We start from the raw sequence: 144,179 nt of genomic DNA, 5'->3' as shown, positions 1-144,179 counted from the left end.
TTAAATGCACAAAGTAGAAAAAAGTGACTATATCTCATTAACCAATAATCCTACAGATATGCGACCACTGACTTTTTTGTTCCTTATGACCAGAGGAAAAGTATGTATATTTGGTTAAAAAGATAGAGGGCTAAATGCACAAAGTAGAAAAAAGTGACTATATCTCATAAACCAATGATCCTACAGAAATGCGACCACTGACTTTTTTGTTCCTTATGACCAGAGGAAAAGTTTGACATATCGCACGACTCTGTGGTATATTTGGTTAAAAAGATAGAGGGTTAAATGCACAAAAAAAAAAAAAAGTGACTATATCTCATCAACCAATGATCCTACAGATATGCGACCACTGACTTTTTTGTTCCTTATGACCAGTGGAAAAGTATGACATATCGCACGACTCTGTGGTATATTTGGTTAAAAAGATAGAGGGCTAAATGCACAAAGTAGAAAAAAGTGACTATATCTCATAAACCAATGATCCTACAGAAATGCGACCACTGACTTTTTTGTTCCTTATGACCAGAGGAAAAATTTGACATATCGCACGACTCTGTGGTATATTTGGTTAAAAAGATAGAGGGTTAAATGCACAAAGTAGAAAAAGTGACTATATCTCGTTAACCAATGATCCTACAGATATGCGACCACTGACTTTTTTGTTCCTTATGACCAGAGGAAAAGTATGACATATCGCACGACTCTGTGGTATATTTGGTTAAAAAGATAGAGGGCTAAATGCACAAAGTAGAAAAAAGTGACTATATCTCATAAACCAATGATCCTACAGAAATGCGACCACTGACTTTTTTGTTCCTTATGACCAGAGGAAAAGTTTGACATATCGCACGACTCTGTGGTATATTTGGTTAAAAAGATAGAGGGTTAAATGCACAAAGTAGAAAAAGTGACTATATCTCGTTAACCAATGATCCTACAGATATGCGACCACTGACTTTTTTGTTCCTTATGACCAGAGGAAAAGTATGACATATCGCACGACTCTGTGGTATATTTGGTTAACAAGATAGAGGGTTAAATGCACAAAGTAGAAAAAAGTGACTATATCTCATCAACCAATGATCCTACAGAGATGCGACCACTGACTTTTTGTTCTTTATGACCAGAGGAAAAGTTTGACATATCGCACGACTCTGTGGTATATTTGGTTAAAAAGATAGAGGGTTAAATGCACAAAGTAGAAAAAAAGTGACTATATCTCATCAACCAATGATCCTACAGATATGCGACCACTGACTTTTTTGTTCCTTATGACCAGTGGAAAAGTATGACATATCGCACGACTCTGTGGTATATTTGGTTAAAAAGATAGAGGGCTAAATGCACAAAGTAGAAAAAAGTGACTATATCTCATAAACCAATGATCCTACAGAAATGCGACCACTGACTTTTTTGTTCCTTATGACCAGAGGAAAAGTTTGACATATCGCACGACTCTGTGGTATATTTGGTTAAAAAGATAGAGGGTTAAATGCACAAAGTAGAAAAAGTGACTATTATACAAATATTGACTGCTATGAGGGGCACAGTTAAAATTATAGGCCCGAGGTGATGTCAAAACCATGACTATGCCCGAAGCGAAGCTGAGGGCATAGTCATGGTTTTGACATCACCGAGGGCCTATAATTTTAAACTGTGCCCCGAATATTAAGCAGTCAATATTTGTTTTATATACCGAATAATATAGATTCTTCTCATTTGATTGGTTAAAAGATTTCCTGACTGACAAGGCCTACAAGCTTTTAACTGCATAGGCCTAAGTAGGCTAAATGCACACAGTGCATGCAAGAGCAAGGCCAAGGGTGCAGAATTTGGACCGATATCTACCGATTTCATATCTAAAACAACCCTACCGTTTCTGTGCTAACATCACACACTACCGAGTCTCCAGCCGGTCTCCAGGTCGTAGTAATTTGTCTAAAAAGTGACATTTGGCAGGTATAAATCCTTGACATGTAACAGATTGTAAACAATCACTGCATTCACGGCGGCCGTTGAAAGATCGTCGTCAAGGAGAGGTCAAATTCATTGCGAACTGTGACCGCGATAGTCTCAACACTCGTAATCAACGCCGGCCGTATAGTGGGTGCGCAATGTATACGAGCGATCTGTGTATTCGGGGTTGCGAATATCCAATTATTTTCCGGGGATAGAATCAACTGTGCCCGGGGCACAGTTGTTGTATGACGTCATCTTGATAGAAAAAGGGGGCACAGCTATTTTAATGACTCCACTTTTAACCAATCAGATGAGAGGAATCTATATATGAGGTATATAAATCTCGTTAACCAATGATCCTACAGATATGCGACCACTGACTTTTTTGTTCCTTATGACCAGAGGAAAAGTATGACATATCGCACGACTCTGTGGTATATTTGGTTAAAAAGATAGAGGGCTAAATGCACAAAGTAGAAAAAAGTGACTATATCTCATAAACCAATGATCCTACAGAAATGCGACCACTGACTTTTTTGTTCCTTATGACCAGAGGAAAAGTTTGACATATCGCACGACTCTGTGGTATATTTGGTTAAAAAGATAGAGGGTTAAATGCACAAAGTAGAAAAAGTGACTATATCTCGTTAACCAATGATCCTACAGATATGCGACCACTGACTTTTTTGTTCCTTATGACCAGAGGAAAAGTATGACATATCGCACGACTCTGTGGTATATTTGGTTAACAAGATAGAGGGTTAAATGCACAAAGTAGAAAAAGTGACTATATCTCATCAACCAATGATCCTACAGAGATGTGACCACTGACTTTTTGTTCTTTATGACCAGAGGAAAAGTTTGACATATCGCACGACTCTGTGGGATATTTGGTTAAAAAGATACAATACAATACAATACAACTGAAATTTATATAGCGCCTAAAACCAAACAATTGTACTAAGGCGCTGATAAACACTTAAACCAAATAAAATTACAGTCCATAGGCAACATTAAACAAATGGCATTTCAAGAGTCTTTTGAAAATGAGAAGAGAGTTTGCATTTCTGATATGTTTCGGTAGCCGGTTCCATTGACGAGGTGCGTAGCATGTAAAAGCACGGTCTGCAAATGTTCGGTGGTGAGTTCTGGGTTCGAATAACAGTGGTGCAGAGGAGGAACGTAACGGCCTGCGGTCAGTCTGTATCTGGAGCATGCTTGAAAGATATTCAGGAGCCTGTTGGTGGAGAGATTTGTATGTTAGAACCATGATCTTAAAGTCAATTCTTTGCTTAACAGGCAACCAATGCAAGTTGATGAGATCGTCAGAGATGGGGTCGTATTTTCGCTTTCTGGTGATCAACCTAGCTGCAGTGCGTTGAATGTTCTGGAGTCTTTTGAGGAGATTGTTGTTGATACCTGCTAACAAACTGTTGCAGTAATCGAGTCTAGATGTGACTAAGGTGTGAACAGCTAATTTGGCGGAGTCTGTGGTTAACATTTTCCTCGCCCTACCAATATTGACAAGTTGGAAATTGGCGGACTTAGTAATACTTGCAACTTGAGCAGCCATTGTCAAACCCGGGTCAAACATAACTCCAAGGTTCTTCACTGGGTCAGATTTGACAGCTATATCAACACCTGCGATGTTAACATTCGGAAGATGGATCTTGGCCAGTTGGGATCTGTAACCAAGCATAATGACCTCGGTTTTATCAGCGTTCAACTTGAGATAATTCTCAGACATCCATATATTTATGTCATTCACACACTGCTCAAGTTTGGACACAGCAAGATTCACACCACTTGAAGATGTGGGGCAAACAGACACATAAACTTGGGTGTCATCAGCGTAGATGTGAAGTTTCATCCCGTGTCTACGAATAATGTCACCAAGAGGAAGGATGTAAATCGAAAACAACAAGGGCCCAAGCACAGACCCCTGTGGCACTCCATACTGCAGATGTTGTGGAGCAGAGAACTTCCCGTTTATATGCACACATTGATTCCGATCCGAAAGATATGATGAAAACCAGTCCAAGATGGTAGCCTTTATTCCAAGATGATGTTGTAATCTGGCAAGTAACACAGCGTGATCGATAGTGTCAAATGCACTGCTGAGGTCCAACAAAACAAGCAAAGTAACACCTTGGTTTTCCATTGCACATAGAATGTCATTGTGCACAGACAACAAAGCAGACTCTGTGCTGTTGTATTGCTTATATGCTGATTGGAAAGGTTCGTTGAGATTGTGATCAGACATATAATGCTTGAGCTGCTTAGCGACAACGCGTTCAAGGACTTTTGACAGGAAAGAAAGGTTGCTAACAGGACGATAGTTTTTTAAGTTGTTAGCATCCAAGTTCTGTTTCTTGAGCAAAGGCTTAATCACAGCAGATTTCATTGAAGATGGAACATCTCCTTCTTTAAGGGACATATTCACGATGGATGTGATAATACGCAGCAGCGAATCAAGTAATTTCTTGATTAACCATGTGGGCATGGGATCAAGAAGCCCAGAGGCACTAGAAGACTCCATAATAATGTCCTTAACATCTGTTTCAGAAACCGTGCTAAACTCCGTCCAAGACAACTCCGAAGTTGTTTGATTTTCGGAAGGCACAGGATCACTTGACGCGAGACTCAACCTGATTGTCTGTATCTTAGACGAAAAATAAGATGCAAAGCGATTTGCCAACTCATACGAACAGTTGTGATCTGGCAGTTTAGAAGATTTCTTATTCTGAAGGATGTCGCCAATGACAGCAAACATCGACTTGAAGTCATTACCACAATCAAGGATCTTCTGATTGAAGAATTCACATTTTGCATTGTACAGAGAAGTATTATATTTGTTTTTAAGCTCTTTGAAATGCTCAAAATCAACTGTCAGTCCACTCGAGATCCATTTTCGCTCTGCCTTACGACGATCACGTTTAGCTTGATGTAAAGCGTCACTGTACCATGGTTGTTTAACACGAGGGACCACGGTTATAGTACATGATGGTGCATGATGATCCAATAAATCTGACAGTACCTTATTGTACTGATCAGCAGCAGCATTAAGATTTTCAGGCAGCGAAGTGGTTAGCTCACTTGCCACAATATCGCTATTAAGATTATCAGAGTCAATGGATCTGTATTTCCGCGAAGTGATTGTGGTTCTTGGAACAGGAGGCTTACCGACCTTAAGTGTGCACTCAACAAGTGCATGATCTGAAATAAGGTCATGCACACAAGTGTTCTCTACAAGACTGTCGTTTTCGCGTGCTATGACAACGTCCAGCGTGTGGCCACAGCGATGTGTTGGTCCAGTAACAGACTGACTGAGACCGAGCATGTTCATAAGTTCAGTGAATTTGCGAGTACCGGGATCATTAAGGATATCTAGATGAAGATTCAGGTCGCCAACTACAACTAAATCACCTTGAGCAATGGATAAATCCTGCATGAACTGAGAAAATTCCTCAAGGAACAGTCCTTCGTTGAGGCCATTCTTGGGTGATGGATAAGGTCTATAAATAGTGACAACCGTGAAACATTTTGATCCGCAGGTAAAAACTATAGAACAGTACTCAAAGCTCCTGAACCGATGATCCGTGTTGTCAATCTTGGAAACAATCTTAAAGGACTTCTGATACAACACAGCAATTCCACCATGAGCATCTCCACCTCCACGCGGAACATTGACCACCTCGTAGCCAGGTGGCGTCATTGATAGAGTGGCGTCATTGATAGAGGGTTAAGTACACAAAGTACAAAAAAGGATGCAGCCAAAGATAGGAGCTTGTAGTCACCTGCTCCGCAGCCGACTGATGATTCCGCTTTGCCCCGTGTTCCACTTTGCCCCGATCTCCCTAAATATTCGTCTCAGGCTGAACTATTTAGCTACCGTTCACAAAAAATTCGACATTTTTGTAAGACGGGGGTGCAGGCCCTTTAAATATCCCTAAAATCCTTCACAGATACCTTATTTCAGATTAACTTCTTTAAAACAATAAAAACTTTACACATTCAAAGCTTTATATTCTTTTCAAAGTCCAGAATCAAGTCAAACATTTTTATAATCACTCTTCAAGGCAAACATTTTACTACAACCCCGTATAAAGAATTTATGACCGTCCCTGTCATTTTTTTTTCTAATGCATAATTCATTAGCCCGAAATGCAGACTCATTGAGCATTTTGTACTGTAAGAACTTCGTGGCAACATGGAAAACGTAGCCCAAATGTACTTGACAGAATGATTTGTCATGGCAATCCGGCCATTATTTCGCCCAATAGTCGTGTTTCATGTTCCAATTCGAATACATACTGCTTTCGGCAGAAAAATTGAAAAAAATTGAGGGCGTTGCTGTGGAGCAAATCACCCCCCTGAATCACACGTGGCTTATGATGAAAATAAACAACCGTGCCTCATTTCTTTTTTTTCCTGAAAATAGCCACATCTTGATGGTCATTACAAGAAAGTAAATTCCCATTTTCCAACTTGGTAACATGTATACTTGTAGCCCAATTTCGTACATCATGGCACCCAGATTTGGTGTGTAGTTTCGAAATATTGCAATTAAACTTTCTCTAAAACATGAGACCCCAAAACCCAAATCTAGTACAAACAGTCATTATAATTTAAATAGCTATAGCAAACTTTCCATGGTAGAGATTGGACCCAAGACAAAATATACTTAAATTAAGATTAAATTCAACACTGCTATGGGGGAAAAATACAATATTTTATTTCTCATTTAATAATGGACCAAACTCGACAGAATAACAACCATTTGAGGGCTGAGAAAGTCTTACAATGACCCGCTCTCACAAAATGAGCATGAAGTTGACAAAATATTCCAGATTTGAAACCCTTATTTTACGTCCTTTAACACCAAACATGTTTGGCTCCTTGATTTGGTCTTTAAAAATCAACATTTCCTCCGAATTTCTTTTGTTTTCTATTGAATTTTGTCATGTTTAAAGGACCGTATCTTCTATTATAGCGCCCTGGCGACTTTATGCTCATTTTATGGGAGCAGGTCGTTGTGAGTTAAGACTTTCGGTTTCTCAGCCCTCGCATATAAAATCAACATTATCATGATTATGTTAAATTGTATTACCCCCCCCCCCCCCGCCAAGTTTTTTAAATCCAAAATTTAGGATCCGAACATTTAGGTTACCTGGAATAATGCTGTGGTAAAAATGCATGTTAAATTGCCCATGCGAATTGTTACACCGTAAATGCAAGACCGGGAAAAAGGGTAGGGGGAAAATTGCCACCTGGCTTGAGTTGAGATACCGGGACACAATTGACTTAAAGGCATCTTCCTATGGCCTGGTTTATGCCGTAATTGTCATCATTTCGGCCAACTTAAGTAACACTGCAAATGTACTCGCGCTCAGACGCGTACATTTTGTACAATTAGTTGTCCCAGTAAAGTAATTTTAGGTGCGGGTCAGCGGGACCATTTGGAATCCATACCTCAGGGTCGGTGGCCCCGGTATAACACCCCTACATGTAGACGTCAGCCTATTAATATACTATAATATTGGCACTTAGATCGTTGCGCTCGCTGACACGAAACGTTTTAACAGATTCTTCATGGCAACGTGTCATCAACGTATCGATACCATAGTTGCGACTGGACACTCAGATTATGCTCTGAACTTAATTCATTTTTGACATCTTTTGTGTAAATTTAAGAAATTGCGATATCATATTAGTGAAATTACATTCATCAGATAACAGTAAGAATGCTTATAGCCAATGATATCGGTGGCTCATTTGATCACTCCTACTACTGGATCTAACCGTGTTGTCAACGAAACATATACGACGGTACTGTTTTAGAAGATCTGCCTTGCCAAGATGTTGTTACACCTGACTCGAGTGCTCTTGGTCTATGCACTATACTAATAGGTTCAGTTTTCTTAACTTTGGCGGGATATGTGGAGCGGCGGCGTGATGATGTTGACGTGGTTTTGGGAGATTGGGTACTAGGAGCAACAATATCCGGTAAACTACTTCTCCTGGCGGTAGTCTTTGGTGGATGTAATATTTTAGCGGGCCTTGTTGCAGTTTTGGAAGATGGTGACGCCGGGTCTGCATTTTTTGACATTGTTGCCTTACTAGGTCTCTGAGACGTGGAAAGATTTGACTTTGGTGGCGATGTGGAGAGACCGTCATTTAGTGAGTTCGCGCTGCCTCTGTGACCATTCTGAGTAGGATGTTTTCCCTGATCACTTCCAGAATTCGGAACAGCTCGTAAGAAACTTGATCTCCGAACGGTATGATCTTCTAAATCTGTGATAAACTCAGGAATGTCCATTGGTAAGCTTGATCTTCGCTGTCTGTGATATCTAGAGTTCATAGCTGGTGCATTTTCACGATCTGTCCCATCGCTAACATCAATAGGTTGTAGTCTTGACGCCGGATCTGTATTTTTTGACATTGCAAGCTTACTAGGGTTCGCGCTGCCTCTGTGACCATTCTGAGTAGGAATTTTTCCCTGATCACATCCAGAATTCGAAACATCTCGCGAGAAAGTTGACCTCCGAACAGTATGATCTGCTAGATCTTTGATAAACTCAGGAATGTCCGTTGGTAAGCTTGATCTTCGCTGTCTGTGATATCTAGAGTTCATAGCTTGTGCATTTTCACGATCTGTCACATCGCTAACATCAATAGGTTGTAGTCTTGACGCCGGATCTGTATTTTTTGACATTGCAGCCTTACTAGGTCTCTGAGACGTGTAAAGATTTGACTTTGGTGGCGATGTGGAGAGACCGTCATTTAGTGATTGCGTGCTACCTCTGTGACCATTCTGAGTAGGATGTTTTGCCTGATCACGTTCAGAATTCGGAACATCTCGCGAGAAACTTGATCTCCGAACGGTATGATCATCTAGATCTGTGATAATCTTAGGAATGTCTGTTGGTAAGCTTGATCTTCGCTGTCTATGATATCTAGAGTTCATAGCTGGTGCATCATGATCTGTCCCATCGCCAACTTTAATAGGTTGTAGTCTTAAGCGTCGATCAAGGAGCTTCTGCTTCGTACTGAGCATAACAGATCGATTTTTGTCATCATTGTGTGTGTCATTTACCATGTATTTATCAAATAAAGATGACTGGAAGTCGTCCAGTTGCGAAAGAGAGCTCCTCCTTGGATTCAGTAGTCTTGACGGGGTCACCTTCTCAACATTTTCCACATCCTCTTCAAAAGGCTTTTCAGCAAGCATTGGAATACATTGTGCCAATTGAAACACCACACTATTAAGTTGTCCTGTGTATTCTTGTGTGAAAGGGGTAGTGGATGCTAAACCAGGTATTGGCTGTGTGGCTGTGGCAACGATCACTTTAGATTTCTTAGGTTTGATCACTTTAGATTTCTTAGGTTTGATGTGTTTGTCTCCTCCATCCGGGGTGGGTGTGCGAGGAGTGGGTGATTCATTTACAAGATCCATCATAGATCTCCGCCCTTCTGCCACTCTCCGCTCTCGAGCTAAACGTTTTCTCTGTGCTGTAGGACACAACAACAAAAAATCAGTTGTAAAACCTTTCCCGCTCACCACCAAGTAGTCCTGGGCGATATTACGATTCTTGTCGCGTTGACTCACATCGGCGTCACCGTCGATTACCAGAGTGCGGATAACTTTTATGTGTCCAAGACGGGCAGCTTCGAGTAAAGGCGAAATATCTGAAAATGAAAACCAAAAAGCGTCAATATCAATCATTGTCAATCGCAGCAGCTGCACTTTCGGAATTAAATTTGATAAGTAATTAAAAGGTAACGCCATAACTAAAGACTGATGTAACACTGTTATTGTTAACTAAAAGTTACTTAGTGCTCGAGATTTTATCAGAATTGATAAAATATATTACTCCTCCTAAATGGTTGTCGCTAGAGAAGCCATTGACCCAATCCTTTGATAGCTCAGTGGTGAGAGTTCTGGTCTAAATACTCAGGGGTCCAGGTTCAAATTCTTGTCAGTTTTCTTCTTTGGCCAGGATACTTGAGGTACTATAATTTACGTGTAAAGTTACTGTTGTAACCATAGTAATTATTGTTTCGTTTTCTGATTTCATATTTCACTTCGTTTTTGAACATATATCACAATCTAAATATTTGAAACTTTAGATCGCTCCGGTTCAGTTAAAATGATTCCCACCACCCTCAAGAGATTATAATCATGATAATTAGGTTTGTTCGGATTAGGCATACATATGCAGTATAGTTTAAAGACTAGTTTGCGTATGACGTCCTGTCAACTAGATCGAAAATTCCGTTCTGCGCAAGTCAGCAACCAATCACGCTGAGCCTTTGCCCTGACGTTAGACGCAAACTAGTCTTTATTCGGTCTTCAATTATAGGGATATGATTGACATAAGGGTTGGGATTATCAGTGGTAGTACCAGATGTGTTTGGATGGATGAGGAAAAATGATCCCAGTCATAACCCCCCCCCAATGGCACGCCACTGGTTTGGAAGCGATTAAGGGGTAGGCTAGTTACGATTTTGTATGATTAGGCATATGCCTATAGAATGACGACTTTTCTAAAGTTGCTCATTAATTTTCAAACCACAAATAAGACATAGTGTTATAATGCATAACCTTACTTTCATTGTTAGTTGCATTGACGTTCAACCCCCACTTCTTAAAAGAGACTATCAGAGTCTTCACCACACTGGCATTGCCTGTCCTGCATGCATGCATCAGAGGTGTATTGCCTTCATTGTCGCCAATATCTGCATCTACCATCCCATTGTCAGCCAATAGTTTAACCATCTCTGCGTCCTCTTGTAAGCAGGTGTGCGCTAGAACTGTTTTACCCGACAAATCCTGCGCATTGAGATCACAGGATGATCTACCGTTCACTTTGAGCACTAGAATCGCAAGATCCTTTCTGCCTTTGGTGGTTATATCCAGATAACAGAACCGCATCAGGATGGTCATTTGTTGGTGCTTCGGTAACCGGATGTTCAGATCAACACACGGCATATTGATAGCCGATTTGATGCGGCTAACGTTGTTAGTCTTCATAGAATCTACTAAATTCTTGGTTGGATCCAAGAGGATTGTGCGATCAAGTAGCGAGGGCATGGTCATATCATGATGAGCTATGATGCGTGAAATTTGCTGACAGTAACATTTCAATGTGGCTGAACTGCTCTCATTAAAGTTAACGGGCTGGTTTCGCAATTTGTTTAAAATCCGACATCAAACCCTGTAATGGAGAGAAAAAGCAAAGAGAAACGGGGAATGAAAAAATCTTATTCATATTAAATTGTAACAAAAAACTGATCAAATCAAGTCCATGACAATCCCACAATCTATATACAGTTGACCTCAGATGACCTTCAAAATTTTCGCTGCTCAAAGGAGATCATATCCACATAGTTTCCAACAAATCTGTACTCAGTTATCCTCAAATGACATTGAACATTTTTGGCGCCGCGCTTAATTGTGATAACATGCACCACGTTTTATGACATCCGACAATCAATACTCAGTTGACCTCCGATGACTTTGACACTACCTTGACTCCGACATTTTGACCATCCAACAATCTATGCCCAGTTGATCTCAGATGACCATTCCAATATGAATCTCTCAGAAAACACAAAAACGTTTTATAGAAAACGTTTTAATAACATAAAAAAACATTGTTAAAAACTTATGCAAAAACATTCTTACATAATATTATTTCAGAGTTGACAAAATTGCAATTAAAAGTTATTTCTTTCAAATAATATGGGGCACATAGTACAATCCCAGCAAACACAAAAACGTTTTTAAAACATTTTAAATAAGTTATATTTTGGGTTTTGGTTTAGGTAAAAACGTTTTAATAACATTAAAATGTCGGGTTATATAAAGGTCATGAAATTGTTTTAAAACGTTTTGTATGAAAACACACTGCAACAATATTTTTAAAATGTTTCGAAATGTCATTGTAAACTATTTTTGCAAATATTTTTGGCCAAATATTTTGTCAACACTTAAATAACATTATGTTAAAATATTTGCACCCAGCAAACACAGAAATGTTCTTAAAATGTTTTTTACAAAACGTTTTAATAACATTTAAATGTCGGGTTATATAAAGGTCGTGAAAACATTTTAAAAACGTTATTGTAAATATTTTGGGCACACATACATTGCACAATATTTTGTCGACTCCGGAATAACATTCTGTTTCGAATGATTTGTACCAAGTTTTCAAAAATGTTTTTGGAATGTTATTAAAACGTTTTTATACCCTTTATATAACCCGACATTTAAATGTTTTCTGTGTGTTTGCTGTGCAGTAGATTACCAATAAATGTTATTTAATGTCATGAAAACGTTTTATACCATCAATGTACCCTTCATATAACCCGACATTTAATCGTTTTCTGACAACCTTTTATAACCTTTTGCGAATGATGTCGAAAACGTTTTGTGTTTGCTGGGATATTCCCCCGGCCTCCAACTCAACACAAAAGTTGACACCATGAGAGTTACCAAATCTGTCAAATAACCCCTTTTCCGCGCAATTTGGTAACTCTCATGGTTGTCAACTTTTGTGTTGAGTTGGGGGGCCGGGAATATTCCATCATTCTCTTTCCAAAAACCGCACATTCTCGCTTATAAATCATGATTCCAACATTTTAAAAAAGTCACACATTTCCCAAATAACCGCACATAAAAACTTAAACTTCATAATTCAACATGTTGAAAAGTTGTAAATGTTGTTTTACAACATGTAAAAATTACTTTAAAAATTATTTTTTTCGTGAAAACGTACATATTGGGTATATACCCTAAAAGTAGTGGCTTTCTTTTCTGCACTTATAAAAATATCTCTATCTATTCTGTTCATCATGTTTAAAAAGGTGCACCTATGCCTATAAACCGCACAATAAACTGAACTTTAATTTCACAAGTTAAAAAAGTCTAACATTTGCCTAAAGCGCACATTATATCTATACCGTGTGTCGAAAGTCCGTTCCGACTTCCCATGGAGCGTAGCATCAATATGGAAGTACCCCCTCTGTTTATTTGCCTTTGGGCTACTAGCTGCAATGAATCCAGAGGCGCATTGCAAAGAAAAAATTATGTCGGCCATTGTTCTAGATTTTTAGAGCTAATGTTGTATGTATTGACAGATTCAAAGGTCTGCAAACCTCGGATTTCAATAGAAAGACAACAATAACCGAGGTTTGCATACCTTCGGAGGTTATCGACCATAAAGAGACAACAACTTCAAATAAATTGCTAAGTAACATTTTAATTAATCTAAAACAATAACCAGTAACAAATTAATTTCAAACTAATTGTGTAAGTTTTATTTAAAGTATGTTAAAATGGTTTTCTTATGGGGGAGGAACAGACTTATGACACACGGTATACTTAAGTTTTATCAGGGATGTGAGAGTAGACTGCATAAGACACGCACAGTTATTTCTATCCAAAAAAAGTTTTTTTTAACTTATGAACATAGTAACATTTTTCATCGCCCTCTTCTGAAACATTCTCATATAAACCATCATTTCATCATGCATTTTTAAATAGTCGCATGTTTTATTATCGTGCATAAAAACTTAATTCAACATGTGAAAAAGTTGCAACTTTGTCGGAAAACAGCACATATAAAAATTACTTTTAAAAGTTTTTTTCTCATGAAAACGCGCACATTGTCTCTAAAAGTAGTGTCTCTTTTCTGCACATAGTAGACTTTTCACCATCATCTTCCCAAAAGCCGCACATACCTAAACCATAATTTAAACTTTTCCCTATACATAAAAAGTGAAAATTCAGAATGATTCATGTTGAACTTGAAAATATCACACATTTTCCTAAGTAATAACTGCACATAACAAAATATATCTATCTGAACGACAGTGAACGACTCTTTTCAGAGTCATCAGTAGACAAGGGGCGGGCTACATGTCTCATTCTTAGGTACTTTGTCCTGAAGAAGTCAGAGCTACTCCTGACGAAAGCTTGATAGTTCTAAACTTGTCCGACGGCGAACCCGCTAAAAACCCACTAATTGTTATGAATTCCCGTCGTAAAAGCCTATCCCACATGCACTATTATTAACACTAGCGGGATACCCGCGCTTCGCGCGGGTCCCCGCTAGATGAGTAAATGGGAGCGTTCACTATAACAGGAAGAATTACTGAACAGGTAGAATCATCGAAAATATACATTTTGATTTTCCGTTTCATTGTTATTTATTTATTTAAACCCGTTCCCATTTTTTTCTAAATCTGTTATTTGTTACATTTCCTTTTAGCTTCATTTTTATTTGCTGCTTGTGATTTCCCGTTTCCATGTTTTTTATTTAATTCTGTTATCATTATTATAGCTTCTTTTTTTTCTTACATTTCCTGATTAGTTTCTTTCCTTCTTTGTTTCGTTCCTGTTTCATTTAGTTAATTTAACCCGTTGGCCTAATTACTCGTACCTCTTTTGTCATTTTAATTTCATTTTTCTTTATAGTAGGTCTACCGCTTCATTTTGTTTATACAACACACATATTTTTCCCGTATACGTCCTCTCAGCTCATAGCGTGTATGCGGACGTGTTCATCTTTATCATAATCCCGTGACCCGTCCATGTACCTTTTTGTCCTTTAATTTTTATTTATTTTTCCTTCTTTCTGTATTATCATGTCCACTGGTCTCTGGCTCGCAAGTCGCGTGGCTCTGCGCCCGTTTACGCGCGCATTGGCGTAGTGCGCATTACGCTCGCGCGCCGACGCGCTGCCTGCCAGCTGCAGTGACGCGCAGGCTGGCAACTGATTTTCATAACAAAAACCCCGTTTTTACACATATTTTCACTGTTTTTGCAGCCAATTCTTGACCGATTTCAACCAAATAAAGTCGAGGCAATTTCCCGTACATTCCTCGATCTCCCGTATGAATTTGGCGACATTTGGATCGAAACTGACGGAGCCTTTTACATAAACCACATAGATACATACATACATACATACAACATTCCCCTATTTATAGTAAGACTAGCGGGACACCCGCGCTACGCGCGGGTCCCCGCTAGATGAGTAAATGGGAGCTTTCACTATAACAGGAAGAATTACTGAACAGGTAGAATCATCGAAAAGATACATTTTATTTATATTATAAATCTGTCTCTTCTTACATTTCCTTTTTTCCTTTCTTTTCAGTTTCTTCTTCGACGTACATGGGGCTATTTTGTTCCCATTAAAAAAAAAAAATTTGCTGCCTAGCTTGTGATTTTCCGTTTCCATGTTATTTATTTATTTAAGCCCGTTCCCATTTTTTTTTCTAAATCTGTTATTTGTTACATTCTGATTTATTTGCTTCTTTTTTTTCTTACATTTCCCGATTAGTTTCTTTCCTTCTTTGTTTCGTTCCTGTTTCATCTAGTTACTTTAACCCGTTGGCCTATTACTCGTACCTCTTTTGTCATGTTAATTTCATTTTTCTTTATAGTAGGTCTACCGCTTCATTTTGTTTATACAACACACATATTTTTCCCGTATACATGTACGTCCTCTCATAGCGTGTATGCGGACGTGTTCATCGTTATCATAATCCCGTGACCCGTCCATGTACCTTTTTACCCTTTAATTTTTATTTATTTTTCCTTCTTTCTGTATTATCATGTCCACTGGTCTCTGGCTCGCAAGTCGCGTGGCTCTGCGCAGTTTACGCACACATTGGCGTAGTGCGCATTACGCTCGCACGCCGGCGCGCTGCCTGCCAGCTGCATTGACGCGCAGACTGACAACTGATTTTCATAACAAAACCCCCGTTTTTACCCATATTTTCACTAGGAAAGAAAAAAAAAGCAAAAGGTACACCAACTTGATGTGGGGAAACAAAAAATACACTAGAACAAGTATGCAGAGGACAAAAATCACTGTGCATAAGATTTTCATCACTTGTTCTAGTGCAGTTTTGTATTACCATTGATCCTTGTTGTTTTTGCAGGTTCAGCACTTACCTGTGGGCCTTGAACTGGTAATTTTGGCTATCGAACTTTGCCTACTTCTTCTGCTCACGTCTGATGTTTTTGTCCTCTGCATACTGTCTAGTCTGTATTTTACTTGTTTCCCCACATCAAGTTGGTGTACCTTTGCTTTTTTTCTTTCCTGTTGTTATTATTCAAGGTATCCTCTTGTATCATTTATTGATCCTTGATGTGTTTTGTGTCCTCGTCCGTTGGATTCACCATTACCCACTTTTTCATATTTTCACTGTTTTTGCAGCCAATTCTTGACCGATTTCAACCAAATAAAGTCCCCGGTGGGTTCAGTCTTCACTGACAATGTGTACGCATGATGGTTCCAATTAGGGGTACTTTTCAAGAAATGTCCGCGGAATTTTCGAGGACAAAATTGTTTGTGATTGTCCAAATTAGGGGTGTTTTGGAGCAAAATTGTCCTTGAAATGGAAAATAGGGTGTATTTCTAGGACTTTCGTTCGCGTTTTACCGCTGCAGTTTTCGTTATTGTCTTCAATTCCCCGTGAAACAGGGGGAATTCAAAAGCGTCCTTGAAATGGTAAAAATAGGGGTATTTATTTCGGAAAAATATCCTCGATTCCTCGGAATAAGGGGGTGAAATGAAAATGCGTCCTCAAAATGATAAAAATGGGGGAGGTATTTGGGGGCAAATTTTCCTCGATTTCGCGCAAAATAGGGGGTAAAATTGCTGCAAATGTCCTCGATTCCCCGTGAAATAGGGGTCATTTTCAAATCCTGGAACGGTCATACGTCCTACCTTTAAATACAAACTGAACCCACCGGGATAAAGTCGAGGCAATTTCCCGTATATTCCTCGATCTCCCGTATGAATTTGGCGACATTTGGATCGAAACTGACGGAGCCTTTACATAAACCACATAGATACATACATACAACATTCCCCTATTTATAGTAAGATGGTGAATTGTGAATGTGATTCAGTTTTTATGTGCGGTATGTGTGACTTTGTTAAAATGTTTATAATGGTTTCCACGGGGGTTTGTTTCCATCGGGGTCTGATGCCCTTTTCTCAAGCTTTGATTGACGTCATTTCTATTGATTGGATCAATAACATTCTATAATAAAGGAGGGAGCTCAAGTCCTTGATCACGGTTGAGCGCTATAACCGGATTGTGGTTTCTGGATATATGCATGGAGCATGGACTCTTTTTTCATACACAAATTTAAATGTTTAATAAACCATAAAATAAGGGACTCTATTTATACCATAATGAATGTATCCAAGCACCATCAAATAAGATTTAGAATCTAAAAATAATAATATTACAATGAACGTCATTCTCAAATACCAGCCTTTGTAATCATTGGCTCATTTCACTTCACGTCTTCTGTAAAAAGAATAGATCATTATGAGACAAGGAGGCAGAACTTAGACGAACAAAAACAAAAATTGAGATACTGTAAGCCCCACAAAATCCATTTTGATTGGCGTGACCACTGGTAACCCGACCTTTTTGCTTTGCGATTGAAAATTATTTTTTGAAAGAAAAATTTGCCAAACAACAACAACAACAAAACAAACAAAAAAGCAACAACAACAAAAAAGCAAAACAAAACAAGGAAAACAGCAGTATTGACGAAGTTGAAGCCCCGTTCAAATACATGTAGAGAAATTAAAAATTCCGGTCAAATGTCTTATTATTAATTGTCAATACGTACAGCTTCAGTGGCGTAGCCAGTGGAGGGAGTGGAAGTCGGTGCCCCCCCCCCGCCCTCATCGTGGCCGTCGGTTCATCTAAGCAGTCGGGGAAAAGGGCGTTGGTGAAAAAATGGGTTTCCTGTTAACATGGTCAAGGAGTTTTAAGAAAATAAACTGAGCTCAAAAAGAAACTTATAATTTTTCACAAGGTCATAGGCCTATCTTGAAATCCTGTCCATCAAATTGAACTAAAATAAAACACAGATTTACTTCAATACTCTACTCTTAACACATGTCAGTAACCAAGCAGTTATCCAACTGACACAACAGCAAAATGCACTGACATGGGACAGCTTCCTGGACCACATTCACAGCCCAGCCCTGTTTCATGAAAAAAGTGTATGAAAAGCAGAAAGCAGCACCGTTTTATCATCTGTGCAAGGATCTTGTGTGCATTCTCACAGATTTTTTGTCCTGGGTGCCAAATGTTGGGCTGTGAAAGTGAAGGAAGTCCAGGAAGCTGTCCCATAACAGTGCATTTTGCTGTTGTGTCAGTTGGACAACTGCTTGGTTACTGACATGTGTTTTGAGTAGAGTATTAAGGTAATCCTGTGTGTAATTTTGGTTCATTTTGATTGACAGTATTTTAAGATATGACCTTGTGATTCAAAAGTTGTAAAAAATTATAAGTTTCTTTTTGAGCTCAGTTTATATATATGTATGTTTGTCTTTTTCGAGTCATCTAGCTTCATCTCCCGACGAATTTCTTCCTTCCTAAGTTCCTTCCATAAATACGTGCTCAACTGATTGAGTATCAACGCACGGGCTTTACGTGCAGTTTGCCTATATGGTCAATTCCAGCGAAAGCGGACACAAAATTCTCTCTATGTTAACTTTCCACTTTAAAATGTCATTAATAAAGGAAATCACGTTATTGATGGAGCATATCATGTCACGTCCAATGTGCTCTCTTTGTGCATATAGGCCTTTACTAGCAAGTCATGCCAGGGGACAAGTTATGATAGCTTAAATGAATTGGCGTTACCCACGAATTCAAAGATAAAGCACCATATATGTCATTGAATGTCCTTCAATCAAAATGAAATTATTACCGTTAGAAAGACGTTTGCATGATCTCTCATCATATGTAAAACGATTGAATTCCACCAAAGTTTGTGGACTCTAGAGGCCATTAAGTCAATTTGGCTAATAATTTTGTTACCCGCGTATCAAAAATAAAATGATCGTTCTGAAAAATGTTAAGTGAATATGCCATAAATGACTATATCATGAAACGAAGTTTCGTTCTATAATTCTGAGATCCAAGTGATTATTTTATGCAAATACGTTTTACCCATAAAATTCCATAAAATCAAATTTGACGTTACCCACGTATCAACTGTTACCCACGAGTCCAGCAAATATAATTGCCATAACTTAAATTAACATTTAATGACTTTGGACACTGAATTTAGTTTGACAAGCGCTTAAAATTGTAAATCGTAAAAATACGTTTACCGCTTTAAAAAAGAATCTACGACGGTTTAAACTTTTGTTACCCACGAATCCCGAATAGATGCTAACCTTGAAAAATAAGGAGATTGTTTATTTTAAGTTTAAATCAGCACATATTCAAGCCATGAGTATGCTATAATTTTGACAGTACTTACAGTTTATACACCTAAGAAACGCAAACCCCAAACGGTACTATAGTACTTATAGCTTTACCCACGAATTCGGCGTTACCCACGAATCCAAGGATTTACTCGTAAATTATATGTTTCTTATGCATCTTAACATTTTGAAAACATGCGAAATAGGTTCCAAAACAGTCCTGTTTAATAGCGTCCTCTTGAAGGTATACTGAAGCTGCATCATGAAGTTTTGATTGATTATCTTAAATTACCATTTTTTTGGTAAATGCAATTGGTTAGAGGAACGGGAATCATTGAAACACAATGGAGGAATAACCGCATGGTGGTTTCCAACCTTCTGTAATATTTTCTATTTTGCCGCTTACCAATACATACCTTCAAATATGTGTTACCCACGAACATTTTGGTTACCCACGAATCACTACTTAAATTATAGTTAACAATGTATTAATAGTGTTTTAGTTCATAGGAACTGTCAAACACGAGTTAATAGAATATTGCTGCATGAAAAATATGGAATGATTTTACTAAAATAATAATATAAAACTGTTTGCTCTGTCTATTTGAATTTGGCAACTTCATTATTCTCAAAATTTTTATACCCAAAATGCCATAATGATCCATTCTAAATATTCCATGTAGTCTGTATTTTGATTAAAATTCATTTTAGTGCCATTGCAGCCTGAATTATTGACATACGGAAAAGTATTTTTATTTTTATTTAAAAAATTAATAGGAATTGCTATTTTCCAGACGCTGTTACCCACGAATCCATCCGAGATCCTCATCCTGCGACGAGATACAAAATCTAACTTTATATTTATATGAAGCATTTATTCTAATCTTTCGAAATAATACAGTAATGTTAAATGACAGCCACTTTGGAAAGAGTTCGAAGAATTGACACAATCTTAACTGTACGCCTGGTTCTTTCATAAAATTTGTAATAACCAAAATATTTCTTTGTAGATATATGTAATAAAATTCTATTTTACGTTCAAAGTCTTCACCGATTTCTAGTGTATATGAGTCACACATAAAATATTGAAAGATATTAAAGAAAGTGAAATTTTATGGCGTACAACAGGTGAAAAATGCTTGAATTCGTGGGTAACATGCATATGCGCATTAACACTTTATTTGGTCTAGCAAGAAAAGTTATTTTTCAATCCGATGGCACTTCCACCTGATGATTCACTAGACATGATAGTCTCATTTGATAAGTCTAGAATTGAAAAGGAAAACATTTTCAAAATGGCCCCCAGAGAGAATTTTGGCCCGCTTTGGCTGGAATTGACCATATACGTACACGATCCTGGAACCTAGGATTGATTGCAGATTTCAGAACCGCTAAAATATTCATGTTATTAAAAAGATCTATGGAAACTGTAATTGTTTTTGCTTTCTTTTTGAAAACAGTAGTAGCCTACCGGACAACTTTGACCTCACCCCATCCCTCAGCTCCCTTCTTTGGTCAAATAGGAAACTGTTTTCAGTAAAATAATAGTATAAATATTCTTCCATATGTGATGTGATCAAGCAAAATCAGTCGGACGTCGGAAATATTGATTTTGAGATAATAGCCAAACAAAGGAATTCGGAAAATCTTTAACTGCTCATATCTTTTGAACTGTGGTTGTCCAAATTCAATGGGGGTTTCTGCAAAATGTAGCTTTGCAAATGTTATTTAGAAACTGAAAATCGAATATGTCCGACTTCAGACTGATTTTACTTGATCACATCACATTATGTAAGTCAGTGAAGAAACCGCGCTGCAATTGTGTGCTCAAAATTGGCAGTCACCTAAGTCATGGCTAAGTGAAGTGCAAAATAGTGAACTGGGAATTCAGTAGTTCCAGAGGTTTCCTTACATCTAACACTCGACTCACATGGTAGTGCGAGTAGTACAAGCATCATTTTAATAACACACACAACTATTTTGTGGGAAAGTTGGGCCCTTTTAGTTTAAGGGCGCGGGCACTGTACCTTTTGAAACAAGAATAATTGATGAAAAACAACAACAACAAATCAACAATGATAACAAACCCCAATAAATGACTTCTAAGTGTAAAAGTTCGTCTACCCAGTGCAATAGCCACTCTGATCAAAAGGAACAAACCCTCTATATGGAGTTTTATTTTGATGCTAGGTCTAATTATAATCAATTTCATACCTTAAGGGGGTATTACACCCCTGGCAAATTCTGTGCCTAATTTTGCATTTTTCTCAAAAATTATAGCACATTGGTGACAAGTAAGATATGTATATTATAGGGGCAAGAACTGCAACTACTGTACTGAAAATTCAGCAACTCAAAGCAAGTAGTTAATTTTTGACTGTAACTCCACAACTGTTATCTGTGCTGAAATAAAATTTCCATTGCAGTAGTTGTAGTCCGTGCCCCTATATTTTACATATCTTACTTGTCCCCAATGCGTTTAAATTTTTGAGAAAAATGCAAAAATAGGTACAAAATTGGGCAGGGGTGTAGTACCCCCTTAAAGCATTCCAGGGTCTATGCTTAAAGGTCCATTCAGTGATTTGCTCATCCGGACGATCGTAAAAATCATCAAAATTCAGATTTTTGTACCTTTGTCATTGTCATTAATATATAAACATAGCCTGCTAGTGGTTCAGCCGAAAGCCGTGTATTTAAGACAAAAATAAAAAATTTACATGAATCTGTAATTTAGATACTGACAGTATCTAAATCAGCTACATCAAATGGGGCTGCAACTTCGTTAATACTGTGTTGTTTGCCAAATTTTTCATTTCAAAAATATCAAATGACAGTTTGAATGACTTATTCTTCCCTTTTAAGCAATTTGTAAACAATTTTAATTTTTTTACACTTTCGCTGGGATCACTGAATGGGTCTTTAAATCAAGACAAACAAACAAATAACTAAGACTCAAGAAAACAGAAATGAATGATCACTTATTCAAATTAAATTTGCGTCCTACCTTTCATAAATTCTCATGTTGACGCTGCTGCAAAATCTACTTCAGCTGGTGCTGGTTTTTAGCTGTTTCCCAGTTTCCATTTATCTGTTTTTAGTCCGTTTGAGCGGGATATCCCTGGTAGATTGGAGTTCGGTTTATAGTATCGAGCGTAGAAGTAAACGTAGCACAGAGCATGGAGGTAGTACTACTACCTCCATGCACAGAGAAGCATATTGCGGCAGCGAATTGATTAATAATGACCCACTGTGATAATGACCATTGACCCAAGACCGTGTTAGTTGAAATTCGAGTTTTATCAACGCGGATCGATTGGCCCATTGAAAAAGACCTATGCATCATGCATGGCCACCAACTGGCCCAAGTATAAAGGAGTGGTCTCATCCGTCTCAACTCTCAACAACAACATCATGCATCAGTGGAACTTAGATAAACATCTCAAAAAAAGTAACTGACCCCTCTTAAATAATGACCATTATTCAAAAACGGGTAATTGTATTACAAATCTCAATCTGTAAAATGCGTTGGAAGCAGAATTTATTTCTGCACATTTTGACACCTCATTTGTAGCAATTGACTAAATATTGACGTCACAGCGTACATTTAAATCAATGTAGCCCAAGATTTGAAAGTTGTAGTAAATTCTATTGTTTTTGCATTCAGTGTAATCATGATGTAATGGAAGGCAATCTCTGTAATGATATCTGAGTGTTTTTGTATTGTAAAAATTTGTATGTAAGTGCAACTTTCAAATTTGGACCTCACTACATTAAATTGACCGGTGCTTTATTGTTTTCTGGGCTATCGTATCAAATGAGGTGTCAAACTGCGCAGAAATAAATTCTGCTTCCAACGCATTTTATAGATTTGCAATACAATAGCCACTTTTTGAATAATAGCCATTATTTAAGGGGGGTTAGTTACTTTTTTTTGAGATGTTTAGATCATTCAAAAACACTGAGAAACATGCATAGTATTAATATACATAGGCCTACACAATGAATAGTTTTGTGTGTCTCTTTTACAATCATGGCGAAATGTGTACAAAAACAATAACCAAAATGCCCCCCCCCCCCCAAAAAAAAGATAATAATAATAATAATAATAATAAACCCAGACAAAATTGGATCGCGATACAATACTGAAAATCTACTGAAAAATTGAACGTATGGGAATTTTACGGTCATCTTGGAGTTCACATAGCAATGCGCGCTGATGTCTGAGACAGACTTTTTTGGGGGTGGGGTGGGCATAGGCGTAGATCCGGGGGGTGGGGATTTATCCCCCCCAATATTTTGCCAGGGGGGGATGCTCCATACAATCATCCCCCCAATGTTGACGCCTGAATATAAGTTTCTGACCAAATTAACCTCATATTTGCCCATTTTAGCCCCAAAAGTACAAATTTTCGCGCGCTTCCCGCGCATTTATTCCACTTTTGCACCTTTTGCACCATTGCACCATAGTTTGCATCAGTTCAGCTTAAAAATAGCAATATTTTTCTCGCGCTTCGCGCGCATTTGTACCATTAATTTATTCTGTCGCCAAAAGGTGCTGCTTTAAATATACTTCAAGAATTTTTTCCAACCCCATCCCCCAAATGTCAAAAAGAAATCTACGCCACTGGGGGTGGGTGGGGGTGGGGGCTAATACTAATATGAATTGTGAGGATGTAAACTACGTCCTTTTTACATGCCATTCACTCAGCACAATAGGGCTGATGATGAATACAGTAAACTAGAGAAAGAGCTAATCAATTTAAATGGTATTGATATTTGGGAATTACTCTCTGGTAATTTAGATGTAAAGTATAATAATGACCGTAATTGCAAGTGTAAATTTATTTGCTGATATAAGTAAGGCAGAATATCATTCCACATTTGATAAATTCTGCAAATCCTTCGTATAAAAGAAAAGGGAAGGCAAGATCTGAATTGAGTTTGAATGTTACTGATATTTAATGTATTTATTTATATGTGCTGAATTCTGCGTTGCTAGTTGAATATTTTTACTATTATTTTAATATTTTGTTTCATTTTTCTGATAACGACCCATTTCAAGTCGTTTCAATTTCAAGTCAACATGGGTTGAGACAGGCAATTTCTTTTGCTTTTTTTTTTTTTTTTTTTCATTTGTATTAATGCCATAAGTTTGCATGAATGTATTAATTTTTAATTCCTTTCTTCTATGTACGATGGGCGGTCAATACGCCAAAAAACAAGGTAAACTGGCCTCAAAAAGAAAACAAAAATTACACACAGGATTACTTCAATACTCTACTCTAAACACATGTCAGGAACCAAGCAGGCGAATAATTGGAACACAGCAAAAGAAATCTGTTGGGCTGTGAATGTGGTCCAGGAAGGTGTTCCATGTCAGTGCATTTTGCTGTTGTGTCAGTTGGACAACTGCTTGGTTACTGGCATGTGTTTAGAGTAGAGTATTGAAGTAATCTTGTGTGTAATTTTTGTTCATTTTTATAGACAGGATTTTAAGATATGACCTTGTGTAAAATTATAAGTTTCTTTTTGAGGCCAGTTTACTTGCCAAATTCTTTCTGCCTCACTTTTGAACATGGTCACTGCACAGTGCATACCTCAATGCACCTGTCTCAATTTTTCTTGAAACCTATGTGAACAAAATGGAAGTATTCCGACTGCTCCATGAGCCACTCTTCAGTGAAGGCTCACCAGCACTGATCGCCAGCAATCCTGATATTGTGAAGGCTTAAAATTCGGAAATAGGTTTCGCTAACTGGAGGCCATGACTGGACTACAATAGCGTTTGCTCTGCGTGCTAGCCATGCGCTTCAATGGAAAAAGTTCAAGTTTTGAAATATTTTCACAAAATATCAAGAGCTATCTAAAGAAATACTGAATCAATACTAGGCGTGTTTGTACTCATTTTAATGCATTTTTCATGCTGATTCCAAATATGAAAATTTAAATTTCTGAAATTTTTGAATTTTTAAATTTTTTTTGATACTTGTCGTCTGCAGTCGACACCCGCTTGAAGAGAGTTAACTGACCCATATGTCGTGGATGTCAGCTCATGGTCAGCTTGACAAACTGAGAAAAGAGTTCAGGACAAAATCCGAGAACAGTCCGACTCCTACCACCAACCTTCTTCACTCCTAATGGCTTGTCTCAATTTTTCTACGTAGGCCTATAATATACATATATTATAGGCCTATACGGTATGCCACTTGTGGCAAATAATCTGTCATCAAGACTCTCCCTGAATCCCAGAAAAAAGCGGATGAAGACCTTCCACTATGGTAACCGTCTAACCGAGTGATGATCTTCTTAGGGGTAGAAGATCCAGGTGCTTCCACTGAATGGACTCATAATGCAAATAATTAACGTATGTCTCATCACCTTTAGCCAAATATAGACGGAACTCGTCTCGGTATTCTAAGTGTTTAGAACTGGACCTGAATGATTATGTCAACTGGTATCAATTTTGTGCATGAACATACTGGGATCCTCATCTTGAAAGACAGACTGGAATATATCCAAATGTTAATGGATTTTTGTTGAAAATACTAAATTTCATCAGAGTTGTCATATTTTATGGCTAATCTTTCTTGTTTGGTTCTTTATTCATTATCAATGCAACTGTACCCGGGAACTGTACACCAGCACGTATACGGTATCATTATCGGTGCCGAAGTCTTTTGGACCTTTGATGATCTTCAAGGACGCTCATTCCAAAGACCAGTTTGTTGCTGTTGAATATCAAGGACTTCATCACCATTTACAGCAACTGTACATTGTTAAATTCATTTGCCTTTTCGCCACCGCCGGGAGAAATGTCTGTGATGACCCTTTGTTCACTTCTGGTAATACCTGTGAATTCAAGGAGGTTCCTCATTGCAGCATAGACCCTAGAATAGACCCAACAATGTAGCATACCTTGTTCTGACAAACTTTTTGATCGCCCCTCGTGTGTATGTTCAATGTTTTTGAACAATCGCTGGAAGCATGGTAAGACGTGTGCCATATACTGCCATTGATACAAAATTTTATGTTCCAATAAATAAATAAATTACAATTGGCCCACTGACAATGACTGACAACTGCAATCAATAGACCTATTTTAAGGCAAAACGTGCATGGCAACGTGACTGGCCCAATATGAGACCTTTTCCGACGCGCGAAATGCTGGGGGGGGGGGGGGGGTGCGGAAGGGGTTTCCGCGGAAGCTTTTGAAAGACAGACTGGAATATATCCAACTGTCAATGGATTTATGTTGAAAACACTAAGTTTCATCAGAGTTGTCATATTTTATGGCTATCTCATCTTTCTTAATGTTTGGTTCTTCATTATCAATGCCACTGTACCAGCACGTATATTTTTATCAGTGCCGAAGTCTTTTGGTAAGCATGGTAAGACATGTGCCATTGATACAAAACTTTTATGTTCCAATAAATAAATAAATTATAGAGGATCAATTGGCCCACTGACAATGACTGACAACCGCAATCAATATACCTATTTTAAGGCAAAACGTGCATGGCAACGTGACTGGCCCAAGTAAAAAGGTTACAATAGTTTTCAGTCATAGCGGAAGATTTTGAATGAGGGGGGGGGGGGGGGGGTGGGGGAATGAATATGAGACCTTTTCCGACGCGCGAAAGGCTGAGGGGTGGGGGGGGGGGTGAATTTTGAATTTTACCCTAAAATTATGAATTTTACCATGCATAAAATTATGAATTTTACCATAAAATTATGAAGTTTACCATAAATTATGAATTTTACCGCAAAATTATGAATTTTACCATGAAAGTATGAATTTTACCATAAAATTAGGAATTTTACCATAAAATTATGACTCAGGGGATAGGGTACTTGGACCCCATCAAATTTATTACGGGTGCTGGCTCCCATCAGGCTACCGGAGCCACTGCTAAATTGCGTGTGTTTACTGAAATTGTTGACTAAGGTGAAACACAAATGTACATGCAAATAAAAATTCCTTTAAAAAGGAACAGGGCGAGCAAATGAGGAAGTGTCAAGATAAAGGTGTAGTAATTTTATTGTTTGAACTGTTTCTATAATTCGCATAGATCATAATTATCTTGCAATGAGACTGCACAGTGTATGGACAGTGTAGCCTATTTGTCTAATCATTTTGACTATTTAATTCTGACCATTGTGATTAAAACAGGCTTTCAGATTGGTGAGCTATTGTGTACCAAGTGATAAAAATACACTGCTGGATAATTCCCGGGGATAATTCATGACAGCCTATTTACTGGCAAAAGGTGGGGCCAAATAAATCTTAGTTGATTCTTGAACACAATTTAAGCAGGAACCTTGAGGCAGAATTTGAATACATATTATCCTGTAACGTTTACTTAGCCTAACAGTAAATGAACGTTCATTGTTAGCATAATAAGTAGCTTTGGGTATCCTATGATTTTGAAAAAAAAGTGTTTACAAACGAATAACATCTGTTATACATATCCGTACATATACTTGCTAATACACTGAAAGTCTAATAGAAATGAAGGATAATGATCAATTACAGAACATTTATTGTTGATTAAAGTAGCTATGGGTATACAATGTTTACAAAATAAGAGCGTTAATGTTTTGTACATGAAGTTAACGTCTTTGCTACATATAGCTAGTTGTTAATACTTCGAAAATGTGACTAGAGATTTACAATTTGACCTTCAAAATAATTTAGTATTGAAGGATTTAAACAAATTACAGAACTTTCATTTGTTGACATACTAGCAATATTGTTAACAATGTTGAAAATCATGTTCATAAGCGTAACATCCTCTATACAAATATTTATTAATGTTCATAAACGTATAACAATTTGATACATCTATGTCTTAATGCTCATAAACGTAACATCCTCGATACATCTACTTATTAATGTTCATAAACGTCCTTGATAGATATAATTCTATTTCAATGCTATTTTATCTCTCATCATGATTAATGTTTACATGATAGGCCTACGTCTGTTTTACATGTCAATGTCGTTCCGCGGTTATTCGTTAAAACGAAAATAATTGCACCTAGGCCTAGATAAAAACATTTCTTCTTTATCGATGAATGAAGAAATGAAAAAAATTATCGAAGAAATGAAAAAAAAACCAAAACAAACAATCTTATTAGAGATGTGACGGCCATACTATGAATTCAAAAGTTCAAAACATTACATGATGTTCCGAAAGTCATAACAGAAGAAGATCAAAAGAAGGTTGATTAATACGGTTGTGGTTATGCCAATAATGGCCCAGAACGGTTCCGAATGTCATCCGAAAGATGCCCCCATCCATTCCAAAAGAAGGTGCTAAAAGTCATCACAAAAAAAGGATGATGTTTCCAGTTTTTTCATCTGTTTTACATGTCAATATCGCTCCGGTTCGTTACCAAAATGTCACAAACGGTTTTGTCTCAGCCATTTATTAATTTATAGAATATGCAACAAATACCACCTTAAGATCTACGCATGACGACATCATAAACTTTTTTATTGTCATTGCATGCTGTAGGCCTATTTAACTATTCTACTGCTAGCAACATTTGGCATTTATTGAACATTGACTTCAACGTGTACAGCTGTATACCACCACACCATGTTCAACCAAGTTAGCAGATAAAGGGCAACCAGTTATTGACTTTTCTCCTGGTAAATTGGTCAATAAGCAAACATTCTTGGTCTGAGCAATCCGACAGCCTCGCCTCATGTTGACACAAATTAATTGACTGTGTGTTTATCGTATCATGAACAGATTATATACGCTATAGCAGAACAACAAGCACATACAGGCAAGTATTTTACCAGTATCAATAAAATTATAATGAGGCTATTAATGTAGCCCAACTGTACGTACAATCTGGCAATACCGCTAAATCTTAAAAAAATGAAAAATATCTGTTGCAATTTTCGGATTTGCATAAAAGTAATTCTAGTTCATCCAAGTTGTAAAACAATTATTTCTTTTAATACAAACACATTCCTTGGTAAGACAACTTTATAGCGCTGTTTGAATATCAACATGAAGTAGTAATGACAAATTTAAATGTACACTATCGCCTCTGTAGTTTCCTGATTACATAGACAGCACGATTATTTTATTTTTATTCTGCAACGCTGTGAGGAAATAAGTAAGCCAAAACCCATCGCAATAAGGAAAAACAACCTATAGCCCACTGAAGATAGCCCTACCATACTATCATAAACCCTGCCTATAATCCTCGCACCAAAATGCTTCCATGCAGTCAAGTATCAAATACCCATAAAACCCGGGCATTCCCAGGAGCTGATGTTGACAGTGACCATGACTTGGTCATGATGACCATGAAGTTGAAACTGAAGAGGCAACTAAGACCTAAGAGTATGATCCGAAACAAATTTGACTTGGATAAACCATGGAAATAGTCTTATCTACTATTTCCATGGATAAGATCCAACATATAGGTGGAAAATTTGCTACCGTGCACTAGCCTACTACTGCAGTGCAGGATGACATCGATAATTTGACAGAGCACCTTCACCCAACAAATGACAGAAGCAGCAACTGAAGTCCTTGGTAAGCCGAGGAAAAGCCATTCTAGACCTTAGTGACAGAGGTAGAGAGTTAAAGGAGGATTTCGTGATCCTAGCATCCTCTTTTCATGACATTTTTCAGTAGATATCCACGAAAAAAGCTTATTTCCAAAATTTCAGTTGATTCCGATTTTGCGTTTGCGAGTTATGTATGTATTACACTGCTCCATAGACAATGTGTTGTAATTTCGTTCTGGTGCACCAGAACGAAATTCAAATTTAACGATATTTTTGCTAAACGAATTAATCTGCAAGAAATATTTGGTACATAAACATTATGTAGCCAGAGGTATCCAGTGGTGTAAAAATCTCAACTTTTTTTGGGAAAAGTGGGGGATGAGGCTGTGGATCACGAAATGCCCCTTTAAAACCAGCAGTGGCGTAGATTTCTTTTTGACATTGTTGGGGGGGTGACATTATTGTTCACTTGAAGTATAGTGAATCCAGCACTTTGGTGATAGAATAAGCATGGAATAAATTGATGGTACCAATGCGCGTGAAGCGCGCGAAAAATTTTGCCATTTTTAAGTTACACTTTTGAAATATGGTGCAAAAAAGTGGAATAAATTTGCACTGGGGGGGATGATTGTATGGACCATCCCCTGGCAAAATATTGGGGGATTTACCCCACCCCCACCCCTTGATCTACGCCTATGAACACCAGTCAGACATGACAAGGGAGAAGGAGAAAAAGAGTATAGGAAACCCAACATTGCTAGCTGTACGCAAGTCACTCAAGAAGGATAATGAAACTTGGATAGAAAATTAAAAGTGCACTGATATTTCGAGCAACTTCAATGCAAATAACACCAAGCAAGCATTTGAGACAAGTGAAGAAACGGATGAGAAAACAGCAACCAAAGTCCAGTACCATAGAAGACAAGTCTGGGGGGGGCAGGGGGGCAGGGGGGCACTCAAAAGTTAAAGAAAAAAGTGCCCCTCTGACAAAAAATAAAAGAGAAAATCAGGAGGGCAAAAATAGTGTAAAATACCAATTTTTTCGCGCACATCGTCCCAATAAAGCCTTTTGTCTCTATGTAATATGATGCAACTGTAATTTTTTTCGTCTGTGCCCCCGAAATTTTATTTTGCCCCCCGACCAAAAAAGCTGGCTACGCCCCTGACTAAGAGCCTTAAAAGAGGAGCAGCAGGCATTGACAACCTTCCAGCCGAATTACTGATCGACGGAGGTGAAGGCATAGTCGATGTACTGCATAGGATTTGCAACAGCATCCTGGTGAGTGGTAAATGGCCAGTCCTTTGGACAAGATCAATGGTGATTCCTCTATCTAAGAAAGGAAACCTCAAACAGTGCAAAAACTATCGCACCATAAGCCTAATAAGTCACCAGAGTAAAGTCCCGAGTAAAGTTCTTCTGAAAATTCTCCTCTATCTAAGAAAGGAAACCTCAAACAGTGCAAAAACTATCGCACCATAAGCCTAATAAGTCACCAGAGTAAAGTCCCGAGTAAAGTTCTTCTGAAAATTCTCCTCTATCTAAGAAAGGAAACCTCAAACAGTGCAAAAACTATCGCACCATAATAAGTCACCAGAGTAAAGTGCTTCTGAAAATTCTCCTTCAGAAACTGAAACCATAGATAGAACCTCTGCTAGCATAAGAACATGTAGGATTCAGAATGAGTAGATCTACAATGGAGCAAATCTTCAATCTGCGTACCGTACATCCTGTACCCTGTGTGAAAAATACAGGGATCATCAGAAGGAATTACACCACAACTTCATTGATTACAAGAAGGCCTTCGATAGATTACAAGACACCCTTAGCAACTGGTTCAGATCAACAGATGGCCTGAGGCAAGGTTGCCTCCTTTCACCAAGTCTCTTTAATTCATTCTTGGAGCAGATTATGTTAGATGCTCTTGAAGACTTTGAAGGCACAATGGCTATAATAGGAGGAAGCTTCGAAGACGAATCTGTAATCTACGGTTCGCAGATGATATAGATCTCATAGCAAGAAGCCGGGATGAACTTGTTGATTTGACAAATCGAGTTGATGGGGCATCCTCCGCCTATGGAATGAAGATCAGTACTGAAAAGAGTAAAATTATGACAATGGGGAGTAACAATCCACATAAGGTTGTTTTCATACAAGGAGAGAAGTTAGAGGATGTCGAGTCTTTTAAATACCTAGGTTCAACCATCTCTTCGGATGTAACTTCTTCCACTGAGGTACGAACAAGAATTGCAGTAGCCACTGCATCCCTTACTAAACTGCAGACGATTTGGAAGGACGAAAATATCTCTATTCAGAACAAAATCAAACTCTTGAGGGCCATAGTCATATCAACAGCGCTATATGGTTGTGAATCCTGGACGCTATACCATGGTGGCAGACAACGTCGAATCCAAGCTTTTGAACTTCGCTGCTACCGCAGGCTGCTGGGAGTATTCTACAAAGAACACAAGACGAATGAATATATCATAAACGAGATCACAAAACGAGGTACAAACATTGAATACTTTGGATTTGTTTGAGAGATTATCCGGTTTGAAAATAAATGAAGACAAAACCAATGTTGTTTACATCGGTTCACTTCGAGGTAAAAATCCAAACCCCGAACTAACAAACAAAAAATTGAATTGGGTGAAAAATAGTAATTTTTCTGTTCTGGGTGTTGATTTTTCAACAAATTTAATGGACATGCCAGAGATTAACTACGAAAAAATTATGGAGTCGGTGACAGGTTTAATAAAACACTGGTCTAAAAGAAATATAACTGTATTGGGAAGAATAACTATTGTTAAATCTATTTTGATGCCAAAGTTTAACCACTTTGTTCTTTCTATTCCAAATCCATCTAAAGAATTTATCAAGGCCCTGCAAAAGCAATTTTATGATTTTATTTGGAGGGGAAAGAGAGATAAAATAAGTAGAGATCAATTGTCAAATGATTACTCTGATGGTGGTTTAAGATGGGTAAAAGTAGATTTGTTTTTTGAAGCACTTAAAAGTACTTGGATCAGACGAATTGCAAATGGTAATATTGATGAAAAAGGATTGATGTTTTTAAATAAGCTTACCGGCATGAACATTGATGATCTGGAAAAAGGAGCAAATCATACTTTAACAGTTGCGAAAAGGATACAAAATATTTTCTGGAAAGAGGTTCTTTTATCGTGGTCCCATATAAAAAAGAATCATACTCCTCAAAAACTTGATGATGTTTTAAAATCATGTTTGTGGGACAACGAGCTATTCAAAATTGGTGGAAAAGAAATTAATTACAAGAAATGGCGCACATCGGGAATTTGTTTCATTTCGGATCTGGTTCATGCCGATAGTAGTCGTTTTCTTTTCTTGAATGAAATTGAAGCTAAATATGATTTGGAAATGAATCCTTTAGAATATAATGGTGTACTTCGTGCAATTAAAAGCAATTTTAAGCATATATTCCAGGCAAATATTCAAATGTACCCGATCCCAAAACCTTTTATTCCTTTTCATTTGAGTCTGATCCTTCAGGATAAAAAAGGTTGCAAATCACTTTGTAATCAACTAATGAATATAAAGGTTCCAAAAGCAAAACAAAATTGGAGCGAAAAATTGGGCTTCCCTTTTCAAGATGATGAATGGAAGATGCACTGTTTGATACCTTTTAAATGCACAATAGACGTAAAATTGCGGTGGTTTCAGTATAGAATTCTAAATAGAATCTTAACCACCAATACCTTCATGTATAAAATCAACCAAAGAAATAACAATTTGTGCACATTTTGTAATGAGGAATCTGAAACAATTAAGCATATCTTCACAGAATGTAATAAAAATTCCTTTAAAAGGAATAGGGCGAGCCGAAATGAATTGTCAAGATAAAGGTGTAGTTCCATATTGATATTGCAGTATTACTTCGATTTTCACTTGTCATCATTAGCAGAGGAGTGAAATTTTGATTGAAAGAATTAAACTATAGGAAGGTTGGTGTTGGAAGTTAGACGAAGAGACCAAGGAGAGCAATCAAATTAGGACAACAAAATAAAAATGAACCCTACACCATAGGACTGTACGTTAAAACATGTACCAGCAGGCTACTTTTTAATCACCCCACCTTTGTAGGACTACACAACAAAAAAGCCCTCCACCATAGGACTTTACGGTAAAATATTTAGAGGACTATGCCAATTAAACATTGAATCCAAAACCATTATGTAAATAAGATAATGGCCATTAAAATGGGCTCACAGACATGGGTTCATTATTATGTAAATGAGATGTTCAATGTTTGCATGCGATCTCAATAAAAAATCCCTTTAAAAGGGAAAGCCAGCTTCAATGCATTAGTTTGGGTGGAAGGCATTTTCAGGATCACGCTTTTTTAGGATCCATCATGTTTCATGACAGTCCACCAAACCATCAATGATGAGAACATGCACACAGGAAAAGCAAACCAAACATTAACTCCTAGATAACTTCATGTCAACTCTTTAATTCATTACTCCAAATTGTTCTGTCTTTTTGTGCTTTTCTGCCTTTTAGGCTACCCTTTAGCACATTATTAATATTAAGAAATACACTGCAGTTTGTAGCTAATTGGCTAAAAACTGCCATTCTACTTGCCTTATACATGCACATTAATTTTATATGAATTCGCAATGTATACTTACTATAGCACATTATAAAATTATAAAGACTGCTCACTCCAATCATGGAAGTAAGAATGTCTCTTATTTCCATGCTCCAATCTTAACTTTTAAACTTTTTTGAATGTGTTGCTTGTTAAGTTGTTAGTCCGATACTCCGGCGAAGCTATGAATTCTATAGTCTGCATTGTGTGTTTTCTCTTCAATCATTTTGTTGAATGCTATAATAATTATTTGATAATCAACATGATCATATAAGAAAAGGTGGATTCACTTTAGTCATTTTATTTATAATTGATAGAAAAATACAATAATTCATTTGTTTACCTACCTATTTTTAATACATGTCAAATTGGGGTATATTGTTCAATAGGCCTACATGTATAAATTATGCCCATATCATAGATAGGCCCTGAAATTGCATCGGATTTTTCCCGTTGAAAAAACAAAACTGATGTTTAAGAAATCAATTATTTCATTAATGACATTTTGAGTCATTTTTATCCATAAAACGATACAGGATATAGGATATTGTTACTTTGACTTTTACGTCCATAAAGGTTTTAATCATAGAGCCTGGAAATAGGGTCTATGTTTTAATCATGTAATATCAATACACTCGCATCTCATGCTGTGCTGGTCTCCAGGAGGTCTGCAAATGTCAGAACGCCTGATTATAACCATAGATTTTATTCGTTGATATGCTGTGGAAACAATTATAGGCCTGGCATATAACTTTTAATGTCATATTTTCTTCAAACCATAACTTTTGAAATTCTCACTCGTTTTCATTCGTTGAAACGGCCAAACATACTCTCGTTTTCTTACAAATCGAATATCAGGTCTTGCATATATTTTTTTTACAATTCACCGTAAAAAGTTCCGCAAAGTAATTCAAACCAATGCTAGTACCCAGTAATCTCTTTAGCAAACAAAGACGATCTCCGAATTAGATAGCCAGCTCTTATCTGGCAAAAAAGGACATATTGACATAAATTAATTGACTGTGAGGTTGACAAATAAATCCGGTGTGTGAATAGTTGATTCGGTGACCGATAGTGGGCACGGTAAATTAATCTGTTTACGCGCTGGTGGTACCTTGCGCCCAACGTTACGTAAAAACTGGTAATCATGCTTGACAAACAAAGAAATGAAAATAATCTGTTGCAACTTTCGGATTTGCATACAAGTAATTCTAGTTCTACAACAACAGGTTTTATTATTTCTTTTAATACAAACACATTGCTGCCTAAAATGACTTTATAGCACTGATTAGATATCAAAATGAAGTAATAATTACAAATTTTCATGAACACTATCGCCTCTGTAATTTCCCGAGTATATAGACAGCACGAATATTTTCTGCAACGCTGTGACCAATATGTATGTCAAAACCCAGCGCAAAGGGCGAGAAATGCTCCGCATTTCTCGCCCAGCATTTCTCGCCCAAAAAGGTGAAACCAATTTGGGTTCAGCTACAAACCTGGTTTTTACAAAAAGTTGGTATTCCTGTTACCTTAAATCAAAACCATATTCTTTTTGGAACAGACATAAAAAGAGTAATCATGCTGTAAATTTGATTATTATCTTAACCAAATTTTATATTTATAGAAGAAGATGTCAAAATTCGTCACTCTCCTTTTTACCTCTTCAAAAGAAATTGAAAATTATCACATTCTGGAAAGATTTATTTATTTAAAAGACTTAAATTACCAAATATATCAACGTAAATGGCAGGTTTGGAGGGGCTTATTTAATTAATGCATGCGATGATTTTTATCTACACTATTATATTTGAGAATTGTGCTGTGATAAATTGTTCTTGTCTATTTGTTTTGTATTGTTGTTGTTTTGTGTTGTATTAAAAACCCGGTAGAGTAAGATATGTAATATGTTTAAGGAATGAAAATTTGATTTGCCGGAGAAAAAAAATAATAATAAAAAAAATAAATAAACGAGATCACCCGCCACATTTGAGAATTTGAGCCTCGGTAAAGAAAAGGGAGACCTATAGAACAAATTGAGTGCATAGAATTTTAAGAGCTGTGTGAGATCTAGTGGAAAATAGACATCTGAAGTTGGTTTTTGCCAAAACCTCAAGTGTTCCTTCATCCAATCATTTTTTTTTATATCGAACGAAAGTTAACACTTCCCCCTAAAAACACTCTTTGTCATTAGTCAACAGATGACGCAATTCGATTTTTATAGCAAGGCAAATGTAAAAAATCTGTTGAAAACGACATATTCAAGCAGACTTTTTGACCAAAATGTAGATTTTAAAAGTAAAAACCTCAAGTGTTCCTTAAAATATTTTTCAAATTTTATGTCATTAAATGAAAGAGCACACTTATATTATCCATATACTAGCGTCATTAGAATGAGCAATGGCCAATTCTCTTTAAATTGCAAATCTTGTGCAAAAAGTTACTATTTTCGCCTGTTTTGTCATATCCGTTGTAAATTCAATGAACTATGATTTTACTTAAGGGCTGGGGTATGAACGTTTGGACAGTATTTATTTTGGGACATTAGAGCACATCAGACATATCGAATTGCATTCTGAATACGAAGAATGTCATTCTGATATCAAATAATTTTGGTTTTTGAAATTCGCAATTTAATACACATTTTATGGCAAATCATTAAAAATTGATATTTTTGATATTTAACAGTACTTGAAGTAAACTTTATAAATCTGATAATTTATACTTAAAGTGTATGTAGGTGGGATGAAAAGCCGACGATCAATTGAAAATTTTGACCTTTCGTATTGAAGATATGGATTTTTTTCCCAAAACACCAAAAAAAATTAGGTCTTTTTGGGAAAAAATCCATATCTTCAATATGAAAGGTCAAAATTTTCAATTGACCGTCGGCTTTTCCTCCTGCTACATACACTTTAAGAATATATCATTAGATTTATATAATTTACTTCGAGGACTAGCTGTTATATATCAAAATTTGAAAAATATCAAATTTTTATAATTTGTCATAAAATTTGTATTATATTGTGATTTAAAAAAATGAAAATTATTTGATATCAGAAAGACATGCTTCGTATTCAGAATGCAATTCGATAGGTCTGAGGTGCTCTCATGTCCCACAAAAATACTGTCGAAACGCAATAAACGCTCATTTATTTGTCATTTACTTCGAGGACTGTTATATATCAAAAATTTGAAAAATATCAAATTTACTTCGAGGACTGTTATATATCAAAATTTGAAAAATATCAAATTTTTATAATTTGTCATAAAATTTGTATTATATTGTGATTTAAAAAAATGAAAATTATTTGATATCAGAAAGACATGCTTCGTATTCAGAATGCAATTCGATAGGTCTGAGGTGCTCTCATGTCCCACAAAAAATACTGTCGAACTACGCAATAAACGCTCATTTTGGATCCCTTAAAGAGCGCTTATAAATTGATATGAGCAGGAAAGTTGATGAGTTACTAATCTTATATTAAAGCTCCTGAAATAGGAAGAAAGCAAACCAGCTATATTTGCATGTATCTTAAATTTTATTTTCAGCCACTTAGCAAGATAACACTGCAGCAACGTCAGAAATGCAATTAATCATAGACTGTAAGTCTATGAATTAATCAACAAATATAATACAAAACACAGTGAACCATCTGATAAAAATGCAATAAACTTTACTGCACTCGCAAATAATTTTGCAATAAAACTTTAAATCGTCAAACAGACGCTGCATGGCCAAATGACTCTCGAAATACCATGGTAACGGGGCCATCAGTTCAAAACTATGTGTTTTTCGGTGAGAAATTTGACACGGCCATCAAAGGCGTATCCAGGATTACTTGAAAAAGTGGACCTTTCCTAAAAATTCTGAACTTTTTTTACTAAGAAAGCATCATTTTTCGCTCACTATAATAGGCCTATTGTATTTATTGTTAAAATACTGGGTAAGAAACCGGTTGGGTAAGATTTTTTACCCAACATTGGTGTCAATTCCTGGGGGTCACTCCCATTGTGGCCTGTACACCATCCGCGATAATAAAAACGCGTAAAAAAGGATAGTTTTTCAAGGCATGCACGATACGCCCGTATCGTGTTTAGGGTGTCAAAAACATGAAAAATTGGAAAAAAGGGTAGCAGAATTGCAATTGCTAATACGAGGAAATGAAATATAGGGTATGAAATTTGGTGCAAGGAATAAAATCCCTGTTTAGGGTTTGAAAACAGGCGCGTGTTACCTGTTTAGGGTATCGTTTGAGCCAAGGAATTGTTTAGGATGCTTTTCAAAAGTCGATTATCGCGGATAGTACAGGCCACAATGGGAGTGACCCCGGGTGTAAATTTTACCCAACATCGGGTTATTTACAGTAATGTACCCAATGTTGGGTAAAATGATATCCAATATTAGGTTAAAGACCGTACCCAGCCCATGAGGATTGTTCATGTGGGGGTGGGGTGCAAATGCCAATTCAGGTACCTAATTCGCATAGACCTAAGGGAGCGATCGTTATTTATGGCAGGGGGGGAATGGGTAAATTTAGGGGAATAGGGCCTGCACTTTGGCTCGACATTTGAAAGGGGCGTGAATTCATTTTTTGTTTTGCTCCTATTATAATTAGGTAATACTCGACTCGCACACATTCCCTATATTAATATGTATATACATGTACCACATGTAGTCAATCTGTCTGCTTTATCTGTATTGTGCCTCTTCTTAAGCAAATACGGTAGTTAAACACGATTTCATCAAACATTATAACAATAGCTCTTTTACAGTGTGCAATCATCCCGGGCAATAATTGGGCAATAATAGAGGATGTGCGTGAAATTATTGATTGGCTCCATACAAAGGAATTGAACCGGTGTCCTTCACCGTAATCATGGCACAATGCAGTGCATTCAATCAAACGTTGTCGTCAACCTATTTGATCGTATTTGTGCATTTGTTATGTGTGTGAGACGAGCTGTCGCGGTAGATTGCAATAGCTTGTAATCATGCTTTTGTTGAATGAATTTGAGTACTCCGCCATATTTACGGTATGATACGTCATAATCTAGGTGATTATTTGCATTGGATATCTTGAATACGCTGGTGAGGTTGTGTAATAATCGGATTAATGCTATAACAGTAGGTGAATTCAGTGATCCCAGCGAAAGTTAAAAAAAAAATCAAATTGTTACTTTTATAAAAAAAATTTAATGAAAAAAATTGGCACAAAAGTCAAGAAAACGGCAGTATTGACGAAGTTGAAGCCCCATTCAAATACATGCAGCTAATTTATATATACTGTCAGTATATAAATTACAGATTCACGTAAATGCATTATTTTTGTCTTAAAGTCTTAAATAGGCCTACACGGCTTAGGGCTGAACCACTAGCAGAAGACACCAAGTTGATGTTTTATGACCTTTGACATTCTTTTGTGGCGAGTGACATGGTCAGTTCAATTCACGCCGAGTGTCCTTGACAGGTTTAACCAAGGGGGTGACACTAAATTCACGGTTGTTCTATTAGCAACGCAAAATCTATGAAAAATTCAGCTGGTTTACTAGCTAGAAAGTGAGGCCAGTTATCGATCCGTTATAGCTCGTTATGAATAATTCATGTTCGACCCCTTGGATCGTGTTAATTGAGTTTGGCAAATAACAACGTTGTTAGTTTTGCGAACTTTGCCTGTTCAATGAGAGTATAGCGCGCCCCAATACATCTGGGCGCAAAACAGGCGAAAACGATCCAGTTTAATGAAATGGCGGACGGGTATTCCCATCAGGCACCAGTTATATGTTTTTTCAAAGAAAGTCTACTAATTTGATATGAAATGACATTTTGCAATAGCAAAGTCAAAATTAGGACTTGCTGTCAATAATATGAAGGAAATATGTGACAGAGGCAAGGTGAGAAATACAAGTAGTATTTAAGTTATAATAACCTTTGATACCCGACCTGACCTTCCATCATGGCGCCTTATTCGTCTTTATGTATTTCTATTATGCTCTCAAGTAAAATAAAATACCAATCTGCTCTGAGCAGACAATGTTACTTGGCTCCCAGCACGAATTATTGATTTTATACGGAAGTAAAGAAATGCACAGTGTATGTGCATGATGTGCAAGCATACTCCAAATATTTACGGTAAATCTGAATAGTGGTCACATGTTAACATATCATGTGTTCGGGAAATCACGTGGCAACATTTTAAGATTTCAGGCTTGTTTACTAGTTAATTGCCATTTGTACTCTTTATTATTTATCTTTGTTAATTAACATATATTTTAAATGCTGATAAATCGTGGTTGGCTACCCATGATATCTGTTAAATTCAATGTTTTATGAATATAATTCTACCACGCAGAGGGGGGTCACGCAGCAGAATTTCACATCACCTGACTTAGCTACATTTCGAAGCTCTGCTCTTCAAATTCATGTAAATTTCAAAGTTTATACATTTAATATATTTAATATGATACTAATTTTTTGTCATAACCAACTGGTACACGAAATATACTAGCTTATTACCTATACAGAAAGGTGATTATCAGCCTTCACTCAGCAAATTGACATGCCCGGCATATGCAGCCATTCTCCGTCTGGATAACCTGACTGTCGCCCTCAATACGTCTGGGCGCAAATTTAAATAACAATACGCTATTTACAAGTCAATGTGGCCTCATGCTAATTAAAGCTGCCCCATCCAGGAGTTCATCTATGGTTTAACTCTGCTTCGGTGGTCATGAAAGAATTCAAAAGATAACCTCTGCCCCAACAATCCCAAGCAATTGTCTGAAACTGCTCTTCGGATGATGTATCATAAGAACTCAGTCGTCAAATGATGATAGTCATATAATGACCAAAAGATTATTACTGACTATATCATTGAAGACTGAGTTCCGCAGTCTTGTACAAAATCTGAATTTTGATGATTTTTACGATCGTCCGGATGAAAAAAATCACTGAATGGGCCGTTAGTTCCCCCCTCTCCTTACACTGGCAATATGGATCAAAGAAAATAAAGAAAAAATAAAGAAAACAAGGGAAAAAAAGACAAAGAAAAGAAACAATAAAAGAAAAACAAATATGAAAAGTTCGAACAATATTTGGTTTATAAAATTAATGTGACCGTGATGAGGCTCGAACTCACCACCTTCCGATTTAAAGTTCGAAGCGCTAGTGTACCAAATTCTGATGCCTTACCAAGTGAGCTGTGCTCCTGAGATACGAAATAAATATAAAATAATACACTGTATACCTGCATGTGTCGGTAATTGATTTGCTCAAATTCCATAAGGGTACAGTGCAACAGAGCAAAAATGCCCAAAATTTAAAAGCTATATAATTTATGACCACTATACACTACACATAAAAATACTAATACAAGGGAATTTCAACGTAAGAATCCAAACAATTAAGTACCAACATGCACAGATTTGTCCTTATATCACATTTGGGTTTTAACAAAATGTTATCAAACCTCTACTGTGATTGGCAGCTGCACAAGGCATCTCTTTGATAGCTGATCATGGCCATCCATTCAGCAAGTGGCTACTAACTGACCTTGACAGGCTTGAATGAGCACTGTCATCTGCTACAAAACCATCACACTCTAGGACCTGGTCACTCCATAATGCTACAGCTACAGGGAGCACAGTACTTTGACAATGGAGTGAAAGACTATTATTATTGATTAGGCGCGGATTTTAAAAGTACAGCTCCTATGCGTGTATAGCAAAAAATTGGAATAGAATGTTTGGAATCATGTAACTAAAGTACTAAATGCATTCTGCAAAATGCGCTCTGACCAATTTATAAAGCATTTCATTAGCTTTAATTTGACATATTGTTTGACATATTTGGAATTATGGTAAATCATTAAATAAAATATTTATTAATTAATCAATTATCTCAATTAATAAAAAAATTAATGCAAATATGCATATTTTCTCTGACAGAATTGTAAGATTTGACAAGAGCCATCTTTCTTGTAAGTTTGATTCTTATAACATACCGGTATCGTATTACGTCCCGTTATAGTTGCAGAAAAAAATACGCGTGCAGGACACACATACGCACACACCCCCACACACACCCCCACCCAGAGGATCTTACCGTTTTACAATCTTATAACATTCATTGGCGCTAGTAGTAGTAAATTTCAATTTTCTTTGCTTTACCTCACTTGTTCTGCTCAAAATTAAAAGGGGACATATCTAGCTGACAGTAAAAGCTTACATTTTATGGAAATTATGTTTAACTATTTGCTTAAACAGCACAAAACAGATAAAGCAGACAAATTTACTATACATAGGCCTATACATGTATGGTATCATGCCAGGGACTGTTTAAGAATATAACATTAGATTTATGATATTTACTTTACTGTGAAAAATATCAAATTTTAATAATTTGTCATAAAATTTGTATTATATCGTGAATTTCAAACAATGAAATTTATTTGATATCAGAAAGACATTCTTCGTATTCAGAATGCAATTCGATATGTCTGATGTGCTCTCATGTCCCACAAAAATACTATCGAAACGCTCAAAACGCTCATTCCAGATCCCTTAATTTGGTTAATTTTCTTTTCTTGTTTTCTTTCTTTATTTTTCTTTGATTTATATTGCCAGGGTAAGGAGTGGGAATTAAAGGCCCATTCAGTGATTTTTTGATTTTTTTTCATCCCGACGATCGTAAAAATCATCAAAATTCAGATTTTGGATACTAGACTGCGGAACTCAGTCTTCAATGATAGTCAGTAATTTTTATATTTTGGACATTATTATGACTATCATTTGAGGACTGAGTTCTTATGATCCGAAGAGAGCAGTTTCAGACAATTGCTTGGGATTATTGGGGCAGAGGTTATCTTTTGAATTCTTTCATGACCACTGAAGCATAGTCAAACCTGTCAAGGACACTCGGCGTGAATTGAAAGACCATGTCACTCGCCACAAAAGAATGTCAAAGGTCATAAAACACCACTTTTGTGTTTTCTGCTATCTAAAGGCCTATGGCTGATTTTGTACCTTTCGTCATTGTCATAGATGTGCTAACATAGCTTGCTAGTGCAGTGGTTCAGCCGAAAACCGTGTGTCTAAGACAAAAAATAATGCATTTACGTGAGTCTGTAATTTATATACCGGTACTGACAGTATATAAATTAGCTACATGTATTTGAATGGGGCTTCAACTTCGTCAATACTGTCGTTTTCCTATTTATTTTTTTGCCATTTGTTTTTCATCAAAAAATTTATAAACGTAACAATTTGATTTTTTTTCACTTTCGCTGGGATCACTGAATGGGACTTTATAGCGCGGATTATTCAAAACTTGTTTTTACCTACTGCTATATAGTATTAATCCGATTATTACATAACTTTGCCAGCGTATTCAAGACATAGGTTATGTAGGGATAAACTGTAGGCCTACATGGGTATAGAAGCCCTGCATGCTTTTATCGATTGGCTCCAAACAAAGGATTTGAACCGGTGTCCTTCACCGTAATCACGGCGCAGTAGCCTACAGTCCATTCAATCAAATGTTGTCAGTGTGCGAGACGAACGATGTATAAATCTGGAGGTCACATCATCACTTATCATGCTTATTGTAAAAAGTTTGTCCAATGCATATACTGTGTGTATTGTTCCCGGGTATTGTCAATACAGTCAAGCAAACAGGTATTATATTTTGAAAAGGCCGCTATAGTATATTCACAGGGGTGTCTTGAATGGCCAATCATATGGGACATAATCAAATTGCAGTGACTGCTTCCTTTGTTACCACATGTCAGTCATCTTGTGATTATTGGACCATGTAAACCTGCAAAAAACGAGCCAAAGTGCAGGCCCTATGGGAACACGAAATTTTTTTGTGGTCTTGAGGGGGGAACCTGAAAGTTTTAGTTGAAACAGGAGGGGGGGATTGTTAAATTTTAAATGGAGAAAATTGGGAAAACAAGTGGGAACGCGAAAATTTTGAGCGGACGCGAGGGGGAACGCGAAATTTTTTGTCGATATATTTGCCAAAACACCCATTCCCCCCTGCCGTAAATAACGATCGGTCCCTAAGTTTAAATAAAATTGATACCGGAAGCTGAGGACAAAAATTATCTCCAGATCGGTTTATCGGTGTGTAACCTTTTGAAAAGTATTAGCCAAGTCTATCTTAAAGCTCTTAAATTACAGGTTTACATTTGCAATCTGACATACAGTAGAATAACATGCGGTAGCAAATGCGCCTTTAAAATGAAACTCTTTTTTATTGTAAAATAAAAACTAATATAGGCCTATCCGCTCATTTTGCCAATAGGCTTACTGCGTGTCAGTTTTGGTAGGGCAGAGTGATTATGAGTCAACATTTTTTTTGCGCTGAGAGACATTAAAATTGACTCTCACTATAACTTATGATCTCAATAATAGATGTGCCCCCGGTGCTGCGTGCAAAACCACATACCTCTGCAAAATATGATATTTTGCATATGCAAAATTACATACTTTCCAAAAGTATGTAGTTTTGCATATGCAAAATTACATACTTTCCAAAAGTATGTAGTTTTGCATATGCAAAATTACATACTTTCCAAAAGTATGTAGTTTTGCATATGCAAAATATCATACTTTACGGCCACTATGAAAAAATACAAGTTTTGCTGGGAAACCCCGTGCAGTTCGTGTTTGTGAATAAGGGCGCATGTCACAATGATTGGTAACTTATATTTTAAAAGGCAAAATATAGCGGACTGTGTATGTAACAAATGAATTTGCAATATCTGTATCTGTCTCCACAATCCTAAAGTATTATGCTACATATAATATCAATTATTCTTTGAAAGTAGAGAATATTAGAACAGTGACCGTATGTATCCATTCTGCCCCTAAAGCGGCCGATACCGAACAACACATAGGGCCTACACGGCCTTGACCTGCCTGTTGTCTAAATTCTGAGGGATTTGCATGCTGGTCAGGTAGAAGATAAATAACAGAGTGACCTTCAGCTTCTCCGAGTTTGGTCAGACCTACCGTATATAGGCGTAGGCTGCATGGGGTGTATCCTGCATAAATTAGTGTTCTTGGTCAAACCTGAGACTAGTATACCTCAGGTTCAAACACATGTTTCACACTTAAGTGTACGCTGCATGACTGTATGTTTCTGTTTTCAGGGATGATTATCCTAATGTCTAATAAATGATGAGGGACAGTAATTTGATGGTATGCACCCTTATAACACACATCGCGCGGTGTTTCTTTATGCAAAATAAAAGTTATGCAAAACATCATACTTTTTTAGTATGTAGATATGAATGCTATACCGGGATGTGCCTCACATTTTCGGTCTTATTTCGAGCGCCATCTAGACTGCGCGCTGCGGAACTAACGTCTTCGTTGGGCCGTCATTTAAGGTTACACGAAGAAACGTATAAAAAACGTATAAAAGACGTATAAAGTTTTTCTCTAAAACAGAGTTTTCTCAGTAATCAAATATCGCAGCGAGTGAAATGTTGGTGCATTGGATGTAGCTTAACATTTTTGTGTGTGTTATATACAAATTTTTAGAATAAGTTTGAAAATCCTTCGTTTAAAGCATTTTTACGCACCATGTTCACAAGACAAAAAACACGTTCCATGACGTTTTTTTCAAATGTGCGCCCCGTATAAATCTACGCCGATTGATTGTTTTCTTCTTTTTCGTATTGTACTACAAATCGATCAAAGAAATAATGTTGCCATGGGGAAGAACCAAATACAGTACCGATTAAATTTTAAAAGCCCGTTTTGGGGGAAAATTTTGGAGAATTTGCTTGAGAAAAAGCTGGTTTGTGAAATTATCGATATCTTGATTACGGGACGTTAATTTAGACAATTGAATACCTACATTATTTCTCAACATTCTGCCAATTGCTATTCCATTTGATTTTCACTCCAAATTGAAGCTAGTTTTGCAAAAAACGAGGTTTTTCTCCATCGGGTTCGTCCAAAATTTCAGCGTCGACATGCGTGTTTATTCTAAGAGCCATTATGCGGACGCAATTGTAATCAAGTCATTGCGTCAAATTATAATTATATATCCCCTTCGAGTACAATCAATTGCGTAAGCTGATGTGTGCCGAGCGGATAGAGCGTTGGATTTTGAATCTGTTATGATTTATTTTTGTGGGTTCGAGTCCCCGTGTGGCTAAAATTTAGGTTTTTTTCCCTCTTTTCTCATTTTTACTTCTGTTCTTCCCTCTTTTCTTTCTCCTTTTCTTTTTTCATTTTTTTTTTTCTTTCTTTCTTTCTTTTTTTATTCACTATTTCTTTATTCTTTCTTGCTCCTTCCTTTTATAGTTTTTGTATATTTGATTGATTCGCTGACTACAGTGATTGATTGTTTTTCACTTTATATAATTGAGAAATTTGTAGGCCTGTTAAGTCTGTCTTGTTGAATATTCCCAAATTCAATTTACAAATAATTGCTTCATGATGTTGTTGTTGATGTTATTTATTTATTTCATCAAAGATATCAAGGCTCTATAAATTTAATATCAACACATTTTCTATACGGTGGCGTATCTTCATGGGGCGGGCATAGGGGCCAGAGGAAGTGCCCCCAATCGATTTTAAAATTTATAAAATCCTCATGAAAATTGCCGAAAACGGCTTGTGCCCCCTTTTGCCAGGCTTATTGATAATAATCGTATGGTATTGCATATCGTACGGCTTCCCATATCTCTCTTCCCCTCCTCTCCCCCTCTCTCCTTTTCCTCTCTCTCCCTACTTTTTCCTTGCACTAGGGGGGAAATTTTGCCCCCTGAAATGTATGTTAGGCTAAAACCTGCAGAACGTCAAATATTTTGTGGAAAATCAGCCACCCCTTACAAATTTTGGTACAGTCCAGTGTTTTGTGAAGATGCTCAGATTGTATTGTCATCACTCTATTAAAGGGCATCACCGATTACATTTCATCCTTGCTTTGCATTACAGGTATGTGCAAATTATTTGATTATTTTTAAAGAAGTATAAATGTGATCCTTGTAGAATATAGACTGTCCCACAGTCTCGGTTCGGTCCGGCCTGGATAATGGAACGATAGGCCTACATAATAACATACTAGCCTATCAAAATATGCCATAGTCCTTCTCCGCCCCCCCCGATTCTAAATATACAGCGCCCAAAACCAATTCCCAGCGGCGCGCCCAAAACCAATTCCTCTTTCTACACAAATTGATGCCACTACACTAATCACACCTCCTATATTGAACGCTAAATTTCAGTGTATTGGGTTGATTTTTAATGCTATGTAATCTACATTACCAGTCGTTCTCCATGGACCCGAGGGACTAGGGTCTATGTAGAATAAGGATATTCTGAAAGATAATTTTGAACTATTGACATGGTAAATTTGGAAATGTAGTATTATAACCGGGCTTTATGAGGTCTGTTGATGTTGGTCTGGGGAACTAACTCAGGTAGAGACTTGATGTGATATACGATGAAAATACAAAGTTAATATTCCTTTTGCTTGATGTGATATTTAAAGGAGGATTTCGTGATCCTAGCATCCTCTTTTTATGACATTTTTCAGTAGATATCCACGAAAAAAGCTTATTTCCAAAATGTCAGTTGATTCCGATTTTGCGTTCGCGAGTTATTAAACTTATGCATGATTATGTGTATTACACTGCTCCATAGACAATGTGTTGTAATTTCGTTCTGGTAAAGTGCACCAGAACGAAATTCAAATTTGGCGATATTTTTGCTAAACGAATTAATCTGCAAGAAATATTTGGTACATAAACATTATGTAGCCAGAGGTATCCAGTGGTGTAAAAATCTCAACTTTTTTGGGGAAAAGTGGGGGGGATGAGGAGCTATGAGGCTGTGGATCACGAAATGCCCCTTTAAATGGAGGGTTCCTTCAAAGCTCCTTAAAATTCCAAACAGGTGACTCCGTGTTAGGTAATTCAAGGGATTGTAGAATTTGCTGCAACTTTTTCAATCCAAATCCGAGGGAAATTGGTTCTTCCATTTTCCTTGGTAGCGTAAAAAAATCACAGTCCCATCTGGTGAAATAACATTCAGATTAGTTGTCTACATGATGTCGCGATGTCGTCCATTTTTAGTTTTTCTTTCATTGTGTGCACTTGTCCGTCAATGTCCATTATTTGCTTGATAACAGATTATCAAAGCTCAGTCTGACTGATATTTCATATCTCTTCGTCATAGTTCCACTGTATAAAACACATGTTTAAACCCGGATTCTCCACCAAATATAACCGGGCTTTACGAGGTCTGTTGATGTTGGTCTGGGGAACTAACTCAGGTAGAGACTTCATGTAATATACGATGAAAATACAAAGTTAATATTCCTTTTGCTTGATGTGATATTTATTTAGTGATCCTTCTTCTTCAACTTCCAAAACTTAACTAACTCTCAAACATGTCAAAAAAACACTTCTTAACCCACATCACTTACATCCAACTTAACCATCCAATCATCATGTAGGAAACCATCACTTTCCTAGAACTCATCTCTATTGTTTTACCATGATACATTAACCTTGCTTGTACTATTAATCTTAAGAAGATGATGGGCGGCAGCTTCCTTTAAGAAATCATGCAAAACCACCTTATGAATGATATACAATTTTGTACTTGGAAAAGGATGAAAGTAACATTTGTTCTCTGGACGTCATCAGGGCGATGGCCTAGATTGTGGTTGTTCATAATCACTTAAAGAATTTCTTAATTACTAAAAGAATGTCATAATTATGCCAGGTACGGTCATGAGAACCAAAGTTGGGTGACCATCGTGATTATTACTCATCAATCATCAAGGTTGCAAACATAGGAAAACATATACTTTTCTAAAACATGTTAATTAACTATACAAAATAATTAGTAATCATTATCATAACCAATATATAAACAAAACAAAACAAAAGTAATAACAAACAGTTTCTTTGGCCTATGATAGTATGTCAGTACTGATATATCAATTTCAAAGTGTTTAGATTAGAACTTATGTTTGCTAATAAGTTAATCGCTCATGATAATATGTCATTCATTCATTCATTCATTCATTCATTCAACCATTCATTCATTCATTCATTCATTCATTCATTCATTCATTCATTCATTCATTCATTCATTCATTCATTCATTCATTCATTCTCCCACTCATCATACATCAAATAGGCCAATAATAAAATACATATAAAAAAATCACAATAGTAGGCCTACAATATGTGAGAGTGAGGGGGATCACAGGAAAGGCCAAGAAGAGGCCTGAATATTCTATGATCCCTTGTTTGGTTAATTCATCGTCGGACATGTAATGGCAGCATATTGTCAGCTGACATATCCTGATATGAATATTAACTGTACATACCAGTACCTTGTTACATTTTGTAAAATATTTTTCGACTTATTTTAAAAAAGTATTAGGGGGAACTTATAAGTTGTGTACCCTTAATATTTAGGGCCAAAATGCAAAACTTATATAGTAAATCATCATAAAAATATGATGTAGTATTATAGATTTGGCTGCTGCCACTGGTGTAAGTAGGAGTACTAAATTGGGAGTATTTTAAAAGCATCCAAAATTAGGTTATTATCTACGATCTTATAATATGAATTTGGTTAATTTTTTCAAACCTGATTTTTTGCATATTTGTAATGTTTACACATGTCACAACTTGCACCTAAATGGAATCAGCCAAATTTGTTGTGTCTGTAGGTAAACAGAGCAAAGTTCGACATAAAGTCATAATTCAAGAAATTATGACTTTATGTCCGCCCATAGAACTGCATCTTAAACGGTCAAAATAACAAGCAGTGTTTCTTTCACGTTACCTCGTTATTTCAGCTCAAAATGGACAGAAACCATTCCCGATCATTATTACTAGTATTATTTCAGCATTTTGAGTATATAATGACAAATTTAAAATTTGAAGGATATCGTACATTAAGCCTTTAAGTTCAAGCAGTCATGCATAGTGAAGAACCAGTAACAGAAAGTATTACGAATACCCTAAGGTCTTTCTATTGTAAGTGTTTCAGAAGTTTAGAAATATCCTTTTGTGGCAAGATAATTTCCGGTATATTAAATCATTTGCTGGCTATTTTGAAGAGGTTCTTCTAGTCAAATAAATGATTTGCATTTTTATTCTACCATTAGTAGTAGGCCTACATAACCAGTATTTGGGCGTAGCTTTGAATTGATGGGATTCGATTTTATTCAATACCTATACTGACCATCAGATCGTTCTACGGTTTCATGATTTAAGGGGGGTCGATCTTTTGTGCGTAATTATAGAGGGCCAGGGGATTCACTCTATCATTAAAAAATTATTTGAAGAAGTCAAAGAGCCCTAGGAATAAAAACTGTAGTGTAATTCATGCCAGATACAATTTCTTTATACGACAAAAATTATTTTTTGTAATCGATCAAAAAACAAACTTTTTATATCAATTTTAAATTTAGCCTGAATCCGTAGATATGCTATTTTTACCATTATGCAGCGAACCATTGTTGAAGCTATTTCACATACATGTACAAAACATTCTAGAGAAAGTACGAGGACATACCGTAGAAACCCGTCTATAAGGAATAGAAGCGACTGTGATGATAGCATATTTCACGCTAGCGCCCTCCACAATATTATATCATTATGGAATTTGAGCAAATCATTTACCGACACAAGCAGGTATACAATGTATTATTTTATCTTTATTTCGCATCTCACGAGCATAGCTCACTTGGCAAGGCATAAGACTTTGGTTCTTTAGATCGGAAGATGGTGAGTTCGAACCTCATCACGGTCACACAAACTTTTATAAACAAAATATTGTTCAAACTTTTCATTTATATTTTCTTGCATTTTCTAAAGACTCCTTTCGTGATATTTTTTTTTTCATATTTAGTTTAATTTATTCTATTGTTTTTCTTTTATTGTTTCTTTTCTTTGTCTTTTTTTCTTGTTTAATTTTATTTTTTCTTTATTTTTCTTTGATTCATATAATATTGGCAGGATAAGGAGAGGAGTGAACTAAAGACCCATTCAGTGATTTGCTCATCCGGACGATCGTAAAAATCATCAACATTCACCTTTGTCATTGTCATAGATGTGGTAACATAGCCTGCTAGTGGTTCAGCAGAAAACCGTGTGACACATAATATACATTTGGCTACATTTTATTATACGATAAATACGAATTTATTAAACATGGTAACAAATATTCTCTAGCAGATCGGTTATACGATGGAACTGGTAGGCATAGGCCTATTATAAATTCGGGATATTAAATATCTTCCTGACGAGACAGATCTGCGCATGTGGTCAAAGACGATTCCTTACTAGCCACAGACCGTCCGCTGGAATTAGTTGAATCGCTATGGCTGTTGGTCGGACCTCTCATCTCTCCACATCGATTGTGACCTATCCCCGACATTGCCCTTATGAACTCACATCCTCCTGTTTTATTCAATACGCTGGCGAAGTTACGTAATAATCGGATTAACTACCATAGCAATAGGTGAAAACAATTTTTGAATATACCGCGTTATACACTGATACGTTCAGGCGGTACCTCTTCATTGAACCATATCATGCTGCACCTGTAAGATCTTTGAAAAGACCAGTATTGTATTCAATCTATGATTGCAGACATACACAGTACATGTGATGAGTGTAACCTGCTTGTAGCGCAGCGCGATATGTTCAAAATTGTTTTCACCTATTGCTATGGTAATTAATCCGATTAATTACGCAACTTCACCAGCGTATAATGGCCGAATAAATTCTGACCATCACTTGGCTTGTTGGATTCGTCTATACTACAATTCGCTGTCGAAGTGACGTAATAATCGCAATAACTACCATCAAGCAGATTGAACTAATCACCCGCGTATGTCACCAAACATAGATTGAATACCACTCTTTTCATCTTAATACTAATCTTACATGGCGAGTGATTAGCATTTCTTTGACAACTATGGTTTAATGCATAGGTGCCACGTGAACGATGAAGTGCAGGGCTATATATTCGAAATTGTATTCATCAATTGCTATGGTAGTTAATCCGATTAATTACGTCACATCGACAGCGAATAGCCTATAGTATGGGTTCAAGTGGAACAAAAAAAGTGTATGTCCATTGCTAGCTATGGTAATTAATCATGTTAGTGTTTACATCACTACTTCGGTGAAGACAAGAGAAGTGTGCCTTCTCTACCAACGCCTGTGATATAACAGGCGTTGGTAGAGAAGGCAGACAAGTAGCAGAGAGTTGATATTCTTGAGAGGGCACTCTATTCACGTGGTTTCTTTTCCAACGCTAAAAGATCACGAATTTTGGTGGTTTGCAAATGAAAAGTGTCCGCACTATCGATTGATTACGTAACTGTTATGAATAATGTATTAGGTTTTCAATGCAATCGCCTCGACCCATCAATACATATTATCTGTATTTATCAAAGTACTTGGAATAGCAATCTGGGGAGTTCACTGAACTACGCCCTAACACTGATGGAGTTTTAATGGCGTTTAATGGCGCTAATCCTCTCCATACACAGATGAACAAATATAATAGGAGAAGGTCAACACATATGACCTCCTATATGACATGTTATATGAGATGTACAACAACCTGAATATCATAAAGATCAGTGTTCGTTTGTGCATATGAACTGCATATTTACAATACTAAATATTAGTCGTTATATATTATGCCAAATATTGGTATTATGACAACACGGTATATGCATTGTATATAAAACAACTAATAGATCCTGCTATCATGGCGTCAGGTCATTGGTTCATCATATCCCGTATGTTTCTTAAAATTCATTCATATTTGAGACAAATTTCTGTGCCCATTTTATAGGCGTACAGGTGGATCCGGTTTTTTTGGTCATTTTCATTTCTTTTTGATGAAAGAATTAAGGTTTTCCACTGCACGGAGGCCACTATGTGATACTAATTTAATGCTATATTTATAAATTGAATACGTGTTCCCGATTGGCTCTATAGCGATTTCACAGAAAAGGTATTTCTAGTACAATGCAGCGTCGGACTCTAGCTGAGAGCGTAGTAGCCTAAGTCATGGACTCCAAGAAAGGCTCTCCATACACAAATGAACAAACACAAAGGAAGGTAGTCTCCTCCGTGACCAGCTTGATTTCGATGGAGCGAAAACAAATTGGCTGCAGAGGAGACGGGTAATTTTGCCATGCAAATGAGGTGAGTGTCATCCCCCTGCAAGTAGTTACAACACATCTGTCTAACCGTGGGTTTCGCTATTATTTAGAATAAATGCTTTTACTAGTTTCTATAAAACCACAAAATTACTAAAAAAAACTATAAAAAAAAACTAAAAAAAAAAAAAAAAAAAAAAAAAAAAAGTTAAAATTAAACGAGAATGAAAAAACGGAACCGGTGCCCGGACCATGCTCTCTTCAGCATGTCTTCAGTTCCAAAGTCTGACGCTCTATCAATTGAGCTATACGATCCTGATATACGAAACAGTCGTTATTATGTCAATACAATTGATTGGTGTTACAACATACTTAGATGGAATGCATAGCCACCCAGTGCCAGTATATATTTGCTCAAACTCCAAATACAACAAGCAACCAATTTTATTGAGGGCGTTTCTTAGGTATATCCTTGTAGACGGGGTTTTACGGTATAGTGTTGAAATATCTTTTGTTGATTTCGAATGATAATGTCATGAAGTCGTAAATTTTAAGGTCAAATTCCTAAAACCAAAGCAGAACATTGCGACGCAGATAATTCCCGACTTACGCAATTTCACCATCACATCAGTGTCTTTATTATTTGTTTGAAACCTTTCCCAAACGTTCGTGCTATTTATGCATAAAACGGCTAATCTATCTTTACAAAACGCGTCTTTTTTTAGTGAACAAAAGGCTAAAGATGGCATTATGAGATTTATCTTTTATCATTATAGGCCTACTCATCTGCTCAACTGCCACGGTGGCAGTGTGGTAAAGCGCTGGACGCGTAATCGAAGGAAGTTCAGAATCGCTGGTTCGAGTCCCAACGAAGCCTGTGGAAACTTTTTTTTCTTCAAAATTTATGATCGCATTCCAAAATGAGTCACTTGTCGGTAAATCATGTATCGTATCCTTAAATTACCATGCCAGGGACTCCGGAAGATGTTAAATATTGGGGCAATGGTACATGGCTCAAATTATTGGGGGGCGGGCCCCATGGCCCTGGTTTCGGAGCCACTGCATGCAATATAATATAGTCCGAGAAAGCACTGAGGCAAATGCATGTGAAATGTTCCAAAGGTTAATGATCGAGGTGAATAGAATAAAACTTTTAGTGGTTTGATCTCTGTAAAGAAATTGTACACTTCACCAGTTTTACTTTGAACTTGTCCCTGAACTTGAAACATTACGAAATGACTATCTTTTGTACTGTGGTGGTATTGTTTGGGGCGAAAAATCCATTCAATCATATTCTTGTTGTGCTATGCGTAGTGTGTATAACATTGGAGCCATACGAGAAAAAAACATTAGTTGCAAAGCAGGTAAGATTTTCATTAATTTATCTTTGATCTCCAAAATGAGTAACATTTTAGCCATTATATGAGGCCAATACAAAACCGGGGGGAAAAAATTAATACATAAAGACAAAAATTGTTTAAAAACAGTGATTCATTACACCTACAGCATGACAGTAAATGTATCGATATCGATACACCTTTGCATAGAAATTATTTTCTGATGCGCGAGAAGCAGTGTTTCTTTCACGTTACCTCGTTATTTCAGCTCAAAATGGACAGAAACCATTCCCGATCATTATTACTAGTATTATTTCAGCATTTTGAGTATATAATGACAAATTTAAAATTTGAAGGATATCGCACATTAAGCCTTGAAGTTCAAGCAGTCATGCATAGTGAAGAACCAGTAACAGAAAGTATTACCAATACCCTAAGGTCTTTCTATTGTAAGTGAAATGTTCCAAAGGTTAAAGATCGAGGTGAATAGAATAAAACTTTTCATGCATAAATAGGTGTAGACTATGCCTATATTTAATAGACTAAGTAAATAAATGCATGTTAATCATGATGAAAGCATTCAGTTGAACTCGAAATTATACTGATATTTATTACATCAAAATATATACTAGTATAAAATTGTTATGAAAAAGTTTATATAATTATATTAGTGACAGTAAAAGTAAAGTGTACGTAGGCTTATATTATTGAATGCAACATAAATTATCATAATGTCATAATTGTATTGGCACTTCACTGAACAATTCTGATTTTAAAATCTGCAAGTTTATTAATCGCGAAATTCCAGGTTAAAAATAGACTATGGACTTCCAATTTTAAATGCGATTTTGAGTAGGCAAAGTCCCTGACACTCACACTGTCAATCACACTTGTTTATCAATCAAATTTAACCGCAAGCAAATACAATACGCGCTCATGCACTTAGTGACGCGTTCATGCAATTACACCACACAATGGCGGCAGACTTGTGTATCATGTAGTTATTAATGGTAATGATAGGTACCCGGAGGATTTAAACCATAACGTGATCTGGGCGACCAATCACAAGCCAGATCCATTTAAAGATGCATTACATCATGGCCAATTTTAGTAGGCCAGATTTCCGACAATCTCATCCATAGAAGCTCATAGACAGCCGTGTTAAACATCTCTGACCGCAATCCAATGTCAGTAGTCCACTTGGGGATCTAACAAACAGAGGGTGTAGGGTGACTAAAAAGATCAGATGTGAAAATCTATCAATTGTGCACACATTAATTAAATCAGAGTTTTAAGCTCAAATACAATACCCAGAGTATAATGCAGAATGGGCAAGTGGACTACGGAGTAGTCTAAAATAGGTGCGAATATTAATGGCCTTTACAATATTTTATATCATACATAAATATATAACATAACATAAATAGTCACTCGATAGTCGTTTCACAGTGCTCAATACCAATTTTTAACAAGGTAGAGCTAATTTAATAAAACAATTTTGGCTAAATAATATTCAGCATTTAGTAACTAGTAGTTTCACGCCTCACGGCGATCAACAGAGCAATAGTCTGATGATCGCCGTGAGGCGTGAAACTACTAGTTACTAAATGCTGAATATTATTTAGCCAAAATTGTTTTATTAAATATATAACATAAGTATATAAATATACATGATATGTAGGTGTGATCCTTATGTTTGCTTCCACCGCTGCCATTTCGCTCCGTTTTTGTTGGGTCATTTAGGTTCGCATCCCCCTTAATACTTGAAAACGTGGATCCGCCTCTCTGGAAGGCCCACTGGCTACTTTGCTGACAGGGCCCGTTTCCTTGAACCCGCCTCTGTTGTCAGAATATTTGTTTTGATGAAAGTGTCATAAATATTTAAATTAAGGAAAATTTAATTTAAATTATTCAGAATTTTCTTCAATTCTCCATGTTCGTTCAGTAGTAAACACTAATATCTCGCGCCATACGCGCCCCTCGGAGGACTTTCTTCCCCATATTTGGACTTTTTTGACCAAAAAAGCATTAAAAATCCGATTTTTTAGCTCGCTATGCTCTCAAATTCTTAAATTTTGGGACTTTTTGTATACTTTTGCAAATTTTGCACCCCGCACCCCCTGGCTACGGCTCTCGGCCAATTATGATATTATATTTGTGATATTTGAATTCGTCTACACGCTCGCTATGAATTGAGCAATGCAATATTTGCTAAAGCTCACTACCATTCACAAGATGCTGTGAACTACTTTTTTTCTGCTGCTTCGACCAACAATACATCGTATAACCTTATGTGCGCAATCGCCATGTACTTTTTATCAACGATTTATAACTGATATGATACGGTAATAGGCCAATTATAGGCCTACACACAGTGAGAAAAATTGAGAAAAAAACCACAGAGCACAACTGTCACGCACAATGGGCATCATAAGCCTTCAAGCCCTAGAACTCTGGCCATAGTCATGATAGTAGGCCTATCCGTTTTTACTTAGACCCTCCCTCGGGTCCGTGGAGAACGACTGGTAATGTAGATTACATAGCATTAGTCACTGCAATTTAGCGTTCAATATAGGAGGTGTGATTAGTGTAGTGGCATCAATTTGTGTAGAAAGAGGAATTTTTTTTTTTTTTAAATTTATTTTTTTATTCCCTGTGCTTGGAACTGGTGGAGGGAGAAAAAACATACACAAAAAACCACCAGTTCCCAACGATCATGAACAATTACATTTATATAAATTTACAATCACATTAATTTTTATACTTTTAATATTAGGCTATAATCCATACTTATAAAAGCAACAGGTACATAGAGAGACAAAGACAGAGGACAAAGACAACATGCATGTTGGAATTCATGATTACTTGTATTACATGTACTACTAGCTGTATAAATGGGCAAAAATGGGCACATAAACATGGAACATGGTGATTGGTGAATAATACAGTCAACATTATGCAGGCTGGCTGATTACATGAATATGTGTAGCATGAAAAATAAATGGGAGTAGTAAAATCAGGAAAAACAAAAGTAAACTAGACTTAGCTGTGGTCTAAGACCACGAACACAGCCGTGTTGTTACCCCTTAATGACCTTTGACCCCAAAATATATGAAAACGCCCATAGACGTTGGCTAATGTCAACGCATGTGTGCACGTGGCATCACTTTGCCATGTTACTTGTGGCAGAAGGGCATTTTGAAGGTTTTTCGTCTCAGACCGGAAGTGACCCCTTAATGACATTTGACCCCAAATAAAAAATAACACATATGAATTGGGTAACCACAATTAATGTGTAAACATACCGTTACTGTCCTATGTTTTTCTTAGCAAATAAATTTTTTTAAAGTTTTTCGTTTTATACCGGAAGTGACCCCTTAATGACCTTTGACCCCAAATCTGTGTACACCCCATAGACACTGGGTAATAACAATGCATGTGTACAAGTGGCGTCACTGTCCTACAGAATCTGTGGAAGAAGATGCATTTTAAAGGTATTTCGTTTTATACCGGAAGTGACCCCTTAATGGGATTTGACCCCAAATAAAAAATACCACATATACATTGGGTGACTGCAGATCATGTGTGAACATACCGTTACTGTCCCATGTTTTACTTAGCTAATAAATTTTTTGAAAGTATTTCGTTTTATACCGGAAGTGACCCCTTAATGACCTTTGACCCCAAATATGTGTACACCCCATATACACTGGGTAATAACAATGCATGTGTGCAAGTGGCGTCTCTGTCCCACATAATTTGTTGAAGAAGATGCATTTTAAAGGTATTTCTTTTTATACCGGAAGTGACTCCTTAATGAATTTTGACCCCAAATAAAAAAATACCACATATACATTGGGTGACTGCAGATCATATGTGAACATACCGTTACTGTGCTATGTTTTACTTAGCTAATAAAAATTTGTGAAGGTTTTTCGTTTTATACCGGAAGTGACCCCTTAATGACCTTTGACCCCAAATCTGTGTACACCACATAGACACTGGGTAATAACAATGCATGTGTGCAAGTGGGGCCGCTGTCCTACGTAAGCTGTGGGAGAAGGTGCATTTTGAGCTGAAATCACGTTTTTGACCCCTGTGACCCCTGCGTGACCTTTGACCCAACAAGTTTCATGTGACATGTAGGGGCACGGTCAATGATCATTGTGACCAAGTTAGGTCAAAATCGATGTAAGCATGTGAGTGCTAGAGCAAATGTAATGGTTGACAGAAGAAAGAAAGAAGAAAGAAAGAACCTGTAAGAAAAAAGACACAGCCGTGACTAACGTCACGGCTGTGTAAAAAGCAAAATGAACTAGACTTAGCTGTGGTCTAAGACCACGAACACAGCCGTGTGGTGACCCCTTAATCACCTTTGACCCCAAAATATATGAAAACCCCATAGACATTGGCTAATGTCAATGCACGTGTCCACGTGGCATCACTTTGCTATGCTTTTTGTGGCAGAAGGGCATTTTGAAGGTATATCGTTTTATACCGGAAGTGACCCCTTACTGACCATTGACCCCAAATGTGTGTACACCATATAGACACTGTGTTATAACAATGCATGTGTGCAAGTGGCGTCACTGTCCTACGTAATTTGTGGAAGAAGAAGCATTTTAAAGGTATTTCGTTTTATACCGGAAGTGACCCCTTAATGACCTTTGACCCCAAATAAAATAATACCACATATAAACTGGGTAACCACAATTCATGTGTGAACATATCGTTACTGTCCTATGTTTTTCTTAGCAAATAAAAATTTTTGAAGGTTTTTCGTTTTATACCGGAAGTGACCCTTAATGACCTTTGACCCCAAATCTGTGTACACCCATAGACACTGGGTAATGACAATGCATGTGTGCAAGTGGCGTCACTGTCCTACAGAATCTGTGGAAGAAGATGCATTTTAAAGGTATTTTGTTTTATACCGGAAGTGACCCCTTAATGAGCTTTGACCCCAAATTAAAAAAATACCACATATACATTGGATGACTGCAGATCATATGTGAACATACCGTTACTGTGCTATGTTTTACTTAGATAATAAAATTTTTGAAGGTTTTTCGTTTTATACCGAAGTGACCCCTTAATGACCTTTTGACCCCAAATCTGTGTACACCATAGACATTGGATAATTACAATGCATGTGTGCAAGTGGCGTCACTGTCCTACGTAATTTGTAGGAGAAGATGCATTTTGAGTTGAAATCACGTTTTTGACGCCTATGACCCCTGCGTGACCTTTGACCCCACAAGTTTCATGTGACATGTAGGGGCACGGTCAATGATCGTTGTGACCAAGTTAGGTCAAAATGGATGTAAGCATGTGAGTGCTAGAGGAAATGTAATGGTTGACAGAAAGAAAGAAAGAAGAAAGAAGAAAGAAGCTGTGGTCTAAGAACGAACACCTGTTAAGACCTTAATGACCTTTGAAAATAATGAAAACCCCATACATTGGCCAATGTGACTAACGTCACGGCTGTGTAAAGAACCTGTAAGAAAAAAGACACAGCCGTGACTAACGTCACGGCTGTGTAATAATACTAAATTGATATTCACTCTCCTGAGATGTCAAATGAAAAATTTTTAAAGTGTTTTCCCAATTTACCATTTTTTGACTGCAATTTTATATTCAGTTTTAAACTTAGTTTTGACCAAATTTAAAAAGGCTTGAAAATTTGGAATAATTTGTTGAAACTTACACCTGTAAACATAAAACTTGAGACAGAGAATACAAAAGTTCAAGCATGTGTAATGCTTTGTACTAGTGGTATCGGTCCCAAACATTTTTTCAAAATTAGAAAAAATTAAATTTTCACCAGTTTTATTATAAAATAGAGTTGCAAGTTTGTTCCACAAAGGAGACACACAATCGCACTCACAGAATATGTGAGCTAAAGATTCATTACACAGCCGTGACGTTAGTCACGGCTGTGTCTTTTTTCTTACAGGTTCTTTCTTTTCACAGCCGTGACGTTAGTCACGGCCGTGTCTTTTTTCTTACAGGTTCTTTCTTACAAAGCCGTGACGTTAGTCACGGCTGTGTCTTTTTTCTTACAGGTTCTTTCTTTTTTACACAGCCGTGACGTTAGTCACGGCTGTGTCTTTTTTCTTACAGGTTCTTCTTTCTTTCTTACACAGCCGTGACGTTAGTCACGGCTGTGTCTTTTTTCTTACAGGTTCTTCTTCTTCTTTCTTCTTTCTTTCTGTCAACCATTACATTTGCTCTAGCACTCATATGCTTACATCGATTTTGACCTAACTTGGTCACAATGATCATTGACCGTGCCCCTACATGTCACATGAAACTTGTGGGGTCAAAGGTCACGTAGGGGTCATAGGGGTCAAAAACGTGATTTCAACTCAAAATACATCTTCTCCTACAAATTACGTAGGACAGTGACGCCACTTGCACACATCCATTGTTATTATCCAGTGTCTATATGGTGTACACAGATTTGGGGTCAAAGGTCATTAAAGGGTCACATCCGGTCTAAAACGAAATACTTTCAAATTATTTTATTAGCTAATGAAAACATAGGACAGTAACGGTATGTTCACATATGAGTTGCAGTTACCCAATGTATATGTTGTATTTTTTTGTTTGGGGTCAAAGGTCATTAAGGGGTCACTTCCGGAATAAAACGAAATACCTTTAAAATGCATCTTCTCCCACAAATTACGTAGGACAGTGACACCACTTGCACACATGCATTGTTATTACCCAGTGTCAATGTGGTGTACACAGATTTGGGGTCAAAGGTCATTAAGGGGCCACTTCCGGTATAAATCGAAATATCTTCAAAAATTTTTATTAGCTAAGAAAAACATAGGACAGTGATGGTATGTTCACACATGAATTGTTTTTAACCAATGTATATATGGTATTTTTATTTGGGGTCAAAGGTCATTAAGGGGTCATTTCCGGTATAAAACGAAATACCTTGAAAATGCATCTTCTCCCACAAATTACGCAGGACAGTGATGCCACTTACACACATGCATTGTTATTACCCAGCGTCCATGGGGTGTACACAGATTTGGGGTCAAAGGTCATTAAAGGGTCACTTCCGGTCTGAGACGAAAAACATTCAAAATGTCCCTTCTGCCACAAATAACATGGCAAAGTAATGCCACGTGCACGCATACATTGACATTAGCCAATGCCTATGGGGTTTTTTTTTTTTTGTGTTGTCAAAGGTCAGTAAGGGGTCACAACACGGCTGTGTTCGTGGTCTTAGACCACAGCTAAGTCTAGTTCTTTCTTCTTTCTTCTTTCTGTCAACCATTACATTTGCTCTAGCACTCACATGCTTACATCGATTTTGACCTATCTTGGTCACAATGATCATTGACCGTGCCCCTACATGTCACATGAAACTTGTGGGGTCAAAGGTCACGCAGGGGTCATAGGGTCAAAAACGTGATTTCGACTCAAAATGCATCTTCTCCTACAAATTACGTAGAACAGTGACGCCACTTGCACACATGCATTGTAATTACCCAGTGTCTATAAGGTGTACACAGATTTGGGGTCAAAGGTCATTAAGGGGTCACTTCCGGTATAAAACGGAATACCTTCAAAAATTTTTATTATCTAAGGAAAACATAGGACAATAACGGTATGTTCACATATGAGTTGCAGTTATCCAATGTATATGTGGTATTTTTTTTATTTGGGGTCAAAGGTCATTAAGGGGTCACTTCCGGTATAAAACGAAATACCTTTAAAATGCATCTTCTCCCAAAAATTACGTAGGACAGTGACACCACTTGCACACATGCATTGTTATTACCCAGTGCCAATGTGGTGTACACAGATTTGGGGTCAAAGGTCATTAAGGGGTCACTTCCGGTATAAAGCGAAATATTTTCAAAAAAATTTATTAGCTAAGAAAAACATAGGAGAGTGATGGTATGTTCACACATGAATTGTGTTTTCCCAATGTATATATGGTATTTTTTTATATGGGGTCATAGGTCATTAAGGGGTCATTTCCGGTTTGAGACAAAAAAACTTTCAAAATGCCCCTTCTGCCACAAATAACATGGCAAAGTGGTGCCACGTACACACATACATTGACATTTGCCAATGTCTATGGGGTTTTCATATATTTTGTGGTCAAATGTCATTAAGGGGTAACAACACGGCTGTGTTCGTGGTCTTAGACCACAGCTAAGTCTAGTTTTACACAGCCGTGACGTTAGTCACGGCTGTGTCTTTTTTCTTACAGGTTCTTCTTCTTCTTTCTTTCTTCTTTCTGTCAACCATTACATTTGCTCTAGCACTCACATGCTTACATCGATTTTGACCTAACTTGGTCACAATGATCATTGACCGTGCCCCTACATGTCACATGAAACTCGTGGGGTCAAAGGTCACACAGGGGTCACAGGGGTCAAAAACGTGATTTCAACTCAAAATGCATCTTCTCCTACAAATTACGTAGGACAGTGACGCCACTTGCACACATGCATTGTAATTACCCAGTGTCTATGTGGTGTACACAGATTTGGGGTCAAAGGTCATTAAGGGGTCACTTCCGGTGTAAAACGAAAAACATACAAAAATTTTTATTAGCTAAGTAAAACATAGCACAGTAACGGTATGTTCACATATGATCTGCAGTCACACAATGTATATGTGGTATTTTTTTTATTTGGGGTCAAAGTTCATTAAGGGGTCACTTCCGGTATAAAAAGAAATCCCTTTAAAATGCATCTTCTTCCACAAATTATGTGGGACAGAGACGCCACTTGCACACATGCATTGTTATTACCCAGTGTATATGGGGTGTACACAGATTTGGGGTCAAATGTCATTGAGGTGGCGCTTCCGGTATAAAACGAAATACGTGCAACGATTTGGTTAGGTGTGTAGAACATGTGGGACTACGGGTAAGTTCAAACATGATCTGCAGTCACCCAATGTATATGTGGTATTTTTTTTATTTGGGGTCAAATCCATTAAGGGGTCACTTCCGGTACAAAACGAAATACCTTTAAAATGCATCTTCTTCCACAGATTCTGTAGGACAGTGACGCCACTTGTACACATGCATTGTTATTACCCAGTGTCTATGGGGTGTACACAGATTTGGGGTCAAAGGTCATTAAGGGGTCACTTCCGGTATAAAACGAAAAACTTTCAAAAATTTTTATTTGCTAAGAAAAACATAGGACAGTAACGGTATGTTTACACATTAATTGTGGTTACCCAATTCATATGTGTTATTTTTTTATTTGGGGTCAAATGTCATTAAGGGGTCACTTCCGGTCTGAGACGAAAACCTTCAAAATGCCCCTTCTGCCACAAGTAACATGGCAAAGTGATGCCACGTGCACACATGCGTTGACATTAGCCAACGTCTATGGGCATTTTCATATATTTTGGGGTCAAAGGTCATTAAGGGTAACAACACGGCTGTGTTCGTGGTCTTAGACCACAGCTAAGTCTAGTTCTTCTTTCTTCTTCTGTCAACCATAACATTTGCTCTAGCACTCACATGCTTACATCGATTTTGACCTAACTTGGTCACAATGATCATTGACCATGCCCCTACATGTCACATGAAACTTGTGGGGTCAAAGGTCACGCAGGGGTCACAGGGGTCAAAAACTGATTTCAACTAAAAATGCATCTTTTCCCACAACTTACGTAGGACAGCGACCCTACTTGCACACATGCATTGTTATTACCCAGTGTCTATGTGGTGTACACAGATTTGGGGTCAAAGGTCATTAAGGGGTCACTTCCGGTATAAAACGAACAACCTTCAAAAATTTGTATTAGCTAAGTAAAACATAGCACAGTAACGGTATGTTCACATATGATCTGCAGTCATCCAATGTACATGTGGTATTTTTTTTATTTGGGGTCAAAGCTCATTAAGGGGTCACTTCCGGTATAAAAAGAAATGCCTTTAAAATGCATCTTCTTCCACAAATTATGTGGGACAGAGATGCCACTTGCACACATGCATTGTTATTACTCAGTGTCTATGGGGTGTACACAGATTTGGGGTCAAAGGTCATTAAGGGGTCACTTCCGGTATAAAACGAAATACCTTCAAAATGCTTCTTCTTCTTCTACTAATTACGTTGGACAGTGACGCCACTTGCACACATGCATTGTTATAACACAGTGTCTATATGGTGTACACACATTTGGGGTCAAAGGTCAGTAAGGGTTACTTCCGGTATAAAACGATATACCTTCAAAATATCCCTTCTGCCACAAAAAGCATAGCAAAGTGATGCCACGTGGACATGTGCATTGACATTAACCGATGTCGATGGGGTTTTCATATCTTTTGGGGTCAAAGGTGATTAAGGGGTCACAACACGGCTGTGTTCGTGGTCTTAGACCACAGCTAAGTCTAGTTCTTTCTTTCTTTCTTCTGTCAACCATTACATTTGCTCTAGCACTCACACGCTTACATCGATTTTGACCTAACTTGGTCACAATGATCATTGACCGTGCCCCTACATGTCACATAAAACTTGTGGGGGTCAAAGGTCACGCAGAGGTCATAAGGGTCAAAAACGTGATTTCAACTAAAAATGCATCTTCTCCCACAACTTACGTATGACAGTGACGCCACTTGCACACATGAATTGTTATTACCCAGTGTCTATGTGTTGTACACAGATTTGGGGTCAAAGGTCATTAAGGGGTCACTTCCGGTATAAAACGAAATACATTCAAAAAATTTTATTAGCTAAGTAAAACATGGGACAGTAACGGTATGTTCACATATGATCTTCAGTCACCCAATGTATATGTGGTATTTTTTTATTTGAGGTCAAATCTCATTAAGGGGTCACTTCCGGTATAAAAAGAAATACCTTTAAAATGCATCTTCTTCCACAGATTATGTAGGACAGTGACGCAACTTGCGCACATGCATTGTTATTACCCAGTGTCTATGGGGTGTACACAGATTTGGGGTCAAAGGTCATTAAGGGGTCACTTCCGGTATAAATCGAAATATCTGCAAAATTTTTTATTAGCTAAGAAAAACAAAGGAGAGTGATGGTATGTTCACACATGAATTGTGTTTACCCAATGTATATATGGTATTCTTTTATTTGGGGTCAAAGGTCATTAAGGGTTCATTTCCGGTATAAAACGAAATACCTTTAAAATGCATCTTATCCCACAAATAACGTAGGACAGTGATGCCACTTGCACACATGCATTGTTATTACCCAGTGTCTATGGGGTGTACACAGATTGGGGTCAAAGGTCATTAAGGGGTCACTTCCGGTATAAAACGAAATAACTTTAAAAAACTTTATCAGCCAAGAAAAATATAGCACAGAGACGGTACATTCACACATGAATTGATGTTACTCAGTGTATACGTGGTATTTTTTATTTGGGGTAAAAGGTCATTAAGGGGTCACTTCCGGTCTGAGACAAAAAACCTTCAAAATGCCCCGTCTGCCAAAAATAACATGGTAAAGTTATGCCACGTGCACACATACATTGACATTACCCAATGTCTATGGGGTTTTCATATATTTTGGGGTCAAAGGTCATTAAGGGGTCACAACACGGCTGTGTTCGTGGTCTTAGACCACAGCTAATTACACAGCCGTGACGTTAGTCACGGCTGTGTCTTTTTTCTTACAGGTTCTTCTTTCTTTCTTTCTTCTTTCTTCTTTCTTCTTTCTGTCAACCATTACATTTGCTCTAGCACTCACATGCTTACATAGATTTTGACCTAACTTGGTCACAATGATCATTGACCGTGCCCCTACATGTCACATGAAACTTGTGGGGTCAAAGGTCACACAGGGGTCATAGGGGTCAAAAACGTGATTTCGACTCAAAATGCATCTTCTCCTACAAATTACGTAGAACAGTGACGCCACTTGCACACATGCATTGTAATTACCAAGTGTCTATAAGGTGTACACAGATTTGGGGTCAAAGGTCATTAAGGGGTCACTTCCGGTATAAAACGGAATACCTTCAAAATGTTTTATTATCTAAGGAAAACATAGGACAATAATGGTATGTTCACATATGAGTTGCAGTTATCCAATGTATATGTGGTATTTTTTTTAATTTGGGGTCAAAGGTCATTAAGGGGTCATTTCCGGTATAAAACGAAATACCTTTAAAATGCATCTTCTCCCACAAATTACGTAGGACAGTGACACCACTTGCACACATGCATTGTTATTACCCAGTGTCAATGTGGTGTACACAGATTTGGGGTCATAGGTCATTAAGGGGTCACTTCCGGTTTGAGACAAAAAACTTTCAAAATGCCCCTTCTGCCACAAATAACATGGCAAAGTGATGCCACGTACACACATACATTGACATTAGCCAATGTCTATGGGGTTTTCATATATTTTGTGGTCAAATGTCATTAAGGGGTAACAACACGGCTGTGTTCGTGGTCTTAGACCACAGCTAAGTCTAGTTCTTCTTTCTTTCTTCTGTCAACCATTACATTTGCTCTAGCACTCACATGCTTACATCGATTTTGACCTAACTTGGTCACAATGATTATTGACCGTGCCCCTACATGTCACATGAAACTCGTGGGGTCAAAGGTTACACAGAGGTCAAAGAAAAAAAAAACGTGATTTTAACTAAAAATGCATCTTCTCCCACAGCTTACGTAGGACAGCGGCCCCACTTGCACACATGCATTGTTATTACCCAGTGTCTATGTGGTGTACACAGATTTGGGGTCAAAGGTCATTAAGGGGTCACTTCCGGTATAAAACGAAAAACCTTCACAAATTTGTATTAGCTAAGTAAAACATAGCACAGTAACGGTATGTTCACATATGATCTGCAGTCACCCAATGTATATGTGGTATTTTTTTTTTTATTTGGGGTCAAAGCTCATTAAGGGGTCACTTCCGGTATAAAAAGAAATACCTTTAAAATGCATCTTCTTCAACAAATTATGTGGGACAGAGACGCCACTTGCACACATGCATTGTTATTACCCAGTGTATATGGGGTGTACACAGATTTGGGGTCAAAGGTCATTAAGGGGTCACTTCCGGTATAAAACGAAATACTTTCAAAAAATTTTATTAGCTAAGTAAAACATGGGACAGTAACGGTATGTTCACACATGATCTGCAGTCACCCAATGTGTATGTGGTATTTTTTTTATTTGGGGTCAAATCCCATTAAGGGGTCACTTCCGGTATAAAACGAAATACCTTTAAAATGCATCTTCTTCCACAGATTCTGTAGGACAGTGACGCCACTTGTACACATGCATTGTTATTACCCAGTGTCTATGGGGTGTACACAGATTTGTGGTCAAAGGTCATTAAGGGGTCACTTCCGGTATAAAACGAAAAACTTTCAAAAATTTTTATTTGCTAAGAAAAACATAGGACAGTAACGGTATGTTTACACATTAATTGTGGTTACCCAATTCATATGTGTTATTTTTTTATTTGGGGTCAAATGTCGTTAAGGGGTCACTTCCGGTCTGAGACGAAAAACCTTCAAAATGCCCCTTCTGCCACAAGTAACATGGCAAAGTGATGCCACGTGCACACATGCGTTGACATTAGCCAACGTCTATGGGCGTTTTCATATATTTTGGGGTCAAAGGTCATTAAGGGGTAACAACACGGCTGTGTTCGTGGTCTTAGACCACAGCTAAGTCTAGTTTGATTTCTTACAAAAGAAACACAAAGGCGAATCTGTTCTACCAATTTTATAAAGGAAATTATTTGTGCAGATAGTTCTATGAAAAACTTTAAAGTAAAATGCCCTGAGGTGTGTTTCGATGGTACATTTAAAATTATTTTCATGAATGGATGTCCAGTCAATTTCCTCTTCAACTCCCAAAGTGTCAATCCAATAAACCTCTGTATTTTCTGGTCTATCCTGAGTCTTTAAAATGTTGTATGCAAATTTTGTCACTTTATTTGTTTCAAACAAAGTTTCCACAATTTTATCAAAATGTTCACATCAACATTCATGGGATTTTCAAACCATTCAATCAGAGTTCCATTCATGAGGGAATTGTATTTCCGTCTATCTCTAATTGGAATTTCATACTCAATGACAAGATCCTCAAAAGTCTTAACTAAATTGTAACCTCTATTAAGATCAGAAAGAGTAGAAATACCAAGATTACTCCACTCGGGATAAAAGAAAACTGTTTTGTTTTCAGCCGGACATTTTGTTCCACCAGATTGGATCCTGCAAGTGGTAATTTCCATAACCCATATTTTCCTTTACTTTGTCTCTATACAGATACCAATTCTTTATGGTTTCCGCAAGCTGTGAATTTTTCAAGGAATTCAAAACACAGTTAGGGGCATTAGTTTTGAACAAAATTGAAGTGTCATGGTTGAAATGAGAAAGAACATTAACCTCCAAAAATTTCCAAGTGCTAACAAAATTAGTGTCTAATAAATGTTTTATCCAAACCATTTTCTGTGCTTGGGAAAAGGCAACAATGTCAGTCATACGAAGACCGGCATCGGAATAATCATTACAGAAAAACTTCCGCTTCACACGGTCATTACCCCCATTCCAAATAAACTTGAAAAAAATAGTGTTTAATTTTTTTAAAAAGATTTTGGGGATTGAAATACAAAGCACTGAAAATAAATACAGAAGTTGTGGTAACAAAAGGCTTTTAATTACAGTTATCTTTCCAATCAACGACAAATTTCTAGAACGCCAACAATTAAGGATTTGCTGAATCTGAATCAATTTTGGGACAAAATTGAGTTCATAGAGAGACTTAGTGTTCAATGAAAATTGAACACCGAGAGCTTTAAAAGTATTTTCTTGCCACACCAGCCCGTCATCCTGAAAGGGTTTGAAAGGGTTTCCTTTTAGATTACCAATATGAATAGCCTCGGACTTACTCATGTTTAGCTTACAACCAGATAACCTAGCAAATTTATTTAATATATTAAAAAGGTTCTGAAAAGATTCCAAATCACCATGTAAAAAACAGGTAGTATCGTCAGCTAAAAGACTGACTTTTTTCTCAATGTTGCCAATCTTAATACCTTTAATTTGCTCATTATTTCTTATTGAAACTGCCAAGACCTCAATCGCGCAAAGAAATAAAAGTGGTGAAATAGGGCAACCCTGAAAAATACCACGTTCCATAGTGATTAATTCAGATAGAAAACCATTGTTAATAACATAACTCTTCCTATCACTATAAAAGGTTTTCATCCAGCGAATAAAATTTTCACCAAAGTTGAAAGACTCCAGGACCCGAAATAAATAGTTATGTTCCACACTATCGAACGCTTTTTCCATATCAAGTAAAATAATGGAGCCTGAAATATCATTAGAATCACAATATTCAATAAGATCAATAATTGTACGGATATTGTTGCCAATATTTCTCCCTTTCATGAAGCCGGATTGGTCTTCATGAATTATATCCTGCAAAAATAATTTAAGACGATTGGCCATAACTTTAGCAATAATTTTGTAATCTGTGGTGAGAAGAGAAATCGGCCGGTGATTTTTAACCAAAAGGGGTCTTTATCTTTTTAGGAAGCAGAGTAACTACACCATTTCTTTGAGAAACAGACAAAGAACCATTTTCAAAAGAATAAAGGTATGAATTCATAAGCATATCTGAGATATCATTGAAAAAAACAATATAGAATTCAACTGGCAAGCCATCCAGACCAGGAGACTTATTCTGATTCATAGCTTTCAAGGTCGATAAAATCTCAGATTTGGTGATTGGTTTATTAAGGGTGGTTTTACTGTTTTCAGATAAATTTGGAAGATTGATTTCATTCAAAAAAGGAGCAATGTCCTTTTTAATGTCGGGAGTCATCTGGGATGAGTATAAGGATTCATAAAAAGAATGAAGTTCTTTGAGAATATCTTTATGGTCTGAGATAATAGAGCCATTATCTTTTTTAAGAAGGTGAATGTTTTTCTTTTCATATGAACGCTTCTCCAGGTTGCAAAAATATTTTGAACTTTTCTCTCCAAATTCTGCCCACTTGATGCGAGACCTGACTATCAAACCAGCAGTTTCTTGATCCAAAATTGAATTAAATTTTTCCTCCAAAGAGCTCAATGTTGTAAGTAAATCTGAGAGTGGGTTCTCGACATCACCACTGCAGTGATTTGATATTTTCAGTTTGGTTTCATCAATTTCAATTTGAAGATCATTTTAATCTTATCTTTCTCCTTCTTTTTTCTACTACAGTACTGGATACAATGACCTGTTATAGTGCATTTAAAGGCATCCCACATAACATGGGGATTACAAGATGCATTACTATGAATATTCTTATAATCAGTAATTTTATCCTTAATAAAGGAAACAAAGTCTGCATCATGTCTTAAATAATGGCAATTTAACTTCCAGTAACCTCTGCCTCGAGGAGGCTCATTAGTAGAAATTTTACATTTTACAATAGAATGATCAGATTTAACACCACTAATGATACCAGAATCGGAAATATTATCAGCTAAATCAGTGGAAACAAATATATAATCTAATCTTGAAAGAGCAGGAGGGGTTTTCTGATGTCTAGTAAAAACCCGTAAATCAGGGTGTTCATTTCTCCACACATCCAAAAGATTAAATTCTTCAATGAGTGAAATCACAGCGTTACGAGAATTGATATTAGAATGGGAAGGGCGTGAGCCTTGATAGTCCAAAGAGCTTAAGGCAATATTCAAGTCACCAGCAATTAATAAATGAGAAGAATTAATATTGTCAAGTCTGGCGAACACATCAAAAAAGAAGTCGGGATCATCTTTGTTTGGAGCATAGATATTGAGCAAGATTAAATGAAAATCGTCAATAATAACATCCAAAATCAAAAATCTCCCTCCTGGGTCAGAAAAGACAGAATTAACAGTGATTTTATGATTTGATTTGATCAGAATACCAACCCCTCTACTATTGGAGGCAAAACTAGAGAACCAACAGTGACCACCCCATTGAGATGCCCAAAATTTTTCATCAGCTACAGCGGAGTGAGTTTCCTGTAAAAATATTATATCGTCTTTCTTTTTGTGAAAAAAGGAAAAAATTGATTTGCGCTTAAAGTTATCTTGGAGCCCTCTACAGTTAAACGAGGAGAAATTAAGAACCATATTTTAAAGCGAAAAAAAAGTCACTCTCCTGAAAATCTGTAAGAAAATTACTTGTAAATTGGAAGCACAATTTAGCGTGCCTGATCATGAAAAAGGTTATAAAAATCATTATTGGGATTAGGACAATCCATGCTGAACACTAAAAAAACCTGCAAGGAAATATACATGTTATGTGCATCATTATTGAAACAGAATATCATACATTTACATTTATCATCATGGTGTGCCCAACACTCACAAACAAACACAGATGGAACGACCAAGACAAAAAACACAGACAAAACAAAAACAACAGTAAACATGAAAAACTTCATCAGTGAAAACCAGCAAAAGGTCAGAACCTCAGAGATTGGGAAACAGTTCTGACTGGCAGGCAAACGGACATAAACCGGCTGCCAATTTATGGGCGCCCCACAAACAAAAACATTCATTTAAAAGAGCTGGATATCTGATATCCAGCATTACTACATGAATAATGATAACACATGTACCGTACACACCTGTACTGTACAAAGTTCTTGATAACGGTCTGGAATAATACCAATGATTGATGACATAAAAATTACAATGCAATATGAAAGTTCAAGAAAGCCTAAACAATGCAAACTGGAATTACAATGTAGGCCATTATACATGTAAACAAACAAGAATCTGAAAGTAGCCCAGAGACTTTTTTCTGGGTTCATTGTGAATGGTCACCTTTCAAACATCCTAATAAAATTATAGAGTCAAATGTTGCAAAACACAGCATTCAATTTACTGGGGAAAAATGTGAACTCATTTCGTGAGTGAAAAACAACAACATTTTTCAAATGGCCACATTTCAAACAACATTATCAAAAACAGTTTTTGTTGTTGTCAAAGCTATGATAATGTTTCCCTACAGAAATATTTCAGTCCACTTCAACAATGGGAAAAATATATGAAAACAGTTGAGTTGACCACACAAAAAGGTGGCGTACAGTTTTTTTTTTTTCATTTCCAAAGTACGGAACCTCATTTCCAAAGTGAAATGAAAAAACCTCAATTATTTAAAAATAATTACGTCTTTTCCCAAAATGCGAAAATACTAGATCAGGTGGAATAATCAAAATTTTAATGAGTCTAAAAATGATAAACAGTGCAGTGAAAGCTTAAAGTCCAGCAAAAGAATTCAGTCTGACTGTCCACCTGTATCTGGCCTCTTGTAGTCCTTGACAACTCCATTGTCCACAAACTTGAGAATTGCTGGGAACTTGAAGAAGGGGCGTTTTCCATCTTCACGTAACTTCTTCAATGCTGGCAAAAAGATCCTTACGTTGGCTCTGTACACGTCTGCTCAGATCCTCGGAGACAAAGATTTTGCTGTTCTGAAACTTCTTATTTTTGAAGACAGCAATGGCAGCTTTACGAATCTGATCTTTGGTTTTCCAGTTTGAGAAACAGGCATGAATTGGACGGGGCTTTTGATTTGGGCGTACTGGCCCAGAATGTATTGGAGTACGATGGGCTCTTTGAATACCAAGATCAATATCCTTAACACCAACGAACTCACCAATGAATCTTGCAAGAAAGTTAGTACAGTCAGACGGATCTGGTTCTGCCCCCTCAGGGACGTTGAAGAATACAAGATTATTTCGACGGGATCGGTTCTCCAAATCGTCGATTTTGTCAAGAATGTTGTTCAGTTTTTTTTCCATGTCCTTTATCTTTAGGTCACATTCTTCTTTCACATCTCTAATTTCGGCCCTAGTAGTAGCGATAAAGTCATCAAACCTCTTCTCAAAACACTGAAACCACACTGGTGCGATGTTATCATTGTCATGATTGTTATCATGGCCGCTGCCATCTTTGACCGTCACTGAACCGCCGGAAGCACCATTGTCACCTGGGATATCCATGTCTTCATTTGTAAGCTTATCAACATCACACACCGACACCGCCTGGCTAATAATTATTTGGTGCAGAAGGGACACTAAAATGAATACACGGGATCGATACACGTGAATTGCTATGCACGATTTTGATATCAGACGAAAATCTTCTGATACCGGGTTAGAAAATGATGAATATCTCCCGTCATGATTTTTTTTTCTCAAGAAACCAGATTTGGTCTCATAAACTTGGAAATACGTGTTGAACAGATATGATAGTCGCTAGAATGCGCTTTGAAAATTGGCCGTGCGCTTTGAACTCAAAATTTGACCATTTTATATTGCGTTGGTCCTGTTATGGACTACAGCGTGCAGCGTGTAGTACAGCTGCACTCACTGTAGGCAGTATAAAAGTCGATGACCATTGACCTCAATGTGGTATACAAGCTTAATCACGCACAACCAAGATCGATTACCCGGCTATTGTGAGTAGCCTTAGTTATGTCCCTCGACTAATTATTAGTTTAAAAGAGCTTTAAAGGTTTGAACCAAATGGCTAATCGTGGCTGTGGATTTAACCTACCATGGCGATTCCTGCCATGAAGATATAGGGTCGAAGACACTGTGCATCATTGGAGTAGCTCAAAGTTTTCTTATGTTTATTCTGTCTGGAATCTTTCGTAGGTGTATTGGCTGGTCTCTTGGCCTTCCCTGTTTTGGAAGGAACACTCATGTTGAAGAAGAACTAGAACAAACCCCTCCAAACGGCAAAAAAAAGTAATTCATACTGCAGTTACTGTCCGTTTTCCTATACACAATACACAGTGCTCTTTCCCATTGACGCGTGACCCCTACAAATAGCCCTACGTTAACAGTATGGGGATATGACTAGTTAACGTCGCTGTGTGAAAAATAACCGGCCAATATAAAAAGTACTCTTCTAAAGTTCTAGAAAATATAGTTTTTAACATGTCCTAAATTTTTAGCTAATTTAGATGTTTGGAAATATTCGTACTTTGGTGTTTTAGTTAATGTTATAGGTAATAGTACATTGCCTAGTTAACGTCGCTGTGTGAAAAATAACCGGCCAATATTAAAAGTACTCTTCTAAAATTCTAGACAATATAGTTTTGTAACATGTCCTAAATTTTTAGCTAATTTAGGTGTATGGAGAGGGTCGTACTTTTGTGTTTTAGAAAGGACATGTAAACGACAGGTAACACCAAAAATATGAAGAAATTATTTCCAAACCGTGTTAAGTCAAAAATCATTATGTTGCTCATTTTCAAGAATGCTGGTTTACAAAAAGCACGCCATTGTCTGATTTCGTGAACAAAGCCACACATAACATTGTTTCCTTTCGTTTCCTTTATAATCGGTTACCCAACTGAAGCTATGAATACCAGCTTTATTGCGATATCGCACATGAAAACAGTCACTTGTGCACAACCAGAGAAGATCCGATTTAATCAGTTGAGCTGTTTCAATGAGTGTTATCTTGGTTTAATAGCTTTTAATGGGGTTAAGTCCTGCAAAGGTCGAGATGAATTCTACTGTAGACATGACTGCATCATGTTGTTTGCGGAGCGCCCACCGAAACGTGGCCGCTATTCAATGCTCATCACGTGACCTCGTGTAGAAAGAGGAATTGGTTTTGGGCGCTGTGAATTGGTTTTGGGCGCTGTGTATTTAGAATCGGGGGGGTGAAGGACTATGGCATATTTTGATAGGCTATTATGTTATTATGTAGGCCTATCGTTCCATTATCCAGGCCGGACCGAACTGAGACTGTTGGACAGTCTATTTTTACTTAGCCTTCATTCCAAACTTTTTTTCCCATTTTAATGCACCAGGTATGGCGGGGGGGGGCAAGATTGACTGAATTTTGACGTCGTCATTGGTTTAACACTTAAACACGTAAATGTCTCAAATAATTCCAAAAGTATAAGTTATCAAGCATTATTTTATCAGTCTAAATCCGTTGAGGTTCGACAGTGAATCTCATTGCAAGTACTGTTTAAATTTTTTTTTTTTCGTATGAATAGCGCACACTATGTTATGATATATATACTAAAAATATCCCCCATGTGAACAAGTACGTATACGTGGTGTAAATGTAAGTATCTTAGCCTGCCAAGCAAATGGTCCTAGTTCGATTCCCACCTCCGGCGATAATAATTTGTTTCTTCACATTCATTTTTGTAGTGAATGGAAACACTTGTTGTTAATTCTTCAGTCAGATATGGTTGAATTTGATTTAGTGGTTTGATCTCTGTAATTGTAAGAAATTGTACAGATCACCAGTTTTACTTTGAACTTGTCCCTGAACTTGAAACAGTACGAAATGATTATCTTTTGTACTGTGGTGGTATTATTTGGGGCGGAAAATCCATTCAATCATATTCTTATTGTGCTACGCGTAGTGTGTATAACATTGGAGCCATACGAGAAAAAAAACATTAGTTGCTGCAAGTTTTTGTCTGTCGTAAAGCAGGTAAGATTTTCATTAATTTATCTTTGATCTCTAAAATGGGTGATATTTTAGCCATTATATGAGGCCAATATGAGAACCTAACCGGGGGACAAAATTAATACACAAAGGCAAAAATTGTTTAAAAACAGTGATTCATTACACCTACAGCATGGCAGTAAATGTATCGATATCGATACACCTTTGCATAGAAATTATTTTCTGATGCGCGAGAGGCGCGAGAAAATTTCGCATTTTAATGCTAAAATGGGCCAAAAATAGGGTTAACTTGGGTAAAAACAACAACCCCAAAACAAAAAACAAAAACAAGCAAAAACAACAAAAATCAAAAACAGACCAAATGCTCAATCGCAAATGTTCGTAATTTTTTTTTCTCTGCCGCAGTTAGACATAGGCCTAATGGCTCTGATGAACGGTGGTGTGGGGTGAAGGGACCCATCATTGTCATCCACAATATCCTTGGGCCCGGTATAGTAGGGTCCAAATAATTGAACCCTACTATATACTAGGCTCAAGGATGTACTACAATTTATATGAACAACCTAATGGGGTTCAATTGTGCAGTTTTTACCCTGTCAATCTCTCTCCCTCCCATTTTTGTTGCAATAGCCACCACCGTATAGCACTCACGTTGGCAAAATTAATAGAAATAGGCCTAGTAGTCATATTTAGTATTTTGATGACTGCGAGAGCAGAGTAGGGCAAACTCTAGGAGAGGGGAAGGTAAATACATAATACAGGGGCAAAAATGAAAAATGATTGGATTACTGTAAAATACATGTCAAGCTATCAGTCTTTGTCACAAGGATTAAAGAAATGTATAGTTTCTAATATCTACAACTTAAGGTAAGGGGGCTGACGATCTACCAGGGACCATACGGAAGGCACTATTAAGCCGTTCATATTTATTGAATTTGTTGAATGGTATAGAAATATTTTATGCACGGAATTCAATTCTCACTGCACGGATTTTAAATAACACTGCACAAACGTGACAGGAGGCAAATAGCCCCTGCCTCTTTACAACATAACCAAAGAACCACAGGACCTACAAAAGTAAACTGGCCTAAAAAAGAAACTTATAATTTTTCACAAGGTCATATCTTAAAATCCTCTCCATAAAAATGAACAAAAATTGCACACAGGATTACTTCAATACTATACTCTAAACACATGTCAGTAACCAAGCAGTTGTCCAACTGACACAACAGCAAAATGCACTGACATGGAACACCTTCCTGGACCAAAATTCACAGCCCAACGGATTTCATCTATTGCTATGGTAGTTAATCCGATTATGACGTCACTTCTACAGCGTATTCGCCAGCGTATGCATAGAGGATGGTCAGTGGCGTTCTAAGTGTGAATGGCATCACTGATTGCATTTCATCTTTGCATTACAGGTCCATCTTTTGCATGCCACCCCAATATCTACTCTCTCTGCCAACATCTTAAACCTGTAATTACCACGAGGGTAACAGAAGGCTTGCAGTTGCGAAGATCGAATCTTATTAAGGTAGGAACATGAACTGATGTCGACCCATTTCTTTTCCTTTACCTTAATTCCCGATTTTGTTTCATTTTTTGTTGGGGGAGGCAATTATCCCCTGCCCCACTCCCACCACTGGGTACGCCACTCCCTCATTTCAAATATTGAGCTATTGTAACGGGACCGAGCTTGCCCCTAATACTTATGTAAACGACTGGTGGAGAAGACTAGCCTTCTAAACATACAAGTGGTAGCGTAGCATCAAAGACTAGAATTCTCCCCCAAGATATGTGGAATCAGTGATGCAAGAAAGGAGTATAGGCTAACAGGTAAAAATGAGACTTGACAATTCTGTTTTATATTTGCTTCTTTTGTTATATCTTGTATTGTTATTTTGCTTTCATATTTGTCTTATCACATATCACATTTCATAAATACAAGTAAAACATTGGTAAATACACAATCTCTGTTGATGATCATGACGATATTTCCTTATTTCTCTCTTTTAAATCCAAATAAATTACCAATAAATGCTGCCGAACAGTACATACTATCTGTTTGAATAATCGAGAAGCATAAAAATACAATTTAATCAAGAATCTCTCATCACATGACATAGTCATAGGCTATGCCAAGGCCTAGTAGGCCGACTACAGAGTACAGTATCCATTTCTGTACACCTATACGAACTTGCCATGCAACAATGAATGCACACAAAATACAGTGCATAATTTTCCATTGGACTTGTGCATGTGTGCGGCAAGTCACTTGCACAATAGGCATAGGCGCTAGGCCAAAACACCGGAGTGCATAACCACCCGGGTGTTGCCACTATTGTGGTAGCCAAGCTGCCCCTAGCTCAATCTGAGCTCCAGAGTAGGGCGTATTTGCTTTGGTTGGCAGTGCTTACCTTCAAACTGAGTGAAGGTTTGGGTGGACTATTGTCCGAGAAAAAAGAGATAGAGAAGCGACACTCTGTACAAACTGCCTATACCATGCTATACAGCAGTTGAAGACATGCAATTCGCAAGCGTCGTCGCCGGCCAAGTCTTACTACGAACGTGTAATGAGAAGATACCATAGAGTCCTACATAGAGATCTGAGGAAGAGACGGTCCGAATTGACCTAGTGACCTATAATTTATTAGAGAATCACATTTTTAGAGTATAAGTCCGCCCACCGCTGTCAATCATTCTAATGAACAAATGAAACAAGCTCTGGCATTCTGGCAATGACGTAATCCTAATTATAAATGAGAAAATCACATTGTACATGTAACTGTCTGCTGTACTTCATGTCTTCCAACAAGTGCCGGAGTGTCGCGGCCCTGCTATTGTCCACCAAGCCAGAGAAAATAAAGGTAGAGAAGCGACACTCTCTGCAAACTGCCTATACCGTGCTATACAGCGGTTGAAGACAGGCGTCACGTCCGAATTGACCTACCTTGACCTATAATTTATGAGGAGAATCACATTTTTGTACCGCTCACAAAACAAAGAGTATAAAGTCCGCCCACCGCTGTCTGTGAAGCTGTCAATCATTCTAATGAACAAATGAAACAAGCTCTGGCATTCTGACAATGACGTAATCGTAATTATAAATTAGAGAATCACATTGTACATGTACTGTCTGCTGTACTAGATGTCTTCCAACAAGTGCCGGAGTGTCACGGCCCTGACCAAGCAATCTGATTAATTTGCGTCGTGCACGGCCTTTATATACTTTCCTGAACGCGTTCATGGAACCTTTTGGCGGCTGCGTTCAAAGCGTAAGCTCCGTTACTATGGATATCGCGCAGTCACTCCGCGTCAGGCGCTCAATTTCGAAAAGATTTTGAACATGACGAAATTTAATAACTAGAACTGCTAGTGTTTTTAAATCAGGAATCTGATGATGACCCCTTTTGACCATGTAAAACATAAAAATACTCAAAAATATCTTAAAATTCTACATCCTTAAACAATTACATCTTAAATAATCCAAAGTTTGATCAACAAAAGTCGTTTTAAGGAAATTTACAATTTTAGGAAAAACTTGTTTACGTTCAGACGATTGATGGCCGGGAAGTTTCAAAATGACAAATCTAAAATTCTTTGAAACAACACATGAAAAACCTGAATTTTGTCCTCAATATTTACTCGTAGACGGTATGTAATACCTTATTTTGTTCCTGACAAAATTATTTACACAATATTATAAGATCTCTGTACAACTTCTAGCAGAATAGTGAAATTTTGAAGCCAAATTCGCACGTACGACATGACAAATTTCTCTGCCGTATTTTCAACCCACGGCAAAAACTGACGATCGACAGGTAAACAAATCCAAATATTTACAAAAATATACCTAGTGCAGAGCCATGCAATCATTTTTAAATGTATAATAACTATCAAAAACTACCACGAAAACGTGAGCATCGTGACTTTTCTCTAAATATGAATTTGACAAGAGCTGAATTTTCGTATCTCTGCAATGGACAAACACACAGGAGGTAAGCTTAAAAACAGGCCAAAAATCTGAAATCGCATTTTGGCTCTCCGTTTCACTATTTACTGACATGATTATCGATATCTTTGTTTCTACCCTTTGTTAGAAACTTAAAATTTGTAGCAAGGAGACTCTGTTTTCATTTCAGTTAGTGTTATATAATCGTGTGAAGAAGATAATCACCTGATTTATTTATTTATTTATTTATTACACTTTATCACTGGCACAGAATTACAAGAAATATATAATATTGCACATAAGTTACATCAAAAATTACACAATATTATGAAAGGAACATTTGTTTTAAAAGTCCAGTGAATGGCTGGAGCGAACAGGTGCCAGGCACCTCTAAGACCGCCCCACCAAAACCAAAAAAGAAGGGAAGGAAAAATAAATTAGAGGGGAAAATGCAGGTAAGTTACATTTGCCTGCAATTTGGACAATTACAAAAAGAGGTCCAAGTGCAAACAGAAGTTGCATCAAAGGTACGAGCAAATTTGGACTGGTAAAACTCCAAAACTTGGTGCTTAAATGAAGCAACAGAATTTGTAGATCTGATAATACTAGGGAGCTGGTTCCAAATGGGCACCATACGCTGAAAAAGCCCATCTTGTGGCACTCAGTTTTAGAAAGCTGATTTACCAGCAACAAAGGATCAGAGGAAAATCTGGTGGTGGGACGGTCTTTGTTAATACCATTAAAAACTACATAATCATCTAGATTGATGTCATATAATCCCAGATTGCACTTGAAAAATATATTGAGATCAACATATTCTCTTCTAAAACTTAATGGGAGAAGAGTTAGCTCTGTTAACCTTTCTTTGTACTCAGCCTCGGATAATCTAAAATGAATTTAGTTGCCCTTCTCTGGACCCCTCAACTTTCTGGATGTTGCGCTTTGAGGTACCACTCCAGAGGGACTGCAATATTCCAAATCACTACGAACCAAGGCTGAGTACAAAGTCCTGGATACATTACGAGGGGCATTGAAGCCAATGGTGCGTTTAATCATACCAAGTTTTTGTTACACTTTTTAACAACCCTGTTAATGTGATCATCCCAAGTGAAAGACGAGGAAATATCAAGACCAAGATCTTTAATGGAACTAACACGGTCTAGAATGGCACCATTCATTTTATAATCATGACGAATTGCATTCCTACGTCTGGTGATTGATATGATCTGGCATTTAGAGGGATGAAAATGGAGATCCCAAGTTTTGCTCCAATTAAATAATGCATCAATATCACTTTGGAGCATGTGACAATCAGAGACATCAGAGATGTTTTTATAACATTTAGAGTCATCTGCAAACAAAGCTAAAGAAGAATTCTGGGCAACACTGGGCATGTCATTTATGTACAAAAGAAAAGCATAGGCCCCAATATTGAACCTTGGGGTACCCTGAAACAACTGGAAGCCAGTCGGAATTTACCCCATCAATAACAACCCTCTGCCTCCTCCCTGTTAAATAAGCGCGAAACCAATTGAGGAGGTCAGAATGAAAGCCAAAAGATTGCAATTTGTGAAGCAACAAGCTATGACAAACACTGTCAAAAGCTTTCGAGAAATCAAGATAGATCATATCAACTTGCCCAGCGTTGTCCAGAGTAGAACTGACTTCATGAAAAACGGATAAAAGCTGTGTCACAGTGGAGCGACCTTTGATAAAACCATGTTGCAGATGGTATAATTGGTCTTTAATTGCGGGGAACACTTGATCAAAAATAGCTCTCTCCATCACTTTTCCACATATACACAATAGTGACACAGGTCTATAATTTTCAGCACGTTGCCTGTCAGACTTTTTAAAAACAGGAACAACATTGGCTTTTAACCAGGTCTCAGGCATAATACCAGAACTCAAAGATAAGTTAAAAATGTGGCACAAAGGAAAAACAATTTCATGAGCGCATTCTTTCAAGACCCTGGGAGATATCCCATCAGGACCAATAGCTTTGGAAACATTTAAATTGCACAAGATCTTGAGGACATCACATTCGTTGATCTGAATATTACCCAGTGAAGGATGTTGAAACCCATGTATCTTTGGCAACTGTGTGTTGGAAGTTGGCTGAGTAAAAACAGAATAAAAATAGTTGTTAAAAAGAGAAGCTTTTTCTCTAGCTGTTGTAGCTGTGATGTTATCCCAGCTGATAACTTTTGGAAGAGATTTGGATTTTGTTTTGATCTAAAAATGACCAGAATCTCTTGGTGTTATCAACAACACTTTCACCAAGACTATCAATATACTCATTAAACTTGGCAGAGAGCAAATTTTCAAACGATTACGTAACTTCCGAAAATTGGCCCAGTGGCTAGAGAGATTTGATTTTTTAGCACGCCTCCACGCAGTTTCCTTTTTGTTTTGGAGATGCCTAACTTCTGCGTCAATCCACGCTGGGGCCGAAGAGTCTTTGATCTTAATTTTTGGTATGTAATCATCTAAAACCTTGGTGAATATTTCTGAAAATAAATTCCATGATGAATTAACATCTATTGCACAATATACTTGACTAAAATCAGTGTTTTGCAGCTCACAACGTATATCATTAAAATTAGCTGCTTTAAAATTGTATACAAATCGAGGTCTTTGTTTGAGACGCTCAACCCTTGTACTCACAGTAAATTGAAGCAGCTTGTGATCTGTTAAGAATGTTTCATGTGATATGGTAACACCATTGAGCCTGTCAGGGACAGTTGTGAAAATAAGATCTAAAATATTATCACAATTTTTTCTAGATGGGATATCATTCATTTGCTTCAGGAAAAAAGAATCCACAGAATCACAAAAAGCTTGTTCAGAATCTGTAACATTGTGATATATAGTACTGTCAAGACAACCTTTTACATCAGGAAGATTAAAATCACCAATTACATGAATCTGGTTAAAGTCATTGTGGAGTTTTTCAATTGTAGAGTCAAAATTATTAACAAATGTTTCGACGTTGCCATCAGGTGCTCTGTAGCATAACACAAGAGCCATTTTTTCACTTTTATTTGGTCTTATTTCAATTACCATTATCTCGTCAACAGGCTCAACAACTCAAGCTCAAGATAGAGCTTTTAACTGCAAAGAGGAGACCCCCGCCACGTTCTTTCTCAGGGTCATCTCTATCCTTGCGATCTCTATCCTTGTGATCTAAGTATACAAAAGAAAATAATGTTTAAATTTCGCAGTGCAATATTCACGAGCAGAGAAGTCGAACAAGTCAATGTACACTCCTCAAAAGAATTAAAGGATTAGATGAATATATCAGCATTTTGGAAAACATAGGATATGATGATAATATTATTGATAATTGTGCTTGATCTTTCATTACATCACTGCGGGCGGTATTTGATGCTTTCTGTCGTAGGCGGCATACTTTTATGTCACCGTATACTTACACCCCGAGTTCTGCGGCCCCGAGGCCTAGAAATCATGCGCGTATATTGAGGGGGAAGGCTTTGTTTGTTTGTATGAAACATTTAAACGATGCGCGATGATGGAGATGATTTGATTATAAGCGCAGTGAATTATGAATTAGTTTATTGTCCCCGATAAGCACAACCCATACCTCTTACCTAGGCTCCCCTCTCTCCCACCTATATAGTCTCTTCTTCTCCCCACGAGAACCCACGCTTTCAAATGTACACTCCTCAAAAGAATTAAAGGATTAGATGAATATATCAGCATTTTGGAAAACATAGGATATGATGATAATATTATTGATAATTGTGGGTATAAGATGCCCTCAATGTATCCCCGGGGTGGGGAAAGTCATTAATGTAACCGCACAAAAGATGACCACCCGGCCCCCTCCTCGTTTCTCTGAGGGTATGGGTCTTAATCGTGATCATTAAATGGTACAAAACATATATAGAGTATTCATTTATGCATTACGTTGCACTATTAAGGTTACACTAAGAAACGTATAAAAAACGTATAGGCCTACAATATGTATAAAGTTGTTCTCTAAAACAGAGTTTTCTCAGTAATCAGATATCGCAGCGAGTGAAATGTTGGTGCATGTGATGTAGCTTAACATTTTCTTTGTGTGTTTACACACATTTTTTGAATAAATTTGAAAATCCTTCGTTTAAAGCGTTTTTACGCACCATGTTCACAAGATCAAAAACGCGTTCCATGACGTTTTTTTCAAATGTGCGCTCCGTATAAAACCACGCCAAGTGATTGTTTTCTTCTTTTTTGTATTGTACTACAAATCGATCAAAGAAATAATGTTGCCATGGGGAAGAACCAAATACAGTACCGATTAAATTTTAAAAGCCCGTTTTGGGGGAACATTTTCGAGAATCTTGATTGAGAAAAAACTGTTTTGTCACATTATCGATATCTTGATTGTGGAACGTTAATTTTGACATCTAACTACCAACATTATTTCTCAACGGTCTGTCGATTACTCTACCATTTGATTTTCATTCAAAATTGAAGCTACTTTTGCAAAAAACGAGTTTTTTCATCATCGATGCGACCGACTTTGCGAGGGTAATGCGTTTGTTTATCATCCTGTATGCACTATTGAATATCATAGTCAGTTTGAGACCATCTGCTTTCATAAGCCTCCTCAGTAGCTCAATCGGTTAGCGCGTTTGACTTGTAATCTTCTCGACTATGTAATATTGTTTTGACCTGGTCAACTAGTACGGGTTCGAATCCCTGTGTGGTCCAATTCTATTATTTTCTATTTTTTCTTACTTTTTTCTCTTTTTCTGTCTTCTTTCTTGTACGTGTCTTTCTTTCTGACTGCAGTGATTGATTGTTTTTGCCGGTTTTTTCATTATTGTATAATTCAGGAATAGGCCTACTAATCTAAATAGGCGCGGCCTATATAAGCCTATGAATATTTTTTTTACAAATTAGATATTGGTTGTTGGTTTTGTTATTGTTATTGTTGTTATTGTTGTATATATTGCATACTCAGGGTAGGCCTACTAGGCCTATTATATCCTATAGCGGCATTGATTTATTTCACGACAGATATCATCTGAGGATAAAAAATTTAAAATTTATAAAATACCATAGAAAAATTGCAGAAAACCGGCTTCCCCCACCCTGGCAGCCCCTATCATGGTCGCCCCTCCCTCCCTATCCCTGCAACATAGGATGACTCACGTGTCACGGTTTCATAGATTCGCGGTCATTGTGCAATGCACAATGACCACGAATGTAGATTGATACACCAAGTATATACCCCGGTATATACGCTTGTGTTCATCTTTTCTGCATGGCTGTTTTTATTATTAACTTACGCCCCTCTGGAATCAAGCCTTGAAAATCCATTGTATTTAACCTTAAGGGAGCTCAATTATGACCCCTAACCTCAGATATTTTAGGAGGGGGCCTGGAGATCATCTTTTGTGCGGTTACATTAATGACTTCCCCCACCCCGGGGATACACAAACCTATCTCAATATGTGACTTGACCTTGACCGTGGTGACGTTTGACAAATGGCTTCAAAATCAAAATTTTAGCCTCAATTTTTCCCCTTCCCCTCAAGATGTGGGTGATAGCGGATATTTGTCATGAGTGCATTTTGTCTACAACTTAGGGAACAAGTGATGTAATGAAAGATCAAGCACAATTATCAATAATATTATCATCATATCCTATGTTTTCAAAAAATGCTGATATATTCATCTGATCCTTTAATTCTTTTGAGGAGTGTACATTTGAAAGCATGGGTTCTCGTGGGGAGAAGGAGACACTTAGGGAAGAAGAGACTATATAGGTGGGAGAGAGGGGAGCCTAGGTAAGAGGTATAGGTTGTGCTTATCGGGGGCAATAAACTAATTCATAATTCACTGCGCTTATAATCAAATCATCTCCATCATCATGCATCGTTTATGTTTCATACAAACAAACAAAGCCTTCCCCCTCAATATACGCGCATGATTTCTAGGCCTCGGGGCCGCAGAACTCGGGGTGTAAGTATACGGTGACATAAAAGTATGCCGCCTACGACAGAGAGCATCAAATACCGCCCGCGGTGATAGATATCCGATAATAATGTTAGCACATTATACCGTAGGCCATTATATATTTATGGTTATAATTTTATACTCTACTGTGTCCTTCCAGCACAATAGTGTTATGATTGCAGACCAGATCTGCTCCACTTTTTAATCCCTTGATTTTTGGTTTCTAAACAAAAGAGAAACCAAAACTTAAAATTTGAAACGAGGGATTGTCAAAGTCAGAAAAATATGATCGAATTTCTACAAATTTATGGTCACTGCACCGTAAATGTGCATTGTGCCGGCTACCATATACCATATCGAGATCTGCCGAGGAGTGGTTAAACATGGGTCCACTTTCAGTTTCTCGGAGGCCCATTATACCCGCCCACGTGATTATCCCCGCGTGGTCCTGGGGGAGGGAGTACTCGGTACAAATGACCATACGGGTACGTGCGACAAACATGGGTAGCATTTTCAGCCTTTTGGCATATCAATGACATCTTTTTTATGCCAATTTTGGTATATGGACGGGTCCTTTTTCAAAACTTTCTCAATTTTTTTCCGACAATTCAGCATCGAAGTGGTTACGTAATTCTCTTGGTTACCGGATCACGCTATTTTGATATGCCTTCAAGTGCCATATACTTTGTGTGGTGATTGTTTCGATCGTGGTTCATAACTCAAGCGCGTGATCCCGTTGACATAGTAACATTACGTAACTTCGATACTGAATAGCCTAATTTTGCCTCGATCTAGCCAACATTTTTGCAATTTCGCCCAAATTTGGGGACAAATTTGTAAAAGACAGTTTGGGTAAAATTCGGACGAAAGTTTTGATTTTTGGAATATTGATGGGTCCAAATTTTTTGAAAAATTGGTATATTGATGGGCCCACTTTCAAATTCTCAGCGACACACCCCTACCAAAACCAAACTTGAGTACCCCACCGGGGTGGTCCGACTAAATATAAATTTACCGCCAAACGTTATTCATAGGCTGTTTATTCATTTACTTTTAGGTACATTATTACTATTAGCCATTGTTATGTCGTCAACAAGCAACAACAATGGTTCGCCACGAGTACTAACAGCCCTAGTCACGGGATCCACAAGACCACACGGTATTGGATTTGGCATAGCAAGAAGTTTGGCCAAAAATAGCGGAATTAACATCATACTGCATGGTACGCGAAATGCTACAACAGAAGAAGTGGAAAAATGTCGAAGTGATTTGGCAAAGTAAGTTTCCTGTCCTGATGTCAAGACACTTAGAATGTTTAATCCCCGCCTTCTTAATCTGGTTTCATTTAGGAAATATATAATAATGCTTAGGCTATGTACGCTGCGTTTGAGGGATTCAAAAAAGGGATAGTTGGCACTATCTGCGAAGACTGCGATGTTAAGTTCAGATTATAGATGATAAATAAAAACAAAGGCTATTATTATTAATCCTATTGAATCCTACTGCTATTTTGTTGTGTAACATAAACCAGATGTAACAGATAGTACAAACTATTCTTTTTTTTTTTTTAAACCTGTAAGCTGGACGAATAATCTTTGCCTCAATGTCTATGAAATTAGAGCTACTTTCACTTTTTTTCTTGCCTACAACAAGCAAATCGATCTTAGACATTGTGTGCCATATAACTTCTTAGCTAGGTTGTACACACACATTCTGAAGTCATGATGGTCAACATTTGGGCTCTATACGGGTGAACAAGAACATGTCCTAAAATTCTTACCAATAATCACAAAGTGTTTTTTTTTTGTCTTGTAATAGCTATCCAAACAAATAATATTTTGTACAATAGGACGTTTCATTGTGTTACCTAGAAACAAACTATTCCTTATCTAAATTGTTATAACAAATCGAACATAACCTTACGTTTCATATTTCAGAGAACATAATATATCGGTAGATTACATCCAAGCAGACTTGAGTTCTGTATCTGATACGCAAAAATTGTGTCATCAAATAGACGAACTGTATCCCGACGGAATAGACATATTAGTTAACAATGCAGGTATGTTGCGTTACCCGCCCCTTTTAATTCTATGCAATTCTGCTCCACAGTTTATATTCTTCATCTGGCATGACCAGTTTCTTATCGTTGGGACTGGCTTCAGACATTATGACTCAGGTGCATGGGGTGGGAGCCATTTAGATCAGCAGATACTTGTTCATTCCAATATTTCAGAAAGTGTAACATTCACCTGAGCTGGTTGTTAATGTTAACAGTTAGAAACATGGGTCCTGCTGGAAGTATTTTGGTTAAACCATGGTCGTATCTAAAACGTGGGTGAAAAAAGTCTTGTTCAAGTCTCTCTTATAGTACTGCAGCCAGCCGATCACCCCAACCGGCAGTGCGTATGCATAATACTATTAACCGCAGTCGTGGAATCGCTGTCAATTTACGAACCGCGCTGGCGACCTGTTTATTTTTCTAAAAACACGCATACCTGTACCCCAACTCAAAACAGTCATCTTAAGCCCATCCGCGCTAGAGAATCCGTCACTAGCGTTGTCTTACAGCTTCTGACAAATACTATACCAATAACTGGATCACAGCACCATGCAGTAACACACCGTATGGGTGGACATGGGCTTGAATCTAGATGAAATAGAACAAATAGTTTAAGGGAAATGTTACGTAATGTACGTGTCTGTTCAATTATTGTCTGTTCAAATTCCGGATCACTGAAAATAATCTTTCACACAGAGGGTTTTGATTTCAAATGGAGACATCTATTCAGGTAAACCCTATTTGAAAGTCACACTCTCTATGTGGATGATTAAGGTCATGCATCTTCTATAATGTAGTGTATGGATTTTAATTGGAATAATCCAATTTATTTATAATAACGAGGATGTTCTGATTTCTTTTGTATTCGCTTCATCATACAGGTATGACACACTATACTCTGGTTGATGATATTCCGCTCAAAGTTTGGGAAGATCTCCAGACAAGCAATTTGACATCACCGTTCATGCTGATCAAGCATTTCATTCCGCGTATGAAAAAGAGAGGTACATATCCATATCGTTATTACGTCGTTAACACCGCATACGGATGATTGGTTTATATTATGACGTGTCCTTTTATAACTCGTAACATAATTTGCTGAGCGCTGGTAGCGTCTAAGGCAAGGGAACAAGAGCTTTGCACTACGAACAAATGACTACTTTGAAGTGTCACTACACGTTCGATGCCTAACGCGATTTGCTGAACGCGGCAGTTACTTTGAAGCGTCCCTAATCCCTATATAACGAGTGTCTACGCGATTCTATATAACGAGTGTCTCACGCGATTCGCTGGCGCGGTAGCGACCAAGCCAATTTAACAAGAGCTTTACACTGCGAACACATGATTACTTTGAAACGTGCTTATGTAACCCGCTGGATGCCTCACGCGATTCGCTGAGCATGGGTACTTTGGTTAGCGACCAAGCCAACAAGATATACTACGAACATGGTTACTTTCAAGCGTCCCTATTAACCCGTTGAGCCCGGGGGGGGGGGGATTTTGGAAGTGGACCCATTCATATACCAAAATAGGCTTTGAATAAGGGGTCATTGATATACCAGAAGGCCGAAAATGCTACCCATGTTTGCGGCACGTCCCCGTATGGTCATTTGTACTGAGTGCCTTACGTTTTTTGCCGAGCGCTGGTAGCGACCAAGGCAAAAAAGGATGTGGACGGTTTATAGTTGAATGCCATTCGTCTGTATGCGGTAATTACGACCAGATTGTGGCTAACATACAGTAATTACTATTTTTGTTCTGTTTGTTTGCTTTGTGTGTTGGTTATTATATAGGGCCCTACTTTCCTTCGCCAGCTCCGGCTTGTACTTACGAAATTTAAAGTTGCGAGTCATTCTTTCCGAAATCACTCTCCATTATCAATTACGCCTGCGCTTACGTCTAAAATTGCACCTTTCAAACATGATTCTATAATCCAGTTCATACTATGACCTAGCATCTTACAACTTATGGTTCCATATCACAAGTCATAACTGGTAACAGAAAGCGCACCTTACAACTAAAGATTCCATAATGTAGGGCATAGCTGGTAACGGAAAGAGCACCTTACAACTTATGATTCCATAATGCAGGTCATAGCTGGTAACGGAAAGAGCACCTTACAACTAAAGATTCCATAATGCAGGTCATAGCTGGTAACGGAAAGAGCACCTTACAACTTAAGATTCCATAATGCAGGTCATAGCTGGTAACGGAAAGAGCACCTTACAACTTAAGATTCCATAATGCAGGTCATAGCTGGTAACGGAAAGAGCACCTTACAACTAAAGATTCCATAATGCAGGTCATAGCTGGTAACGGAAAGAGCACCTTACAACTAAAGATTCCATAATGCAGGTCATAGCTGGTAACGGAAAGAGCACCTTACAACTAAAGATTCCATAATGCAGGTCATAGCTGGTAACGGAAAGAGCACCTTACAACTAAAAATTCCATAATGCAGGTCATAGCTGGAAACGGAAAGAGCACCTTACAACTAAAGATTCCATAATGCAGGTCATAGCTGGTAAAGGAAAGAGCACCTTACAACTAAAGATTCTATAATGCAGGTCATAGCTGGTAACGGAAAGAGCACCTTACAACTAAAGATTCTATAATGTAGGTCATAGCTGGTAAAGGAAAGAGCACCTTACAACTAAAGATTCTATAATGTAGGTCATAGCTGGTAACGGAAAGAGCACCTTACAACTAAAGATTCCATAATGCAGGTCATAGCTGGTAACGGAAAGAGCACCTTACAACTAAAGATTCCATAATGTAGGTCATAGCTGGTAACGGAAAGAGCACCTTACAACTAAAGATTCCATAATGTAGGTCATACCTGGTAACGGAAAGAGCGCCTTACAACTAAAGATTCCATAATGCAGGTCATAGCTGGTAAAGGAAAGAGCACCTTACAACTAAAGATTCTATAATGCAGGTCATAGCTGGTAACGGAAAGAGCACCTTACAACTAAAGATTCCATAATGTAGGTCACAGCTGGTAAAGGAAAGAGCACCTTACAACTAAAGATTCTATAATGCAGGTCATAGCTGGTAACGGAAAGAGTACCTTACAACTAAAGATTCCATAATGTAGGTCACAGCTGGTAAAGGAAAGAGCACCTTACAACTAAAGATTCTATAATGCAGGTCATAGCTGGTAACGGAAAGAGTACCTTACAACTAAAGATTCCATAATGTAGGTCACAGCTGGTAAAGGAAAGAGCACCTTACAACTAAAGATTCTATAATGCAGGTCATAGCTGGTAACGGAAAGAGCACCTTACAACTAAAGATTCCATAATGCAGGTCATAGCTGGTAACGGAAAGAGCACCTTACAACTAAAGATTCCATAATGTAGGTCATAGCTGGTAACGGAAAGAGCACCTTACAACTAAAGATTCTATAATGCAGGTCATAGCTGGTAACGGAAAGAGCACCTTACAGCTAAAGATTCCATAATGCAGGTCATAGCTGGTAACGGAAAGAGCACCTTACAACTAAAGATTCCATAATGCAGGTCATAGCTGGTAACGGAAAGAGCACCTTACAACTTAAGATTCCATAATGCAGGTCATAGCTGGTAAAGGAAAGAGCACCTTACAACTTAAGATTCCATAATTTAGGTCATAGCTGGTAATGTAAAGAGCACCTTACAACTAAAGATTCCATAATGCAGGTCATAGCTGGTAACGGAAAGAGCACCTTACAACTAAAGATTCCACAATGCAGGTCATAGCTGGTAAAGGAAAGAGCACCTTACAACTTAAGATTCCATAATGCAGGTCATAGCTGGTAAAGGAAAGAGCACCTTACAACTTAAGATTCCATAATGTAGGTCATAGCTGGTAATGTAAAGAGCACCTTACAACTAAAGATTCCATAATGCAGGTCATAGCTGGTAACGGAAAGACCACCTTACAACTAAAGATTCCACAATGCAGGTCATAGCTGGTAAAGGAAAGAGCACCTTACAACTTAAGATTCCATAATGCAGGTCATAGCTGGTAAAGGAAAGAGCACCTTACAACTTAAGATTCCATAATGCAGGTCATAGCTGGTAAAGGAAAGAGCACCTTACAACTTAAGATTCCATAATGCAGGTCATAGCTGGTAAAGGAAAGAGCACCTTACAACTTAAGATTCCATAATGCATGTCATAGCTGGTAACGGAAAGAGCACCTTACAACTTAAGATTCCACAATGCAGGTCATAGCTGGTAACGGAAAGAGCACCATACAACTAAAGATTCCATAATGCAGGTCATAGCTGGTAAAGGAAAGAGCACCTTACAACTTAAGATTCCATAATGCAGGTCATAGCTGGTAATGTAAAGAGCACCTTACAACTAAAGATTCCATAATGTAGGTCATAGCTGGTAACGGAAAGAGCCCCTTACAAAAGATTCCATAATGCAGGTCATAGCTGGTAAAGGAAAGAGCACCTTACAACTTAAGATTCCACAATGCAGGTCATAGCTGGTAAAGGAAAGAGCACCTTACAACTTAAGATTCCATAATTCAGGTCATAGTTGGTAAAGGAAAGAGCACCTTACAACTTAAGATTCCATAATTCAGGTCATAGTTGGTAAAGGAAAGAGCACCTTACAACTTAAGATTCCATAATGCAGGTCATAGCTGGTAACGGAAAGAGCACCTTACAACTAAAGATTCCATAATGTAGGTCATAGCTGGTAACGGAAAGAGCACCTTACAACTAAAGATTCCATAATGCAGGCCATAGCTGGTAACGGAAAGAGCACCTTACAACTTAAGATTCCATAATGCAGGTCATAGCTGGTAACGGAAAGAGCACCTTACAACTTAAGATTCCATAATTCAGGTCATAGTTGGTAAAGGAAAGAGCACCTTACAACTTAAGATTCCATAATGCAGGTCATATCTGGTAACGGAAAGAGCACCTTACAACTAAAGATTCCATAATGCAGGTCATAGCTGGTAACGGAAAGAGCACCTTACAACTTAAGATTCCATAATGTAGGTCATACCTGGTAAAGGAAAGAGCACCTTACAACTTAAGATTCCATAATGCAGGTCATAGCTGGTAACGGAAAGAGCACCTTACAACTTAAGATTCCATAATTCAGGTCATAGTTGGTAAAGGAAAGAGCACCATACAACTTAAGATCTATCCCTATTATAACCCGTTGACAGCCTTATACTCTTCGCTGAGCGCTGGTAGCGACCAAGGCAAAAAGGATGCGGACGGTTTATAGTTGAATGCCATTCGTCTGTATGCGGTAATTACGACGAGATTGTGGTTAACGTAACTTTGTTTTGTTAGTTTGCTTTATGTGTTGGTTATTATATAGGGCCCTACTTTCCTTCGCCAGCTCCGGCTTGTACTTACGAAATTTTAACTTGCGAGTCATTCTTTCCGAAATCACTCCATTACCAACTACGCCTAAGCATACGTTTATAATCAGAATTTGCACCTTCCAAACAGGATTCTATATTGCAGGTCATAGTTGGTAACGGAAATAGCACCTTACAACTTAAAATTCCATAATTCAGGTCATAACGGATAACAATGCAACGGAAAGAGCACCTTACAACTTAAGATTCCATATTGCAGGCCATAGCTGGTAACAAAAAGACCCCTTACAACTAAAGATTCAATAATGCAAGCCATAGCGGGTAAGAGAAAGAGCACATTACAACTTAAGATTCCATAATGCAGGTCATAGCTGGTAAGGGAAAGAGCACCTTACAACTTAAGATTCCATAATGCAGGTCGCAGCTGGTAACGGAAAGAGCACCTTACAACTAAAGATTCAATAATGCAAGCCATAGCTGGTAAGAGAAAGAGCACATTACAACTTAAGATTCCATATTAGTTGGTAAGGAAAAGAGCATCTTACAACTAAAGATTCCATAATGCAGGCCATATCTACTAAAGATTCCATAATGCAGGTCCTAGCTGGTAACGGAAAGAGCACCTTACAACTAAAGATTCCATAATTCAGGTCATAGTTGGTAAAGGAAAGAGCACCTTACAACTTAAGATTCCATAATGTAGGTCACAGCTGGTAACGGAAAGAGCACCTTACAACTTAAGATTCCATAATGCAGGTCATAGCTGGTAACGGAAAGAGCACCTTACAACTAAAGATTCCATAATGCAGGTCATAGCTGGTAAAGGAAAGAGCACCTTACAACTAAAGATTCCATAATGCAGGTCATATCTGGTAACAAAAAGAGCCCCTTACAACTAAAGATTCAACAATGCATGTCATAGCTGGTAACGGAAAGAGCACCTTACAACTAAAGATTCCATAATGCAGGTCATAGCTGGTAACAAAAAGAGCACCTTACAACTAAAGATTCAACAATGCATGTCATAGCTGGTAACGGAAAGAGCACCTTACAACTTAAAGATTCTATAATGCAGGCCATAGCTGGTAACGGAAAGAGCACCTTACAACTAAAGATTCCATAATGCATGTCATAGCTGGTAACGGAAAGAGCACCTTACAACTAAAGATTCCAAAATGCAGGTCATAGCTGGTAACAAAAAGAGCACCTTACAACTAAAGATTCAACAATGCAAGCCATAGCTGGTAAGAGAAAGAGCACATTACAACTTAAGATGCCACATTAGTTGGTAAGGAAAAGAGCATCTTACAACTAAAGATTCCATAATGCAGGCCATAGCTGGTAACGGAAAGAGCACCTTAAACTAAAGATTCCATAATGTAGGTCACAGCTGGTAACGGAAAGAGCACCTTACAACTAAAGATTCCATAATGTAGGTCACAGCTGGTAACGGAAAGAGTACCTTACAACTAAAGATTCCATAATTCAGGTCATAGTTGGTAAAGGAAAGAGCACCATACAACTTAAGATTCCATAATTCAGGTCATAACTGGTAAGGGAAAGAGCACCTTACAACTTAAGATTCCATAATGCAGGTCCTAGCTGGTAACGGAAAGAGCACCTTACAACTTAAGATTCCATAATTCAGGTCATAGCTGGTAAAGGAAAGAGCAACTTACAACTAAAGATTCCATAATGTAGGTCATAGCTGGTAAAGGAAAGAGCAACTTACAACTAAAGATTCCATAATGTAGGTCACAGCTGGTAACGAAAGAGCACCTTACAACTAAGGATTCCATAATTCAGGTCATAGTTGGTAAAGGAAAGAGCGCATTACAACTAAAGATTCCATAATGTAGGTCATAGCTGGTAACGGAAAGAGCATGTTACAACTAAAGATTCCATAATTCAGGTCATAGTTGGTAAAGGAAACAGTACCTTACAACTTAAGATTCCATAATGTAGGTCACAGCTGGTAACGGAAAGAGCACCTTACAACTAAAGATTCTATAATGTAGGTCATAGCTGGTAACGGAAAGAGCACCTTACAACTAAAAATTCCATAATGTAGGTCATAGCTGGTATAATAGGGAACGGAAAGAGCATCTTACAACTTTTGATTCCACATTTGCAGGTCACAATAACGGAAAGAGATATGACCTGCATTATTGAATCTTAAGATACCACTATTAAAATAGTGGCAAGGTCCTCTTTCCGCTGCCAGCAATGTTTTGATAAGATGACTAATACATTATTGTTTTGTTGCTCATTGTTATATTGTAGGCTGGGGCCGCATAATCAATATTTCTTCAGGCTTGGGAATAAGAGCGGGTAAATTGTCCTCGGCATATTGCTCCAGCAAACATGGATTGAATGGATTGACAAAGGTATTGCTATTTTGTTTTCAATTTTAATTGGTTTCTATAATTGAAAGCAGATTCAACCCATCGCGGGACGTTTTTCCAACAAATCCAGGCTGCCGGTCTTGAACCATAGCTATTTGAGGAATACCTATGCTTGAACAAATCAACTTTTTGTGCCCATAACTTCCTTAACTAGTGTAGTACAAACATTAAATTACATTCCTTGGATCCGTGGGGCTAGACGCATAATTTGACATAATTATTTGAAAGTGTTATTGGGATCAGATTAATGTTTGCCCCTATATACAATCCTATTGAGTCATTTGGGGATCTTTTTGAGTATCACCGTTTCACGGTCTCAAAATGCTGCTGCTTGGCAGACAGCAGATTTGAGTTCAGCATACCTAAATTAACAAAAATTAAGCTGGTTGCCAAATTTTACGCAAACTTGTCGGTTGGAACGCGATTTTTCCAACATAGAACCAGTCTAGAAATAAAACTAATCTAAACTATAATGGCTGAATTAATCTGACTTGCATCATTTTGTCCGTATAGGCAGTAGGATTGGAAGCTGCAGACACGGGTGTTACGTGTAATGCAATATGTCCAGGATTTGTGGAAACAGACAGTAAGTAAATGCTCTGCGTTCTATATAGGTTTCAACATAAAAAGTTCCAAGTTGCTATCTCAAGAACCAATACTATGCTTGTTTGTACTCATTTTAATGCATTCATGCTGATTCAATACGAAATTTAAAAAAAAATTGAAACTTATCTGCAGTCGACACCCACGTGGAGAGAGTTAAAGGGGATGGGCCGATTTATAAAGTTTTCAACTTGATTGAATGACCTTTGTATATTCATGAATGTGGTGTGATTTGTATTAAGCAAAATCAGTCTGAAGTCGGTCATTATACAGCTCAAATTACCGTACTTTTCCTGACCAGACAGTCCATGCCAAAATTGTTACTACACCTTTACATTTCATCGAATCTCTTTTTGATGTCTGTCATTTTGAACATCACACTTGAAAGATGTATGCTATGTAGAAACTTTATTTTGCAATTTACATTCAATTTCTTATTGGATTGTAACAGGCATTTGCAAAACTACATTTTGCAGAAAACCCCATTGAAATTGACAACCAGTCAAAAGACATGAGCAGTTAAAGAGTGTCCAAAACAATAGGAAACGAAAGGTTTATTATTTCCTTTGTTTGGCTGTATCTTAAAAATCAATATTTCCGAATTCCGACTGATTTTGCTTGATCACTTCACATATGTGATGCGATCAAGCAAAATCAGTCGGAACTCGGAAATATTGATTTTGAGATATATAGCCAAACAAAGGAAATATTTCCTTTTGTTTGGAAACTCTTTAATTGCTCATATCTTTGAACTAGTTGTTCAATTGCAATAGTTTTTTTTTTGCAAAGCCCAGCTTTGTAAATGCTTGAAACTGAAAATTTAAAATTTCCGAGTTCCGACTGATTTTGCTTGATCACATCACATATTTTGAGCATTTTTTTAATATAATTCATAATTATTATCACTTTCTAAAGTGTATCGGAACATCACGGAAGGTTTTATGAAAGCGAAAGAAGTCAGCAAAGAAACTGCTGAGGTAAGCAAATTAACAAAATAATGTGGGTTTACTCTGCACAAAATTAGCCCTACCACAGGGCCTTTTTTTATTACACACTATATACTCCGAGACACCATGCTATATAGGCCTACTGAGAACTGCTAAAACCCAGTGACAGCTCACAGTCACAACCCACTAACCGCTGTCCCCGAGAAAAAACCTTTTTTTCTGGGGATTTAATAGCAGTCACTGACAGCAGTTCTCTGGATATATCCATGTTTTATGATATAGGGCCTAGCATGGTTTTGGATCAGCACAGTCAAAAGGCCCTATACTAGTAGGGCTACACAAAATGGCATTTCGTATCTGTTCAAACCTAGTCTTTGTCAAAGATCACTGGCGATTGAGGGATGTAGTTCCCAGTAGTTTCTTTCACTATGTATAATATAAGCTAATATAAGTAGGCTACATGGTCTGTAACACAGACAATTTCTGTAAAATTTAAATTTGGTAATTCTTTACCAAAATTGATGAAATAATATTAGTAATATTAATATTAGTAATATTAATAACTGTCATGCCAGGAATGTTTCCTGCCAATTCAGTAATGCCAAATAATGAGGTAAAATACAGGGCCACTGAGCAAAATTTGTCCCGCTTGCAATTTTACCGCTAAAATATGTAAAAAACAGAACAATTGTGGCCAAACCTGGCCACAGGAACATATACATTACAAATGTTGGTCAAATTTGTACCGGTATTTCAAGACGGGGGGAACCCACCCCCTCGGTCGGTACGCCTTTGGTAAAATGAAACCACATTGACCGTCGTTTAACGTGAAGAAGCTTGAAGATCTATGGGGATGTATCTGCTTATATACTGTTATTCTATAAACGAATTTTGATGATTCCAATTAGGTGTAAATTGGGACACGTGTAAACATTAAAAATATGCCAATTGAAAAAAATTAACCAAATTCGTTTTAAATGAGGATTTCGTGATCCTACCATCCTTTCAGTAGATATCCACGAAAAAAGCTTATTCCCAAAATTTCAGTTGATTCCGATTTTGCGTTTGCGAGCTTTGCATGATTATGTGTATTACACTGCTCCATAGGACACTGTTGTAATATACCAGAACAAAATTCAAATTTGATGATGTTTTTGCTGAACAAATTAATCTGCAAGAAATTTTTGGTACATAAACATTATGTAGCCAGAGGTTTCCAGTGGTATAAAAATCTCAAAATCACAAAATGCCCTTTTAAAAGATGATACATTATAAATAAACGCATTGAAACCATCCAAGCAATAACGGGTACCATATTCATAAGCCAGATTCATAAATTAATATCATATATTATTTCCCCTGATGGCTCATCACTGGACAGTTTAAATGAATACGATTTTATAACTTTCACATAATTTCTTTTTAGTAGTGCATTTCATATGTGTATTTTTTGTATTGCAGGCCACACTGACAAATCCATCAAAGAAGCTGGTCTCTACTGAACAGGTATGTATGACCTAAAATATTAATGGTTTTTCTCTGTTATTTACACTTTGGTAAGGCCAAAAAATAATGCTCACAGTGGTTTGAAAACAAATAAAAGCGATTTTTTTTTTATTCCTGACTTTTTCATGGTATTTGGAGAAAAAAATCTGATTTTTGCCGAATTTTTCCGGAAAAACTAAAAAAAAAATTTTTTTTTGAAATAAAAAAAAAAAATTCTGCATTTCTTTTTTTCCAAATCTCACGAATTTACAAATACGCGCGCGAGCTTTGAGACAAACTTTTTTTTGTGGGCCTGAGATCATAAGATCAAAGTCAATGTTATGTCAACAGTAGCGTATTGTGTTGGAATGAAAATATTCAGCCTGCAGGAGCTTTCATTCATTCAGTGCTCTGGAAACTAATTAACTTAATTGGACCCCCTTAAGGAATCGGATAGTAACATATGCACATTATTTTTTGTGGGACATGAGTGCACATCATCAGACATATCAAATTGCAGTCTGAATACGACGAATGTCCTTCTGATATCAAATATTTTTTATTTTTTGAAATTCCTGATACAATACAAATTTTATGGCAAATTATTACATTATGATATTTTTTACATTTTGATATCTAATGATATGTACTTAAAGTGTATGTATATAGCTGGGATGAGAAGCCGACCATCAATTGAAAATTTTGTCCTTCCACATTGAAGATAGATATATTTTTCCCCAAAAGACCGTATATTTGGTGTTTTGGGAAAAATCTATATCTTCAATACGAAAGGTAAAACTTTTCATATGATGGACGGCTTTTCATCCCAGCTACATACACTTTAAGTACATATCATTAGATTTATAAAGTTTACTTTGAAGACTGCTAAATTTCAAAAATATCAATTTTCAACAATTTCGGCCATAAAATGTGTATTATATCGCAAATTTCAAAACAATCCAAAATTATTTGATATCAGAAGGACATTCCTCATTTCAAAATGCAATTGGATATGTCTGATGTGGTCTCAGATTGTACAAAAAATATGTAAAAACGTCGCTATCTGAGCCCTTAAAAACAAAAACTAAATTCAATGTTATGTCTGGGGCATGGATAACCCTATTCTTTGCATTGCAAATAAACCTTTTCAAAACAATTTATACCTTAACAAGTTTCACATCTGATGCAATTTCAAAGATTTTTTTTCCTTTTCTTTTCCAACAATAGATTGGTGATCTTGTGAGTTTTCTGTGTTCTCCAGCAGCTGATAGTATGACAACAGCAGAGTTATGCATCGATGGTGGATTGTCCGCTTAGGAACGACCACCCTTCCCAAATAAGGCTTATTGCATCAAATAAGGCTTATTGCATATAACTGATCTACTATTGAAGTTAAAGAAACAGTTTTAAAAGTCCCTATCAGCTTCACAGTTTTTCTTAACTTACTTGTTATCCCGGTGTTGAGATCTTTTTGGGACAACCTGTTCATGTAATATGTCCTTACAAATTGCCTTCATCAGTAAAGTTACAGTCTGTCCACATAAAAGTACAAAGTAAACAGACCTCGGAAACTGGAGATATGAGAATAATTATTTCAGTGCAATGCATGTGTAAATGCTTCTTTGGTGCAATTTGCACTTGCCAAGCACACCACGCTCTTTAAAGCCATATTATATCATTTTCAAACAAAATAAGATTAGCATTTCTTTGCCATAAAATGTTAGCTTTTACTGTCAGATATATCCCTTTATTTTTGAGCCGAACAACTACGGCAAAACAAAAAAAATTGGAATTTACTACCAGCGCACATGTTGCCAATACGTACCACTCCTTCGGTCGAGTTGTGGTACGACCCTTTGTTGTGTATATCACCGTCCTGCACGCTGTGTACGTACTGTGTGTTATGAACATCGTGTATGCGTTCGACTAATAAGTCCATCCTAATAATAATCGTCGGTTCGGCGTTTTATTCAAAATCTCGGATTTTGACAAAACTACAACACCTAGAGTCTTGATTTTTGCAGGGTATATTGGTTTAATAAAGTACAATTTAATCGTGTAAAAAAGGAATTTTAAAAATTCAGTGAGGGCATCTTCCTCAGCAAATGTTATAATATGGCTTTAAGCGTCGCATTTTTTAACACACAATGTGTGTGGCGCAAAACATCGACCCCCGATGCCACAGATTTGGTTTGTACTTCTATGTGGACAGACTATGTAAAAGCTTAAAAATCATGTTTTGAGGAATGTTTCAACAATATTTTTGGTTAATTTCTAATCTTCATTTTAATTTTGGGCTATTTCAGTTGAAATCCATACACCCCCTATGGAAGACATGAACTTAATTTTCCACATAGTGTGAGTGAATTTCAAAAGGGGTTTCCTGAATGGGTGACTCCATTTGAAATTCACACTCCCTGTGAAAGATTAAGGTCATGTCTTCCACAGTGGGTGTTTGGATTTCAACTTGAACAGCCCACTACCATATTTCTTGGCAGTCAAGGCACTATACTATAACTGAAGACCCAATTAAAAAGACTAGTTTGCATCTGACGTCAGGGCAAAGGCGCGGTGTGATTGGTTGACCTGCACAGTACGAAATTTTTGGTCTGGTTGACAGGACGTCATACGCAAACTAGTCTTTTTAATTTGGTCTTCAATTATATCAGTGATTCTCGCTATTAGGACGAGGAGTAATAATCTTACGGCTATTCCATAGGCGTAAGACAAAAAAACACAATTTGTCTGAATGCCTTAAAATGAAGGTTTTTTTTTCTTATGAAAAAAAATTGGCAAAAAGGAATGGTAGTGTTGATGAATATGAAGCTGCATTGAGTAGCATTTGTGCAGCTACAAGACAAGCTATAAAGGTTTGTTCATACTATGCCACAATTGCTTTGCGTTGCCAATATATCAGTTACTTTTTACTGCAACTCGTCATATTTCCAAGTTCAAATGTATTTAACTTTGTTGCAAAATGCAGTATTTTGCAGTGCGGCAAAGCACCGCACAATAAAGCAATTGCGGTGTAGTATGAATGGACCTTCACACGGTTGTTTGATGTATACAATTGGCTTCATTATGAAGTAAATGCAAACTATAGGAGGTGGTGTTATTTATCATATTTCTTAATTTGCCAGGGGTGGGTAATCAATACTGCCATTAAAACAGTTGGAATAGGTGAAACAAGCAACAAAGAAATTTTATAAACATATTTCATCAAAAATTTAAAGGAATTATTTGGTATTTTAAAAAGCTTGAATGAGTAATTTCCAGTAACTAAATAGCACCAGTGCCACCAATCTTGTCATAAATAGATAATGTTATATCCCAAAAAGCTTTAAAAATGATGTGAAAGTAATGTTGTAAATAAGGGGAAATTAAAGTTGATGTGACCTTTTACCCATATTAGGTCGTTTTCCATCTTATATTTGCACATCAATACTCTTTTCAAAACTGCAAAAAATCTGAATTTTACTTATTATGTCATGCGCGTATTTTGGGGGGGGCTTTGGGGTGCCAAGTAGGGGGCGGCAAAAACAAAAGGGCGGCAAAAACAGGGGCGGGAATAACAAAGGGGGCGGTAAAACTAATTAGGAAATAAAAAAGGCGCAAAAATTGGAAAAATGTTGGTTTTAGGGCGCTAGTGCCTAAAATCCTTTTTCTTTTTTTTTTTTTTTTTGCTCTTCACTTTTCCAAACGACGGTGAAAAAAATTGGGTCAACCTTTTCGGGCTGTTAAAGGAGGGGCGGCAAAATTGTTTCTTCTTCAGCCCTCCGGGGTTGGGGCGGCCACGGTACGCCACTGTATGTAGAGTTTCTGATTTCGCAAAATCACAGTGCCTTCCAAACCAATATCATAATGGATTTAAAATGACTACCTTCCATATAACTGATTGCACTTCTTACTTTATTACAACTTACATAATGTTTATATTCACAATAAATTAATTGTTAACAACAATATATATATAAATAATCTTGAATCTATACTTATTTACATGATTATAATAGTAATAGTACAACACATAGGCACAATATGGCCACAAAATGTATATTGTATATCAGTTTCTGTTCAGTTTATAAAGGTATTATGGGCATGGCTGATTGGCTGTATGGGAAAGCATGGTCTGCTGGTTAAAAGGGTATTTGCTCTTGGTACATGAGGACCCAGGTACAATTCCCAGCAGAGGAGACATGCTGGGGGTATTGAATTAGGGGGAGAAGTCTGAAATTAACTGGCAACATAATGAAAATTAAATTCCCATTTCTCCCAATAGTGCATTTAGAGTTGGGCAAATGAGCCATGAGAGCACCCATTCCTTAGGAGAGCATGTTAAGTTGTTGGATCCATGTATAGATAGTCATACTCAGAAAGAATAGGGTGTTAATCACTGACCGTTCCAATCCGTTCTGGTGCTGTGATTAACCCATAAACACCCATTTGCAAAGACCTTTCGCAGTGCCCGATTTGGTGCAGTTTACGGCGTGAATATGATTTGAGGTCGGTTTCTGATTGGCTATAAATTGAATCACATCATCATCACATCAACACCAACAACCTCATTTGTCAATAAATCTGCATATCATCACGTGACGCAGGTGTGACCTAGTTCTTTTTACACGATTGGTCAGCAGTAGTGCGAAGGGTCTTTGCAAAAGCTGTAAGTACGTACATAGACATGCACTACGGTTGCATGCATGGATGATGTGGGTAAAGTGATTCTGATGTTCAATATACAGCAGTGCTTAGAGGTGGCGTTCTCATTACACACTTTAAATTTGGTATTATAGTAACACATATATTATATATATCTGTACTGATAATAAACTTTATCATACCATCAAGAAGTTTCTGATATTTTGATTGGATGAATGCTGCAATTTACTGACTAGAAATATATTATATCATGTCAGTTAAGCGCATGTCTCAATTCTTATATCAGGTCAATTGGGAAAAGTTGCACAGCAACAAAACCCAGAATCGGTCTACGATTTCGCGTGATCACAATTCAAATTTGCCACTTATCAACTATATTCAAGTGAGTTCTGACATAATTCCACTATATAATTTTACTCAAAGGAGTATTTTGTGATCCTAGCATCCTCTATTTATGTCATTTTTCATTTCATATCCACAAAAAAACCTATTCCCAAAATTTCTGTTGATTCCGATTTTGCGTTCGCGAGTTATGCATGATTATGTGTATTACACTGCTCCATAGACAATGCGTTGTAATTTCGTTCTGGTGTACCAGAACGAAATTCAAATTTCACGATATCTTTGCTAAACGAATTAATCTGCAAGAAATATTTTGTACATAAATATTATGTAGCCAGAGGTTTCCAGTGATATAAAAATCTCAACTTTTTTTGAGAAAAGTGGGGGGATGAGGCTGTGGATCACGAAATGCCCTTTTAAATGTATTTTCAGAGAGTTGATCTAACTTTATATTTGTCAATCAGCAAAAGATGATCTTAATCATCAATTGGGGTCGCAAGATTTGTTTTTGTAAATTTGTCACCTTGTAGTCAGCAATTTTCAATTCACTGACAGCTGTCGACAGAAAGGTTCTTTTATTTTGTGAATACATAGTTTTAAAGTTTAAATCGTAACCATTAGGTCTAAGTTAGGCCTATCTGTGTTTATTTTGTACCTCATGGGTATGATAAAATCGTTATTTTAAGTTCGGTTTAGGGTATGATACATATATCTAGTCTTGGAGTCTATCAGGCTCCTCGACTTTATCACACCCAACCTCACCTAATAAGTAATAAAACTGAATAATTGAATATCTTGATTTAACAGTCAGTGATTCTTTCACTATTATTGATATTTGCACAAAATGCTCATATAATTATTTAGTAATTGGTTTTACAGTAATGCAGTTCAGTCTTTACACATACTTTTGTATAATTATGACCATTTTCAAATGGCCTGCTGCAAAAGTGGAAATTTTTGCGCGATTAATTTTTCGTGCCAATTTTGAAATATTTCCCTTGTTTTTAAATTTGTGATTCTAAGTTTCCTCATTTTGACCTATACACAAAAGGAATATATTCGCACGTTGTTATTTTTGCGATAGCAGCTTGCAACGCAAAAATGCGCGAAAATAAATGTAGTACGAAAATTTCCCCTTTACAGTATACCATATGAAATCCACACCCCCCTCCCCCTGTGTACAATAACTCCCCGAATAACTCCAGTTGTGGAAGATATATAGGTAAAGCCATAATGGGAGCAAGGCATTAGCCAGAGGGGTGTCCAGGTGTCATTTGGACACCCTGTTTTCAATTTGGACACCCTAAAATTCTGATTTTTATAATGGAGTGAATAGGAAGTGAACACCCTGATTTTATAGAATAAGGTATTTCGTGGTGGATGGTCACATATCTAAATCTTTAACAGGGGTAGTGTGGATTTTAAATGGAATAGCCCATTACTGCATACTAAATTAATATAAGTTGTGCATTTTTGAAGTACAAATACTTTGATCACTGCTTTTCAGGTGAATATGACTTGAATAACAACCAGTCAGTGGCATAGCTAGGATTCGTGTGGCACCAAGGGGAAAGTATATAGAAAGGTGCCACCCCCATCCTGAAAGAATTGTTGTGCAAGAAAATTTGCACAAATACTACTAATTTTGTTTTTATTATAATAATGAAGTTGAATTTCGGTCTTTAAAATTACTGGTTCTGTTGAAATATGTGAGAAGCGTGTGAATATCTTGACTTCCACCACTTGGAAGGGGTGCAGAATCGATCTAGGCAGCACTGAATTGACAAATTATATGTCCCCATAAGATAGCGCCCAGCTTGAATGCTCCATTTCCCCTAACTATGCCACTGCACCCAGTGCTGGAAATAAGGCAGGACTTCAGTCTAAATGCCTGTGAAAATAATTGAACCTCACCGATACACAACCCTATGGGCCTACAAAGCACTTGAAATTTTGAAGTTGGCACGATGAACTTATTTTCCACTTCAATATGAATACGTTTAAAAAATAACAGCTTCCACCCTTATTGAATTTGTGCCCAGACAAAGTGATGAGGGTCTGTAGAATTTTAGACCCAAAAGGCTCTTGAACACTTCGGCCTATTTCCATGACTGATATCTTCATAACATATAGAATGAATCGTAGTAAAGCTATAAATGATTAAATAAATATAAGTACTTTCTTCACATATTTTGGCTTAATAAGAATGTATGGAATTGTTTCGGATCCGAGAAACTATAAAAAATATTAATTACCATACAGAATATTATGATATTAATCATAAGGATCACATAAGCCCTGAATTTACTTTCCTTGTTTGTGGGACTAAATTATCAGCACCCCCTCCCCCAAGACAGATCATGTTAGCATTAAAAATGAGAATTACAAGACCACATATTTTTGGAACATATACTCGAAATCCCAGCTGAATAACAGTAAAAAGAATGCGAAAGTCCAGTTCACAACAAGATTCCCATTTGCCCAAGAAGCAAACTTTTCTCCGCTAAAGCTTTCACTCTAGTTTCTTCTGTTAGATATGACTTTATTAATATAACTTATACCTATGAGTTACGTTTTTCAAATATGTGGGGCTAGAGATTGTAACATGCCCAGAAAGTATAAAAGCAAAAACAGCTGATTATGCAAATCTCTTGCTTCCCCCATGTCGCCTGCCAAGGTGAGTTCCGTATGTGTCCATGCATATTCGACATGCACGCATATTATATATTATACATACCATATTCATTCCATTAACCGCCCATGGTGCTTAACAAAGTAATTTTGGATGGGCGCTTATTTTACACTGTCATCCATCACCATCTGATAGCATTTAGTTAGTGTGCCCTCACAAAATATGGTGTCCAGAATGTGTCCAGTTTTGTTTATCATGGTCTAGATTGGCGACCGCCAGAAAGTAAAATATGATTTTGGAAGTCAGAATCGCCTCAAATGCAAAAGTATTTGCAGGTGGTTATTGGGATATATTTTTAATATGCTCACTATGAAATAGCATCATAATTTTGGTGCACATTTTGGATATTTTTGATGCTCAATTTCCCACATGCATGCATGTATAGTCACTCGACATGCTCAACAGGACTAAGCTTAATGGAAGTATTTTGACAACGTTGGATGCGCGGTTAATAATAATTTCACATTGTGTTTGTTGTAAAGTTGCTGGGTGGGCACTTATAGGGGCATGCGTGCCTTGCGTGGTTAATAGAACGAATGCGATACTATTAGCCTATATTTAGAGCTTATTTCCAAACTGTATTAAGTCCACAAAAACATGTGTCTGATTTACCTGTGCGATATTGCTATGGGTTGTGATGCTATGAGGTATTATGAGCCATTCCATGTCAACTCCTGGGATGTGCACCGCAGCACCTCTTCAATTTTTTTTTTTTTTTCTGTGTGGTGGTAGATATTGATGAGAAAGTAAAATCCTGAAAATTTGAGCTTCATACACTATTTCGTTTTCCCGTGGCATCAATTGAAATTTAGGGGATCAGCGTAAAAAATGTGTCGCAACGCGAAAGACGATGTTTGGAGGTCCATAAATGTATAAGGTGAACCCCCTACGACTTTGAAAAGTATGTATCCTGGGGTACTTAATTGTGTAGAGTTCAAATCTGGCATCAGAAAACTTGCAACTCCTTTACTTTAAAAGATATAGGGCCCTCAAAATACAACTTTGTCCATCCAGGACCAACTTCAGGGGGTCAGAACTCCAAAAGTAAAAATAATTTTTTGTCCATTTTTTCGCCAGTCGGAACCCTTTGGTAGGACATTACTCTTATCCAATATTGAGTCAATTAGAATAATTTTAGCTGAGATACATGTATTACCCATGCAAAACTCCAATAATACATTTTTTGTACATTTTGACCCCCCTGAAAACCAATGTCAGACAATTTGCCCCACCATCAACTTTAGGTATGTTGAAAATATGTTCTTGGACAACATTTCTGAGAAATAGTGGCTTGGGGTCTTGATGACTTTGCATTAAAAACATCAGTTAGGCTTGCCTACTTACATAGGAGTCATTCCAGCCACATCAACAAAAAGGGTTGGTTGGTCAGTGGTAATCCCCTCAAATTTTGCTGAAAATCATTTCTAGCATACCTCTATGAGCATAATGAACACATGGAAAAAATGAATGCTCAACTCCAAGCGGTTTGGGAGATATGGCTTGTCAAAATTTGGCCCAGACCCCCACTTTTTGCTCTCTCGAGTCATGTCGTTGAATTAGTAGCGTTTTGGGACATCCATATTTTGACTTTGAAAAATGATATTATGCTGAAAAGTACTAACTGGGGTGACTTTTACCCAGAAAAACAGAATCTGGCCTCAGAAATAGTGTATCGTATCTACTTAAAAAGTTATGGGTCTCTCAAAACCTTGTTTCGTTTTGTGAAAATTTATTTGTCAAAAACGAAACGAAAAGAGGTTTTGAAAGACCCATAACTTCTTCAGTAGATAAGATACAATATTTTTGAGGCCAGATTCTGTTTTTCTGGGTAAAAGTCACCCCAAACATCGTCTTTCGCGTTGCAACACATTTTTTACGCTGATCCCCCTAAATTTCAAATTGATGCCACGGGAAAACGAAATAGCGTATGAAGCTCAAATTTTCAGGATTTTACTTTCTCATCAATACCTACCACCACACAGAAAAAGAAAAAAATTGAAGAGGTGCTGCGGTGCACATCCCAGGAGTTGACATGGAATGACTCTTATAATTTCAGTTGGATGCACCATTACAAAGCAAACAGTGGATGGACGCAAATGAGAACAATTATAGTCTGCATATTGTTAACCAACATTGTGGTAAATAATGGCTTGTTGATGGTACAACTCATTGTTGCTAGTGTCAAACTTGTCAAAGTATAAATAATGTGATTGTATCACACAAGTAAATGAGAAACTTGTGGTTGTGGACTTAACACGGTTTGAAAATAAGCACTTCATACCATGCCCTAATTCTAAAGTACAAAACACTACTATAATATTTTGTAGTAAACCTTTTACGAGAGAGTATTTTAAGCGTCCATCGCATATTTACTGCATTTAAACACACTTGGCTGTTGAGGCGATCTGCTGCTGCAGAGTGGAAATTCATGAATGAACTTTGCGCCGTACACATTGTTAGCTCCCACTTTGCAACATCACGGTAGTACACGCTCGTCAAAGGTTTACTGCAAAATATTATAATCTATGACTAAAAACCCAATCAATCCCAGTGCTGTTTGGATAGTCACAATCTAAATACTGACACAATGTCACTTCCATCCTGCAGTGGCAAAGTGAAATCCTTGCAAATACACCGGTTTTCCTCCTCTTCAGAACTCTGTATTACGTAAGATTAAGGCCAGAGTAATGGAAGACACATTCGTCCACGCCCGAATCTGAGATTGCTTGATATTTATCAACACTAAGATGTATTCTTTCACTTGAAACTGTTAAAATACAACTTGCTAATATTTACTCGTATTTTAGATTCATTGGTGCAAAAAGATGCATGTTTAGACCATGCACCAGATACAGCTTTTACAAGCGTGAAAGTCTTACCGTTTTAAAATATAAGGACGTTTTGTGCATAATTTTGACATTTTTTTACTAAAACATCGATTTCTCAGAGTTCACTTTTGACAATATTGCACGATTTTTGTGACAAGATAACTTGAAAAATATGCAAGCAAAGGGTACAATTTTTGCACTATCGTTTAGAGTACATCAAAGTCTAGGGAAGGTTTTCTCATTTTTTCAACAAAAATATACACCATTACGTGCAATTTGTAGCTTAACCCTAACCGCCTAAGGGCTTTTTGGCGACGGGAAGGGAAAGAAGGAAGGAATAAAGAGAGAAAAGAAAGAAAGAAGTTGTTTGCTCTGGGTGGGATTCGAACCCGAGACCCCTCGCATGCCAAGCACTGGGTCGGCGACACTTTGCCACGGGTCTTGGGCTTAGCTGGCCAGCGAAACCGTGCCTATATATCACTTAGGGCGATTGCGTCATCACACCATGTGGGATGCACGCACGAACAGCGCATATATCAAGTAGTATTTTGTAGTATACCGTCCTGTTAGGGTTAAGGAAGCCTATACTGAGTTTCGATAGTGGTAACCTAACCCTAACCGCCTAAGGGCTTTTTGGCGACGGGAAGGGAAAGAAGGAAGGAATAAAGAGAGAAAAGAAAGAAAGAAGTTGTTTGCTCTGGGTGGGATTCGAACCCGAGACCCCTCGCATGCCAAGCACTGGGTCGGCGACACTTTGCCACGGGTCTTGGGCTTCGCTGGCCAGCAAAACCGTGCCTATATATCACTTAGGGCGATTGCGTCATCACACCATGTGGGATGCACGCACGAACAGCGCACATATATCAAGTAGTATTTTGTAGGTTACCGTCCTGTTAGGGTTAATAGAGTAACAAAATGGCTTTTTTCACATGTGTTTGTCAATATTTCGAAAAAAAGAGACGAATTTCAAAAAAATAAAAAAACCTTCCCTAAGTTCATGTCTCTTCTTCATGAAAAGCTAACTGATTTTTTCAAAAACTTGAGATTTTTGAACAAATCTGACGTCACCATGGGATTCCTTGACTCATTTCCTTTCCAAAAATGTATAGTCTTATATACTTTGGACATACAATTCAGAAATAATGAAGCTCGAAAAGGTCCATGTTCTCTCCCATTACTCTGCCCTTAAAGTCACTCCATCATTCATACACTTCCATGTTGTTCACCATTACCTGGCTTAAACTCTCGTTCATCTCTTTCGTAATATACCTTCACTCCCAGAGGTCCTACATTCAGTCCTGGTCGTGGTATCATTAGGTAACTCCAGGAAAGAACAATTTATGGTAACAAGTAGTACATTACCCAAGACTTGCTCAAATCCTAGCATGATGTTCGCACATACTCCAGAAGTTGAAGAAGAGAAAATCCCTCAATGGGTGATAATGGCTGTGTCCTCTTTAGTACTCCATCACTCATACACCTCCATGTCTTGTGTTATACACCATTACCTGACTTGCACTCTCGCCCATCTCTTTTTGCAATCTCTTTTTCAGTAATTTGGACTCGTCATTTAGTTTTTCCCTTAATGAACATTTCACTATTTTTCTCTCTGTGGAAGGGTACACACTGAGTACAAATTCTGAAATTGGAAAAAAGGATGAAAATTAGACATTTGTGCATTGAATATTAAGAAAATTGCCAAAATAAGTTTTCAGGTACAGATATTACTAGGAACACTGTGGCCATAAGATATGCTCAAATACACTTTAAGCTGGTTATATATGTCTGGTGCACAGACTAAAAATATACAGACTATTCACCAACATTCAAAGTCCCAGTGCTTTGTATGATGTGAATTCTTGCATATTCATGAGGGTCAATCATTCCATCATGCCTGTCAAACAAATCATGCCAGTGTTACTTGCCTTTGCCTGATTCGGTAGAGCATTGCGTGTCTTCACGTTTGCGTGAAAGACCATAAAAATATGCCGTACGTGCATAGCAGTTTCGTCTCTCGAACTCAATGGAACAATTCACCTTCATTGTTGATGCTGGGATTTAAACCTACAATCTTGGAAATAAGTCTTGGAACGCTTTTGTCATCAAGAACGGAAAATTGACCCCTCTACCCCCTGCAATGTTGGCAAATGCCAATGTCTTTAGCAGTTTTCCAAAGTTTTCCAACATTGATTGATGGGGAGAGGGGATGGGTAAATCATTGCTGTAGATGTCATGTTTGTTCATAAACAAAATACACATCATTTCCATGATCACAGCAAATTCTGCACAGAATTATGACAACGTGTAACAAGTGTTCCAAGTACTTTTTTCCAAGATTGTAGTCTGTGTTAGTCTATGGTCTGGTACTCATAACTTTCATAAAACATGAAACTTGCTGAATGTTGATGAATGTTTACTTATCATACAGAGCAGCAGATAGGAAGTAATTCATTACAGATTATGTTTATTCAGCTTCAACTTTATTCTTTTCTGTTTCAAGTTGACCAAGATTTGTTCAAGTTTCTTTGTCCACCAAATGGGTGACCCCATTTGAAATCTACAACCCCATGTGTGTGAGATTAAGGTTATGTCTTCCATAAATGGTGTAAGGATTTCAACTGAAATAGCCGAATTGGATAGAGCAAAGGACTTCTGGGATAAACTAGGTTAGGCAATTGAGCACTTGCAATCGCATGTTGATTTCTCACTTATCCTATGATTACAACTATTCCAAACATTTTACCCTACATCCACACGAACACACACCCTATGGAAAACATAACCTTAATCTCCTATACAGGGGTATAGATTTCAAATGGAGTCATCCATTCAGGGAACATCATTTGAAATTCACACTCACACTCCCTTTGTGGGAGACTAAGGTCATATCTTCCATATATCGGGGAGAACAGTTTTCAACTGGGATAGCCCATTTAAGCTTCAACCATATCAGCAGTTATAAAAAGGGTGTGATGACAAGTGCTTGACATGAGGAGAGCATCCAAACATATGTGACCTGCTCCCACAAAATGAGTGTAAAGTAACAAATTGGTAGTTTCAAGATATCCTGGCTGCTGAGTTGATGTTCTTTGTTTGGTGCACACATGTACAAGCCAGTAGCATGTCCTTTATGAATGCCCTATTTTGCATGTTGTGCCCCATTCACAAACACATACTTCTGGCATAGGTGTGGGTCAACAAAGAACATCACCTCAGCAACCTGGGGTCTCGAAAACTACCAACTTACGATTTTATGCTCATTTTGTGGGAGCAGGTCACATATGGCACACTCATACTACTCTACCTTGTTACTCTTGGTGTCAGCCGGCTTGTGCTCTTTCATCACTAAACAAACTGTGTGGCAACAACCTTCAAGTATATTTTTTCCGTTGGGCCTACACCATCGAGCTATAAATAACTTCAGCCCGGCTCTGCACTTTGTCTGTGCAGACATTCAAAAGCTACGCTCGTAGCTAACAGTGTCTGGATGGTATGCGTAGTATGTGTAGTGTACTGAGATTCTGAATTAGGTATTTACTTAATTTTTTGGTACAAATAGCTGATTTGTTTCTGCTTTCATATTTTCTTTTAAAAAAAAAAAAAAAATTTTTAAATCATTTGGGCTTTTTTGGTTATATGTTCAATTCTGGGTTCATATTTCGGCCAACTGACAGCTTTATCATAATGGAAAACCGTTATCCAATAAATGGTTGATATTTCGAGCTTATCCCCAAAATTCGCCAGAGGTGCATTTTGTGATGAAGAAGCACAAGCCTGCTTGGTCCAAGACTACCTTGTTGTCTGTAGGTAATAATTATGTAGTGCTCCTTTGTTTTATAAGCCTATGTGAAGCATAACTTTCCAATTCATTACACATACATGCCTATTATACAACTCACCAATTAAAGATTCCACCTTGTCAGCGGGTAATGCTGGTTTCACTTCCAACATAGTCTTATGATGAGCCGTACTCATTTGACCTTTTAGGCTATGTGAAGCAAGAGTTTCTCGTCCAAACATGGAAACGGCTACATCTTTGGTGAATTGACTTATGGTTTTAGTGTCTTTGGACTCGATATGTCTCTCAATCAACTCGGAATCAATACCTAATCTTACTGCATAGTCATCCTGCAAAAGGGAAACCAACAAGGTAAATAAAGATAGAGCGCCCAGAAGTTGTCGCAGCGACATGAATTTTGGTAACTTATCCAGTTACCCTCCACACAGAAGTTATCCAAGATTATGCTTTCTGCAAAGTCGTCTGCTCCAACTTGATCGTTGCAGGTTCATTATAAATCAAACCTTGAATTTCCCGCTATGAAATACAAGGCGGTTCTCGAACCACGAGTCTCGCCTGCTTTTGTGACCGCCTGCTTTTGCGATAACTGTTGGTAGAGAGGTAAATGAATTTGGCGGTTATCGGCTGGGCACGATTATCTGGCTGATGGCAACTATACTGTACCCACCAAGTTTCATGCCCATGCAACAGTTTTTACTAATTGACCTCAGATGACCCCTGGTGGCCCTGAAATGACCTTTTAAAATTTTGGCTCTAAATGTTGACTGTACCCCTCATGCTAAGTTTCATGCCCATACGACAGTTTTTACTAATTTGACCTCAGATGACCCCTGGTGGCCTCGAAATGACCTTCCAAAAATTTGGCTTTAAATGTTGACTGTACCCATCAAGTTTCATGCCCATACGACAGTTTTTACTAATTTGACCTCAGATGACCCCTGGTGACCCCGAAATGACCTTCCAAAAATTTGGCTTTAAATGTTGACTGTACCCACTAAGTTTCATGCCCATCCGACAGTGTATACTAATTTGACCTCAGATGACCCCTGGTGACCCCGAAATGACCTTCCAAAAATTTGGCTTTAAATGTTGACTGTACCCACTAAGTTTCATGCCCATCCGACAGTTTTTACTAATTTGACCTCAGATGACCCCTGGTAACCTCAAAATGACCTTCCAAAAATTTGGCTTTAAATGTTGACTGTACCCACCAAGTTTCATGGCCATACGACAGTTTTTACTAATTTGACCTCAGATGACCCCTGGTGACCCCCAAATGACCTTCCAAAAATTTGGCTTTAAATGTTGACTGTACCCACCAAGTTTCATGCCCATACGAGTTTTTACTAATTTGACCTCAGATGACCCCTGGTGACCCCAAAATGAACTTCCAAAAATTTGGCTTGAAATGTTGACTGTACCCATCAAGTTTCATGCCCATACGACAGTTTTAATAACTTGACCTCAGATGACCCTGAGTGACCTCGGATGACCCCGTAATGACCTTCCAAAATTTGGCAAAACCAAAGAACTATTTCATCAAAGTAATAAATCAAAACAGAAAGATGCTTCCTTTACGAGTTATCACTCATTGAAAGTGCTACTTTGCTATACTTTACATGGACAGCGACTATCTTAAAGTCGTCATATTTCATTAATTACATGACCGATCAAGCTGTTATTTGGATATGTGCTGCACAGTTGAAAATTAATTATTAAAAGATTTGGTGACCTCAGTTGACCTTGTATGTGACCTTTGACCTCACGAAATTGGATAAAGTATGTTGCGCTGAAAAATCAAATTTGGCAATACCAAAGAACTATTTCATCAAATAAATCAAAACAGAAAGATGCTTCCTTTACGAGTTATCACTCATTGAAAGTGCTACTTTGCTATACTTTACATGGAAAGCGACTATCTTAAAGTCGTCATATTTCCTTAATTACATGACCGATCAAGCTGCTATTTGGATATGTGATGCACAGTTGAAAATTAATTATTAAAAGATTTGGTGACCTCAGTTGACCTTTGACCTTGTATGTGACCTTTGACCTCACGAAATTGAATAAAGTATGTTGCGCTGAAAATCTAATCAGGTCGAGTACCTCTGGCCACGCAACTCCCCACCAAGTTACGTCACTGTACCCAATACGGATCTCCAGATAATCTGTTCACAAGGTATTTTGCTTATTACGCATATATTATGCAAATTAGGTACTTAATTACCATATTTTACGCTCAAAATCTAATCAGGTCGAGAACCTCTGGCCCCACTACTCCTCACCAAGTTACGTCACTGTACCCCATACGGATCTCCAGATAAGCTGTTCACAAGGGTTTTTTGCTTGATACGCATCAAATACGCATAAATCATGCAAATTAGGTACTTAATTACCATATTTTGCGCTGAAAATCGAATCGGGTTGAGATCCTCTGGTCATACTACCCCCTACCACGTTATGTTGACCGTACCCACCAAGTTTCGTGCCCATACGACAGTTTTTAGTCATTTGACCTCAGATGACCCCTGGATGACCTCGGGTAACCTTGACGCACTAACCAATACAAACTTGTTCTGTCTGGGGTGAAGATGCACCCACCCACCAAGTTTGAAGAACGTGCGACCCCAAGTCTCCGAGAAAATAGGTTTTTGCATTTTATGCATAAATTATGCAAATTAGGTACTTAATTACCATATTTTGCGCTGAAAAGCGAATCGGGTTGAGATCCTCTGGTCATACTACCCCCTACCACGTTTCATCATCATAGGGCTTAGGGATCTTACGGATCCCCAGATACAACTCCACAAGGCGGATTTCTTCAGATTTCCAACCATATTTGTAGAATTGTTCCGCATAAATTATGCAAATTAACAACTATATCGCATACTTTTCAGCGAAAAACTAATCAGGTGATCAGCAGATGTGTATCATAGCTGCCACCACGTTTAGTTACCATCGCCCGACGGATCTTGAGATAGTCTGTCCACAAACTCCGCTATCAATTTGCGCTGATTTGCGCATAAATTATGCAAATTAGCTATGTTAAGTTGCATATTTTTCACGAAAACATACGATTCTGAGCAAACTTGGATACCCTTCCTCCCACCAAGTAAGCGTCGCCGTGGGTCTTACGGTTCCCCAGATACAGCTCCGGACGGACACGCATACATCCACACACACATACATCCACACACACGGACAGACAGAAATAGTGATTACCAAGTCCCATCCTGAACAAAGTTCAGGCGAGACAAAAACGTGGTACAAAAAGTAGCACCAATATTACTAACTTAGTCAAGAGACAGTGTCTTAGCTAGCCACCCGTCTGGCCGTCACTTTAGACGGGGAGTTTGCTCCTGGGACGGGCAAAATTAATGCCTTTGACAGATGCTGCATTATAATTGCAGGTATTGACAAAGGCTGCAGACCTTTTTTTGTAGACCAGCTTTGCAAACAAGGCCATAGCAAGACATATTTGAACTCTTTGAACCCCCAATGGGCAGTAGAGGTCTGGTAAATGTTTTAAAGGTCAAATTAGGACAGGCATTTTTATTCAAATGATGGGCAAACCTCAATTTCTAGCTAAGACCATGTCAAGAGATCTACTCTTTTGTGTATAAATAGATAATGTTGAACAAATAATGTACTTTATAAATGCATGAAATTTCCCAGTGATTCTGTGGACTTTTTAAAAATCTGACAATTACTTGCCACACTGTGGATGTGGATCTGACATACCTTGAATGTGGTACGTACTACAGGTGTGTAGCGCCCTCCGGAATAGGTCTTGCAACCGTGAACATCAGTACTTGCGTGTCCATGTTTTAAAAGCTTCAATTCATACAAAAGTCAACCATGGGGGTGAAATCGGACACACTGGACTAATCCATTTGAAATCCATACACCCCCTATGGAATACATGACTTCACTCTCCAACACAGGGAGTGTACATTTCAAATCGGGTTTCCTGAATGGATGACTCCATTTGAAGTCTACACTCCCTGTGTGGAAGATTAAAGTCATGTCTTCCAATTGGGGGTGTATGAATTTAAACTGGAATAGCTCGTTCCATCATCGGTACAATTACCGAATATGATGCAACTTGCTAGACTTGAGTCCAGTCCTCGTTTACGGAGTTTAGGGTTAGGGTTTATGGTTGGGGTAGGCAGTCTTGTAATAAGACTAATACAGTTGCCCCCTATTCGGTAATCGCTCCCCATCATCATTACATTACATGCATTACCTGATCAACAGATGCTATTTCTACTTTCTCAAGATGTGTGCTACTAAATGCTGGTGATCCTACGCATGGGTATACCCAGATGTTGAGATGATGGTGAAGAGGGTCGCGGGCTCTCTCTAGGAGGAGTCGAGGACCTTGTTGGGGTTGAGTTGGTTACAATCACAGCCAGATTATCCATCTTGTCTATTACTCCTAGAGGAAGAGAAATGTTTTGTCAATAGAAAATATTAGCACATTTATAGTAAATGAATGGTAGTTGGTGGTGAAACAAGGGGGTAAGACTGCCTCATTGGGAAATATATTACAATCACAAGGAAAGAATGAATCTTAATGTTATTTCGATTCATTTTAGTGGCGGTGCCAGGAATTTTTTTTCAGGGGGGCATTGAGGGGGCAAAGTGAATTTCAGGGAGGGCAAAATCAACAAATTTTGCGCAAAAATGCTGTAAAAAGTGGAAATTTTTGTAATTTTGGGTTTTTACTGTGGGGGCAACAGGGGGGAAAGAGTTCTGACTGGGGGGGCATTTGCTCCCCCATGCCCCCGTGGCGCCGCCACTGATTCATTTTAGAACCTGCTTCTCCTCAATCCAGAACATGCTATCTACTTGTCAGGCTTTTGTCCCACATCAAGTCTAAGCTATATTCAATTCCCAGACTTTATTCCATTTATAGTTTTTCATGAGATACTAAATCAAAGTAATGACTTTGCCTTAAACCTCAAGACTTGGATGATGAACTTTATATCACTTTACTTGACTTTTAATTGTTTTCATGGTCTTCATCAAGTATCTGATTACAAGCCGCCACCAATCTGATGCCTGATGAAGTATGATTTACTATGATGTATTACTGGATGAAAATTTACACCAAGACATACACAATGAATTATGCAGTGGCATGGCCAAGGGGAACTCTTGCTCCTGTGAGAACTCTATCCCCCACTCCCATAGGATGCTGGTCGCCCTGATATTTAATGCCTTTTTTATACTTTTTTTTAGCTCACTTTGACTATTTTTGTTGAAGTTTGCCCCTTTGCCACCCACTAAAAAGTCCTGGCTATCCCCCTGGCATTGTACAAATCTGCTGTAAGCTGACCTTACTTAATGCCTTTTTTTGTACTTTTAGCCCCTTTTGACCATTTTTGTTGAGGTTTGCCCCTTTGAATGTTGCCTTGCCTCCCCCTAAAATAGTCCTGGCTATCCCTGGCATTGTACAAATCTTGGCATTTATTTGCTAGTTTAGTTACGGTGGTCAGGAAAAAAAGCGCAGCGATTTATAGTGCTTCTACGCACAGGCACAACGCCTAGACGTTGATCCACAAGCCTCAGCACACTTCACAGGTTATCGCTGACCACTAGGCCCTACGGCCCCACATCATTCCATAAACCACTTAAACAAATCAGGGACTTTGCTGTTACATGAGCGCACACCCTAGACATTCCACAAATAACCATCGCAACCAGGATCAGCCCCCCGAGTTTCGTACGGGTTACAATGAGACAATTAGCAGTAAGTTCCTTGTCCAGGGAATTTCAAGCTAACTCAATTTTTCCACGAGGCGTACTAGGCACCGTCAGGGTTCGAACCCGCAACACCTCGCACCATACTCGAACGCCGTCGCGACTGAGCTAACTTGACTGCTCAGGAAATAGGAAATAGGACCAAACAATCTCAACCCAAGAATTAACAGAGGGATGATATACATATCCCACATCCCTAGTTCTTACTTCTCTGAAGGTCTTCATTACGTCTGTTTGTCTGAGTCAAATCTTTCTTAAGCTTATCGATCTCATCTTGTTGATATTCTGTGAGTCTTAGAAGCTGGGCCACTTCTCTCTTTAGTTGACTGACTTCACTTTGTTTCTGCTTGCATCCTTGGCATTCAACATGGTCTTCCTGTGAATCAAAGACAAAATTGTGTGTATCCTTGGTGTAAGATATTCATGAGTCAAGACTACTCCCCATTCCAGAAAAATACAGCACTAATAATTTGGGATAAAAAAAGTGAATTTCGGGGGGGGGATTGGCAAATGTTGCGCAAAATTGCCGCAAAAAGTGGAAATTTACGTGATTTGGGGGGGTTTGCCTCAAAAGTGGGGGGGGGGCAAAATATTTTCTTGCCCCCCGTAGCGCCGCCACTGCAAAAAACACAAAATTGTATGTTTTTGGACCATTTTCTCTCAAATTGCAAAAATATTAAAATATGCCTTTTATTGACAGTTAAAACTAACAAAAGGATTTATGTTTCATTTGGCAAAACAGGATAATATTTTTTCAATCCAAAAAACTTAGTGCTGTATTTTTCTAGAATGGGGAGTAGTGTAAATATTCCATTGAGCAATTAAACAGATGACATTGTATTAAGTTCAAAAAGTAGGCAATAATAAATACAAACACTGTGAATCATGCTTGACTGTGTGATAGTTATATAGATAGGTGTTTACGTATGGAAAATGTTATTTTATTTTCAAAATGAGGATCAATTTGAGGCTTTTTCAGTGAAAAATGTCGGCCGTCCATCCAACAGACAACAGTACACTAGCCCGTCCAACTTGAAAATTACCTGTCTCTGTCCTTGGAAGGGTGCTGTTTAGAACCCTGCACTTACCTCTTCTTCTTCTTCATAGCACAGTCGTTTAATTGATTCAGGAACAACTTCAGCATCATCCACATAGTGTCGTTTTGGCGTGCTCTTTCTCCTTCCGACACCTGCAGGGTCAAAAAACAGAATATCAAACTCGGTGCTTCATGAGTACATCTCATTTCTTTTACATTTTCTTTGTATTTTATTGTATTTTCATGCATTTTATCGCATTTTCAGGAAAATAAAAAATAAAATTCCATGCAGGGCCAAACACCCATGCGTGCAACAGACGCAAAACGAATGATTAATATTAATTGGTCTAGCCTAAATACATACCTATTTGCCATAACTGTCTTGTTTTGTCCATGCTGAATTCATCACCTCTTTGTTGACTCATATTTTCAATCAGCTGCAATAGCAGCAAATACTTTGTTGCAAGTCTCGTTAAAATCTCCTGCAAAAAGTGTAAGATGACCACATCACATGAATTTCAGCTTTATAAAATTACATTGAATACTTGTTGGCTCAAGTGAGCTATTATAGGTGAAATCCATGAAAAGATTATGTGTTTGTATTGTTCTCAGAAAAAACCCAGGTTTTCTACCTATGGCACTCTAGCTGAAATACTAGTTCGCAATACTAGTTCGCAAAACAGACACATCACTTATCGGTATGACATTTTCGTATTGGTGCTGCCCTATCGTTGTGCAGAGCTACTACGGTATGGGTTCCTCGTACTAGCTGAAATACAGCAAGATAATGTAAGATAGTAAATGTAAACATGTATTTTAGCTAGAGCATCTCGAGCTAGTACTGGCACTAGCTCGAGATACTAGCTAAAATACAGGTTTACATTTACTATCTTACATTATCTTGCTGTATTTCAGCTAGAGCGCCAGACGACAAGCTTCCAGTTTTTTTTGGAGAACAATACTGTTACGTAAGATGAAGAAGAAACCCGCCTCGGCAGGGGTAGCGTTAACCCCCGATTGGGGGTGAATGACCCCCTAAATTTAAAAAATATTAATTTTTCACGCTCTATATTGGGAATATGTGCAAGCTCGGGGGTGAACACTGACCCTCTACTTTTGGACCTTACTCCTACCCCTGACTACACTGCAAAATATTTTTCACCCCCCAGATTTAATTTTCACCCCATGTATTTGGATTTTCTGCAAGCTCTGGAGTGAAAAAACACAGGAAAACAACCCCCGACTTTTGGGCCTTAATGCTACCCCTGCGCCTCGGAGCCCGCCCTACTCATTATTTCATTGTACTTATTGCAATTTGCCTCCACACATTACGTAATCAACACAAAGCTTTTGTGAGGATTAGTGAGTGGATAAGAAATTGACAGCGGAGGATACGAATGACACGCCGATTGTTAGTTGTCAATCATGAATTGCCGCAACGTTTTAATATTTTACTGCATGTCATTCCGCAAGCACCAAGACAAATTATGCCATATTTTTCCAAAGATCATCTCATATGAAGTAAGCTGGATGCGATCTGTACTTTTGGTCACCTATTATCGGCGAATTTGCTTGAAAACATTCGAGTTCATGTGGTGTAATCATAATTAGCATAGACACAAATGAAATTACGATGCAATACAATGCAATTTGAATGCGCACCTGATCTATAGAAATAAGGCTGCCCGGTTTTATGCAGAATTAGACCACGCCTGACTGGCACTACTGCAGAAGTGAGAATAGGCGCTGGGCTGTTGAATTCGGCAACCTTCTCAGCTGACATAAATGTTATAGAACCCTCTACACGAATATATCGTAACACAGACATAATGAAAGTAATAATTATACACAATAATACTTAGTACACTTATTATGCATAGATTTGTAATATAATATCAGCTAAATATGAGCTAATTTCACTGAATTTAGGTATCGTTACCTTCCACTTCCCATCATTTTTGCAAACATATAAACACCTGTCACCGTTCTATCGCATGATGGCGTTATCACATCATTTTTACAAGTCGAGCGAGGGTCATTCAAAAAGTTCTACCTCCTTCCCGGGGCCTCCTTCATCACATCTCTATTATATTATATTGCTTGGCTTGCTATCTTCTGTAAATAGCATTTAGGGCATGTAAAGAAAATAATTAATACCTCTGTTTTTTATGTTTAATTACTTTTTTTAATGATATTATTTTGACTATCTACTGAAGATAGCAATTAGGCTTACGGCAGGTTTAGGCCTATAGACAAAAGGGAGTTTAGGCCTACTGCGTACCGAATCATTGTTTTTTTGGTTTTTGTTTTGTTTTGATTCGTATTGTTTTCATTCGTTCCTGATAATCTCTGCTATATAAGTGCCGTTTTAAATTTTGGTCAGCTTCGTCATTTTAACATTTCTTTATAGCTTGTCAATCTGCCTATTAATATTGGCTATTTTTTTTTCTAAGAGCATGAAGAGCGCGGCCAATAGCCGTTTTGCCCAGGATTTTGCGTACTGAATCATCAGATTTTGCGTACTGAATCATCAGATTTTGCGTACTGAATCATCAGATTTTGCGTACTGAATCATCATCTAGAACACAATGTTAAGCAATGTTTTTGGAACATTATTATTTTGCATGTTTTTTTTTTTCTTTGCTTGCTATCTTCTGTAGATAGCATTTCTTTATGTTTAATGATTTTTTTAATGATCATTACTTTGACTATCTACTGAAGACAGCAATTACGGCGGGTTTATATGAGACAAAAGGTAATTTCTTGCGTACTGAATCATCATTTTTTGTTTGTTTGTTTTGTTTCCTTCCATGATCCTGATAATCTCTGCTATATAAGTGACGTTTTAAATTTTGGTCAGCTTCGTCGTTTTAACATTTCTTGATAGCTAGGCATTCGGCCTATTGGATATTTTTTCTCAGCTCACGGCCAATTGTAACCGTTTTGCCCCGGGGATTTTGCGCACTGAATCATCCGATTTTGCGTACTGAATCATCATCTAGAACGCCTGTAATGTTTTTTTTAAACATTATTATTTTGCGTGTTTTTTGCTTTGCTTGCTTTCTTCTGTAGATAGCATAGGCCTACAAAGAAAATAATTAACACCCGCTCTATTTTTTCTCTCTGTTTAATGATTTTTTTTAATGATGCAAAGCTATAAAGAAATGTTAAAATGACCAAGCTGACCAAAGCGGCCAAAACATAATTTGTTAATTAAACCGAACGACAAACCGTTACACACAAGTTGATAATCGAAGAACACGTACACAACTAAAAATAACATGCATAAGGACAAATTCATAAAGGTACAATGTTAATTCTAGCAAATGTCTACAGGTAATAATGGTCTACAATAGGCTGACAAAGGTAAAGAATTCTAACAAAGGTCTATAATTCTGACAAACGTCTGTGATGGTAACAAAGGTCTAGAATTCCAGCAAAGGTTTAGAATTCTAAACTGGTCTAGAATTCTGACAAAGGTCTTGAATTCTAGAGAAAAAGATGTCCCGTGGGTTGCCGATCGGGTATAAGAGGGTCAATTTGACTTATAGGGGCATAGTCATACAAGATCCCGTCCGAAAGTTTTTCTGAAACTTTCGTACCAATTAAATTTCATCGATATACTTCGAATATCTAAAATAAAAAAGAGAGGTCACGGAGCTAGGTCTTGGATTGTAACAAAGGTATAGAATTCTAATAAAGGTTTAGAATACTGATAAGGTCTAAAATTTTTAATTGATTGATTAAATAATTAATTAATTAATGACTTACCTGATCATGTTGCACGGGCCAACCATGTAATAAATTGGGATGAGTCAAAGATCCTTGGGCGGGGGCATGAAAAAAGGTCTAGAGAAGTTCGAGAAGCCATGGAGATAAACGGAAGGGGGAGCAAGATCTTAAACTTTCTAGTGTACTAATAATACGGTACTTTTTTGACCAGTTTAGCTTCCAGAATCGATGTCAAAGATCCAGAAATTAGCTTAACGTAATTCAAAAGAAAACTGCAAATATGTCATGTCGTGTTTATGAACTTAGGGAATAAATCAAAAGACCAATAATAGTGAAGCTTTATAAACGCAGTTTTTGTTACAAAGATGACCAGTACAACAAAACCAACCCAAATTGGATCAAAATTTCGATGTTTTTATTAATCGTCATTTGAACAAGTTTCCCTATAACTACTTTCTTTTACAGATTTTTATTGACGGGTTCGTCAGCCCAAAATAATGATCCTCAAATATTAAGTTGCTTGAATCCTTAAAGATTACATGAGTGCGATGAAGTACTTACTCTACGCCTTTATTGTACATTTAAAAAAAAGTGCAGTGATTTATAGTGCGCTATGCACAGGCACAACGCCTAGACGTTGATCCACAAGCCTCATCACACTTAACAGGATGCTGCTGACCACTACGGCCCATAAACCATTAAACGGCAAAAAATACAAGGACTTGCAGCTAAGAAACGCACACCCTAGACGTTCCACATTATACCTTCGCAGCCTAACCAGGATCAGCTCCCCGAGTTTCGTACTGGTTACAACATTAACAACAATTAATTATGTTTAAAAGCAAATGTTATTTCATAACAAGTGATTCAAAGGGAGGTTTACTGCAAAGTTTGGTGCTCATAATTATTACAAATTGTATGACAATTTGCATTATTTAAAGGAAACATTTGACATTCATGGACAGCTATCTTAAAAAATGGCGGACATCGTGGATTTTGAATTGGCTAACGTTGTTTTCTGATAAGTAACCAACAAGATTATGTAAGTGCGAATTATGTTGCATACCACATTGGGCTCAATTGGGTCTCTAATCTGCAGTACTATACGTATGTTCATCATCACGGTATGAAGGATTCGTATTTGCCGATACATCATCTTTCTTACTAGATCCGTTTGACGATCGCTTCTTGTTAGCTGCCTTCGGTTTGTAAACAAATATCACAGTAACCAAAATAAAGACAACAGCTACTACCCCAGCTACAATGATGCCGGCAATTAATGCAGGTAATAAGCTCTCCTATAAAACAAGACAATTGGTGCAGTTATTAGGTTTGTAATAATTATTATAGCCATTAAAAACAAATGCAAAGGCATTTTCTCCATATCAGATGATTGCGGGTTTCAACGGGGTCGGCATTGGAGAATAATTATGAAACTGTCAAGCCTTCGCCAGGATTGACTTCTTCGTCACAAAACTATTCATCAGGAGTTATGCACGAATAAACTATCCTCTTACTAAAAAGGCTTAAAAGTATTTTGCCCATTATCTGTATAAGAAATGGTGGATGTAAAAATATCGTTTACAGCGCATACGCCTTTCCGTATTGAAGTACGGTGGCTCTGAAAAGAGCCTTTCAAGGCGACGTTCTTGCTCCTTGAACATGATTAAAAACAATGGGCTATATCAGTTGGCATCCATACACCCCATATGGGACCTTAATCTTCCCCACACGGAGTGGGAATTTCAAATGGGATTACCTAGGTAGTGCGCACGTTACCTCAATTATACTAATAATATTATTTGTATTGTTATACTTACATTGACTGGCTTTGGAGGGTATGGGTGTTGAGGCAAACATGGCGGCGGATCTGTTGTATTGGCTATTGATGCATAATAGTCTACACTGCACTGACCAAGATTACCATAGAAGTCTCGTATGTTTATTGTGACCAATGGACAACAGCAGTCACTTCTGTAAGGATTGAATAATTGAGAATAGGTAATTTGTGATACAAGCATGATAAGCTAATCATACTTATATTCACTGTAAATTATGTAATTTTTCTTGGACGTGAAAATGTTTAAGGACATTAGATGGCATTGGAATTCCCCATTGGTCCATCGCCTGAATTAGAAAACTTAAATAAATACCAAGTGAAGAAATTATGTTTTGGTACTATATTGCCAAACATTATAATAATAATTGCAAGGGTTGTTCACCACTTGTCTCGGTCCCAGCCGGTTTGTGTTCCTCCGTCACTTTAGCAAGAATAATAATTTGTGACAATTTTGACTAAAAGCAGAGCATGTTTCAGATTTTGTTGAGCACAAAATTTGACCTCGATCCAGCCTCGGATAGATCAGACCATACTTTTTCTGAATCCTTATTACTAGAGGAACACTTTGGTGTGGTTTTCAACAAGATGTGAGCAATATATTTACAATTCCAAATTTGTAATATGTTATCAAAACCAACATTTTGAAAGTATTTGACGACGGAAAAAAATATTCAACGACTGAAACGCTTACAATATGATCACAAAGTTGAACAAAATAGACAATTTTGCTGCACACAGCAGTATCATGTTTTTCCGCCTTTGCATTCAAATGTATAGAAAGACCACGTCACTTCGAGACTTACTGTCTATAAGCTGTTATGGCAGCGCGGAGGTGGTCACGTGCGTATTTATAAAAGCGAATTTATATATATAACCGAAGTACACTGGAGATACATGTATAGGCTTACACGACCTGACCACGACCTGACCATAATTATACGGAGCATTAGACGTGCCATTTGTTTCTCTTATTGTTTAATTCCGGCCCTTACCTGGATCACTGAAGGGTACCACTACATAATTATACGGAGCATCATATGTGCCATTTGTTTCTCGAACTATTTCTATTGCTTCTTCTTTCACAGCAACAATTTCATCTGCCATGCTCCCAGTGACGTCAATAACAAAAGCGAGAGTCGCGCCTGTGCCTAGGTTGAGTAATTTGCGGTAAGCTTCTTCACCACTTTTGATAAGAAGACCATAGTCTGACAATCAAAAGACATCGTTTTGTGACAAAGGAGAAATCTTAATTTGCCGTCGTCGTGTGACGTTAAAATCTTTCGTTACCAGGTCAACTGGTTCACGCTATCAGTGTTCGGAACCACGATCAAAATGATTACAACAAAAAGTCAATGGGTTGCTAACATGTGTGCAAATTAGAAACTAAGGTATGACGTATTCACGACGGCTAATTGACATTTTCCCACAATGACCGAGTGCACTCTTTTGGTAAAACTTGACGTCACGCTGATGTGTACAACTGATAGTATACAAATATTACATGCCTTTATGAGTGTGATAGTAAAAACTATCACACGGCTAAAGTCACTGTATTCATGATATATTTAACATCGTTACTGCGCATTTCAATTTTGTGAAGTGCGCAGTAACGGTGTGCGTATCGGCGTGACGACATCAGGGGTACAAACACAAAAGATTATGGGATTTATCGAAAAGGTCAATTCGAATTAAATAATGTGACAACCCGGGGTGACAACAGAAACAACTTTAATTACCTGAAGATGATAAGAACAACTCAGTGCTTAGTATTGCCAATTCTGCAGCCTGTACGTGGTGGTAAAAATGTGGTGCAAGGACGGAGTTATTGCCTTCTTTATTTATGCCTCCTGTTGCTACCTGCGACTTGCTATCATCATAAGGTCCACCATGAGAACACTTGCCATAATGGTCTTGGTAGTTAACTATTAGCAAATATATACAATTTAATGAGTAGGAAAACAAAAGGCATTTTAAAATTTCTACTTTTTGCATGATTGTAATGCTCAATGGTGTTATCTTGTGTTACACACAATTTTATGAGTATGAAAAGAAAAAGCATAGGAAAAAAGTACTGACCATGCTGACTGTTGCTAATATCTCATTAGAGAATGAATTTGGAGAAAACCTTCTGATAATTACAAACACTCGCTGAGCAGCAAGACCTTCCCTCTAAGCTTTTAATCCGATAAACTGATTATCTATTTGTTTTCATGAATTGGAAGACATTCTTTGATGTATTACTGAGCTCAATCATCTGAAATTATTGGAGCGTGAGCCACCCAGGCTGGTGGCTCAGCATAGTATTTTATTAACAGAAGGTTTTCTCCAAATTCATTTCCTAATGTAAACGATCACGTAAACAAGATGCTAGGTTTCTTATTGTTTCTTTACTTCTTTTAGTATTATGATTATATTACAACCTTTGGAAGTGACTTTCTTTTACTGGTAACAAAATGTTACATTCTTACTTTGTGGTTTGGTGATGTCCTGTTCACTTCTGTAACCGCTGGTGAGGTACGTGCCTCTTCTAGCATCCCATATATTATATGTACAATCACCCTCAGGCCTGTGATTTAAGAACGTAAAAGTAATAATAATAATAACAACAACAACAACAACAACAACAACAACAACAACAACAACAACAACACATTAATGAGATAAGTGGCACTCTCTTTACTGCCACAAACCTTTGTGTGGACAAAGGAAGTTTATGGCTCTTTACAGAGCTACCATATCCATTTTTACGGGCCCAATGTCTCCTTTTTCTTTTTACGGGTTCACTAAGGTATCTTTACTTTTTACGAGCCCATGGTATCCCTTGTTTGTTTTTACGAGCCCACTGAGCCCCTAAAGCTGTCGCTTTTTACCTAATAAAATGAAAAAAGTAGGCTTATTCCCCACGTTTTATAACATCAGTATGAATATTCATTAACATGCAACATTTTTGCGTAGATCAACAGCATCAACAACAACAATACAGACAGAGAATTTTGAAATGTCAGAGTTAGGGACCGTTCACAAACACTTGTTAGGGGGGCCTGATGAAAAAAGGGGGCCCTGAAATTTTAAGTTTATATGCTTTTCTATGGGGTTGACCCATAATTTTCATGTCAAAAAGGGGGGGCTGAAAAATTTTCGCGATAAATTTTTTTTGCATCAGGCCCCCCTTAGAAGTGTTTGTAAACGGTCCCTTAGAAAAAAGGTACTGATTGTTGCTAATTATTAATAACGGTCACGTAAACAAGATGCTAGGTTTGTTGTTGTTTCTTTACTTTCATTAAGGGATCTAAAATGAGCATTTATTGCGTTTCGACAGTATTTTTGTGGGACATGAGAGCACCTCAGACCTATCGAATTGCATTCTGAATACGAAGCATGTCTTTCTGATATCAAATAATTTTCATTTTTTGAAAATCACAATATAATACAAATTTTATGACAAATTATAAAAATTTGATATTTTTCAAATTTTTGATATAACAGTCCTCGAAGTAAATTATATAAATCTAATGACATATTCTTAAAGTGTATGTTGCAGAGAGGAAAAGCCGACGGTCAATTGAAAATTTTGACCTTTCATATTGAAGATATGGATTTTTATCCCAAAAAGACCTAATTTTTTTGGTGTTTTGGGAAAAAAATCCATATCTTCAATACGAAAGGTCAAAATTTTCAATTGATCGTCGGCTTTTCATCCCACCTACATACACTTTAAGTATAAATCATCAGATATATAAAGTTTACTTCAAGTACTGTTAAATATCAAAAATATCAATTTTTAATGATTTGCTTCGTATTCAGAATGCAATTCGATATGTCTGATGTGCTCTAATGTCCCACAATAAATACTGTCCAAACGTTCATACCCCAGCCCTTAACATGATTATATTCCAACCTTTTGAAGTGACTTTCTTTTGCTGGTACCAAAAAGTTACATTCTTACTTTGTGGTTTGCTGATGTCCTGTTCACTTCGGTAACCGCTAGTGACCTTAATTACAGTAAAATTTAAGTTTTTATATTAAATCCGGAGATCTCCGGTTTTATTCCGAGTACACCGATCGAATGATGGCTGACACGTCTCGTACATGTGAGCTCATGTGTACATATATATCTTTGAATCAGTGACGCATAAACTGTGTGCATATCGGTATTCGTCTGGCGTCTTATTTATACGTCCCAGCTGCGTGAAGCGCCGCTCAATAATACATGTAATACGATCGGCGAGCTTATACACGCATTGTAGTCGCTGGAATGAAATAACAGTTTTCTCCGTTTTACCTCATTTGTTTGGCTCGAAATAAAAAGAGAACAATGTGATCAGTGAAAACTAACATTTGAATATGAATCTACTCTTTATGCAAATTACATATTATTGCTTTAAGCTACAGTCAGTCTACAAAGTACAGACGCGGACGCATACATTGTGCCGACTTTGAAGGCACGCATACCTGCAGCAAAGACACAGCACTACGCACTGTTAACGCGTTGTATACGCGCGCGTTGTCACTTTGTACTTCAGAGTGGACAAACTGTACGTTGTGAAGGTATCGGCTGACGGTAAAAAAGTGCAACTTACGTGTTAGGCGTGAAGACACAATTACGACAAGTGGTTTGGTATAGTGGTGCAACTGGAAAGTACGGCTTACCATCTATACCTATTGAAACATAAGTTGATAAAAAATAATTGTAATTTGGGGTGCAAGACAAGTATTGTCAAACCTGAGGTAGTAGGGAGACTTACCGAAATATCGGATTTTAGAAATAACAGTTTGACATTACTCGTATTGGCTACAGTTTAGGTCTATTGTAACTATTGGTACTGATGGGACCAATCTGTGTTGATTTTGTACTGACTATATAGGCGGAAAAGACAGCGCATGTTTTAATTACTATTCTGTAATTTTGATAGCATTGTTAAAGATAGGCACAGTTTACTTTACTTGTCATTATAACAATGTGTTTTATTGTTATTAGGGACACACCATATCAGGGGGCTGGGATATGTTTTGAAAAAAATTGTCTTGTCATCTGACCAACAAAAAATTGCTCCAACTCGGAAAAAACCAACAGATTTGGTGTCAAGAGTGAAAAAAGTTTTGTCACAGTTATTGAAGAAACATGCACCTCATATTTGACCATTTTTAGCTTTTAAAGTGCAAATATTCTTATGCTTCGTGCGAATTTGTCCTACCCAGCCTCCCCCTTATCATATTCAGTTCGGAACTTATCGGAAGTTGGAAAACCTAATAGTTTATTCTGGGTGGAAACTATATAATATTGAACGTAACATTATAGACGGGAAATACGTTTTGTTATCAAATGAGAAATGAAAAGGGCACCAAATTGTGGGGTTTACTTATTTTACTATCAGGATCATGAGTTCCATTTTAAATTCCACGGAAGTGAAGATGTACACATTTGGCAGTAATATTATGATGTGCCCTGAGTAATTTAATTTGATCATTTAAATTAAGTTATTTCAGGAGAGATATGAGGCAGGGAAGCCCTTTTAATCATGTAAGACTTGTGTGTTATGGCATGTTTCAGGGGAAACACCCATTGGTTGCAATACTCGAGTCAGTCAAGCTGTATTAATAATCATGCGAAACCCCCACTTTCCAGAATGTTCATTGTATTGCACGATGTGGGAAAGTCCCATGGATGAAAAAATTTTGGTTGGGGAATTTTCAGTTTTACTAATTTGCTACAAAAGGTGAAAGCAATAAAATATCTCTTGGCAGATGTTATGAAGAGAGTGATTGAAAGTTCTCTATGTGTTGGTCGTCTATGTGCTTCGAAGAGAGGTACACGTGAATCAGCTGGACTCTGGTTTATAAAACAACACATCTGTCAATAAAGTGGATCGGTGCAGAGATGGCCTGTTTCCTGGAGAAAGTGAGTGATTGGTGGAGGCAGCACCATTTTGGGAGTTGTCATCTGCGCAATGATTTAATGTGAACGGATTTTATACGCAAGGATTTTATACTCAAAAGATATAAAACTTCAAGCGTACAGTGGACTTTGTTGAATAGTGATCTTGGCAGGACAATTAGTTTGGATATGGATATATAATACTAGTACATAATCAACATTGAGTGCAACAGAACTTTGCAATCAACAAGAAATCTACCGGACAAAAATAGTTTCAACAAGATTCAGATATTGATAAATGATAAAACAGTGTGTTTAATTGTGCATTCTGAAGTGCAGTTGGGTAAACGGTGATTTTGGCCTTCAGTCATTACGGCTCGTAACAATATCAATAAATGTTTCTTACCTAAATCTTCATATGGTAATATTGGTGCATCGGGATCATTTGCTATATAATTCAACCACACTTTTAATTCCACCCAGTCTGTGTTGCTATAAAAACTGTGATACATATGAAGAAATTGTCCTGTGTAGGTCCGAGCCGTGTCGTAATTGGGTGCGGTCGAGTTCAGAATGGACAGGATGTTGTTACGGATACGGATCATACGATAATTTGCTGACAAACATATCAAATATTATTGGTACAATGTTTTAGAAAAGGTGAAGTAATATTTACATATACAATATTTTATAAATAATTATGATGTAGTGATGTTATTTTTTGTTGTTGTTGATGTTGATGTTGATGATGTTGTTATTGGTGATGATGATGATGATGACGATGATGATAATGATGATGATGAAAATGTTGTTGTTTGTTTGTTAAAACTGTCGCTGCATTTGGGTTCTGATGGGACATGGCTCAAACAAAATGCTCATGCCACGCTAGAAAGCCTCTATAAGCAGATAGGAATGATGGCTTTTGTGGAAAGAAAATGTGAGAAACAGATTTGAAGATAAAGATCAAGGAAAAGAAGGCCACTCCCAACAATCAAGGGAACAATTTTACTGTCAGCCTCTGGGTCAAGAGAAAGTTGACTTTTTAATCCAATCTTAAAAGCATTTCGTGATCCACAGCCTCATCCCCACACTTTTCCAAAAAAAGTTGAGATTTTTATAACACTGGAAACCTCTGGCTGCATAATGTTTATGTACCAAATATTTCCTGCAGATTAATTCGTTTACCAAAAATATCGTCAAATTTGAATTTCGTTCTGGTATACCAGAACGAAATTACAACAGTGGCCTATGGAGCAGTGTAATACACATAATCATGCATAACTTGCAAACGCAAACGCAAAATCGGAATCAAATGAAATTTTGGGAATAAGCTGTTTTCGTGGATATCTACTGAAAAATGTCATAAAAAGAGGATGCTACGATCACGAAATACTCCTTTAACTGCCATTATTATTATGTTACTTAGTATAGAATCATTTCTCTCTTTGGAAATGGCTCTGAAAAGATCCTACCTTGTGTAATTTGCTCTGCATTAAAGTGCCAATCAGAAATATCCGCTTGTAAACGAGACACTTCGATGTTCGCTGAGACGATTTGTTCAATTGCTAATTCAAATTTTGCTGAAGAAACGCCACCTATTTGAAGTAAAAATAAATACACGTAGAAATTATTGTATTTGGTAAAGATTGATAAGTTCGGCAACACTGTATGAAAACAATTAAAGCTGATGTGTACACAAAAAATCTGACCTGTCTAAAAATCTGAGGGAGTCTAGTTTATGATACTTCTACCACTGTTTATACATGGGTCATCTGAAGAGCATGAATAGAGAAAAAGTAAGGAGGAAGCCTTGATCAAGGTTAATAATAATGCCACTTACCTCCGTAGTAAGCATCGTATAATGTAGACGGAGTAAGCGGATCTAAATTGACGAAGTCTCCTGGATTCACAGGTGGTCTGTCATTTAACGGCGTGTTCTCAAAATACTTCGCGACACTCAGAAGAATACCTCTTTCCGTGATGTCTGTCAATGTGTAGTCTTCGTCGTTAAGGTATGGTGGTGATCCGATATGGTTTGGTAGGAAGCCATTTGATGAGGTTATTACGAGGAGTAGCAGTACTATCATAGTTGTCCATAAGTATGATGACAGTATGAACACTTGACGAATTGCCGCCATTTTGAAGTTGATATTTTAATTGTCTATTCTTCCACCTTAGGTTTATATTTGCTGGTCACGAGACGTAGAAGTCTTAACAAACTATTCGGTATGACAAGAGATGTACATTAACCAGCAACGATTACACTGTATCTGTGAACTCTAGCCAAGTAGAAACATGTCGCCAGCGATAAGCATTATAACTTTTCCCAATTGAAAAGTTCGTACTTTCTGGATTACAAATATATGACCCAGATTATTGATTAAAGATTTATAAACAACAATTATCTTCAAAAATCTAAAAACACACGGAAGTATTTGACTAGTTTTCTTCATTTGCTGATATGTCGACCCGTATTTACCGTTACAACTGGGATAAAGTCATAACAAAAAAATATGGGTTACCAACACAACTTGTGTACCATCAAAAACTTTAAAAACACGATGAAATTATTATATTTGCACTCATACTGTATCATAATTTCATTTGTTCTATTGTAGGTGTATTAAGGGGCGGTCCCCCACCTTTGCACAGTATTTTTGTGGGGCCTGATATACACCACGCACAAAAAGAAACTCGTCAGTTATATTCATCCTTGCTGTTCAATAACTTGATAATTTTGGATTATTCTGAAATATACATTTTGTTAATTGGACTTTTCTTTCTCATTTGACACCCTGTTCGTAAACATTGAGCAAGAATTGACCAAGATATGCGCCTCCAAACTCTCAAACTCCAAAATGAAAAGTTGCAATTTTAACGGTTCAATTGTGCCTGTTACACTGTGTGCTTTATTGATTGGCCCGTGGTGCTTGTGTGCAATACAACGATGCGTTCCCATTGAAAATCGTTGAAAATGCAACTTTTGATTTTGGGGTTTGAGGCTTTGGAGACGCATAGCTTAGTCAATTCTTGTTCGTTTTTCACGAACAGGGTGTCAAATGAGAAAGCAAAGTCCAATTAACAAAATGTATATTTCAGAATAATCCAAAATGATCAAGTTATTGAACAGCAAGGATGAATATAACTGACGAGTTTCTTTTTGTGCCTGGTGTATATCGATAGCATATCAGACACACCAAATTGCATTCTGAATACGATGAATGTCCTTCTAATATCAAATAATTTGGATTTTTTTTGTTGAAATTCGGGATATAATACAAATTTTATGGCAAATTATTAAAAAATGATATTTGTTTTTAATAATTTGGATATTTAATAGTCCTCGAAGTAAACTTTATAAATCTAATGCTATGTACTTGAAGTGTATGTAGCTGGGATGAAAAGCGGTCCATCATATGAAAATTTTGACCTTTCGTATTGAAGATATACATTTTTAACCCCCAAACACTTAAAAATGTTAGGTCTTTTTTGGAAGAAAATGTATATCTTCAATACGAAAGGACAAATTATCAAAGATGCACGGCTTTTCATCCCAGTTACATACACTTTAAATGCATAAGATTGGATTTATAAAGTTTACTTCGAGGACTGTTAAATGTCAAAAATATCATTTTTTAAAAATAATTTGTCCTCGAATTTGTATTATATCGCGAATTTCAAAAATCAAAATTATTTGATATCAGAAGGATATTCCTCGTATTGAGAATGCAAGTTGGTGTGTCTGATGTGCTCTCAGGTCCCACAAAATACTGTGAAAACGTTTTCTATCCGAGCCTTTAAATAAAAAGCGGACTGTGTTTGTTTTCAACTACAAATATAATGGCAAGCAATGTATATAAATATCATATTTTGATGTACAAGGCCAGAAGTACATATTTATTTAATGATAATGATATCATGTAGAGATATCATTTATTCAAGTGGAATATAATGGGACTTTCCCTGGCAAAGTCAAATATTCCCCGTTATATTGACTTTGATCATGTTTATTTAAATCAATCATGGTGAACACGCAGAATTATGAGCAGAAATCACGATAATTATTATGTGTGATTATAATATTAATCTTCTTAAAGTTTCTTAAAAGATAACTTCCCGCTACCTCAAAAATTACACTGGTTGCCTATTAGACCAGGTTAAAACTGAGCTAAGTACCACTTGGAGAACCAGAAATTCTCATATGGCTTATCTGGACCAGTTTTCCATGGGGAACAAGAATTTGTTGGGTAAAAAGCCCGTAACCTGAGAACTTACCCGTCAGGGCGCTTTTTTCAAAATGGCCGCAAAAATCAATGAAAGCAATATTATATGGTTAAATTTGTCACTTTAGGGACATATTTAACCAGATGATCAGGGCCGGATTTACCATATGGTCAGATGGGCCCGGGTTTGCCCTGTGCAATGTGCACCTCCAAATTAGCCGAAAACGCTGTTTTGGGCCAATAGCCTACAAAAATTGCAAAATTTTGCCCGCTTCGCATGCACTGGCCTGTTGTATAGCAACATTCAGCTTTAATTTGGGCTAAAATAGTCTACAATTGAAATTTTTCGAGCGCTTCGCTCGCAAATGTCCTGGTAAGTGCACATGCATTTCTCACGGTGCGTTTGGGGCCTCCAAATTTGGGCCTGGCCCAGGGCCCCAAAAAGGTAAATCCGGCCCTGCAGATGTTGGATTTTTATTGATAGCAATAATGTACTACTAAGTCAGGTTATTAATATGAGGGTAACAGGAGGTCACAGCTCATAGCTAAGGGCGCTTTTTTCATTAAATTAGTCACTTTAAGGGCATATTTAACCAGATTTTGAATTTTTATTGATAACAATAATGTACATTGTGTACTACTAAGTCAGATTATTAATATGAAGGTAACAGGTCACAACTGAGGGCGCTTTTTTCAAAATGGCCGCCAAAATCAATGAAAAACATATATTTGGTTAAATTAGTCACTTTAGGGACATATTTAACCAGATTTTGGATTTTTATTGATAGCAATAATGTACTACTAAGTCAGGTTATTAATATGAAGGTAATAGGAGGTCACAGCTGAGGGCGTTTTTTTTTCCAAAATGGCCGCCAAAATCAATGAAAAGCATATTGTTAAATTAGCCACTTAAATGGTATACTTCATCAGATTTTGGATGTTGTTATTGATAGCGGTAAAGCAGATGTCAGATTATTTATACGTAGGTACATACTGCAGTTACTGTCCGTTTTCCTATACACAATACACAGTGCTCTTTCCCATTGACGCGTGACCTTTACAAATAGCCCTACGTTAACAGTATGGGGATATGACTAGTTAACGTCGCTGTGTGAAAAATAACCGGCCAATATTAAAAGTACTCTTCTAAAGTTCTAGAAAATATAGTTTTTAACATGTCCTAAATTTTTAGCTAATTTAGATGTTTGGAAATATTCGTACTTTGGTGTTTTAGTTAATGTTATAGGTAATAGTACATTGCCTAGTTAACGTCGCTGTGTGAAAAATAACCGGCCAATATTAAAAGTACTCTTCTAAAATTCTAGACAATATAGTTTTGTAACATGTCCTAAATTTTTAGCTAATTTAGGTGTTTGGAGAGGGTCGTACTTTTGTGTTTTAGGAAGGACATGTAAACGACAGATAACACCAAAAATATGAAGAAATTATTTCCAAACCGTGTTAAGTCAAAAATCATTATGTTGCTCATTTTCAAGAATGCTGGTTTACAAAAAGCACGCCATTGTCTGATTTCGTGAACAAAGCCACACATAACATTGTTTCCTTTCGTTTCCTTTATAATCGGTTACCCAACTGAAGCTATGAATACCAGCTTTATTGTGATATCGCACATGAAAACAGTCACTTGTGCACAACCAGAGAAGATCCGATTTAATCAGTTGAGCTGTTTCAATGAGTGTTATCTTGGGTTAATAGCTTTTAATGGGGTTAAGTCCTGCAAAGGTCGAGATGAATTCTACTGTAGACATGACTGCATAGGATGTCACAGGCTTTTTTCAAAATGGCCGACAAATTCGAAGGAAAGTATGATAGGCCTATCAACGAAAAAGCGTCAGGAAATGTTACTTAAATTGAAGAAAAAGTAATAGTTGTCTTTGACTTTTTGAACTTATAATGAAGTACTTCAAGGTGGTAAAGGTAGATTCTGATTTAAAATGGCGGCAATGATGACTACCAGAATTGCCTTTATGTATTAAAGAAGACCCCAAAAGCTACTTGTAAACTAGAATGCCGCAAAAGTGTTGCTTACAATGTTATAAATTTTGCATGGTTTCACTGATGCATTTCTCTTTGAGGATCACTCAAATCGATATTTTCTGAAAAATCTTCATAGTCATTCTCTACCAATAGTTCTTGGACGTCCTCAGGCATTACCGTTTCAACCCATTTAGATTCCATGTTTTCGTTCCACCCATTGTCAACAATGTTTCCACCATCGTATATACAGTGCACTAGTGACATCTGCTGCTCTCCAATCGATTGCAATGAACTTTGCGCGAAGGATATGAAGCGCCAGCGCCTGCTTACATGGTGGTAGTAAGGATATATCTGTAATCTTTTTATCTTTTAAAAACTTTCGATCAAAGATATCGTATCTTGCTTCATTGACATCTTTGCCCTTCGCTCCGTATAGAAGTGAAACGTACTCCTCTAGCCATTTGCATAAACGTTCTGACGTAAAATCTGATACTCCAATGTTGCAGAATGTGTCCTCAAACTTTGGCTTCATATCCTTCGCGCAAATTTCATTGCAAGAGAGTGGAGAGCAGCAGATGTCACTTTCTATGGTGGAAACATTGTTGACAATGGGTGGAATGAAGCTTTCAGCACTGACGTTTCCCCTTGCGAAAAAAGCTGAGTTGTAATCATTGCCAGTGAATGCGTGAAATCCAATAAGGGATGACTTCTGAGCTGCTGTTAAGTCAATATCGCTCAATTTAAAGGCCTTGGTGTTACAAAACAAGATGCTATTTTGATTCTTGATCTTAGCAGTAATCAGGAAGAAGCTGACACAAACATGACAAAGGTCATTTTGCATGCAAAGCACGCAGTGAGGAATAACAACGAGGGTATAGCAATCATCCGTTCACATTCGGGAGACATAGACATTGCAGTCATTGCTTTATCCCATTTTAATCATGATGGAGACAGTAATTCTGGACACAAACACTGGCAAATATAGGAAGGCCTTTAAATTGATTTACCACGTTTTCAACAGATTTACCACATTCGCCTTACTACCACCATGTAAGCAGGCGCTGGCGCTTCATATCCTTCGCGCAAATTTCATTGCATAAGAGTGGAGAGCAGCAGATGCCACTTTATACGATGGTGGAAACATTGTTGACAATGGGTGGAACGAAAACATTGAACCTAAATGGGTTGAAACGGTAATGCCTGAGGACGTTCAAGAACTATTGGTAGAGAATGAGTATGAAGATTTTTCAGAAAATACCGATTTGGGTGATCCTGAGGATTAAAACAAAGAGAAATGCATCAGTGAAACCATGCAAAAACGATAATTTATAACACTGTATGCAACACTTTTACAAGTTGCCATTTTAAATCAGAATCTACCTTTACCACCCTGAAGTACTTCATTATAAGTTCAAAAAGTCAAAGACAACTACTACTTCATTCAACTCGATATCTCCTCTCCCCTACACACTATTCCACTCCACTCTCGAGCTCTCCGCTCCCCCTCCTTCCCTTCCCACTTCCAATGCTCTCTCTCCTCTGTTTCTCTTTCTCCCTTCCCTTACCTCCCCCACACACAAACACTCTTCCCCCCTCTCTTCTCATTTCTTTCAAGTAATAAATATCTAAAGTCAATTTAAACCTGCCTATATTGGACGTCATATAAATGTAGCTTTCTATCGATCATCCTGAATGCGATATGCACATAAAAAGAGTAGTGTTAGTGTACAATAGTGTATATTTTACTCTAGTCCCAGCAAACACAAAACGTTTTCGACATCATTCGCAAAAGGTTATAAAAGGTTGTAAGAAAACGTTTAAATGTCGGGTTATATAAAGGGTATATTAAGAGTATAAAACGTTTCCATAACCTTAAAAAACATTTTTTGATAATCTACTGCTCAGCAAACGAAAATGTTTTACAGAAAACGTTTAAATGTCGGGTTATATAAAGGGTATAAAACGTTTTAATAACATTCCAAAAACATTCTTGAAAACTTGATACAAAACATTCTAAACAGAATGTTATTTTGGGGTTGAAAAAGCGAAAAATGTTTGCCGCAAATGTTTTCAATAATGTTTTAAAAACGTTTTTATGACCTTTATATAACCCGACATTTAAATGTTATTAAAAGGTTTTGGAAAAACATTTTAAGAACATTTCTGTGTTTGCTGGGTTCAAATATTTTAACATAATGTTATTTAAATATTGACACAATATTTGGCAAAAATGTTTGCAAAAACAGTTTGTAATAATATTTTTGAAAACATTTAAAAATATTGTTGTAGTGTGTTTTCATACAAAACGTTTTAAAACGTTATCATGACCTTTATATAACCCGACATTTTAATGTTATTAAAACGTTTTTACCTAAACCAAAAGCCAAAATATAACTTATTTACAACGTTTTTGTGTTTGCTGGGGTGTCTATTCTTTTGTAATATCGGTGGAAATATTTCGACGGTCTATATTTTTTTCACAGAGAAATAAGCTTAGGCTTGTTTCGAAAACTAAATCATGCTTTCAAATGTAGATTTACTTATCGAGAAAGTACAACTTTAACAAAGTTCTCACGACTTACATTGTGGAGGTTGGTGGCCTGCGACCAGCATCCACTGGTCTTCAATGCCGACTGATGTTTTGGTTGGTAGCGGGAAATTGGGTCATCTGACCGGAAGTAGCAACTGATGTTGACCTCCGACGGTCAGATAAATGGATGACCGAGTCATAGGTGGGTGGAAGGTGGTGGCGCCTCTTGTCTGTGTTCAGATCACTCTCATTGCGTTTGATTTGTATAGCTTCCTTGACGCCTCTGCGAAACCAGTTCTCTTCCCTGTCCAGAATTTTGACCCCTTCCCAATCAATAGAATGGGTGGAAACAGAAACATGTTCGTTGACTGGGGATGATGGCGTTTTCCCATGTTCGACGAGTCGCCGGCGTCCTAAGTGAGCGGGCACTCTCACCGATGTACGATGAAGTACAGTCACCACAGGGGATGTGGAACACCACACCACACTTGTCCAATTTATCCGCCTTGTCCTAATAGGATTGACTAAAACAGATCTGATAGTGTTCGTCGGTTTAATGTGGGTGATGACACCATTAGACCGTAGCAACCGCTGAATGGACTCCGATAGTCCCGGAATGTAAGGGATGGAGACACTCCCCTTAGGTTGACTAGACTGTTTCTTGGACTGAGGTTTGGGTTCACGTTTCTTTCTGGCAGTAACCCAGCTCCAATCTTCATAGCCACAAATGGCCAGAGATCTACGAACCTTGTCAAGTTCTTGTGTCCGCTCTTCCTCCTTGGTGACAATGGAATTAGCGCGATCACATAAGGTGCGAATTACTCCAAGTTTGTGTTTTACTTGTTCGACTTCTCTGCACGTGCATTGCACTGCAGAATTTAACAACTTCTTTTTAAGTTAGGCGGGCAGCCTAACTTATTTCTTTCTTGCCATTTCTTTCTTCCTCTTTCTTCTTTCTTCTCACAATTTGCTACTACTTCCACATCCTTGATCGGATTTCGACCAAACTCAGTCACAAGCAGTATTGGGTGGCTGGCTACAAAGGTTATGAGTTGTTTAACGTCAGAGGTCATCCAGTGTCGCAGGGGTCAAAAAAGGTCATTTTAACCGAAAATGCTCCGATTGAGCTGAAATTTAAATGCAATGATCCTTAGGACATTCTAAACATGTTTAAAATATTTTAAAATTTATTTAAGGTCATTAAGGGGTCATAAAGGGGTCAAAGGTCAAGTTTTTTCAAAATGCTCCATTTGAGCTGAAATTTAAATGCAATGATCGTTATGACATCCTAAACATGTTTAAAATATTTTAAAATTCATTTGAGGTCATTAAGGGGCAATAATGAGGTCAAAGGTCAAGTTTTCAAAATGCCAGCTTTCCACGATCAAGGTATATTAAAACGGCAATTTATGAACAGTCTTATTAAAATTAATACTATCCAGCACCCAGCACAGTATTGCTGGATCGTCACAATCATCCGCCTAACTTACCTCGTGCCCTTGCAAAGGGCACAGTTGCTCTAGTATATACTTTGATCAAGGTAACGTCAAACCTGATTTCCTGCGGTCAGACGATTATGTAACAAACCGAAATGAAAACGTTTTTAACAAAGGGTACAGACAAAGGTATTGGTAATGACGATACTCAAGAGTTTAGGCAGGATAATAGGAAAGCACGTGATCAAAACCAAAACCAAAACTTATTATTTGAAACGACCGAATGTCTTTATGCATTGAATAAGATTACGCAATTAAAGGTAACATGTGTTAGTAATAATTGTCGTGTGTTTTGAAAGATAAAGGTATGTAGTTGTTATTACTGTAGATATATGTTACTTTACTCACGCCTGAATGGAGATAAAAAATAGTTGCGGAAATAATTGCCCACTTCTCGTATATTTGCTGTTTGTGTGATTATCAACGCTATAGCGTCTACAATTTAATACAAGTTAACTTTTACAAAATTATGACTGCAAACCAATATTTAGGTTTATTTCTTTATTTAAAAAAATCAAAATCTTGCACAAATTACAGCAACGGTTTTAGATAAGTCTATATAAACGCTAAATGTAAAACTGAGTTTTATTGTTTGAATTTAAAGTCGGTCCATTAAAGGCGGGTGGTCAGATAGCAATTCAGGATTTCTACCTCACATTGAGGCTCATGCCCATTACCCAAACATTCTTATTTAAAGGGCCATTCAGTGATTTGCTCATCCGGAGGATCGTAAAAATCATCAAAATTCATATTTTGGCACCTTTCTTAGTGTCATAGATGTGCTAACATAACCTGCTTGTGGTTAACCGAATTATTTAATTTCTCTACTTGAGTAGAGAAACTAGCTACATGTATTTCAATGGGCTTCAACTTTGTCAACAATGATTTGTCCTTGTTTTTTTTTTGCCACATTTTTCATTAGTTTGTTAGCTTCCCTGATTTCTCGGGCTTTCGCGAGGGAGTGCGGTGACTGAAAAGATCAGATGTGAAAATCTATCAATTGTGCACAAATTAATTAAATCAAAGTTTTAAGCTTAAATGCAATAGCCAGAGTATGCACAATGGGCAAGTGGACTACGGAGAAGTCTAATATATGCATGGCCCCCGATATTGGGCCCGCGATAGAATATAGAATTTAAAAGAGGATTGCCTGATTCCACCCAATGCAGATTTCAATTAATTGCCTTGATCCATGCACTCGTTATATATGGCGTTTTTATGCCGGTATATTTAAATTTCCAATTTCAATACTGTTTGAATCACAGCAAACTCGCAATCATCTATTTCTGTGGTGTGCATACTAAGTGACTTGTATAGTGGCGTATTTAGGCACTGCGTCTTATTTGGTCCTAGCGCTATCGGTGACCCGTTGGCTCCTTCTATCGCACCCTAGGCTAGACTTCTCCGTAGTCCACTTGCCAATTGTGCATACTCTGGCTATTACATTTAAGCTTAAAACTCTGATTCAATTATTTGTGCACAATTGATAGATTTTCACATCTGATCTTTTCAGTCACCGTACTCCCTCTGTTTGTTAGCTTCCCAAGTGATTTTAACTCGGATAATAAACTGGCAGATTCTAAAATTACAATTGTTCAGTATTGAAGTGCCATTATAATTATGCCATTATGATATGTTGCATATACTACGTATACTTTAATTTTACCGTCACAAATATAATTATATAAACTTTTTCATAACCATTTTATACTAGTATTTTGATGTAATAAATATCAGTATAATTTCGAGTTCAACTGAATGCGTTCATCATGATTAATAACATATTTATATATCAAAAATCGACTATGGCATAGTCTAACCCTAGGCATTTGTAATGTGCTTTCGTTTTTTATTTAAATCAAAAATTATAATACTATGCAAATGTTAATGATTATACTCGATACTATGTACTACATCACCAGGGTATGATAGAAAGAGTCGTCGGTACCTAACCGGGCACCGTTAGCGCTATAGGACCAAATTCAATGTGGTTCCTAACCAGGGAGACTGAGGGGTAAGGGTGACTACCCCATGAGAGGATTCGTGCACCCCCTGTGAGGACTCTTACCAGGATGCTGGCCGCCCTGATTTTAAAATTGTTAGGCCTTTTTTTTGTATTTATCACATTTCTGACCATTTTCGTCAAAGTTTGCCTCCCTTGGAAGTTACATTGCCCCCTTCCCGAATCTGTTCACCCTCTGAAACAGTGCTGGCCACGCCACTGGCTATCAGCCTACTTTTCGGATTACAAAAATCCAAACAAAACACCTTTCGGCGCTAATA

At 37.4% G+C, this 144,179-nt stretch overlaps 4 protein-coding genes across 7 annotated transcripts; 2 read left to right on the top strand and 2 right to left on the bottom strand.

The window, feature by feature from the left end:
* Positions 1-7,069: 7,069 nt before the first annotated feature.
* LOC140142687 (uncharacterized) lies at positions 7,070-22,611 on the bottom strand. The gene is made up of 3 exons (XM_072164688.1): positions 22,228-22,611; positions 10,570-11,177; positions 7,070-9,648 (listed from the first exon to the last, which is right to left on the bottom strand). Exons 2-3 carry the CDS (start codon positions 11,057-11,059, stop codon positions 7,769-7,771), a joined length of 2,370 nt encoding a protein of 789 aa, XP_072020789.1. The 5' UTR covers positions 11,060-11,177; positions 22,228-22,611; the 3' UTR covers positions 7,070-7,768.
* Positions 22,612-31,872: 9,261 nt separating this feature from the next.
* LOC140142285 (uncharacterized) lies at positions 31,873-32,295 on the top strand. Its single transcript, XM_072164253.1, has one exon. It carries the CDS (start codon positions 31,873-31,875, stop codon positions 32,293-32,295), a length of 423 nt encoding a protein of 140 aa, XP_072020354.1.
* A 22,485-nt stretch (positions 32,296-54,780) lies between these two features.
* LOC140142685 (D-beta-hydroxybutyrate dehydrogenase-like) lies at positions 54,781-100,846 on the top strand. 4 transcript variants are annotated; one of them, XM_072164683.1, is made up of 10 exons: positions 54,781-54,917; positions 77,741-77,853; positions 87,299-87,518; positions 88,179-88,303; positions 89,185-89,307; positions 95,924-96,027; positions 96,559-96,631; positions 97,564-97,625; positions 99,057-99,101; positions 100,308-100,845. In XM_072164683.1, exons 3-10 carry the CDS (start codon positions 87,325-87,327, stop codon positions 100,395-100,397), a joined length of 816 nt encoding a protein of 271 aa, XP_072020784.1. In that variant the 5' UTR covers positions 54,781-54,917; positions 77,741-77,853; positions 87,299-87,324; the 3' UTR covers positions 100,398-100,845. The 4 variants fall into 4 exon arrangements, with proteins under 4 accessions (XP_072020784.1, XP_072020783.1, XP_072020786.1 ...); XM_072164684.1 differs by lacking the exon at positions 54,781-54,917 and adding an exon at positions 76,324-76,340; XM_072164682.1 differs by lacking the exon at positions 77,741-77,853 and having other exon boundaries at positions 54,796-54,917.
* A 10,101-nt stretch (positions 100,847-110,947) lies between these two features.
* On the bottom strand, positions 110,948-120,680 carry LOC140141963 (uncharacterized). Its single transcript, XM_072163854.1, has 6 exons — positions 120,567-120,680; positions 120,255-120,355; positions 119,374-119,542; positions 117,647-117,838; positions 113,501-113,729; positions 110,948-111,240 (listed from the first exon to the last, which is right to left on the bottom strand). Exons 1-4 carry the CDS (start codon positions 120,625-120,627, stop codon positions 117,690-117,692), a joined length of 480 nt encoding a protein of 159 aa, XP_072019955.1. The 5' UTR covers positions 120,628-120,680; the 3' UTR covers positions 110,948-111,240; positions 113,501-113,729; positions 117,647-117,689.
* Between the last annotated feature and the right edge of the window lie 23,499 nt (positions 120,681-144,179).

This window comes from Amphiura filiformis, chromosome 20 (assembly GCF_039555335.1).
Source record: "Amphiura filiformis chromosome 20, Afil_fr2py, whole genome shotgun sequence".
In the NCBI taxonomy this organism is placed as follows: Eukaryota; Metazoa; Echinodermata; class Ophiuroidea; order Amphilepidida; family Amphiuridae; genus Amphiura; species Amphiura filiformis.
Note: the sequence above shows the minus strand (reverse complement) of the source record. Positions and strands in the feature narration are given on the sequence as shown.

Bases quoted from the DNA above. Each gene is read 5' to 3' on its own strand.
- LOC140142687 (XM_072164688.1), bottom strand. From the start codon at position 11,059: ATGACCATGCCCTCGCTACTTGATCGCACAATCCTCTTGGATCCAACC. The intron at 9,649-10,569 runs GTAAGGTTATGC...TTTCATTTTCAG, and splicing joins CAATGCAACTAACAATGAAA to ATATTTCGCCTTTACTCGAA.
- LOC140142285 (XM_072164253.1), top strand. From the start codon at position 31,873: ATGGGGAGTAACAATCCACATAAGGTTGTTTTCATACAAGGAGAGAAG.
- LOC140142685 (XM_072164682.1), top strand. From the start codon at position 54,860: ATGCGTAGTGTGTATAACATTGGAGCCATACGAGAAAAAAACATTAGT. The intron at 87,519-88,178 runs GTAAGTTTCCTG...TTCATATTTCAG, and splicing joins TGTCGAAGTGATTTGGCAAA to AGAACATAATATATCGGTAG. The intron at 99,102-100,307 runs GTATGTATGACC...TTCCAACAATAG, and splicing joins AGCTGGTCTCTACTGAACAG to ATTGGTGATCTTGTGAGTTT.
- LOC140141963 (XM_072163854.1), bottom strand. From the start codon at position 120,627: ATGAGTCAACAAAGAGGTGATGAATTCAGCATGGACAAAACAAGACAG. The intron at 120,356-120,566 runs GTATGTATTTAG...TTGACCCTGCAG, and splicing joins AAGACAGTTATGGCAAATAG to GTGTCGGAAGGAGAAAGAGC. The intron at 119,543-120,254 runs GTAAGTGCAGGG...TTTGATTCACAG, and splicing joins GCTATGAAGAAGAAGAAGAG to GAAGACCATGTTGAATGCCA.